The sequence below is a fragment of the Ranitomeya imitator genome, chromosome 4 (genome assembly GCF_032444005.1).
Source record: "Ranitomeya imitator isolate aRanImi1 chromosome 4, aRanImi1.pri, whole genome shotgun sequence".
NCBI classification, from domain to species: Eukaryota; Metazoa; Chordata; class Amphibia; order Anura; family Dendrobatidae; genus Ranitomeya; species Ranitomeya imitator.
This window is the reverse complement of record NC_091285.1, coordinates 208,109,162-208,243,533: the sequence shown is the minus strand read 5'-3', so window position 1 is coordinate 208,243,533 and position 134,372 is coordinate 208,109,162. Positions and strand designations below refer to the sequence as shown.

The following is a 134,372-nucleotide window of genomic DNA, read 5'->3' as shown; positions in this document are numbered from 1 at the left end:
TGCACTGAATAAGGTGATAGTTTTAGTTGACACGTGACAAAACTGGTGACTGGCTCCCTTTAAGAAGGCTAGGCAGATGCAAGATGTCTACGTAAATGGAAAAAAAAAATTTCAGATTTTTACTGTTTACTGATGAGAAGTGCCGCTCACGTACTCTCCATGTGCCAAATGCTATTCTCTACCCTTCCAGACTACGAGTAGTGGTGAAGTTAGTCGCTACTCACAGACCACCATGAGGCAGGATAGTCAATAGGTCTGGGGTCAGTAAAAAAGAGGGCTCGTAAAAGACAAAGGGGAACAGACAAAAGTGTAGTCAAGTAACAGCCCGAGGTCAAAGTATCAGGAAGGTAGTGGCTAAAGACAAAGGTGTAAGTAAAAAGGTAACTCCTGGGTTGGCAACAGAGATCAGAATACAACTTCGAGTACAGGGCAAACACACACACCTCTTGCGCAAAGCTACGATTGGCAAAGTCTGGCAATTATCAGAGTGCTAAATTGCTCTGTAATCACTCAGAGCAGATTACACCTGCAGGAGATCCCACAGACCCAGCGAGATAGGACAGTAGAGCTGTTAACCAATACCCAAACACCTCTACCTCAGATTGGGCAGCAGGGCAGTCACTCTCAATCCTGACAGCTGATTTCTAATTCCATATATTGGGTTCTACAAAGAGGTCATAAGTACTTTACAGCATGTCTTTTCTACATCAGCAGCTAGAGAGTAGAAAATTTGGAGAAATATCCAGTACATGTTGAAGAGAAATGTGAGGGGGATCTACGCCCTATTGATTAAGAACACTGGTGAGCTATAGTATACTTGAAAAGGCACTGCAGCTTAGGCTACTTGTACGACGCATGCTGTGAAAGCGCAGCACAACGGGGGCAGCGGATGAAGTTTTACAACGTATCCGCTGCCCCGTTGTGAGCTCCGGGGAGGAGGGGGCGTGGTTCCAGCCACACATGCGCAGTCAGAAATGGCAGACACAACGCACCAAAAAACGTCACATGCAACGTTTTTGGTGCCGACGGTTTGCCACAACGCAACCGTCGCACGACTGTTGCGACGTGTGGCAATGTGTCGCTTATACAAGCCTATGGAGAAAAAACGCATCCTGCAGACAACTTTGCAGGATGTGTTTTTTCTGCAAAACGATGCATTGTGACGTGCGTCGTACGACGCTAGTGTGAAAGTAGCCTTAGTGAGTAGCATGTTTCTTACCTATACAAGATACACAATGAGTACCGCTATCATGTCAATTTGGCTTTGAGATTTCCCCTTGTGCCCAAGATGCAGAATACATAATGCAGGTTTGCTTCACATGATGTGGTCATGCCCAAGTTTAGAAAGTTTCTGGATGTGGGTGGTTACACTGACCAATATGGTTTATGGGTTGACTGTTTATCTATCCCGCTTTGTTTGTATCCTGGGATATGTGGAAGACCTCCCTATCTGTTCCACAGCAGTGGCATGTATATTGTCTATGCATGTATGCAGCAAAGGTGGCTCAGTGGTTGGCACTGCAGCCTTGGGCTCTGGGTTCAAATCCCACCAAGGACAACATCTGCAAGGAGTTTGTATGCTCTCCTCATGTTTGCGTGGGTTTCCTCCAACACTCCAAAGACACACCGATAGAGAATTTAAGTTGTGAGCCCCAATGGTGACAGTGATGATAATGTCTGTAAACATTGTGGAATATGATGGTGCCATATAAGAAATGCATAATAAATATATGGTGTGAAAGCTTATTGCTAGGGATGAACGAACCCGAAGAGAAAGATTTTTCAGGTCCAAAGGTATGGTCCCCAAACTAAAGTTCAGTCGAACCAGACCATCCACTAGTCCGCTCATCCCTACTTATTGCACAACATTGGATACAGAATTTACCTATAAAATCAATTGGCTTATTTCAATGGAGAAAGGTATTTCTAGTAAAAGAAATGCAATTAAAAAAGATGTACCTTTGTGAACTTGATGGCTCAGAAACCCCCATCAGGTTTTGGTTAATTGTGACAATGAAAACAACATGAGAATGATGTGAACTATTGAGCCACTGTGTGGGTAATCATTTTCTGGTCATATGGTTAAAAACAGGACTGTTCGCTTTTTTTTTAATACCCCTTTTCTTTGTATATAATATTGATTTATCATATGTAATAAAAGCTGTTCTGTATTAAATGCGGAAGAATGTGGGGCTGGGATTAATTTGTTTGGTTATTCTATTGTTTAAAAAAAAATTTGAACAAATTATAATTACACTAACGGGTAATTTGATTTTCCAGAAACCATAACAGCACCACAAAAAAGCATCCACTTCTTGGAACCAGAAACCTGTGGTATAAAAAGGTGGAGCCTCCCACCTCCCCTTAGTGGGTTATCAAGAATAGAGGAAGCCTTTATGAAGTTAGATAGATAAAATAATCAACGCCCTCACCAAGCCGCCCAGGTTTTTTTTTTTTTCGCTCACCTCTATGAAAGAAACCCCATGAAGTGGATATAAAAGGAAGGAAATAGGAAGCCATCATGGTTTCTGGAACGTTAAATTAAGTGTAGTTATTTTTCCCCATCACCAGAACAGCACCACAAGAGATTTTAAAGGAATCTACACAAGGGTGAAATCACTGCCTGCAAGACTTTAATGACTAAAGGATAGATCATAGGAACAAGACCGTTCCAACTGATAGTGTCTGAAAAATGTTGCAGCTAGTGATGAGCGAGTGTACTCGTTGCTCGGGTTTTCCCGAGCACGCTTGGGTGATCTCCGAGTATTTGTTAGTGTTCGGAGACTAAGTTTTCATTGCCGGAGCTGAATGATTTACAGCTACTAACCTGCTTGATTACATATGTGAGGATTCCCTAGCAACCAGGCAGCCCTCACATGTACTCAACCTGGCTAGTAGCTGTAAATCATTCAGCTGAGGCGATGAAAACAATCTCGAACACTAACAAATACTCGGAGATCACCCGAGTGTCCATTCGCTCATCACTAGTTGCAACCTTACAGATTCAATAGAAACATTGGCTCTCAGTCCATGAGGTGGACATAGCTTTAGAAGACAACTGGAGGTGACTGGTTTGCTGCATTTTAACAAGGTGGAGAACATTTAGTTAAACCTTGATTTAGAAGTCTACAATCAAGAAGCAAGCAGTCAGATGCAGGGTGCTGATGTGAAGATGAACCATAGGTCCCTGAAAAAGATCAATAATGTCTGGTATGACAAGAGAACGTGAGTCAGGCCCATTTGGACTGAAATGTTTTTATTAGAATAATTCTGGCCCTGTCTTCCCTCACGTCCCTTGGAACTTTTGAAAGGAGACTAACGGGAAGGCATAATTCAGAAACTGACACCAACTTTTTCAACCATCCCTAACGGATGATCCTGAGAGTTAAGGGAGTAGAATAGTTGTGATTTGGTGGTGTGGCTGTTGGTGAACAGATCTATTCTTAGCCTGCTCCATGGTATGTTGAACATACCCGGATTTAAATACCACTCGCCCTGAGCCAATTCCTGCCAACTTAGGAAATTTGTTTTTGTGTTATACACCCCTCTTATATGAATCGCTCACATGGACAGAACGTTCCCCTCTAACATCTCCAAAAGTCACCTCTTGCAATGCCCTGGTCTTTAAGCCCTCTTGGTGATACAGGTAAGCTACAACCATGATTTTGTTAGACACGATTCTGACGTGGTGGTTCTGAAGCTGAGGAAGTAGTGCCTAAAGGGCTCTGACAATCAACAAATTCTTTCAGCTTTGAAGAACTTGTAGAAAAGGATTTGTCCCAACTGTCCTGTAGAACTCAAGTCTGTGCAAGCTCCTCACACTGGGATTGACATCTAATAATTATGATTCTCCATGGGACTCCCTCTAACAGATTCCTTATATTCAGCCACCATTTTAACTTCAGGTGGGTGTTGAGGGGCATAAGAATTTTTGAATTTAGGTTGGGGTTCTTAATCCATATGCTCAACATCGTAGACTGAAGAGGCCTCGAGTGAGTTGCATGCCTAAACCTGATATAGCCTTCCTTACCGATACCTGAGGATTAGAGATGAGGTTCCTTATTCCTATTGAAATCTGCATTTTCTCTAGAGGAAAGAAACAATTCATAAGTTTTAAGTACAGCAAGAATCCCGAGAATGTCCTATGCTGAAGGAAAAATATTTAGAATTGAAAGTCCTCAGTGGTTGAGACCTTTTAATGGCTAACTGAAAAGATGATAAGTTGCAAGCTTTCGAGACTACTCTGGTCCCTTCATCAGGTATAGACTAATACAAATTCTGAAGAATCACAAATTTATGCACAATACAGCCTAGAAATAATGCCACAAATAAGACAGGTGACATGAAGTAGAACTACCATTATGTGAGCGTGATAAACAGTAGTGTCTATAGATATTGGATAGTTCCTAGATAAGGAGTGTATGTTTTGTTGTCCTCTGATTGGGGTCTGGTACAGTTATGATGCCCCCACACGGTCTGAGGAGCAAATTCCTTAATTGATGTAAAAAGACAAATCCATGCGACACATTCATTCCTGCACTATGATGAAGGAGGATTACACTGGATGTCTGAACATTTACTATCCGTTCGAGGCAAGAGATTATATAACTTGTATGACTTTGGATCAACATTTCTTCGCTTTGGGCACCACTATAAACAGATCGTCCAAGTAGGGAATAAATAGAATGTATTTCTCTCTTATGTGGGTTGCCACGATTTTGGTAAAAATGCATGGGGCTAATGATATTTCAAACGGTATGGCTTGACATTGGAAATTACACATCCCCCTTGAATAACAGCACAATGTTCAGGAATTATTGGCGATTCTAGTGAATAAGCCATAATACAAATAAGCATACTTTGTTTCCAGGACTGACATGAAGCAGTATTTTCGATCTTATGGTCTCCATCTTAAAACTTTGATAAACTAGAAACTTGTTTAGACCTTTTAGATTTATAACTAGTGATGAGCAAATATACTCGTTACTCGAGATTTCCCGAGCATGTTCAGGTGTCCTCCGAGTATTTTTTTAGTGCTCCGAGATTTTGTTTTCATCGCCTCAGCCGAATGATTTACATCTGTTAGCCAGCATAAGTACATGTGGGGGTTGCCTGGTTGCTAGGGAATCCCCACATGTAATCAAGCTGGCTAAGAGCTGTAAATCATTCAGCTGCGGCGATGAAAACTAAATCTCCGAGCAGTCATAAATACTCGGAGGACACCCGAGCGTGCTCGGGAAATCTCGAGTAACGACTATATTCGCTCATCACTGTTTATAACACTTTTTAAATTCCATTGGTTTGTTTTTTTTTTTAGGATGTGTAGGGGGCGGCTTTCAATTCTAAATTTACTCCTGCTAACATGACACCTAGAGTCCAGGGATTTTCTGAAATCCTTTCACAGGTGTGGGGAAAAAATAAAAAAAAAATCTTAATCTACCTCCCAACCTGCCTTTTTGGAATCAATCCTTGCCCCTTTTACTAGTGTGGTCCCCTGGATGATTTCTAAACAGGGATTCTCTATTTTTCTCCCTAGAAAGCTTCGATTTTGAATCTGACTCTTTATTAAAAAAATTTAACTTTATTTCTCTACAAAACGACCTCCTAGGTTTCTGAAAAGGTGTGAAGGTGGGGAACACTTTCGATCTGACATCTGAGCCAAAATGTAATTTAGAGAGGAACAAAATAGATGGGTCCCTTGACAAGAAGTCGACATTTTGAATCATGCTCGCCAAGCACATTTATTTAGCCATAGGGCCCCAAGAGCTTGAGTTAATGAGAGGTAGCCTTATTGAATTGGCCAAGATGTCTGCTAAAAATTCTGCAGCTTTCTGGATAACAAGAATGGAGGATAAAATCTGGTCCCTATACAGTGCTGCTTACCACTATTGGCACCCCTTAATTTTTTTTTTTCATATACTGAACAAAATCTTCAGAAATAAATGGAAATGTACCATAGTTATATCCACAGAATTTTTTGATTAGCGTTCCAAAGTAATACATTGTTTATTCTTTGAAATTGCAACATGTAAGTTGAAAAACAATGTGCAGCAATAAAGGCACCAATAATTATTACTTGGTTGCACACCCTTTGGCACTGATGACCGTTTTCAAACGTTTCTTGTAGCCATATATAAGCTTCTTGTACTTCCCAGCTGGTATTTTCTCACACTCTTCCTTTGCAGTTTGTTCAAGCTCTTGAATGTTTGCAGGGTTCTTTTTCCCAGTGTCAGATTTCAGCTCATCCCAGAGATTTTCAATGGGATTGAGGTCAGGACTAGTGATGAGCGAATATACTCGTTACTCGAGATTTCTCGAGCATGCTCGGGGGTCCTCCCAAGTATTTTTTTAGTGCTTGGAGATTTAGTTTTTCTTGCCGCAGCTGAAAGATTTACATCTGTTGGCCAGCATAAGTACATGTGGGGATTCCCTAGCAACCAGGCAACCGCCACATGTACTTACGCTGGCTAACAGATGTAAATCATTCAGCTGCGGCATGAAAAACAATCTCCTAGTACTAAAAAATACTCTGAGGACCCCAGAGCATGCTCGAGAAATCTCAAGTAACAAGTATATTCGCTCATCACTAGTCAGGACTCATTGTTGGTCATTTTAAAAGTAATTTTTTTCTTTTTCAACCATTCCTGTTTACTTTTGGATGTGTGCTTTAGGTCATTGTCTTGCTGAAGGACCCATGATCTTCAACTCAAACCAAGTTTCCTTACACTGGGTAGAACATTTTGTTCTAAAATCTCTTGATAACTCTCTGATTTCATAATTCCCGTGATACAGTCAAGGCCTCCAGTACCAGATGCTGCAAAGTAACCCCACAGCATTATGGATCCTCCACCATGATTAACTGTTGATAGAGTGTTGCGCTGTCTGTAAACTGTTCCTTTGCATTGCCAAAAAGCTCTATTTTTGTTTCATGTGTCCGCAGAACATTTTTCCAGAAGGATTGTGGTTTGTCAAGGTACTCTTTGACAAAGATCAGTCGTTCCTTTTTATGTATTTCTTCAGCAATGGTTTCTTCCTTGGTTCTGCTTGATTTAGTGTGTGTCGTATGACACTTGTTGAAACCATGACCCCAGACTGTTCCAGGTCTTTGGTTGTTTGACGTGTTTTTTTTCCCACCATTCGCACCAACCAAAAAAACGGTTTTTACGTACCGGTAATAGGATTTTACAGAGTCCACGACAGCACCCCTACGAGAGAGGGGATCCGCCCACCTTCCGGACAGGAACCTACAGGATTTAAAGGGGCGGTCCCCCTCATCACTCCAGTTTGTGTTTCAGAGCATAAGGGACACCGCCATTGAGTTAGTACATAAACATATACACTTAAACATTACTAAATGCCATCACCTTCTAAAGAGTGGTTTTTAAAAAGCACACTTTCCCAAAAGGGTGCAGAAACCAGTGATCAACTATGGGGGGGAATGTGCGGGTGCTGTTGTGGACTCAGGAAAACCGTTTTTTACGTACCGGTAATAGGATTTTACAATTGCCACGACAGCACCCCTACGAGAGATTTTCAAAGATCAATCACCTGGGAGGGACTACAGCACTAAGTACTGTATGGCCAAAAACTAAATTGGCCTCTGAAGATAAGTCAAGACGATAATGTCTAAAAAAGGTGGAAGGAGATGACCACGTTGCTGCCTTACATATTACGTCTATAGAGACGTCCGCTCTTTCCGCCCAGGATGAGGCCATGGCTCGAGTGGAGTGGGCCCTGATGTCATCTGGTGGTGTCTGGCCTTTAGCAGTATAAGCAAGATATATGGCATCTCTTATCCATCTGGCAATAGACGCTTTTGTTACACTCGCCCCTTTCCTTGGGTTCTGAAAGGAAACAAACAGAGCCCTACTCTGCCTCCATGGTTCTGTTTTGTGCAGGTACTGTAATAGAGTTCTTCTAACATCTAACATGTGATATTTCTGCTCGTCAGCTGAAACTGGATTGTCACAGAAAGATGGTAAAATTATTTCTTGACTTCTATGAAATTTGGAAGCTTCCTTTTGTAGTCATGCTGGGTCTGGTTTTAATACTACCCTATCCTGAAAGACCATTAAATAAGGAGGATCTATCGACAATGCTTGTAAATCACTCACTCTCCTAGCAGACGTCAGGGCTACTAGGAAGGCTGTTTTTAAAGTTACATTTTTAATGGAGACAGAATCTATTGGCTCAAAGGGGGGTTCTGTTAAGGTGTCTAAAACCAAATTTAAATCCCATGGTGGTAATCTAGGAATATACACTGGGTTACTACGTTCAGTGGCCTTAATAAATCGGGAAACCCATCTATTTCCTGCCACATCGCTGTTATATAATGCCCCCAAAGCTGAAACTTGGACCCTAAGGGTATTTACCGCCAAGCCCAATTCTCGGCCCTTCTGTAAAAACTCCAGTATAGCCGGAATTGGAACTTTGCCTGAAAAGGCAAGGAACTTTTTCCAAGTTTTAGCATAGATCTTGGTAGTAACCTCTTTCCGGCTGTTTAAAAGGGTAGCTATCAGAGCCTCTGAAAACCCTCTTCTCCTCAATAACTCCCTTTCAAATTCCACGCCATCAGATGCAGGGATTCCACATTGGGGTAACTGAATGGACCCCGAGAAAGAAAGAAGCTCCGGACTGACCGGCAGTACCCAGGGGTCGGTCATAGACATGCCCTGAGTAACGAGAACCATGCCCTCCTGGGCCAAAAGGGGGCGATCAGGATCACTCTCGCCCTCTCCTCCCTGATCTTCCTGAGGACTATAGGGATCAGACACATTGGGGGGAACGCATAAGCCAGAGGGAAATCCCAGTGTATTTGAAGGGAGTCTATTATACAGGGTTTGTCCGCCACCCGAAGAGAAGCGAACTTCCTGGTCTGTCTGTTCTCTCTCGTTGCAAATAGATCTATAACGGGCAACCCCCATAGGTCTACTATCTGTTTGAACACCTGTCGATTTAGAACCCATTCTCCCTGACGTAGAGAATAACGGCTGAGGTAATCTGCCTCTGTGTTGAGCTCTCCCCGAATGTGAACGGCTGACAGAGAGCGAAAGTGAGCTTTGGCTATGTTGAGTATGTCCAAGGTGGTGTTCATTAGAAATCTTGACCTTGTACCTCCTTGATGATTGAGATACGCCACTACTGTTGTGTTGTCTGACTGGACTCTTACATGTGAATCCTGCAGAGATGGTAGCAACCTGAGTAGGGCCTCTTTTACTGCCGTAAGCTCTTTCCAATTTGAGGACTCTTGAGCCTCTAAGAGAGACCATTGCCCTTGAGTCCAAACATCTCCTATATGAGCTCCCCATCCTATTGGACTGGCATCGGTTGTAACCGTGTTGTCTGGTACTATACTCCAGCGTACTCCTTTTCCTAAATGTCCCATGTTTAACCACCATCTCAGACTGTGTAGAGTGTCGGTGGATAGCCTGAGTCTTCCGCCTAATTGCCCCTGAAGACTCCTCTCTGCATCCAAGACCTGGGCCTGCAAAACTCGAGTGTGGAATTGAGCCCACTGGACGGCTGGTATGCAAGATGTTAGGGATCCTAGAAGGGACATAGCGTCTCTCAAAGTCAGATCTGGTCTTTTTGTTACCGTACTGACTTTGTGCACAATCCTCTGCTTTTTCTCTTCCGGAAGGAAACATAGTTGCTCTTCCGAATCTAGCAGAATACCCAGGAAAGTCTGAGTCGTTGATGGTTCCAATCTTGATTTTTCCATATTGACTAGCCAACCCAAGTCCTGTAAGCAAGATATTACATGATTTAGGCGACTTCTACACTGAAAAAACGAATTTCCCACTACCAGGAAGTCATCCAAGTAGGGTATAATTAACGTATCATGTTCTCTGACATAGGCCATTACTTCCGCAATGACCTTAGTAAACACCCTCGGCGCCATAGATAGACCAAATGGCATTGCAGTAAACTGAAAGTGTCTGACCTGGTCGTTTAAGCGCACCGCCATTCTGAGGAATTGTTGATGATCCTGGTGATTGGGCAGATGGTAATACGCATCTTTTAAATCCAGGACTGTCATATAACATCTGGGAAAAATAAGTTTAGTCGCCGTTTTAATAGATTCCATTTTAAAGGCATGGTATTTTAGATGTTTGTTCAATCTCCGTAAATTTATGAAGGTTCGAACGGATCCATTTGGTTTGGAGATTAAAAATAAAGGGGACTAGAACCCTTTCCCCTGCTGATGTTTTGGAACCTCTACTATAACTTCCTTCCGTCTTAACATCTGAACCTCTTTTTCAAGGGCCTTTTGTTGGTCTAAGGAATCAGGGGCAGTCAAGATATAAAAATTAGAAGGTTTTTCCCGGAATTCTAATTTTAACCCTGAATTAATTATACCCAGAACCCAATTGCTCGAAGATATTTTGGCCCACTAAGCATAGAAGTATTTTAACCTGCCCCCTACTGGAAGATCTTTATTAATGATAATTTCTTCTTCTTCTTGAGGAAGATGATGAGGCATTAAAGTCCGAACCTTTCTTTTTCGGGTCTGTTGGTTCCCAGTCTCGGTTGTGGTAAGGTCTTCGGTATTGGAAGAGTCTCCTGAGGGTATTCCTAAAGGTAGGAGTGAATACTTTAGGAAAACCCTTTTTCCTATCCTCAGCCTTAGCTAGGATGTCATCCAATACCGGGCCAAACAGGCACTCACCCCTACACGGTATTGTACACAGTTTAGCTCTCGCCTGGGCATCCCCTTTCCAGGTCTTAAGCCATAGGGCTCGGCAAGGAGCGTTTGAGAGACCTGCTGATCTTGCTAATTTTAGAGAATCCACCGATGCGTCCGCTAAATACGCCACCCCTTCCCGTATTTGCGATAGGGAGTTCAGCATCTTGTCTCTGGGCACCTTGGATTTCAGCTGTTCCTCCAGCTGGGTTATCCACACCATGACGGATCTAGCCGTACACGTACTAGAGATCTCCGGTTTGAATGCACCCGCAGATGATTCCCACACCTTCTTCAAAAACATGTCCGCTTTCCTATCCGACGGATCTTTCAGAAGGCCTACATCCTCCAGCGGCAAAGCACCGGCTTTGGATCTGGAAGCCACTGCTGTGTCCACTTTTGGGACTTTCATCCATTCTGCCAGATCATTGTCGTCAAAGGGATACCTTCTTTTGGCTGATGACGGCAGGAAACCTTTATCCTGTTTATCCCATTCCCGTTTTATAAGGGTCTTAACTGTATCTACTACCGGGAATGCCTTACGACTCCTCTGGCACAAGCCCGCAAACATCATGTCTTGTGCGGATCTTGGTTCCTTGTTTTCTGCAACACCCATGGTTGCTCGGACTCCTTTAACTAACATATCCATGTTATCCACCGAAAAACATGGCCTTCCCTCTTCATCTGAGGAGGATGGAGATGAGGAGCGGAAACATTCACGTTCCTGCAGGGACAGACTAGATCCTGGAGATATGTCCCTGCCCGACCTTTCCTGGCGGCTGCCTCTAAGGGAATAGCTTATTTCTTCCCTGATGACCACTCTAAGGTCTGATGACCGAAGGGGAGCTTCCTCTTCTAAGGTCTGACAGATGCAAGCCTGGCAAAGCCTTTTAGTATAACTGTCAGGCATTGGAGTCGTGCATAGAGCACATTGCTTGTGCTTAGATTTAGCTGACTTTTTCCCCTAAAACAAAGCACAAAATAACGGACCATATCAGCACCAGGTGTATTGTTAACACTCACCATAAGGCTGATTCTGTGAATACCGGTTCTGGAGGAGTAGGATCCAGATGTGACGCTGGGGCGCTCGCACGCTGCTGCTGCTTCTCCTTGAGCGGCCGCTACCACTCTTGCTGCGCTGCTCCGGTCCCTCTCCATGAGGGTGCTCGGCATCCCCTACTGAGGACATTGCTGCACGCTTCATTCCACAGCCGCCGCTCTTTTCATAACGCTGCAGCGCTCCTCCCCCGGCTTACCCTGGAAGTGTACGAACTACTTCCGGGTTCACCAGCGCCGGTGAGAACGCTGCACCCGCGCTCAACTGCGAACCAGGACGGCACTGCCCGACTCCTGGGACGCACTCCGTATGGCCAGACGAGGGGGGGTCTGCACGCAGGACACCCCCGACGCTGCTTCCGAGCCCCCGATTCTGCCGCTCCTAAAAGACACCGCGCAGAGGCATGGAGGACCCGGGTGAGATTGATGATCCTGGAGATCATTCCTGCAGGCTCCCGCCGTCCGGACAGGAACCCAAACTGGAGGGATGAGGGGGACCGCCCCTTTAAATCCTGTAGGTTCCTGTCTGGAAGGTGGGCAGATCCCCTCTCTCGTAGGGGTGCTGTCGTGGCGATAGGAAAATCTGGTCTATTTTCCTCTTTCCGCCACGTCCAGGGAGGTTCTTGATGGTTCCATGCTTGGCAAACAACTTAATAACATTGTGCGCTGTTGAGACTGGGATACCAAGGTCTTTGGAGATGGCCTTATACCCTTTAGAAGTCTTGAGTTTGCTAATAATAGCAGTTCTCATGTCCTCGAACAGCTCCCTTTGTCTTCACCATTGTGACAAAGGATCCGGGCCTACCATGTGGCTTTTTAAAACAATGAAGTCATCATTCATTGGCTAATGTCATAAGTGATTATTATTTGTGATTTACCACAGGCATGTCAAAATGTGTTTCCATGCTAATTTAATGTAAATGGTGCCAATACCAGTGTCACAGCAAGTTTTATGCTTTTCTATTTTTCCCTCCCATTGTTTATTGGTTGTAAATTATTGTTTATCATTGGCTGTTTTGTATTTAACACGAGTGCTCTACACAAAAAACTGTTTCACTTGATTCATTTTTTCAGGACATATTCCACATTATGTACTTACACTTCATGGGTGCCAATAACGATGAGCAGGACTGTAAGTTTTCTCTTTTAGTTCGGAGGTCAACTGTTCAAACCGCCGATTCCCAGGCCCTCCTCAAGAAAATTTCAGCTTTCCTATCCATAAGGTTCCTAAAGGAACCAATATCGTCAAATAGGGGAGATTTCCTACAAAGCATACATTTTTGGTGCCCTATCCCAACAGGCAGGCTCAAATTCATCAAATGTATATTTATGCTTAACACAAGTATAAACATTTTTGGAGGTTTCTTCCATTCTCTTAATTAAATAGGAAACATTTTTACTAATAAAGTAAGCCTTCTCCTGATGTCCAGGCTGCCAAACGTGATGTCCTGGAAGGATCTGGATTCCCTAGGCTCCTTAACATTCACTGCCACTAACTGCTTTTAGTAGATCTATGTCTTCAGATGGAGAGTTGTTTTGCCCTTGGCCATCATCTGTGGAGGAGGAAGACATGGAGGAGTCGTATGAGTCCATTTCACCCCTTTCAACCAGATGCAAATTTTTTTCAGAACTAGACAAATCTGAGTAATGCCGTCTTTAAACCAGATCAAACATCACTTTTAATCAGCCGCTTAATATCGCTAACCATAGGAGGCGACTGAGGAGCGATCTAATAACCATATATAAGGGGACAATACAAATCTCTCTCAAAGGATCTGTTTATACCAAGGAAGGTGATGGTCACAAGGGGGCATTCTCTGCGTCTGGAGGAGAGAAGGTTTTTCCACCAACACAGAAGAGGATTCTTTACTGTTAAAGGCAGTGAGAATCTGGAATTCCTTGCTTGAGGAGGTGGTGATGACGAACTCAGTCGAGGGGTTCATGAGAGGCCTGGATGTCTTCCTGGAGCGTAATAATATTGTATCTTACAGATATAAGGTTCTTTAGAAGGACGTAGATCTGGGGATTTATTTTGACGGAATATAGGCTGAACTGGATGGACATGTTTTTTTTCAGCCTTGCTAACTATGTTACTATGATATTCATCAATACTCTTTGTAAGGCAATTTTGAATAGGCTAAACCCAGCTTAATTTTACATACAGCACATTCCTTATTCTTTGTTTTTGCAGTGTGCTTCCTATGTCTGTCCTGCAATTTACTCACCCAAACCCAGAATACCATAACAGAATGGGTTGAGGGATCCAGCTTTTCCAAGAATCTCCATGCTTATAGTCCCAGAAGCCTTCTAAATGTGACAGGGACGCGCCTAAACCCTAGACCCGTCTTTTTATCGTATAGGTGATCACTGGGTTGGCCGTCATAGTTTGTCTGTCCTAGCCATCAGCTGAGAATCGAGCTAACAGAAAACATGGCAAATCCCAGCGTCACCGGTACAGTCATACCATGGCCATCCTACTATCCACGTACTTCCCGTCTGGGCAACCTACTCTTTGACTTCCAGAAGCTGAATCCTGTGACATCACCCCCTGAGTCATACTGTATCCAGTACCTTCGGGCTGTTCAGCAGGTATGCTATGGAGCTGCTAAAATGAGGGCAGATTGAGCAACAACTTTCTACCATCTTCCAGGACCACCAGGAAAAAAAAAAACTGGAGGTAAAACTACCCCCCTACCATGTCCAGATAACACCCAGATCCTACAAATGTTCACGTTTGAAGACCGGAAAATACTGAAAGAAGTTGGGAGGCTCTGCCTTTTTAAACCTATAGATTTCATGAACAAGGAGGCGGACCCTCTATAGTAGTGCTGTCATTGTGATGGGGGTACGGAGGGGGATTTCCCATGAATAGGATAGGGGATAACTTGCTGATTGCTGGGCATCTGACCACTGGGGCCCTCTAGTGATCCCAAGAATAGGGCTCTGCAGAGTCCAGGCTTAAGTGGAGCAGAGGTGCCATGGCTCAACCTCAATGTCTATGCCATAGATTCTATGGGACTGCCACAGAAAGTTGAGTACAGTTCAGTTATTTTGCTGTAGTCCCATTGACAAGCCATAGGACAGAGAATAACTTGTGATTTTGGAAAATCCCGTTATCTAGGTTATCTCAAAAGGGTGAGGCTTGTGACAGAGGAATGTCCTCTCGCCATTACCCAGAACAAAACTTTATTTGAATGGGCTTTGTGAAATACTACTTTATCTCTGCAGAGTGGCATTCTTCATATGAGAAGATGCTGTACAGCTGGAACAAAATGCTCTACGGTTCCTTTGCCCATCAAAATCTTTTACAAAAAAATTAATTTGAGAAACAGCATACACATAAAAGCCTACCCAGGTCAAATTGATTAAATTTATTTAACCATACTGGAGCTGACTGTAGGTTACATTGACACCTACATTTATAAGAGTTTGGCGTGCAATCTATCCAAACAAATGCATTTCAGGTCACAGTAAAAAAATTTTATTGAGAATAAATTGCAGATCATCTTATTAAGGTAAGAAATCTGCCTCCCATAGTACTCTCTAAAGCTGTCTTGTGCCAGCACAAACCCGACCAGTCCAACATCGGTATCTCAGCATGATTTGTTTTGGTTTTTTTTTTTTCACCAGACGAGCACTAAGTGGAGCTTCAATAGAAGCAACTTCTCTCCACAGTTATTGCACTGTTTTACTGCAGGCGAAGCACCAAGGATCCTCTTGGAGGATGCCACTATGGAGTCACTGAGGAAAGGTTTAAAGGAGAAACTCTTCTTGTAGGGGTGTTGCTGGCAGAAACGGACTGTGGGAATAAAAATGGAGCGTTGGCTGGCAAATCGGCAGAGGGGCTTTCATTTTGGTTACGGAGCTGCAGAATCTGGCGCAAAAGTGCTTTGCCTTCTTCTCTCGTCTGAAACAGTAACACTACATGTTAATACTAGAGCAACACAACAGAAGAACATATGATTGTGATGTGTATAATTGATGTGGGCGTCTAGTCATGCTCCTCAAATAACCTTCATTAATTTGTAGAATAGTCATCAAGATTTTTTTTTCAGAATCAAACATTTTAAAATGGATTTACATCATCTGTACAGACAGATACTACTACTGAAAATAATTACGTTGACTAGAAAAGGAAATACTTTAACCTAATCATCTTATCTATAACGCTGGGAGCGTCACTCTGTCCGAAGCCTTTATAGACTGCGCAAGCGCCGGCGCAGTCTGGCCCCCACAGAGTGACGCTCCCAGGAGATCGCGGTATGCGTAAACACTGAATGCACACCACGATCTCCAACAGAGAAGCAGGGACCGCCAGGAGGGTAAGTATCGGCTATATTCACCTGGCTCCGTTCCACCGCTGCGCGCCGCCATCTTCCGGGTCCTCTGCCTGTGACGTTCAGTTCAGAGGGCGCGATGATGTGCTTAATGCGCGCCGCCCTCTGACTGACCAGTCACAGCCAGAGGAGCCGGAAGATGGCGGCGCGCAGCGGTGGAACAGGGCCAGGTGAATATAGCAAGTGCTGGGGGGCCTGAACTAGCGGCGATACCGGCACCTGACCCCCACAGCGCGTCAGTGTCCCCGCCTGCTCAGGCCCCCCAGGCACTCGGCGCTCAGCGACGATAGGCAAGTATGGTATTTTTTTTTTTCATATATTGCAGCAGCATACAGGGCATATACCATGGAGCATCTTATGGGGCCATAAACCATAATGGAGCAGTGTACGGGGGCATACACTATGGAGCATCTTATGGGGCCCATAAACCATAATGGAGCAGTGTACGAGCCATATACAATGGAGCATCTTATGGGGGCCATCAACCATAATGGAGCAGCATACGGGGCATATAGTATGGAGCATCTAATGGGGGCCATCAACCTTTATGGAGCAGCATACCGGGGCATATACAATGGAGCATCTTATGGGGCCATAAACCATAATGGAGCAGTGAAGACACAAAAGAGAATAGTAAAACCAAAAACACTCAGTTTGAAAAAATGTTGCAGTAATCCACAAGTGCTAGTAAAAGATGTAAAAAACAGGGTATTTGGTTGATACGTTTTTTGCAAAAAATGTATACTAAGCTGCTCTACCAATCTTCACGGTATACCCTTATCAGAGCAGTCCTAACTAATGTATGCAATCCCTATCTGATGTATTTAAAAACCTGATCATCTGTATATAACCTGTGTGAACAGGGTTCAGAGAGGAAACATCCATGTGTGCATACAGGGTAGAACAGCTTTTGTGCAGATAGCCCAAGAGGAGTGGTGGAACTCCCCAGTCTTGTAGACACAAGAGAACAATTATGGAAACAGGAACACATGGGCTACTTGCACAGTGAACAAGTCTGTATGATCATGTTCACACACCACCAAGAAACGTATCAACCAAATACCCTGTTTTTTACATCTTTTACTAGTACTTGCGGATTACTGCAACATTTTTTCAAACTGAGTGTTTTTGGTTTTACTATTCTCTTTTGTGTCTTCAGGTTTCTTGGTGGTGTGTGAACATGATCATACAGACTTGTTCACTGTGCAAGTAGCCCATGTGTTCCTGTTTCCATAATTGTTCTCTTGTGTCTACAAGACTGGGGAGTTCCACCACTCCTCTTGGGCTATCTGCACAAAAGCTGTTCTACCCTGTATGCACACATGGATTTTTCCTCTCTGAACCCTGTTCACACAGGTTATATACAGATGATCAGGTTTTTAAATACATCAGATAGGGATTGCATACATTAGTTAGGACTGCTCTGATAAGGGTATACCGTGAAGATTGGTAGAGCAGCTTAGTATACATTTTTTGCAAAAAACGTATCAACCAAATACCCTGTTTTTTACATCTTTTACTAGCACTTGCGGATTACTGCAACATTTTTTCAAACTGAGTGTTTTTGGTTTTACTATTCTCTTTTGTGTCTTCAGGTTTCTTGGTGGTGTGTGAACATGATCATACAGACTTGTTCACTGTGCAAGTAGCCCATGTGTTCCTGTTTCCATAATGGAGCAGTGTACGGGGGCATACACACTGGAGCGTCTTATGGGGGCCATCAACCATAATGAAGCAGTGTACGGGGCATACACTATGGAGCATCTTATGAGGCCCATAAACCATAATGGAGCAGTGTACGGGCCATATACAATGGAGCATCTTATGGGGGCCATCAACCATAATGGAGCAGCATACGGGGCATATAGTATGGAGCATCTTATGGGGGCCATCAACCTTTATGGAGCAGCATATGGGGGCATATACAATGGAGCATCTTATGGGGCCATAAACCATAATGGAGCAGTGTACGGGGGCATACACACTGGAGCGTCTTATGGGGGCCATCAACCATAATAAAGCAGTGTACAGGGGCATACACTATGGAGCATCTTATGGGGTCATAAACCATAATGGAGCAGTGTACGGGGGCATACACACTGGAGCGTCTTATGGGGGCCATCAACGTTAATGAAGCAGTGTACGGGGCATACACTATGGAGCATCTTATGAGGCCCATAAACCATAATGGAGCAGTGTACAGGGGCATACACACTGGAGCATCTTATGGGGCCTTAAACCATAATGGAGCAGTGTACGGGGGCATATACCATGGAGCATCTTATGGGGCCATAAACTATAATGGAGCAGTGTACGGGGGCATATACAATGGAGCATCTTATGGGGGCCATAAACCTTTATGGAGCAGCGTATGGGGCATATGGATGGGAGCAGCAAATTAAAGAATGGAGGCGCAGGATGGGAGCAGCACATGACAGGATGGGGACGCAGGATGGGTGCAGCACATGACAGGATGGGGGCGCAGGATGGGGGCGCAGGATGGGAGCAGCACATGACAGGATGGGGGCGCAGGATGGGAGCAGCACATGACAGGATGGGGGCGCAGGATGGGAGCAGCACATGACAGGATGGGGACGCAGGATGGGAGCAGCACATACCAGGATGGAGACCATATACCAATATAAATGCTCGCCACCCGGGCGTAGAACGGGTTCAATAGCTAGTTATTTTATAACATTCCCTGCCTTTTAACAGTTTTTATTGTACGTTGGACATTACTTTTATGTAAGGATTTTAACTGCATGTAAATTACTATGAGGATTATAAATACAATTGATGTACATTGGCTGTTGCCAAGTGCTTGGAAACTCCTCTTCAAATAGTCTGTGTTTGTCTCTGCCAGTGTAGTAAAAATTGAGCCCCCAGTCTCCATCTTTCCTTGGCATAAGGGCAAGTCCCAATCACCCCAAGTAGGTATAACCGGCATGTCCCATTTTCTAAGCAGACACCACAGTACCATTCCGTAGCAGTCACTGCAGCCACCCACCACACCTGCACACCACACAAGGACTGGTCATTCTCGTAAAAGAAACAGCAACAAATTCCTGCAATTATTTAATTGCAGTACCATGTGTTAAAAGAAATGCATTTGCATTTTTAACAGTCATTTACAAAGAGGTCAATTCCTAAAGAACGACAGAATATAATTACCGTATATACTTGAGTATAAGCGGGGGCACCTAAATTTGCCATGAAAAACTGGGAAAACTTATGGACTCGAGTATAAGCTGGGTATGCATTGTCCCCTCATCCCTATCCTGGTATGCATGGTTCCCCATCCCTGTCCTTGCATGCATGGCTCCCCATCCATGTCCTTGCATGCATGGCTCCCCATTCCTGTATGCATGGCTCCTTATCCCCATCCCATATGCATGGTTCCTATTTAAAAAAAAAAAAAAAAAAAAAACTGAACAAAACACATCCTACTTACCTCCCTGCATGCCCTCGCTGCATCTTATTCCGACGCCAGCAGCTCTTCCTGCCGAGCGATCACGTGTCACCGTTCATTAAGGTAATGAATATACACTCCATGCCTATGGGAGTGGAGAGACGTGAATATTCATTACCTTTATGAGCGGGGGACACGTGATCGCTCGGCCGTAAGAGCTGCTGGCACCGTCCGGAACTAGAAGCAGTGAGGGTGCGCAGGGAAGGTATGTAGGATATGTGTTGGAAACTGGCGGCTGCAACTGCGCGCTATAAGAGAAATTAATATTCACTGCCAGTGCAGTGAATATTAATTTCTCTTTTGCAGCGGGCACAGGATTTAGCTGCAGCCACTGGCTCCTGCTTCTGTGACCTGCTGCTCCGCCGCTCCCCCTCCACCGCCATCTTTCTAGAACAATGACTAGTGTATAAGCCGAGAGGGGTGTTTTCAGCACAAAAAAATGTGCTAAAAAACTCGACTTATATACGAGTATATACGGTACATACTTACATCATTAAAATTAAAACACTTCTGGGCGCATGCGGAGGCCTCATCCCACAGTTTACACTTAAAGTAATACTGAGCCAGGTATCTATACGCTGTGCTCACTTCTTGATGTTCCACTCTCTCCTGGGAAAAAAACAAAACAATGTAAACTGCTGTGAGATGATCCACACTAAAAAGGCTAAATACAGACTGTAACTTTTACACTTACCCCACAAGAGTATATATCCTGTATATATTTAATGTAGCACTGTGCAGCCTGTTCAGACTCATTCAGCTGTTCATGGAGTCTTCAAGAAGAAAGACAAAAACATAGCTTGTGAGCAGGTCAAAATCACCATTACCATAATTAATCAAGATATCAATTATGTAATGCATGTGTCCAGATTAAAAGGGAATCTATCACCAGATTTTTAGAAAGTCATCTGACAGCAGCATAATGGGTGAAGCAACTGTGATACAATTAAGAGTTTCTAGATGTAGCATGCAGCAGAGCTCAGAATGTCAACCCTGCCCACAACAGGGTCTCTGTGTACATAGTCTACTGACAGTGAACTGCTTATCAGATGAGGAGGTACAGTCTGACAACTGCTCACACAAACCAGTCCTGAAAGTGATAATGTCCTGTTGACACATCGCCTAACAAGTAAAGGGGGAGTCACACATAACGATATCGTTAACGATATCGTTGCAACGTCACGCTTTTGGTGACGTAGCAACGATCCCGCTAACGATCTCGTTATGTGTGACAGCGGCCAACGATCAGGCCCCTGCTGGGAGATTGTTGGTCGTTGGGGAATGATCAGGACCATTTTTTTGGTCTCTGATCACCCGCTGTCATCGCTGGATCGGCGTGTGTGACGCCGATCCAGTGATGTGTTCACTTGTAACCAGGGTAAATATCGGGTTACTAAGCGCAGGGCCGCGCTTAGTAACCCCATATTTACCCTGGTTACCATTGTAAAAGTTAAAAAAAAAAAAAAAAACACCAGTACATACTCACAATCTGATGTCTGTCATGTCCCCCGGCGTCCACAGGGTTAAAACTGCTTTTGGCAGGAGCACTGCTAATGTGTCAGCGCCGGCCGTAAAGCAGAGCACAGCGGTGACGTCACCGCTGTTACTGCCGGCACTGACACAGTCAGTGCAGGGAAGCTCTCGGCAGCAGCGCGTGTATTAGCAGCGCTCTTGCCGAAAGCAGTTTTAACCCTGTGGACGCCGGCGGGGGACGTGACAGACATCAGAATGTGAGTATGTAGTGTTTTTGTTTTTTTTTTTACTTTTACAATGGTAACCAGGGTAAATATCGGGTTACTAAGCTCGGCCCTGCACTTAGTAACCCGATGTTTACCCTGGTTACCCGGGTGCTGCAGGGGGACTTGGGCATAGTTGAAGACAGTTTCAACGATGCCGAAGTCTTTCCCCTGATCGTTGGTCGCTGGAGAGAGCTGTCTGTGTGACAGCTCCCCAGCGACCACACAACGACTTACCAACGATCACGGCCAGGTCGTATCGCTGGTCATGATCGTTGGTAAGTCGTTTAGTGTGACTAAAGCTTAACAAATCACAAAAATCGATGTTTCAGCCACTACCTCATGCGGTCTTAAAATTACATAGTAAACACTTGCTGACAGATTCCCTTTAAAAATTGCGTATGTATGATTTATCTAGCACTGTCTGAAATGTCTCTATTAGGAAAAAGTTAGATTGCCGTATAATTCAGATGAGGACCGCAACGCTGAAACTGACCGTTGGCTCTCCTGACCCAAGCATGACGTTCTGTATTTCCATGCAGCTGTCATGCTCGGTATGAGAGAACCGATGGCCAGTCCAAGCATCGCGTTGCGGTCCTCAGCTGAGTTATATGGCCATCTGACTATTCTCTAAGGGTGAACTTTTTTTTTTTTTTGCTTAGCTTTTAGAGCAGAAATTCTCCAAATGTCCAATTAAAACTCATTCTTTTAGCTGTTTTTCTTTGAAAACTCATAAAAAACCTCACTGTGAACACACCCTAAGGCTATGTGCACACGTAAGAAAAGAGGTGCAGAATTTTCTGCACAAAATCCGCATCTTCTGGCAGAATCCGCAGCTGCGGATTTGATGCGGCTTTTATGCGGATATAGGGCAGTTTTTGTGTGGAATTGATGCGGATTTTGTGCGGATTTTCTGCAGTTTTTACCACTGCGGATTTCTATTAATGGAGAGGTGCAGAAATGCTGCAGAACTGCACAAAAGAAGCGACATGCACTTCTTTGAAATCTGCAGCGTTTCTGCACGGATTTTTCTGCACCATGTGCACAGCTTTTTTTTTTTTTTCACTTTTTCACATTGATTTACATTGCACTGTAAATCACAGTGCGGATCTACAGCGTTTCTGCGCGAAAAAAAAACCGCTGCAGATCTGCACTAAATCTGCATCGTGTGCACACAGCCTTAGAGTCTGGAACTGCTGTCACAATTCTGCTCACTTCACAGCTGAAATCCCACAGCATTACTTCAAATATTCCCTCCATCCTGCCCATCCATCTCATCTCCTCCGCTGATCTGTTCTTTAACATAAAATCTTTGGTCTCCAAGCACAGACACCTCTTGCCCTCTCCTGCATCCATGTACAAACACTTTCTCTGCTCCTCCTACCTGCTGGTGATATCTCTCCAAATCCTGGTGCTCCTCACCACATCCCCACAGTCAATTCCACCTCCCATCTATCACAAATTTCCACAACCTCTCTAGCCTAATACCCATTCACCCAGCCTCAACTTCTCCAGTCCTTTATGGAACGTTTGCTTTGCAACAAACTTTCATACATCCATTATCTTTTCATTGCTAAAAAAAACCTCTCTCCTTCCTTGTCATCACAAACCTGGCTCACCCCCCTCCTGACAGCCTCTTCCCACAATCGCATACTAGATTTCTCCTGTAGATCCCCTCTACTCCAACATAAGACTCTCGCCTTCCATGGAAACCTTCAAAAGGAACCTGAAGACCCACCTCGTCCGACAATCCTACAACCTGCAATAACCCTTGTTCCATAATACCACTGCACAACCAGCTCTACCCTCACCTACTGTATTCTCACCCATCCCTTCTAGACTGAGCCCGAGCAGCAGTATCCCCTTTCCTTCTGTACCAGTTATGACTTGTATTGTTTAAGATTATTGTACTCGTTTTTTATTATGTATACCCCTCCTCACATGTAAAGCGCCATGGAATAAATGGCACTATAATAATAATGTCATCTTTTCAGAGCATCTTCTGATTGTATGCCATTTGAGAAGCGTAGTACCAGACACTGTACAGTTGTCTGATGTAGGAAATTCTAAAGCTGGTAATGTACATAAGATATTTATGATTGAACACGTGTGCATATTTTATCCAATGAGAAGACAGACTGCCAGGTACTACTGGTAGAAGCTGATCTGTCAGTACAACCAAGGATTGTGCATGTTGAAATCTAACATGCATGATCCTTCTCATTCACATCTGACGTTTGAGGCCTCTTATTCACATCATGCAACAGGCTGTAACATCTGCAAACGAATGCACACAAAGGTTTCATAAAAATTAAAAGTTTATTAAATATACTTATAAAAGATTTAAATACAAAAGGCATACATAGACCAAAACAGAATGTTAATAGAAGTGGCACCATTAACATGTACAAAGTGAGAGATGTAATATAACACGACAGATTCCTAATCGGATAAAGAACCCCATCTACATAATTCAAGTCAACTAACAAGTTGAGGCTTTGTCAGGGGGTGAAACGTGAGTTTGGGCTGGTGGATCAGGACTGATGTACAAGAACCCCCCCTTTTTCACTGACACCATCTTGTGTGTAAGTACTTACCTTATGCATTTTTTCACTAAACTATTTAGTATTAGTCATGACACTTGTTAGTTGACTTGAGTTATTACGTAGATGGGGTCCTTTGTCCCATTTGGAATCTCTTGTTACTTTAAATCTCTCACTTTGTACATGTTACTGGTGCCACTTCTAGGGACATTCTGTTTTGGTATATGTATGTCTTTTGTATTTAAATATTTTTTTAAGTATAATTAATAAAATGTAAGCTTTTATAAGACCTTTGTATGCACTCTTTTTCAGATGCTTTTTGGTCAATTAGATTTAGAGTGTGTCCCCTTAATATTTTCTTCTTGTTTGCTCAGTCTTTTGTGTTGGTATTCATTAATAGGCTGTAACAGTAGCACATGTTTATATAAAAGTTATTTAAACTATGCTCTCATAAGCTTATATTGATCAAACTTATGCTAAATGAATGCCATAATAATGGCTTTACACAGTCTTGCAACAATACGCTTGGCATTTACGGGGAACTTACATCAAAAACATAGTTGTGGTAAATAGATTGATTGATATTCTTTACGGCCAACTTAATCTATAAGATCTCAATGTGTTAGGGATCTGTCTGACATCAATCTTGGTGACCCTTACCAAAACTCCTGATGAGCTGGATATATGTAATGCAATATCATAACAATCACTTAGCCTTTTAAGTAAACATTTAGCATTAAATAATAGGTGTATGTTAGCACATTTTGAGTAATGTGGCTTTAAAAAGCTATTTCCCAATATATTTCTAAACACTTCTCCATGATACTATCCCAATATTTTGAAGGTGCAATAATAATAATAATAATAGCAAATACCTCCAATGAGAAATGTAGTACAGTTCTTCAGATTTGTTATGTCGCTTACCCCATGTAGGGCATTGCAGTAGCTTGGGTATCCATGGTTACAACCACTCATATAATGACATTTAGACAGCTCTTATTGGTCGTAACCATGAATACCTGAGCTACTGCAATGCCCTATATGAGGTAAACGACATAGTGAATCAGAAGAACCTTACTAAATTTCTAGCTGGAAATATTTGCTAATATTTTTACACCTGCTACATACTGAGATAGGATCTTGGAGATGGGAATACCCCTTTAAGGATGGAGTCTATTAACTAGAGGAATTCTTTTATTGTGTGTTGACATTCAATTCATTACAGCACTAAAATTAGGAAAAAAATCAGCTAGTGTATTACCGCACCTCAAAAGATCTGTAGTTACATATTAATTTTATTATTTCTGTCTTCAGTAAGTAATGGTGACTGCAGACAACAGAAAATACTATAGGTATTAGAAGTAAAATATTCGTAGCTACTGTTCTGCAGTCAAGGAGATTTTTCAAGTAAAGCTCTAAATTTTCCTCATGTAATAAACAGCTGATGTATTCTGAAGCATTGACATGGTCTTATATGCTGAAAATATGTCAATATGTGCCCAATTCATCAAAGCTGTCATGCCAGAATTCTCAGAGCTGCGCCTAAATTCTGGCGACTTCTGGCATCTTCACAATTTCTAGCAGCTCTGCCAAAATGAGTGGGGCTGCGGCGGGACCAGGGCGAAGCACACGCCTCTTAATGAGGCCACAGTGTTTGACTCCAGCACTTCTTCTCATGCCTATCTTGATGAATCGCGCCCTATGTTTGAAGTTATCACAGACAGATTCAGCTCTAACAAGCATTTTAGATTTTGAATGCAAAGATAACTGATGATAAACGTAGATAGCAACAGTCACCAAGAAGCTAGAAAGAACGAACGAAAAAATCATTTTCAGCACAAAATATTTCGGAAGAAAATGAGTCATTCCCTAAATATGTTGTCCCTCATTAACAGTCCATTCTAAAGAATTGCAATCATTAAGTGATAAATGTAGAACTTACTTTGCCAGCTTAACTAAAGCCATTTTTTCCACATCACCAACAGCATAGGCCCTCCAGTAGCACTGTCATGGGGAAAAATCACAACATTGCTCTATCAATGACTGGCAGGCACTATATACATTTAATAGTAATACATGCAGGTCTTGTTCCCACAATCTGAAATATTTTATATTCAGCCTTTATATAGATTCACATTTTTCAAAACTGGTGCAAAGGAAGAGGGAAATGGTCTACTGCGTCCAATCAGCTTTCGACTTTCCTTTTCCTAAAAGTGCTATGAAAAATGAGAGGCGAGATCTAATTGGCTATAATGTGTAGCCACTCCGTTTTTCCTTTACATCTGGCCCAGCAGTCTTTTACAATGGGAAGTGTGCTTGAAGTAGTCCATGATTGCCTTGTATGCATCTGTACAAAATGGTTATTGGCCAAAAAGCATAAGTCCCGATACTTTCCCGTCCATTCTTCAAATATAACAAAAAAGCAACAAAAAGCATTTTCAAGCTCGGACTATAGCAAATTTATAAAATGAAAATGCATAACCCCTAGTATTGTTTCAGGGACCTGTGTACTCCACAAGAATTACTTCATGGAGTAAATATCAAAAGGTTCATTATATGTGCCTACTATCCTTCCCTTGCGCATAGAGGCAGTTTATAGACTTGCTCCAAAGAGCTATTCTTCAAAGAGCATTTTATTTGTTTTTTTTTAGTGCAATACTTGCTAGAAAAAGAATGGTCTATGTACTCTGCTACAGCAAAAAAAGGCCGACTTCACATCTACAATACAAACCATAATATCATCTGCAGAAAAATCATTTCCAGCTTTCCAAGTTTATTTTATTCCTTCACTAGAAAACATTTGCACGGCTCATTAAAATTCATACTGAACTTGAAAACATACTTTTTTAGCTTCCACAAGTTGGTTCAGCTTTTCATAACATTCACCTAAGGCAACGAGCATCCGGGAGTCGTTTGGTCTGAAAAGAGATCAGAGATTTTTTTTTTTTTTTCTCAGATCAAACTTATGGACTGGGCAGTTGCATCACAATAGTTTTTACATGCATTACAATGCCTTCATTCCGGTCACAAATAGAATTTTAGAAATAGATTTACATTTTCAATGGCATTTGCATCACATAGATCATTCCATGTAGACATCAGCATAAATAGCACAATTGCTTAATAATGGGTCATAGAGAAGTGTATGAAAAATCGTCAGTTTTATCCTGAAAAATCGGAAGCTTTTCATCTGTGTCAATTTTTTTACATTACCTCTACATTAAAACTGTAAGTTATCAAATACAGTTTCCATCAAAAGAGATGTATCTGTAAAAATCTGATGCCACAAGGATGTTATGTGTGGGATCTGATTTTTTTTTATGAAGTCAGACTTGAATGGGCAAGTCTCATCCAATACTTAGAATAGTGCACATTGACATTTTGTTATTACAGTTAGACAGAGAAAAATTGGCCATCTGACAGCCTCCTTGAATAACATGGGTCAGTGTGCCATCAGATGTCCGATTTATACCCCTGTCTGCACAAGCCCTAATTTAAGAAATTAAATGCAGCAAAAAGGTAAAATTATTTCATTTCAATTCATTCAAATTCACAGGAGGTAAAAGTACATATGAAATGTAGTATGTCTTTAGTCTGTGAATTTGTATACGTAGGTTTTTTATAAACATGCAATACCGTAGCTGGTGGGCGCGTCTATAATAATACAAGCAGTAGAATGGCATCTTTAGGATCTCATAGGTCTGTCCCAATCCATACCATGCCCGATAATCTCGCTTATTGACCTCAATTGCATGCCTGTAAAAAATAAAATAAATAAAAAGATACTTCACTTTTGGCTATTTTTAAATCCAATTTCTTTGTCTTGTGGTATTTATTGATGCTCTTATGATGTGCCAAAATTATTGAAATTCACATGTGTGGTTTATGAATTTTGAGCAAAATCAAACCTGCTCTTAGTTTTGGCATTTGACCGTTTTTGTGCCCTTTTAGGGTACAATGTTGCATGTTGTGCTAACATGTTGCAAAAATTTCAGGCATAAATAAAATCATTCCAGGAGGGAGAACTGGCACACAATTGCACAAAAGTTTTTCAATCTTAAATAAGTACCAATTTATGAATCGGCTAATCTAATATATAATTGCCTAGAATACTACTTCCTGCAATTTGTGCCAACTTCCGTGGCTTTGTCCGGAGCTAATGTCCGGAGCTAATGTCCGGAGATAAGTGACGTCAACAGTGTCCAGTGTCTGATTGGTTGCCGCCTGCTGCGAGCGACCAATCAGAAACGTGCCGTACTGTGACACACTCCGCCCGCCATTTTGGTGTGATTTTTGAATTTTTACCTCACAGCAAGTTTCTACTGCGTGGAGGCGGGCCCAGTGACGTTGCTCTTCAAGCTCCTGCCGAATTTCGTCAAAAAAACGATAATACCATTTACCAAAACTATATATATTTAGTTGTGAAGTGGTTCAGTGACATTTTCACACCAATTTTGAACTTTTGTTTGGTGTTTTCTCCATATACTGCCTATTATTTTTGTTCTTTCTTACTATTATTTATTAATTGTATTATTCTTACATTTGAATAAATAAAGTATATATGGATTCTAGACTCCCGATTCTTTAGAATCGGGCTGCCATCTAGTAATAATAATAATCTTTATTTATATAGCGTCAACATATCCCGCAGCGCTTTACAGTTTAACAGTTTCAAAACACAACAGTCATAAGTAACTACGTTAATATAATGATTAAAGCAAAATAGGACGACCCTGCTTGTGAGAGCTTACAATCTACAATGAGGCGGGGGAGACAAAGTACAGGTGTGTATTTACAATGATGGTCCAGACATCTTGAGGGAGTAGGGGATAGATATAGTCAATGGGCTACACGCACACATAAAATGACTGATTAGTGAACGTGATAGGCCGCTCTGAACAAAAATGTTTTGAGGGAGCGCCTAAAACTGTGCAAGTTGTGGATGGTCCTAATTTCTTGGGGTAGTGAATTCCAGAGGATTGGCAAAGCACGGGAGAAGTCTCGGAGTCAGGAGGTACGGATTAGTGCAGAGGTTAATCAAAAGTCGTTTGCAGAGCACAGCAATCGGCTAGAAGATAGAGAGAAATGAGGGAGATGTATGGGGGTGCTCCACTGTGAAGAGCTTTGTGGGTGAGAACAAGTACTTTGAATCGGATCCTGTAGTGAATTAGTAGCCAGTGTAATGACTGGCGAAGAGCGGACACGTCTGAGTATCGATTAGCCAGATGGATGACCCTGACTGCTGCATTAAGGATGGACTGGAGAGGGGAAAGTTGAGTAAGGGGGAGGCCAATTAATAGAACGTTGCAGTAGTCCAGGCGGGAGTGGATCAGGGCGACAGTGAGGGTTTTTGTTGTTTCCATGGTGAGAAAAAGGGCGGATTCTAGAGATGTTCTTTAGGTGTAAGCGGCAAGAGATTGTATATGGGAGGTGTAGGAAAGATCGGAGTCAAACAAACACCCAGACCGCGTTCCTGCTGCCGGGGTGTTATTATGGTGCCACCCACGGAGAGGGAAATGTCAGATTTAGGGAGGTTAGTAGATGGCGGGAGCAGAAGAAGTTCAGTTTTGGAGAGCTTGAGTTTCAGATAGAGAGCGGACATGATGTTGGAGACTGCAAACAGACAGTCACTGGCATTCTGTAGTACAGTGGGGGTAGTGTCAGGGGATGACGTATATAGTTGTGTGTCATCGGCATAAAGATGGTACTGAAAGCCAAATCTGCTGATGGTCTGTCCAATTGGGGCCGTGTAGAGAGAAAAGAAGGGGGCCAAGGACTGAGCCCTGAGGTACCCCAACAGTGAGAGGAAGAGGGGATGAAATGGAGCCAGCGAACAAAACATTGAAGGAGCGGTCAGAAAGATAGGAGGACCAGGAGAGAGCAGTGTCCTTAATGCCTAGTGACTGGAGCCTAGATAGTAGGAGAGGATGGTCAACAGTGTCGAAAGCTGCAGAAAGGTCGAGAAGAATGAACAGAGTGGTTACCATTATGTTTTGCGGTCAGGTGGTCATTGCTCGCTTTGATGAGTGCAGTTTCTGTCAAATGTAGGGGGTGGAAGCCAGACTGTGAAGGATCTAGGAGAGAGTGAATGGAGAGGTAACGGGTAAGGCGGGAGTAGACGAGGCACTCCAAGAGTTTAGAGATGAAGGGGAGACTGGAGACTGGTCTGTAGCTAAATACATCTGTAAACAAACAACGCTGTCGACAATTGGGAACATAAAATAAAACGAAATCGTTGAACACATAGAATAGATGTTAAAAAAGGCGCAAACTAAAAGAATAAAAGGTGCAAATTAAAAACAGGCTAAAACTACCAAAAAACTAGACAAAATAATGCACAATTGGGAACCTTTCTTTCTTTGATGGCAGCACAAGAAACCAACACAAACTATAACAATTTTAATACCAGGAATAAACTTTTCAAAACAGGAGAATTCAGTAAAAGTAATAAGTTTACATCAATTATTATTATTATTATTATTTATTTATTTTTTTTTAATACCCAGTTTCTCAGGTAGACTACTCCATGGCTTTACAGCTCTTACACTAAAGAAGCATAGATGCCAATTAAACCTTTTCCTCAAGATGAAGTATCCCTTTAGTAAATTGGTTTTATTTTTTTTTCTGTGGTAAAGTCTTCATTTATGTAAAAATAAAGCCTGCTGTAGTTAACTGCTGCCCCTAAAGTGCCAAAACTCCGCTGCCGAACGCAGTGTTTGTTTATATAACGGCAGTGGTGACTACTGTGATTGGCTGCAGTCAGTCACATGATCACAATACCGCTACAGTAATAACAGCAAATACCAGTGACAGCAGAGTAGATCTGGCGCTGGAGATGCTGAGGTGAATGAAGCTTACTTTGATATTTTTGCATATAAGAAGTCTTTGCTCATATATAAAAAATATATCAGGAAACCCCTTAAACTCTTAAAGAGATGCTAAACGTAACAGTGTACTGTAATTTTCATGTGTGTAAAAAGAGGTAAAAGAGGTAAAGATACAACAAGTAGCACGTTTCATAAAGAAATTATTATGGAACAGTATCTATACACTGAATAGTCACCTGGAAACAAACTGAATTAGCAAAGTTTGATCTTCATTAAATAATACGGGGCAGTTTGCAAGAAATTATACAAAATTTTAGCAACCCCTAGAAAGAGGGAATGTTTTAAAAAGACAAAATCTTTTAAAATATGAAAGTGATGTGGTGATCACTCGATAGTAACAAATCCAGCTTCTATCACCTCCCAATAACCAACAGAAAGTGGATATAAAAAGTCTACACACCCATGTTAAAATGAAAGGTTTCTGTTATGAAAAAAAGAAAAAGCGCATACCAAGAAGAATCATTTGAGAATTTTTTCTACATTTTATGTCAGCACAAACCAGCACACAGATATTTGAAGCTGCTGGTGCCTCTAGAGTCCCTTGAACCTCAAGGTGTATAATCCTTCAAAGGCTTGCTTTGGTTCATAAACCTACTATTCGGCCACCCCTAAACAGTGTTCATGAGCAGAAACGGTTGCAGTGGGCCCAGACATACATGAAGACTAATTTTTAAACACAGTCTTGTTTACTGATGAGTGTCGAGCAAGCCTGGATGGTCCAGATGGATGGAGCAGTGGATGGTTGGTGTATGGCCACCATGTCCCAACAAGGCTGCAACGTCAGCAAGGAGGTGGAGGAGTCATGTTTTGGGCCGGAATCATGGGGAAACAGCTGGTAGGGCTCTTTAAGGTTCCTGAATAAAGTATACAGAGTTTCTGACTGACAACTTTCTTCCATGGCATAAAAAGCAGAAACGTGCCTTCAGGAGCAAAATCATCTTCATGCATGACAATGCACCATCTCATGCTGCAAAAATACCGCTCAGTCATTGGCTGCTATAAAAGGAGATAAACTCATGATGTGGCCACCATCTTCACCTGACCTCAACCGTACAGAGAACCTTTTGCTTGATGATACTCCAAAGATCTATGAGGGTGGGAGGCAGTTCACATCAAAACAGAAGCTCTGGGAGGCTATTCTGACTTCATGCAAAGAAATACAAGCAGAAACTCTCCAAAAACTCACAAATTCAATGGATGCAAGAATAGTGAAGGTTATATCAAAGAAGGGTTCCTATGTAACCATGTAACATGGCCTCTTAGGATGTTTTAGAGTTAAATAGCTGTTTTGTTCAGCGACTGTGACCTCCTAATGCTGCAAATTCCACAAATTAGCAATTTCAGTTCTTTAAACATATCAAATGTATAGAAATTCTACTGTGCCTAATAATTTGGAACAATGCATTTTGAGTTTTTATTCATTTTGGAGATTATACTGTTATCATTGGGAGGTTTCTTCAATAAAATTCGATGTATACTCTAATGGGTGATGACTTAGACTGTCATTTGCACCGACCATTTAGGAAAATCCGAGAAAAATGTAATTTGCATAATAATTTGGAACATGGTGTATTTTCACTACTTTTTGAGGGACATCCAGGTGTAGGTGACATCTCTGTTGTGCCAGAATTAAGCCACTTCTTGATGACAGTCTTTACAGTTTTCCAAGGTATACCTAATGCCCTGGAATGGTCTTTTTTCTTACTCTTACAACTGTGTACTGACTACTATTTACCATGAATTTAAATGTGATTTGCAAATTATGAACACATTTTAGTTTTAGTTCCTCAGTCACAATTTGTTTCCCAATAGATTTGATCAGATTATGATTGACATTAAGGTAGAACATGCCGTGAAATGATGATAGACTTTTTATATCCACTGTATCTACAGGGGATGCTGGGTCTAGACTTACATTTCCCCGGCAGTGGAAACGTAGCATCATATGCCAGCTTTTCAAATGAATAGCCAGCCAAGTAATATAGTGAGGCAGTGGTTCTGGAATAATGCGAGTGGCACATAAAGGTGGACCTGAAATCCCACTGTAAGCCCATAAGTGATTTTTTCATACCTGTAAGCCTGTATGGCTGCAGATGTGTTCTTCATTTCCATATACTCATGACCCATTAGGGTCCATGCACCAAGATATCTGGGATTCAGTTTTAGGGCTCTTTGAAAATAGAGAGCTGCCTTCTCATGCTGAGAGCGCAAGCTGTAATAATTCCCTACAAGAAACAGATGGTATATTCAGGGAAACACAGACCAAGTTGACATTATTGACTAGATATGTGGATTACTTACCAATCACACAGCAGGTTTCCACACGATACTTGTCAATATCACATAAGTTATGTGCCAAGTAACTCAGTTCTGGTTTTAGACCCTTGGAAAATAGAATATAACAATTGCTGTAATGCATTATGAAAAAAGCACTGCATAAAACTCAAGAGACAAAGCTAATAAATGTGATTCCTTACTCTGACATACAGCAGGTTAGAAAAAGTGTCCATGTTTTCTATTCTATAAGGGTCTTGTTTTCGTAATTCATTGAAAATAGAAAGAGCTTTATCAATATCTGTCAAAAGCAAACAGCCATTAGGTGAGGAGATACACAAATGTCCTAAAGCAGAAGATAGCCAGAATTCTGCAGACCTACCTCGAATATTATGATATGCAACTGCGATCTGAGAAATAATGTAGGTACTTTTGGAGAATCCAGCATCAATGAGACTCTGATATTTTTGCAAAGCTTCTTCAATCAGTTGCTGCTCTGTGTATATATGTGCTAGGAAAAATTCCTTTATCCAGCAGTCTGGCAATGACAAGAACTTCAGCTGCAAAGGTTAAAAAAAAGAAAAAAGATGATGTGACATCTGGTCTGTCAGTTAAAGCCAAAAGATAGAGGGAAAGTATAAAATGCCTCTCCTGCATGGACACAACAGAATAGGGCTCTTTCATTTCAGTTATTCTTCATTTTGTTTTCTTACATGAAATATATGATATGAAGGAATCACTATGATCTGTTACATTTTTTAACTTTTTTTTTTTTTTTTGTTAAATCCGTAGTTTCTAAACCTTTACAATAAGTTTTGTTCTTGGGGTGCATTCACACGTGTCAGCTGCAACCATTAAACAGTTGCCAGTTGGCTGCACGTAAGCAGGGTGTTTAATAGCCTGTTCAGAAAGAAAGACTGCATTTATATGCACACTGCCTGGTCTTTAACACTCGTTCTGTGCACAAAATATAATTTTTCTCAGCGGGATATCCTTTTTACACAGGACAATGTGCTGAAGAGAACTATTAAAAATCTGGCCGATTTACTTCTCAAGCATCAACCTTGTTGCTTCCATTTTTTTCTCTCATTGTTTTTTTTTTCTCACTTAAGTCAGTAAACTAACTATCATTTTAAGCCATTATTTCTTAATGTATCAGTTATAAACAGCAATTATGTTTTCAGTCTGTCGTCCATTTTATACGGATTCCAATATACCGAGTCTAAACAGCAGGAAAAAACAAAAACAGCACAAGGACGAATCACACAAATGTAGCCCTATCTCCAACTGAGCAAGCACAGAATAGAAGCATTTTGAGAGTTGCCAAGTATTGAGTACTGAATAGAGAGGGAAAAAAATCTAATTAAACCACCAATGAAATTATTTAAAAACACAAGGAGACTTTCAGCAACTATAGTTGACAGTTCTAATTGGAAGTCACAGGATAAAAGCAACATGGCCGCCTATATACACCACGTTCCATATTGTTATCCAAATTGCATTTGTTCCAAAAAGATGTAATATTTTTGTTTTTCAAATAAACCCAGTCTTGTGACTTGGGGCTCTTTGGATCCCTGAAATCAATCTCAAACACCTGTGATAATTAGTTTGCCAGATGAGCCAAGCAAAGGAAAACTACTTAAAAACTTTACATATTGTAACAACTCTGCTGGCATCACTTCATGGCCTCACATCTCTCACACAATCTTACCCACTGCTCCAGGCCATGATGTGGTTTCTGTTTCATGCCAGCTCCATGTTCTGTGTCTCTGCTCTGTGCATGCCTCATGGCTATGTGTATAGGGGGTCGGCGCCTGAACTCTCTGGTTCTTATAGGAATCAGGTGCATCTGTCTAATCAGTTCCTGACCAATTACCAAGAGGCCTCCTGTATATAGTGCAGCTCCACCCTGTGGTCGGGGCCTGTGCAACTTACTCCCTCAGTCAGTTCTTAGCTGCTGAGGTGCCAGGTCCTGTCTTGGTTACTCTCTTGTCTGCCACCCAGGGGGGCGTTGTACCCTGGTCTGTGTCCTGTGTAGCCATCCAGTGGGGCTTAGTACCCTGGTCTCTGTCTTGTGTAGCCACCCAGCGGGGCTTCGTACCCTGGCCTATATCTGCCACCCAGTGGGGCATCATACCCTGGCTTGTGTCTATGTCTGTGTCTTGTCTCGTTCCTGATTTCTGTCTTAGTCTAGTCCTATTCCACTGTCTGTTTATTTCTGTCTTGGTTTGCCTTTTCTGCTCTGTTCGCCACTGTCTGTGGCTCTGCTTCTCTTTGCTCAGTTCTACCACAACCTGTGCTTCTGCGTCTCTCAGCTTTTCCCTCAGCTCTGCTCTCTGTAACTTTGCTCTGCACTCTGACCTTGCTTTACACTCTGTGGCTTTGCTCTCAGCTCTGCACTCAGACCTTGCTTCGCACTCTCTGGCTTTGCTCTGTGGCTCCGCTCTTTGCGGTTCTATCTGGCTCCGCCTCCTGTGTTTCTGCACTTGGCTCCATCTCTGCTCTTGGCTCCGCCTCCAGCGGCTCCGCTCTTGGCTCCGCCTCCAGTGGCTCCGCCCTCAGCGGCTCCGCCCTTGGCTCCGCCTCCAGCGGCTCCGCCCTTGGCTCCGCCTCCAGCGGCTCCGCCCTTGGCTCCGCCTCCAGCGGCTCCGCCTCCAGCGGCTCCGCCCTTGGCTCCGCCTCCAGCGGCTCCGCCCTTGGCTCCGCCTCCAGCGGCTCCGCCCTTGGCTCCGCCTCCAGCGGCTCCGCCCTTGGCTCCGCCTCCAGCGGCTCCGCTCTTGGCTCCGCCTCCAGCGGCTCCGTCCTTGGCACTGCCTTCTTCTCTTCGCACCACCTTCTACTCTTACTCAGCCTCCTGCGTTTCTGTTCTTGGTTCTAGCTCGTGCTTTCGCTCTGCATCCGCTCTTGCGGTCTTTCTCTACTTGTTACTTAGTCCTCCTGTCTGAACAGGTTCCAACCTGTTTCACATACCTGCCTGCAGACCGGTCCCTACCGGTTCTTCCTATGTTCCAGCCGTACCCGCCTGCCTACCAGAGAGCCAGCCGTGTCCGCCTGCCCGCCAGTGTCTCTGTTGCACCCGTCTGCCTGCCTGTGTCCCAGCCATGCCCGCCTGTCAGCTAGAGTGCCAGCCGTGCCCGCTCCGTTCCTAAGTGGGATCAGCAGCCACAGCCAGACATCACCCTGTAGTGGCACCTGGTAGCTTCCTATTGCACAAGTCTGACCTCACCATCAGAGGCTCCAGCAAACACCTAGGAAGCTACTTAGTTACACCCCTTCCAGGGAAGTTTGGTCTGTGGTCCAGTGGGGCCACACCCCCGTATGCCCACGCCAACCAGTCTGGGCGTGTGCGTGACAGTTTGCACAGGCCATGGTCCCCGCTGAGTCCCATGTGCCTTCGCTCTCGGAGCAAGATGAACTCTCTTCTTGCCAGTATTGGCCTCCGAGGAAAATGTTTACCCAGTCTGAAAGCCAGTCCTTCACTGCTCCATCCTCTATTGTCATCTCTAATGAGCTGTTTGATCGAATTCAAGCCTGCGCTCCTAATGACGAATCCAAGCCAGCAGATCCTCCATGCTACTATGGGGACCCAAAGCAATGTCGTGTGTTCCTGGAGCGGTGCTTGCATTATTTCAAGTGGCATGCTACCCAATTCCCCACTGACTGGTTGAAAGTAGGTTTCTTAATGGCCTACCTTAGAGGAGATGCTTTGATGTGGTGCGACCCCCTTTGGGAAGCAGGGGACCCCATCATCTCGAATCTGTCGGCCTTCCTGGTGGCCTTCTGTAAAGCCTTCGATGAGCCAAGTACTGCATCTCCTGAAAAGTCTTCCCCTTCAAGCTCACAGAGACGGTCCAGACGAAAGAAACCTGTAGGTAAACAGTCACTTCCATCCATGACCGTCCAAGACTCATCTGTTCCACAACCCGCCAAAACGGCCACCCGAGCAAGATCCAAGAGGTCTAATAAGAGGGGTCTGGCAAATCTGCAGCCTGAATCTGGTGCTGAGATTTAAATATGGTATCCCTGTGGTTGTAAAGAATATTCAGATGGTCTTTGCCCTGTGAGGCCTGTACTCCAAAACCCTGGGCCAGTAGGAGAGGCTGCCCCTGGCGAAAGTACTTCCTTTCTGTCAAAAGTTAATGACTGTTTCTCTGCCTTCTGGGAGCTTTGGTGTGTTTGAGCCGCCTATCATTCGGAGTCAGTGTATGGTCTCCGTTCTACAGCTCCAGAACCCGGTGTGGGCGTTGCCTGATAATGGCCGAGCCCTGCTAAAGAGCAGTCTAGTCCTGCTAGGACAACTACAGCTCCAAGTTGGAGCCTTATACACGAAGAAGTTTGTCTACCGTATGCTGTCTGTTATGCCCATGGGTCATTCTGAGCCAAGGACTCTACCACCCGCTCTGGTCAAGAGTTCCAGTAAAGTGCTTCGTTTGAACTTTCCCAGTCTTGAGAAGTGTCTGGTTCCCATGCGTCAAAGACACTCAGCAGTGTCCTCTTCTTCAGCTGGTCTGCTAGTCGTCGAGTCAAGGTGTGCTGACGTCACCGAAGATGGGGAAACGGTGACTGTCTCCACACATCTCCAGCGACTATACCAGTAAACAGTTAGTCGTCGAGTCAAGGTGTGCTGATGTCTCTGAAGATGGGGAAACGGTGACGATGTCTCCACACATCTCCAGCGACTATACCAGTAAACAGTTAGTCGTCGAGTCAAGGTGTGCTAAAGTCACTGAAGATGGGGAAGCGGTGACTATCGCTCCACACATCTCCCATGACTATTCCTGTAATCCGTTCCAAGGAACATCCCCGCCATTTGGACGATTTCTTCTGGATAACGGGCAGAAGATGGTTCCTATGTGGATACCTTCAGCGTCCTTGTGGCCGGCTGGTGAAGATTTCAAAACAGAAGTTTGTTCACCTCAATTTTTCTCTGACCCGGTGGAGCTGTTCTCCACTCTCATCTCTAATGACTTTTCTTGTGTTCCGTACCTAAGAACATCTCTGCTACCTGTCGGGCAAAAGTTGAATCCTATGAGAAGGCTTCCAATTTCCATGTGTCCGGCTGGTGAAGATGTCAAGACAGCAGCATTCAATTCCCTGTTACCTGTCTACCTGAAGGAGGTGGTCCAGCTCATTGTGGAAGCTAACCCTGTTGAGCACCAAGAGACTTTGTTTTATGAGAATCCTGGTGACCCGCCTGCCTTATTCTACCCTGAAGATGTCATGGTGGCCTGGACTATGTGTGCTCCTATCCTTCTTCTACAAGTTATTCTGGCGGGTTTGAAGAAGAGGGGCCGTAAAGGGGGGGGTACTGTAACAACTCTGCTGGCATCAAAGCATGGCCTCACATCTCTCACACAATCTTACCCACTGCTCCAGGCCATGATGTGGTTTCTGTTTCATGCCAGCTCCATGTTCTGTGTCTCTGCTCTGTGCATGCTTCATGGCTATGTGTATAGGGGGCCGGCGCCTGAACGCTCTGGTTCTTATAGGAATCGGGTGCATCTGTCTAATCAGTTCCTGACCAATTACCAAGAGGCCTTCTGTATATAGTGCAGCTCCACCCTGTGGTCGGGGCCTGTGCAACTTACTCCCTTAGTCAGTTCTTAGCTGCTGAGGTGCCAGGTCCTGTCTCGGTTACTCTCTCTTGTCTGCCACCCAGGGGGGCGTTGTACCCTGGTCTGTGTCCTGTGTAGCCATCCAGTGGGGCTTAGTACCCTGGTCTCTGTCTTGTGTAGCCACCCAGCGGGGCTTCGTACCCTGGCCTATGTCTGCCACCCAGAGGGGCATCATACCCTGGCTAGTGTCTAGGTCTCTGTGTCTTGTCTCGTTCCTGACTGTCTTAGTCTAGTCCTATTCCACTGTCTGTTTATTTCTGTCTTGGTTTGCCTTTTCTGCTCTGTTCGCCACTGTCTGTGGCTCTGCTTCTCTTTGCTCAGTTCTACCACAACCTGTGCTTCTGCGTCTCTCAGCTTTTCCCTCAGCTCTGCTCTCTGTAACTTTGCTCTGCACTCTGACCTTGCTTTACACTCTGTGGCTTTGCTCTCAGCTCTGCACTCAGACCTTGCTTCGCACTCTCTGGCTTTGCTCTGTGGCTCCGCTCTTTGCGGTTCTATCTGGCTCCGCCTCCTGTGTTTCTGCACTTGGCTCCATCTCTGCTCTTGGCTCCGCCTCCAGCGGCTCCGCTCTTGGCTCCGCCTCCAGTGGCTCCGCCCTCAGCGGCTCCGCCCTTGGCTCCGCCTCCAGCGGCTCCGCCCTTGGCTCCGCCTCCAGCGGCTCCGCCCTTGGCTCCGCCTCCAGCGGCTCCGCCCTTGGCTCCGCCTCCAGCGGCTCCGCCCTTGGCTCCGCCTCCAGCGGCTCCGCCCTTGGCTCCGCCTCCAGCGGCTCCGCCCTTGGCTCCGCCTCCAGCGGCTCCGCCCTTGGCTCCGCCTCCAGCGGCTCCGCTCTTGGCTCCGCCTCCAGCGGCTCCGTCCTTGGCTCTGCCTTCTTCTCTTCGCACCACCTTCTACTCTTACTCAGCCTCCTGCGTTTCTGTTCTTGGTTCTAGCTCGTGCTTTCGCTCTGCATCCGCTCTTGCGGTCTTTCTCTACTTGTTACTTAGTCCTCCTGTCTGAACAGGTTCCAACCTGTTTCACATACCTGCCTGCAGACCGGTCCCTACCGGTTCTTCCTATGTTCCAGCCGTACCCGCCTGCCTACCAGAGAGCCAGCCGTGTCCGCCTGCCCGCCAGTGTCTCTGTTGCACCCGTCTGCCTGCCTGTGTCCCAGCCATGCCCGCCTGTCAGCTAGAGTGCCAGCCGTGCCCGCTCCGTTCCTAAGTGGGATCAGCAGCCACAGCCAGACATCACCCTGTAGTGGCACCTGGTAGCTTCCTATTGCACAAGTCTGACCTCACCATCAGAGGCTCCAGCAAACACCTAGGAAGCTACTTAGTTACACCCCTTCCAGGGAAGTTTGGTCTGTGGTCCAGTGGGGCCACACCCCCGTATGCCCACGCCAACCAGTCTGGGCGTGTGCGTGACAGTTTGCACAGGCCATGGTCCCCGCTGAGTCCCATGTGCCTTCGCTCTCGGAGCAAGATGAACTCTCTTCTTGCCAGTATTGGCCTCCGAGGAAAATGTTTACCCAGTCTGAAAGCCAGTCCTTCACTGCTCCATCCTCTATTGTCATCTCTAATGAGCTGTTTGATCGAATTCAAGCCTGCGCTCCTAATGACGAATCCAAGCCAGCAGATCCTCCATGCTACTATGGGGACCCAAAGCAATGTCGTGTGTTCCTGGAGCGGTGCTTGCATTATTTCAAGTGGCATGCTACCCAATTCCCCACTGACTGGTTGAAAGTAGGTTTCTTAATGGCCTACCTTAGAGGAGATGCTTTGATGTGGTGCGACCCCCTTTGGGAAGCAGGGGACCCCATCATCTCGAATCTGCCGGCCTTCCTGGTGGCCTTCTGTAAAGCCTTCGATGAGCCAAGTACTGCATCTCCTGAAAAGTCTTCCCCTTCAAGCTCACAGAGACGGTCCAGACGAAAGAAACCTGTAGGTAAACAGTCACTTCCATCCATGACCGTCCAAGACTCATCTGTTCCACAACCCGCCAAAACGGCCACCCGAGCAAGATCCAAGAGGTCTAATAAGAGGGGTCTGGCAAATCTGCAGCCTGAATCTGGTGCTGAGATTTAAATATGGTATCCCTGTGGTTGTAAAGAATATTCAGATGGTCTTTGCCCTGTGAGGCCTGTACTCCAAAACCCTGGGCCAGTAGGAGAGGCTGCCCCTGGCGAAAGTACTTCCTTTCTGTCAAAAGTTAATGACTGTTTCTCTGCCTTCTGGGAGCTTTGGTGTGTTTGAGCCGCCTATCATTCGGAGTCAGTGTATGGTCTCCGTTCTACAGCTCCAGAACCCGGTGTGGGCGTTGCCTGATAATGGCCGAGCCCTGCTAAAGAGCAGTCTAGTCCTGCTAGGACAACTACAGCTCCAAGTTGGAGCCTTATACACGAAGAAGTTTGTCTACCGTATGCTGTCTGTTATGCCCATGGGTCATTCTGAGCCAAGGACTCTACCACCCGCTCTGGTCAAGAGTTCCAGTAAAGTGCTTCGTTTGAACTTTCCCAGTCTTGAGAAGTGTCTGGTTCCCATGCGTCAAAGACACTCAGCAGTGTCCTCTTCTTCAGCTGGTCTGCTAGTCGTCGAGTCAAGGTGTGCTGACGTCACCGAAGATGGGGAAACGGTGACTGTCTCCACACATCTCCAGCGACTATACCAGTAAACAGTTAGTCGTCGAGTCAAGGTGTGCTGATGTCTCTGAAGATGGGGAAACGGTGACGATGTCTCCACACATCTCCAGCGACTATACCAGTAAACAGTTAGTCGTCGAGTCAAGGTGTGCTAAAGTCACTGAAGATGGGGAAGCGGTGACTATCGCTCCACACATCTCCCATGACTATTCCTGTAATCCGTTCCAAGGAACATCCCCGCCATTTGGACGATTTCTTCTGGATAACGGGCAGAAGATGGTTCCTATGTGGATACCTTCAGCGTCCTTGTGGCCGGCTGGTGAAGATTTCAAAACAGAAGTTTGTTCACCTCAATTTTTCTCTGACCCGGTGGAGCTGTTCTCCACTCTCATCTCTAATGACTTTTCTTGTGTTCCGTACCTAAGAACATCTCTGCTACCTGTCGGGCAAAAGTTGAATCCTATGAGAAGGCTTCCAATTTCCATGTGTCCGGCTGGTGAAGATGTCAAGACAGCAGCATTCAATTCCCTGTTACCTGTCTACCTGAAGGAGGTGGTCCAGCTCATTGTGGAAGCTAACCCTGTTGAGCACCAAGAGACTTTGTTTTATGAGAATCCTGGTGACCCGCCTGCCTTATTCTACCCTGAAGATGTCATGGTGGCCTGGACTATGTGTGCTCCTATCCTTCTTCTACAAGTTATTCTGGCGGGCTTGAAGAAGAGGGGCCGTAAAGGGGGGGGTACTGTAACAACTCTGCTGGCATCACAGCATGGCCTCACATCTCTCACACAATCTTACCCACTGCTCCAGGCCATGATGTGGTTTCTGTTTCATGCCAGCTCCATGTTCTGTGTCTCTGCTCTGTGCATGCTTCATGGCTATGTGTATAGGGGGCCGGCGCCTGAACGCTCTGGTTCTTATAGGAATCGGGTGCATCTGTCTAATCAGTTCCTGACCAATTACCAAGAGGCCTTCTGTATATAGTGCAGCTCCACCCTGTGGTCGGGGCCTGTGCAACTTACTCCCTTAGTCAGTTCTTAGCTGCTGAGGTGCCAGGTCCTGTCTCGGTTACTCTCTCTTGTCTGCCACCCAGGGGGGCGTTGTACCCTGGTCTGTGTCCTGTGTAGCCATCCAGTGGGGCTTAGTACCCTGGTCTCTGTCTTGTGTAGCCACCCAGCGGGGCTTCGTACCCTGGCCTATGTCTGCCACCCAGAGGGGCATCATACCCTGGCTAGTGTCTAGGTCTCTGTGTCTTGTCTCGTTCCTGACTGTCTTAGTCTAGTCCTATTCCACTGTCTGTTTATTTCTGTCTTGGTTTGCCTTTTCTGCTCTGTTCGCCACTGTCTGTGGCTCTGCTTCTCTTTGCTCAGTTCTACCACAACCTGTGCTTCTGCGTCTCTCAGCTTTTCCCTCAGCTCTGCTCTCTGTAACTTTGCTCTGCACTCTGACCTTGCTTTACACTCTGTGGCTTTGCTCTCAGCTCTGCACTCAGACCTTGCTTCGCACTCTCTGGCTTTGCTCTGTGGCTCCGCTCTTTGCGGTTCTATCTGGCTCCGCCTCCAGCGGCTCCGCTCTTGGCTCCGCCTCCAGCGGCTCCGCTCTTGGCTCTGCCTCCAGCGGCTCCGCTCTTGGCTCTGCCTTCTCCTTCTCTTCGCTCCACCTTCTACTCGTACTCAGCCTCCTGCGTTTCTGTTCTTTGTTCTAGCTCTTGTGCTTTCGCTCTGCATCCGCTCTTGCGGTCTTTCTCTACTTGTTACTTAGTCCTCCTGTCTGAACAGGTTCCAACCTGTTTCACATACCTGCCTGCAGACCGGTCCCTACCGGTTCTTCCTATGTTCCAGCCGTACCCGCCTGCCTACCAGAGAGCCAGCCGTGTCCGCCTGCCCGCCAGTGTCTCTGTTGTACCCGTCTGCCTGCCTGTGTCCCAGCCGTGCCCGCCTGTCAGCCAGAGTGCCAGCCGTGCCCGCTCCGTTCCTTAGTGGGATCAGCAGCCACAGCCAGACATCACCCTGGAGTGGCACCTGGTAGCTTCCTATTGCACAAGTCTGACCTCACCATCAGAGGCTCCAGCGAACACCTAGGAAGCTACTTAGTTACACCCCTTCCAGGGAAGTTTGGTCTGTGGTCCAGTGGGGCCACACCCCCGTATGCCCGCGCCAACCAGTCTGGGCGCGTGCGTGACATATTAATAAGGCCACAGGTTTCAAGCAATATGGGAAAGAAAAAAAAAAAATCTCTCTGCTGCTGAAAAACATCAAATAGTGCAATGTGTTGGACAAGGTATGAAAACATTAGTTTACGAAAACAAGCATGTTCATTGTAGTGAGGGTTTGTGCAGATAAAGGCATAATGAGGAAGGTGTCTGCCAAATTCATCAGTTTAAGAAAGCAGCTGCTAAAATACCATTATAAGGCAGAAAACATGTATTATAAGCTATTGGTGCACTGGAGTCCCATAAACCTCAAGGTGTAGGAATCTCCAGAGGCTTGCAGTTGTGCATAATCCTGCTATTCAACAACCCCCTAAACACTGCTCACAAGCAGAAATAGTTGCATTGGGCCCAGTCATGCATGAAGATGAATTTTAAAACAGTCTTCTTTACGGATGAGTGCAACCCTGGATGGTCCACATGGATAGAGTAGTGGATGGTTGGTGGATGGCCACCATGTTGCAACATGGTGGATGGCCACCATGTTGCAACATCAGCAAGGAGGTGGAGGAGTCATGTTTTGGGACAGAATCATGGGAAGAGAGCTGGTAGGCCCTTCTAGGGTCCTGGAAGGTGTGAAAATGACCTTGTCAAATTATATAGAGTATCGGACTGACCACTTTTTTACATGGCACAAAAAGAAGAACTGTGCCATCCATAGTAAAATCATCTTCATGCATGACAATGCATCATCCCATGCTGCAAAGAATACTCTGAGTCATTGGCTGCTATGGGCATAAAAGGAGAGAAACTCGATGTGACCACCAACCTCCACTGACTTTAACCCAATTGACAACCTTTGGAGTATCCTCAAAGTGAACTTGTCAGTAGAATTTATCCCTACAAACGAAAGGCATGGGTATAATGGCGCTGTGATGCTGATTAATATGATACTTGATGTGACGGGAACCACTCAGTGGCTGAATACTCACCTCATGAAGTATTCAGGATTTTTCTTTACTCATCGTGAAATCTTTCTCGGAGCCTTCATAGTGGGACACAGGAAACCATGGGTGTATGCTGCTGCCCCTAGGAGGCTGACATTATGCACAAAAAAAGTTAGCTCCTTCTCCATAGTGTACACCCCACCGACTGGCACTAGGTTTATCAGTTAGTGAGAGAAGTAGGAGAAGCAACATGTAAAAGAGAAAGAAAATGCACAAACTCACACTGTAACAATATAATTCAGTAAACAGGGCTGTTAAACTTGGGAGGGTGCTGTGTCCCCCAATGAAGGCTCCGAGAAACAGATTTTACGGTGAGTAACCAAAAATCCTGTTTTATCGCTTCATTGGGGGACACAAGAAACCATGTGATGTCACAAAGCAGTCCGATGGGAGGGAACAGCAGAAAACTCCATTCAGGTAGGAGAACTAACCATTGCCGCCTGCAAGATCCTTCCACCTAGGCCGGCATCCGCCGTAACATACAGCGGGTATGGAAAGTATTCAGACCCCTTTAAATTTTTAACTTTGTTTCATTGCAGCCATTTGGCAAATTCAAAAAATTTCATTTTTTCACATTAATGTACGCTCTGCATCTCATCTTGACTGAAAAAACAAACAAATGTAGAAATTTTTGAAAATTTGATAAAAAAGAAAAACTGAAATATTACACGGTCACAAGTATTCAGACCCTTTGCTCAGACACTCATATTTAACTCACATGCTGTCCTTTTCCTTGTGATTCTCCTTGAGATGGTTCTACTCCTTCATTGGAGGCCAGCTCTATTTAATTAAACTGATAGGACTTGATTTGGAAAGGCACACACCTGTCTATATAAGACCTCACAGCTCACAGTGCATGTCAGACCAAATGAGAATCATGAGGTCAAAGGAACTGGCCAAGGAGCTCAGAGATAGAATTGTGGCAAGGCACAGATCTGGCCAAGGTTACAAACTGAATTTCTGCAGTACTCAAGGTTCATAAGAGAACAGTGGCCTCCATAATCCTTAAATGGAAGAAGTTTGGGAACACCAGAAGTCTTCCTAGACCTGGCCATCTAGCTAAACTGCGCAATCGTGGGGGGAAGAGCCTTGGTGAGAGAGGTAAAGAAGAACCCCAAGATCACTGTGGCTGAGCTCCAGAGATGCAGTAGGGAGATGGGAGAAAGTTCCACAAAGCCAACTATCACTGCAGCCCTCCACCAGTCAGGCCTTTATGGCAGAGTGGCCCGACAGAAGCCTCTCCTCAGTACAAGACATATGAAAGCCTGCATAGAGTTTGCTAAAAAACACATGAAGGACTCCCAGACTATGAGAAATAAGATTCTGTGGTCTGATGAGACGAAGCTAGACCTTTTTGGTGATAATTCTAAGAGGTATGTGTGGAGAAACCAGGCACTGATCATCACCTGCCCAATAAAATCCCAACAGTGAAACATGGTGGTGGCAGCATCATGCTATGGGGATGTTTTTCAGCTGCAGGGACTGGACGACAGGTTGTCATTAAAGGAAACATGAATGTGGCAAAATACAGAGATATCGTGGACGAAAACCTCTTCCAGAGGGCTCTGGACCTCAGATTTGGCCGAAGGTTCACCTTGCAACAAGACAATGACCCTAAGCACACAGCTAAAATAAAGTAGTGGCTTCAGAACAACTCTGGGACCATTCTTGACTGGCCCAGCCAGAGCCCTGACACAAACCCAATTGAGCAGCTCTGGAGAGACCGGAAAATGGCTGTCCACCAACGTTCACCATCCAACCTGACGGAACTGGAGAGGATCTGCAAGAAGAAGGGTAGAGGATCCCCAAATCGAGGTGTGAAAAACTTGTTGCATCATTCCCAAGTAGACTCATGGCTGTACTAGCTCAAAAGGGCGCTTCTACTCAATACTGAGCAAAGGGTCGGAATACCTATGACCATGTGATATTTCAGTTTCTTTTTAAATAAATTTGCAAAAATGTCTACATTTCTTTTTTTTTTCAGTCAAGATGGGGTACAGAGTGAACATTAATGAGAAAATGAACTTTTTTGAATTTACCAAATGGCTGCAATGAAACAAAGTGAAAAATTTAAAGGGGTCTGAAAACTTTCCGTACCCACTGTATGTATGGACCCTGTAAATTTTGGTGAACATGTGGATGGAGGACCGAGTTGCCGCTCTTCGGAAAGGCAGGGCGAAGGCACTATGGTGTACCGCCAGGAGGCGCCCACTGCCCGTTTAGAGTGTGCCTTAAACCCAGGAGAAGGCGCTCTGTTGTGACCCGATATACCTCCAAATTGCCATCTGGATACAGTGAGCAATTGTTGCCCTGGAGGCTGATCGGCCTCTACGCACACCCTCGGGAATGATAACAAAAGAGTCCATCTTCCGAAAGGGGGGCAGCCGACGCCAGATAGACACGCATTGCCCTGATCAGGTCTAACCTGATCAGAGAATGCTACGGAGGATGAGTCAGAGCCGCATGAAAAGGGAGGATAATATCCTCATTCAGGTGAAAGGCAAACGCCATGCTGGTAAGGAAAGAAGGTACCTTATCCTGGAGAAGAACTAGAAAAAAAAAAAAAAACGGAGGCAACAGGAAAGAGCCGCCAACTCCGAGACACGCCTAATGGAGGTGATAGCCACCAGTAACACGACCATCCAAGACAGAGAGCCTTCATGAAGTGGTTCAAAGTGTGAACTCCTAAAGGCTTCTAGCACTAATTGAGGTCCCAGGAGTCTGATACAGGGGCACAGCGAATTCTGGTGACAGATCGGCCTTTAGGAAAGTTCCGGTCTGCATGGGAGCCTCCAGCGGGCGTCCACGAGAAGACTGACAACTTCTGTGAAACAAGACCTCATGGGCCAATCCGATGCTAAAAGACAGACCAACACCCCTTGACGCAGGAATTTGAGAACAATGGACAGGCCTTCCAGGGAATGAAAAAAAGGAAGGAGTAATGATGAGAATGTCAACAAGGTACAGGAAGAGCACTGGACCTCTGATCCACAGAATGCGCAAAACCGCTGTCACAATCTTTGAGAAGACCCTGAGAGCGGTTGAGAGCCAGAAAGAGAAGGCGACTGAAAATGGTCCTACCCACCGTAAAACACAGGAGTTTCTGATGCCCTGAGTAAATAAGGACATGGATAAAGGCTTCCATGGAGAATGGTGACTCCCGCCTCCTCCTGCGGTTCCAAGGAAGCAATTACTAAACGAAGAGACTATCCTGAAATGGCACAGAGGGACTCCTTTTGTTCAGTAATCTTAGATCTAGGATGGGTCACGCGGAGGAAAATCTGCCAGGACTGGTCCTGGGGGATCTACCCTGCACATTACAGGAACGCCCGGAGAATTTAAAAGGAAACCTTTTTCCTAACCTGGCGAGCCTGTGGCTTCTCTTGACGGAAGAACTCCTCTGTCAAAGGGAAACGGTCAAGGGGCCGAAAGTATCGAAACTAGCGAGTCAAAGGAGTAAGGCGATGTTTGGCAGAGCTTGTCCCTCCGATGGCCTCTTTAATAATTTGATCCGGCTTGGAGCCAAAACAGACGGGAACCCTGGAAAGGCAAGTTGGTAATGGACTTCTTTGAGGATAAGGCCGCCTGCCAAGCCTTGAGCCAAATGATCCTTCGGATGGCCACCATATTGCTGGACGCCTGAGCAGCACATGTAGCAGTGTCCAGGGAGGTGGATACCATGTACTTTGTTTCCTCCATGAGCAATTTGGTCCGCGAGGTCGGCCAATTCCTCCGGTCGGGTTCCAGAAAGTATGCCCTGACAGACCAGCTTAGCCCATGCGGGTACAGACTGCCACCCAGGTGGAGGCAAAGACAGGGCACAATGTAGAAGCAGCCACTTCAAAGGCTGACCTTGCAAAGGAATCCATGAGCCTGTCATTGGTTCATTGGTGTCTGAGGGATGCTCCATCCGTAAGAGGAAGGACCGTGTTGGTGGACAGTCTGGAAACCAGAGGGTCCACAGTCGGAGAAGCGGTTCAGTTTGCAGTGAGCTCAGGGACGAAAGGATATAGGATGCAGAGGCGCTTCCCTCTTTGTAAGCGGTCGGGTTGTCCCACACCCTGGAAAGTACCTCCTCAAATTCCCCATGAGGGGCAAAGACCTTAAGAGCTGGTCTCCACCGTCTAAACAAAACTGTCTGTTCTGCAGGTTCCGTAGCAGTATCCTTAATGTTAAAGGTCTGGTTGACAGCCATAATGAGGCTCTGGACCATGTCTGTCAAATTAGAGGCCGGGTCAGAATCCGGGTCCGAGTAATCCTTGGACAGTACATCCAAAACCGCCATGGCTGACTCCAGAGAAGAGGATAGGGATGAAGTTGTTGGCTGGAGAGGCCAGAGGAAGCAGGAGGAAGATCTAGAACGACGCTCCTGCCTAGATCTACTACGGCCCATATTGGTAGGCACAGCCGGAGAGTCCTGTGATCTGCTAGTAACGACTGAGGCAGCAACAGGCAATCTGTCAAGAAAGGATTCCAAGGTCTGCAACACCCTGGTGAAGTCCGTCACAGAGAGTTAGCAAACACTGGGATAGGTGCACAACTCTCTCCTGGGGCAGTAGGCGACACCTGGGTAGCAGGCGTGGGGGGAGGGCTGGGGCAATCCTGACAGAAGGGAGAGGACTGACCTGAAGGGAGTTTGCATTTGCATGTAGAGCAAATAAAGTGCCTGACAAGAGCAGAAGAAAAAGCAGGAGGGCAAGAGTGCTCTCCCTTAGGATTAGGCATGGTAAGAAGCAGACCAACTAACTAATGCCATAAGGGTAGGGGACAGACAAAAGTATGCTGAGGACTGCTTCCAGGCAGTAGAAGAGCACCAGGAGCAAGCAGTGCTGCAGGGGAAGATGCGGAGATCCCTGCAGAGAGGCACCACCATCTGGGTCCAGATGTCGGCAAATGGCGACTGCAGGGAGGAAAAGGAGAGCCCACAAAGAGGAAAAGTGCTTGCAGATTGCGCGCCACAAAGAGGGAAGGAGGGGGCGAGATCAAAAAAGCCCACTCGATTGAGGCCTGAAGGGGGCAGAGCTAACCGGAGACAGGGAGAGGAGGCGCGTCAACGACGAGCGGGAGAAAGCCCACCTGAAGATGCCAGGGAAAGGGGGCGGAGCTAACCGCCATGAACTAGGTCATGCTGAAGCCGGGGCCTAAAAGTAGAAAAAACTGCTGCCAAGACAAAGGATGGTGGCGTGGAGGCCCATAGATTACCAAAAGGTAACCCTGCGCCACCAAACTAGCTGGTGGTAAAGAAGGGGGACAGGCCCGGTATAGACAGCCCTAGGAAAACATACCGTGCACCAGTTCTAATAAAGAACCCCATTCTAATAAAGGAACCCCATTCCAATTAAGGAACCCTAGACTAAAAGTGGTATCAGGAGAGCAGGAAAAGCATTAAGCTACTTACTGGTAGCGGCATTTTTCGGAGGCCCATGACAGCACACGAGAGAGGGGATCCGCCCTTAAGGAACAGGAAACCTACAGATACAAAAGGGCGGCACCTCTCCCCATGCATCAGTTGTATTTCAGAGCCTGAGAGGACTGCCGCGGTTAGTGGTACACAAATATACAATATATACATTATATACATTTGAAACAAAATAACCCATTATTGTAATAAGACACCATACGTGAGATTTACATATTACGCTATATACATATCAGGAAGTGCTACCCCCACGTGAATAGGGAGGGAACTAAGGGTGCTGTCATGGGCCTCCGAAAAATGCCGCTACCAGTAAGTAGCTTAATGCTTTATTCGGACTCCCATGACAGCACACGAGAGATTTACAGAGATGTAAGCTACCTTAGGGAGGGACTATAGATTGTAGCACCCTTAACCCAAAGGAAAGATCAGAGGAGGACCCCAAATCCAACCGATAGTGTTTAAAGAAAGTGGAAGGGGATGACCATGTGGCCGCCTTACATATCTGCTCCACTGACACTCCAGATCTTTCTGCCCAGGATGACGCCATGGCCCGGGTGGAATGTGCCTTTAGGTTCTGCGGAGCTGGCCCCCCACCTGCTGTATAAGCTAGAGAGATAGTTTCCCTAATCCATTTAGCCAGTAAATATTTCGATACTCTAAATCCTTTCTTTGGACCTTGGAAGGAAAGAAGCAGTGCCCCATCCTTCTTCCAATTATCAGTAGCTGAAATATACTGAAGAAGAGATCTCCTGACGTCTAACGTATGAAGCTCCTGCTCTTTAGGATTAGAGGGATTAGGAATAAAGGACGGCAAAACTATCTCCTGTGATCTATGGAACAGTGTCGCCACCTTTGGCAGATATGCTGGGTCTGGTCTAAGGACTACTCTGTCTGACAAGATTTCAGTGTATGGAGGAGCTCTGGAAAGTGCCTGTATATCCCCTATCCTGCGAGCTGAGGTTATGGCGATCAGGAAGGCTGTCTTAAGTGTCAACATTTTGATCGAGGCCTCCTGCAGAGGTTCAAAGGGGGGTTTAGTTAGAGAGGACAGAACTAAATTTAAATCCCATGGAACTGTTCTGTCTTTATGCAGTGGTGTAGATCTACTAACTGCCTTCATAAACCTCGCTATCCAGTAGTTATTCGCTATATTACAGGAAAACAGGGCACCTAAAGCTGAGACCTGTACCCTAAGGGTACTAGGAGAGAGTTTCAACTCGAACCCCTTCTGTAGGAACTCTAGGATTTGTTGTACTGGCACCCTGTCTTGGATATTAAACTTTGAACAAGACAAGAACTTTCTCCAAGTCCTAGAGTAGATTTTCGTAGTTATTTGCTTTCTACTCTTTAGGAGCGTCTCCACCAAGTTTGGAGAGAAGCCTTTCCCCACTAATAGTGACCGTTCAAACACCATGCCGTCAAATGGAGCCCCGTCACTTGTGGATGGGAGATCGGTCCCTGCGAAAGCAAGTTCGGGATCTCTGGCAGTACCCAGGGGACCGCTACAGACATTGTCTTGAGCCAGGCAAACCAGGTTCTTCTGGGCCAAAAGGGGGCGATAAGGATGACTTTCGCTCGATCCTCCCTGATTTTCCTCACCACTAGAGGTATCAGGTTCAGTGGTGGGAAAGCATAGGCTAGTGGAAAATCCCATTTTATGAGAAACGCGTCTACCGCCAGGGGATTCTCCCTGGGATTTAGGGAGCAAAAAAGTTTTACTTTTCTGTTGTTTCTGGTGGCGAATAGATCCACCACTGGTTGACCCCATCTGCGGACGACAAGATTGAAAATGTCCTCGTTGAGAGACCACTCTCCCTGTTTTAACACATTTCGGCTGAGGAAATCTGCTGCCACATTTTCTTTTCCTTTGATGTGAAGAGCTGTCAAAGATAGAAAATTGGGGGGCGTGGCCTAGCAGGAGATGTGAGAGGATGCTTGCCGGACCTCTCCCGCTGCCCGAACGGAGATTTAAGTGATTCTGAAGGCGCCGCCGAACGCCAAACACCGGAGGAGCAGCTCCTGAGTGGCCGGGGAGCAGGGAGAGCGAAAAGCGCGCTGCAGGAGCCGGGGGAAAATGACGCGCAAAAGGCAGAAAGAAGCCGGGGTGGCCGGCTGCACGCGCTCCCAAGATGGCGCCGACAGCGCAGCGGAGGAGGCGGCAAAGGCAGGCGCTGCTTACCAGAAGCGGCTAGAAATACTAGCAAAGCTGGAGCAGTTTGCCAGAACAGAGGAGGCAGGACGGATGATGCAAGGAGCTGAAGGAGAGGTGACAGGAGGAGCAGTGGACTCAGTGGAGCAGACGGGTGAGCAGGCTGGGGCACAGAGGGAGGTGGTGGAGAGCGAATCCTGCATAGCACCCACCATAACACCAGCCATAAGCAATGCCCCACTAGATAAGGGGGCTGGGCTGGCCCTGGATTGTGCAGCACAGCTGGGAACTGTATGTATTGATGAGGCTGCGGAGCCGACCCTGAGGGACATTTTCTCTGCTATATTGTCTTGCAAGACTGCTTTAACAACCCTAACTGCTCAGGTGGATGGCCTGAAGGGGGAGGTCTCCTCGTTTCGCTCAGCCATGCACAAAATGGAGGGGAGAGTTGAACTGTTAGAGGAACGTGTAGGGGGAGCGGAGGACCAAATTGCCGAAATGACTAAAAGGGAGAAAAAATACATCCAGCGCATTTCAGAGTTGGAGCTTAAAACTGACGATCTGGAGAACCGCTCACGTAGGAATAACTTGAGAATTGTTGGTGTGCCTGAAAAGGCAGAAGGAAACAACCCCACGGAATTTATTGAAACATGGTTGAAAACTAAGGTGGGAGGAGATAGTCTCACTAAGTTATTCGCGGTTGAAAGAGCGCACAGGGTGCCGTCCAGACCTTTGCCCCCTGGATCCCCTCCAAGGACCTTTCTGGCTAAAATCCTGAATTATAGAGACCGAGATATTCTGATGAGGAAGGCCAGGAATATGGAGGAATTAACCATCGATGGAAATCGAGTATCCATCTATCCTGACTATTCCACAATTGTGCAGAGGCTTAGGATGAAGTTTGGAGAGACTAAAAGACGTCTGCGTGAACTGGGCCTGGCTTATTCTATGCTGTATCCGGCAAAACTACGCGTGGTGGCTATGGATAAGGTCCACTTTTTCCAGAGCCCTGAGGAAGTGTCACACTGGTTGGATCTGAACGCGAAGCGTATTGAAGCGGAAGGGAACCGCTGAGGAGGATCAGGAGTGATTTTCTGTCTAAAGTGTTCATCTGACAGAATTAACTGAGCTACGGGTTCACTGTGACAGAATACTGGAGTAACTTGTTTTGAAGGACTAGTGCGCTTTGGTTGTGTTCGGCGGCGCAACTGTTTTTACATTATGTTTCAGATGGGCGGGGGGAGGGGAACGACTGTTGAACAGTGGGAAATTTATTGTGGGTGAGTGTCGGATTCTAAGTCACTGGTAGGAGTGTTAGTACGTTCCCCTTTTTCTCATATAGAGAGGGAGTAGGAGTTTTGTGAGGGAGGAGGTTATTGAGGGAGGGAGAGGTAAGGTTTAGGTTAATTTGTAATAATGAGGGATGGGGGGGAGGTTTGGGGGGGGAGGGGTCAGTTTAGGGGAGGGGGGAAGAAGATCAAAGGATGGGAGAAGAATATTTTCATTGTTTGGCAATATGATGGGAGATAAAGTTAAAATTTTGAGCTGGAACATTAGAGGTCTATCAAACAATACAAAGCGTACGGCGATTTTGCAATATATCTTGAAACAGAGGCCCTCGCTGATATGCCTTCAGGAAACCCATTTAGTAAAAGAAAAAGTGGATATACTGCATAAAAGATGGGTGAGGAGGGCGTACCATGCGACGTTCTCGAACTATGCTAGAGGGGTGTCGATTCTGGTGCACACGAACGTACCGTTTGAGGAGGTGGAGGTGACGATAGACAGTGATGGACAATATGTATTCCTAGTGTGTAAAGTATTCGCTAAACTGATATGTGTAGTGTCGGTATATATTCCTCCACCGTACTCGGGGAAAAAACTGCAGGAAATTCTTAATATAGCCGGTAGATGGGGAGGAGTTCCTTTGCTTATATTGGGAGATGTCAATAACATTATTAACGATCACTGGGATAAGGGTCAACACGCACAGCTGAGGGCGGAAGGGAATGAGACAGCGTTTGGTAGTTATTTGAAAGAAGTAGCATGGAGGGATCTGTGGAGAGTCCGTAACACTGACACGTACTGCTTTTCCTGCTATTCGGCGACATATGGCTCGTTGTCTCGCATCGATTTGGCCCTGGGCAATGAAGGAATGGACGGGCTAGTGGAGGAGGTGGCATATATGGCTAGGGTAGTCTCGGACCATAGTCCGCTTGTGGTAACACTGAAAATTGAAAGCCAGGGGGAGATAGCTAAGCGGGGGTGGAAAATTAACCCTTTCTGGTTGCAAATTCTGGATATGGGAAAGATAGGGGAGGAGCTGGAGGAGTTCTTTCAAATTAATAAAGGTAGTGCAGCGAAATATGTGGTGTGGGATACCATGAAGGCATTCTTGAGGGGGATATTATTTAGAGAGATATCTAGGCACAAAACACGAACAAGGGAATCTGATAAAGCGATAATGGAAGAATTGAAGGTAGCGGAGGCTGCATTGAATGATCTGCGCTCACAGGACACCATAAAACGTATGAAGAAGGCTCAGGAGGAGGTGAATAAGTTACACTTACGTAGAGCAGAAAGGACAAGGAATTTCCAAAGAGAGGCATTTTATGCGGAGGGAGAGAAAGTGGGGCATCTGCTGTCGGTGGTGGCATCGGCGCAAAGGGAATCGGCACATGTACATGCCCTAGAATTGGAAAATGGCAGTATTGTTACACAGGGGGCCCAAATTATGGAAGGATTTAAGGGTTTTTACAGCAAACTATATACATCACGATTGGAACAGGGAGAAGAAGAAATTGACAGGTTTTTAGAGGTGGCAGACTTGCCTAGAATAGAGACAGAGGATAGAGACTGGTTGGATAGGCCGTTTACGGTGGAGGAATTGGAGGGGGCCTTGAGGTCCATGGCGGGAGGGAAGGCGCCGGGGGCGGACGGCATTCCTGTCGAACTATACGGCAACTTTGCTGAGGAGCTGATGGCTCAGTTGTTGGAGGTCTTTGAGGAGTCACTGGAGAGGGGTATATTGCCTGATTCCATGAGGGAGGCCATTATTGTGGTCATCCCCAAACCAGACAAGAACCCAAGATTGCCGGAGTCATATAGGCCGATATCACTCCTAACGAAAGATGTCAAGATTCTGGCTAAGGCCCTGGCGAACAGGCTGACCCGGGTGATAGAAAAAGTGGTTCATTTGGACCAATCAGGCTTTATGCCTAATAAATCAACTGCCATTAACTTGAGAAGGCTATTTCTTAATATGCAAATACCGGCTGATAATGCTGGCAAGAGAGTGGTGGTTTCCCTCGATGCACACAAGGCCTTTGATAGTATAGAATGGCAATACCTGTGGTCGGTGCTGAGTCGTTGTGGGTTTGGGCCAGTCTTTGTGTCATGGGTGAGACTCCTATACTCCTCTCCGGTGGCCAAAATCAGGGTGAACAATATGATGTCAGACAGCTTTCAGCTTTTTAGAGGTACAAGGCAGGGGTGCCCGTTGTCCCCGCTGCTATTTGCTTTGGCGGTGGAACCACTGGCAGCGACTATCAGACGGTCTCAAATGGTGACAGGGTTTTTATATGGGAAGATGGAGGAAAAAATCACCTTATATGCAGATGACATACTGCTTTTCCTTGAGAGCTCTGGGGAACCACTAAGAAATGTAATAGCATTAATCGAGAGATTTGGGCAAATTTCAGGGCTAGTTATTAATTGGGACAAATCGAGTGTTATGCAGATAGATAGAGAAGTGGATTGTACAAGGGAGGTGGAAGAAGATACAAAATTAAGGGTGGTCACTCAGTTTAAATATTTGGGGATTCAGGTAACTCTTCCCTTAACTAGATTTGAGGAACTTAATCTCGAGCCTTTAGTAACTAAGATACGCACTAAGATCTCAGCTTGGAGTAAGCTAAATTTGTCAGTGGTAGGAAGAGTAAATCTCCTTAAGATGGTGGTGATGCCTCAGATCTTGTATGTCCTACATAATTCTCCGGTATGGATCCCGATGAGAACATTCCGTAAGCTGAAATCGATGTTTGGAGAGTTGGTGTGGGGAAAGAAGAGCCCGAGGATTAGGCAGGAGACTTTGCAGAGACCCAAAGATGAGGGGGGGCTTGCGTTACCCAACCCATGGTTATACTTTCTGGCTGCACAGAGCCAACATCTTAGGGGATGGGGGAAAGGGTTAGTGGAAGAAATGGGTCACAGTAGTCTGGTGCATATTAGCGGGGTATGGCCCTTGAGTTTGGGTCTGGAATCAGGACTATTTAGGAAATTGGGGAACGGCTTTCCCACCATGAATTTAATTCATAGAGTATGGCAGATGCTGAAGCGTATTAGGGGAATTGGGGGCTTCACGGAATTTTCACCTATCTGGGATAACTCATCTCTTCAAGAATTTAACCATATGGAAGGAATGGGAGAATGGAGAGAAAAGGGTATTAGGCTATTAGGACAATTGATTCACAGTGGGAGTCTTAGATCTTATGATGCGCTTCGGCAGGAATTTCAGTTTCCGGGATTAAAATGGTATCAATATAGGAGAGTTCAGCACGCTTTTCAGGCACAGAGGAAGAGGGGGCCCATAGTGGTTCAGAAAGATCTCATGTTAGACTGTATTCTAAATAACAATGGAACAAAGGGGGCTATATCGGAAGTATATGGGGATTTACTACACACATTCTTGGAGAATTACCCGATTAAAGCTAGAGGAAAATGGGAGGCCGAACTGGGGGAAATAGACGATGACAAATGGGGGTCTATTCTGGAATACATACCTAAATTGTCAATGAGTGAGCCTGGGAGGCTCTCGCAATTGTATGTGGTTAATAGGGTCTATAGGACACCCGACTTGTTGTTCAAAGCCGGAGTGAGATTGGATTCTGAGTGCCCTAGGTGCACTCAGACTGAGGCGGGTATGCTCCACATGTTGTGGGTGTGCCCCAGGCTCTTTTCATATTGGGTAGCAGTGTTGAACCAAATTGGAGTGCTTTATGGATGTGCGATTCCCAGGGATCCAGTGGTTTGTATACTTGGGTATGTGGAGGAGTTGTCGGCCGATGAAACTGCCAAAATGGCAATAGCTAGATTGCTCTTCGTTGCAAGGAAAGTGATTGCGAGATACTGGATTAGGGAGGAACCTCCAACCAGACGAGAATTTACCGCACAGGTGAATCATATTGTCCAGCTCGAAAAAAGCATTTATACCAAGAGGAATAGGACGGGGTTTTTTCAAAAGCTATGGCAGCCATGGCTAAATGGGAATGATTAAGAGGTTGTGGTAAATAATGTTAATAATACAATTTGTCTGTAATAAAAATGATCTTCTTGGGGAGGAGGGGGGGAAGTTGGGGTTGGTTATCTGAAGGAGGGAGGGGGGAGAAGGGGTATATTTTCTTGTTAAAATGAAAAACACAAATGCACTTTGTTGTATGAATAGATAACATTTATTATGTTCAATAAAAATTTATCTGATAAAAAAAAAAAAAAAAAAAAGATAGAAAATTGAGCTCTGCCACCTGGAACAACCGATCCGTGATCTGCATTAAAGTTTCGGAACGAGTTCCCCCTTGCCGGTTTATGTAAGCGACCGCCACTCTGTTGTCCGACAGAATTCTAACGTGCTGGCCCTGCAGATATACGAGGAATTTTTTAACAGCCAGTTCAACCGCCAACAACTCTTTGATTTGATGAAAATGTTGTGAAGGGTTCCCACTGTCCCTGGACCACCATGTCCCCCATATAGGCTCCCCACCCTGAAGAGCTGGCATCCGTGGTTATCACGTGGGTGACATCTATCATCCAGGGAACCCCTGCTGATAAATTTTGTTTATCTAGCCACCATCTAAGGGAATTCAATGTTATCGGCCTCAATGTCAATTTTCCATTCAATGCGCCTCCTAAGGCTCTGTCATGGAACAGGACTTCATTTTGTAGGGACCTGGTGTGGAACTGAGCCCACTTAACTGCTGGGATGCAAGATGTGAGTGACCCAAGTAGAGACATTGCTTGCCTAAGTGTCATGGAAGGTGTATTGATTGCTCTTAATACAAAACTCTGAATTTGGTCCATTTTCTCTATAGGGAGGAGACACTGCTGTGTCACTGAATTCAACATTAACCCCAGGAATTTTTGAACATTTAGGGGCTGTAATTTAGATTTTTCAAAGTTTATGATCCAACCCAACCATTCTAGTTTGGTTTTAGCAATCTCCCATTGTGACAGACAATGATCTACCGAGTTACCTACAATGAGGAAATCGTCTAAGTAGGGGACTATAAGGATATTTGACTCTCTTAAATGCGCCATAACTTCCGCAATTATTTTAGTAAACACCCTAGGTGCCGAGGTGATCCCAAAGGGGAGCGCTCTGAATTGAAAATGTCGAATCCTACCCCCCATTAGTATCGCTACCCTCAGGTATCGTTGGAAATCAGCATGAATGGGTACATGATAGTAGGCATCTTTCAAATCCACTACTACCATGAAACAGTTGTTGAAAAGCATTTTTATTGCCGAATTGATGGACTCCATTTTGAAAGTATGTTTCACCAAAAACTTATTGAGACCCTTAAGATTTATAATGGTCCTGTAAGATTTATCAGGCTTCTGGATTAGGAACAGGGGAGAGTAAAACCCTTCCCCTGCCTGAGAATACGGCACTTCTACCAAAACATTTTTGGAACAAAGAGTCCTCACTTCCTCTTCTAGGGCGAATTGTTCAGTGGGAGATGAGCGCCAGGGTGTTAACCTAAATTTGTCCTGTGGAATATGAACAAATTCCAGCTTGAGACCATGGGAAACAGTGTCTTTTATCCAAACGCTGTTTGTGATTTTCGACCACTCTGCCGAGAAATGCAATAGTCTCCCTCCCACTGGAATTGCCAGTCATTGGTCTTGTTTTTTATTTTCCGTCTGGTTACGGCGAAACATGAGACCTGTACCTCGCTTTCGCCTATCCTCCCATCTGGGACGATCTCTCCCTGGTGAAAAGGCTCGCTTTCCTCCCCGGTTGAACCTTCTTTTGTTGAAGGGACGACGGTATGGATTGAACAGGTTGGGAAACTTTTTCTTATCATCTCCTGCTTTCTCCAGGAGTTCATCCAGGGTAGGCCCAAATAAATATTCGCCTTTACAAGGGATAGCGCAGAGCTTCGCTTTTGCCTGCATATCCCCCGGCCAGCATTTCAGCCATAGGGCTCTCCTTGCAGCATTAGAAAGTCCTGCTGCTCTAGCTGCCAACTTTACGGAGTCAATTGAGGCGTCTGATAAAAAAGCCGCCCCCTCCTGGATTACAGGTAATGCTGAGAGAATGGACTCTCTAGAGGCCCCTTGTTTTAATTGGGTCTCCAACTGGTCCAGCCAGACCATCATTGACCTTGCCGTGCAGGTTGAAGCTACCGCAGGTCTTAAGGAGCCAGCTGCCATCTCCCAGGTTCCCTTCAGGAAGGTATCCACTTTCCTATCCAGGGGGTCTTTAAGTGTTCCCATATCTTCAAATGGGAGAGAAGATCGTTTAGCTACCTTGGCAATTGCTGCATCCAGCTTGGGTGCTTTCTCCCAGTTACCTACTGCTGGGTCATCAAAAGGGTATCGGCGTTTTTGCGCAGGTGGTAAGGAGCCTTTTCTCTCAGGTTTCCTCCATTCCCTATTAATAAGATCTTGTATTTTCTCATTTAAAGGAAACACTCTGCGCTTCTTTTGCTCCAATCCACTGAACATCATTTGTTCTTTGGATAGTTGAGGCTTGGGTTCCGATATACCCATTGTGCCTCTGACCGCCTTTACCAATTTGTCTATCCTTTCTAGGGGTAGGCAAAACCGAGCAGCGTCTTCTTCCGAAGAGGAGGATGATGCTGCTGAATTGTCTGATTCTTCGGACTTGTCCTTTTCCACAGACGAATCAGATGCCCACTCAGTTCTCTGCCTAGAACCTCCTGACTGTGAAAGGTTTTTAAAGGACTCTTTAACCTCCATTCTAATCATCTCCTTGAGACTGGCCGTAATAGAGGAGGATTCTTCGGCTACCTACGGGGATAAGTAAGGTAGACTAGAGTGTAAAATCTACATGCTATACCCCCTCCCCTCCTTCCAGAACCTCACCGTCTGCTGGATACAGGGGTCACATAGTTTTTTAGGGTGTGAGTCAGGCAAGGGAACCCCGCAGATGGCACATTCCCTATGCTTCGCCTTACTGACGTTTTTCCTTCCCTGCATAAAACACATGAGGGGAGACTAGTCACTAAGTGAACTTTCTCGAAGATCACTTACCAGTGGCTGCTCACACCCAGAAATACCGAAGCACGAGGGGGATCCTTTTTGACTGACCCTCCAGACCCCTGTCTGGAGGAGCTTCTGCGGCCCGAACCATCGCTCCTTTTTTCATGTTCCTTCTCCTTGGGTTTCTGGGATGCTTGTTCCAGCAGCACAACCTGCTGATCCTGATCTGAATCCATTTGCAGTAAATTGGAGCCAGAACCCGGGAACATGCTGCTGGAGCCGCCTTATAAGGCCCCTCCTTCGGTCAGCGCACCTTGCCCAGCTTGCTTGTTTAATTTTCCCGCCCCCCCGCAGCTGTGGGGAATCAATCGTCGCTCCGGAGGGATTGCGGCATGATCTCCGGTGGGCGCCGCCATCTTGGAGCCCCCGCGCATGCGCAGGAGCTCACCGATCCGGAAGACGTCGCCGGCTCCGCCCCCCGACGTCACCACAGCTTACAGCGCTTCCTGTCAGCGCTGCAGCTCTCGTGGAACGCCGAGGCCGGCCAGCTACGATCCGATCGGCGCCCCCCCGATGCCGCCGCGCTCCCCCCTGCTCCAGAGAGACCCCCAGCCCACGGGAAGGGCGACTTACCAGACGCTGGCCCCGGAGACCGGACACCCCCTGGCGACCGCTCCTCGCTGCCTAGTCACCGCCGTGCCGCCCTGCCAGGGCCACCGTGACTACTTCAGGTACCCGCACCGGCCGAAGTGGGAGACCCTCTCGCCACCAGAATCGGTCCGGCCGGCCTGGACTCCTGTAGTTTCTATAGGCATCCAGTCCCTTCAGGAACAGGAAACCAACTGATGCATGGGGAGAGGTGCCGCCCTTTTGTATCTGTAGGTTTCCTGTTCCTTAAGGGCGGATCCCCTCTCTCGTGTGCTGTCATGGGAGTCCGAATAAAAACTCATTCTTTTTCTTCATCCATCTCTTCTTCCTTATTTTCTGGTTTATCTTCTTCTTTATCAATCTTCTGTCGCCTCTGGAACGGAACCTGATGGAGAGAGAAAAAGGACATGTACCGCTTCATCCTGAAGACGAGTTCATTATTAGATGTCCGACCTGTATTGTAGGACCCCATGCCTCCTGAAACCGTCAGGCTCTGGTGGGCGAGTGTGTAGGAGACGGGGGCCAGGGCCGATAATCAGATCATCTAAGCACTCTTCGTGTGTTAGGGGTTGGGGTCCTGCTGGCTAGATGTATGAGGATACGTTGCCATCATTGTGTGGGCCGCGCATGCTCAGTGGGAGCTGGCGTCCTGTGTGCAAGACTTCAATGAAATGGTGTGGTAGCACAGAATTTTAAAAAGGAGGCAAGTCACTGAACAATCAGTGACCTGCACAAGAAATAGAGGAGCAAAGAACGAGAAGAAGACCCTGCCCCCCCCCCACGTCCCGCCCCAAAGAACACAAAACAAAATTTTCTGAAAACTTCATAAGGCGAGTGTTCATCAGCCACTGAGCGGATCCCTTCACATCAGGTAAATTCTGCCTACAGGTTCGCTTTAAGCAAAAGATCTAGGAGGGTGGGAGGCAGTTCACATCAAAGCAGCAGCTCAGGGAGCCTATTCTGACATCCTGCAAAGAAATTCAAGTAGAAACTCTCCAAAAACTCACAAGTTCAATGAATGAATGAAGAATTTGTGAAGGTGATGTCAAAGAAGGGTTCCTATGTTGTCAACATGTAACTTAGCCTGCTTAGATGTTTTTGATTGCATAAGCTTTTGATTTCAGCATGTGTGACCTCTTAATGCTGCAAATTCAACAAATTACAATTTTCAGTTCTTTACAAGCTATAAAATGTTTGTAAACTCTGTTGTACGCAATAATTTGGAACAGTGCATTTTTTTAGTTTTGAAAAAAATATTGGAAGGTTTGTCCAACAAAACTGATTTATACTCGGTTGAGAACGGTTGATGATTTGAATTTTATACTGTCATTTGCACAGACCATTTAGGAAAATCAGAGAAAAATGGCATTTGTATAATAACTTGGAAAGCAGCTTACAGTGCTGTGTTAAAAGAGATCCATGAGTGGTAGTAAATGCATAGAAAGAATATTCCTAGTAAAGTTATTTTCGCATAGGGCAATTTCTTTACAGAAGTAAAAACTTGATTGTGGACAACTCCATTCATGAAAAGGTACCAAAACAGATCTTATGATGGAAATATATATCATATAGATCTCACTTGCGTATATACTCCTATATAATTATATATACTCATATCCACAGCTAAATATATACACTAATCAATTGCTTAAAATGGCTGACAAACTCATAAGCTAGACAGATTGTTTGGGGATTTCCAGCCATAAAGCGGAACAGCCCCAGATGTACTAGATGGTGATCAGATGTCTCAACTTTGTCCTAGATGCAGAAAGATACAAAGAGCTACGTTTTAGTTGCTTAATCAGCATTCATATGTGTATTAATCACAATATTGGTTATCTAAATATATATGGAATAACAGAGGAGCTAAACAATATAGTAATTAACTAACCACCTCCTTTCTATATGCAATTATAAAACCATGTATGTACAATAAATCATCAGTATTGGTGGAATGTTATTGTCACAATCGTGCACAGTGTCATTCTTGAGCAGTCAAAATACTCAGTCTTATTGGGAACGGCCGCAGCACACACAGGGATAGATTTATCCAAACCAAATTTCCATAACAATCTTACCATTTCCTTGTCTGTGATTAGGTTACATAGTTCCAACCAGGTTCCCCAATGCAGAGGCAAGATATGTGTCGCCTCCACGAAAACATCCAAAGCCTCCTTCACCAGATCCAATTTTCTCAGAACTACACCATATCTGTAAAACAAAAAGTATATACAATTTCCATAAAATAATGTTTCAGTTCAACAAAAGCAGGGAAAGAGCTCAGCAACTCACAGGTAAAGCCCAAATCCATCCAACTCTCTGGCCTTATGTTTCTTACTGAGCTCAACACGCAGCTCACGCAGGGCCTCATTCTTTACTTGTCCTTTCTCAAGAGGACCTAGAAAGACAGTAATATTCCACAATAATATCCATATAACAAGGCTACTATTAAAAATATTATTTAAAGGTGTTGATCCCTTTCTAAAAAGTTAAGTCAGAGGGTTAGTCTTCCGATTGGAACAACCCTCTAAGTCAGAGCACAGAACTGCTGCTAAATTCAGCTACTGCTTCGGGTTGCTCAATATGACTAATGCAACAGAAAAGTGAAGGGTGCTCCATTGTTTGTTATTCTATAAATCAAACCGTTAAGCAGAGGAGCTTATACAACTAACCTACTGGGGTTGTGCAAAAATTAGGCACAATGCTAGAAACATCTTGGCTGGGATAAGTACAGCTCCACGCTGGTGTGGGCTGCTTCTCTACGGGATTGGGATTTTCCAAGGCTTGTTGCCATTGGGATATAAACAAGTTCCAGGGGAAGTAAACAGGCTATATTCGCACAATCCAGCCAAACACACGATGCCTGTGAAGTAGTTGTACAGATGCAGGAGAAAGGGTTTTAATCCAAAAAACTAAACAATGCGTTTTGGTGCAGCAGTCTTTTCACCTTCATAAGGGTTTTCAAGTACAAGGGAAAACAACATATTTATATCTACTTGCGTTTGGGAGAAGCCAAAGAACACACCCGTTCACTGTGATGTCAATATGTTCTTTGAATACTCCCAAGTGCAGTTGTATAGATATCTGCGTGGTTTCCTTACTTGTAAGACATGATGAAGGTGCAAGGGAGATACAGTTAGGTCCATATATATTTGGACAGAGACAACATTTTTCTAATTTTGGGTATAGACATTACCACAATGAATTTTAAACAAAACAATTCAGATGCAGTTGAAGTTCAGACTTTCAGCTTTCATTTGAGGGTATCCACATTAAAATTGGATGAAGGGTTTAGGAGTTTCAGCTCCTTAACATGTGCCACCCTGTTTTTAAAGAGACCAAAAGTAATTGGACAATTGACTGCAAGGCTATTTCATGGACAGGTGTGGGCAATCCCTTCGTTATGTCATTCTCAATTAAGCAGATAAAAGGCCTGGAGTTGATTTGAGGTGTGGTGCTTGCATTTGGAAGGTTTTGCTGTGAAGTAAACATGCGGTCAAAGGAGCTCTCCATGCATGTGAAAGAAGCCATTCTTAAGCTGTGAAAACAGAAAAAAAAACATCCGAGAAATTGCTACAATATTAGGAGTGGCAAAATCTACAGTTTGGTACATCCTGAGAATAAAGAAAGCACTGGTGAACTCATCAATGCAAAAAGACCTGGGCTCCCACGGAAGACAACAGTGGTGGATGATCGCAGAATAATCTCCATGGTGAAGAGAAACCCCTTCACAACAGCCAACCAAGTGAACAACACTCTCCAGGAGGTAGGCGTATCAATATCCAAATCTACCATAAAGAGAAGACTGCATGAAAGTAAATACAGAGGGTTCACTGCACGGTGCAAGCCACTCATAAGCATCAAGGTTAAAAAGGCTAGACTGGACTTTGCTAAAAAGCATCTAAAAAAGCCAGCACAGTTCTGGAAGAACATTCTTTGGACAGATGAAACCAAGATCAACCTCTACCAGAATGATGGAAAGAGAAAAGTATGGCAAAGGCTTGGTACAGCTCATGATGCAAAGCATACCACATCATCTGTAAAACACGGTGGAGGCAGTGTGATGGCTTGGGCATGCATGGCTGCCAGTGGCACTGGGTCACTAGAGTTTATTGATGATGTGACACAGGACAGAAGCAGCCGAATGAATTCTGAGGTATTCAGAGCCATACTGTGTGCTCAGATCCAGCCAAATGCAGCCAAACTGATTGGTCGTCGTTTCATACTACAGATGGACAATGACCCAAAACATAAAGCCAAAGCAACCCAGGAGTTTATTAAAGCAAAGAAGTGGAATATTCTTGAATGGCCAAGCCAGTCACCTGATCTCAACTCAATTGAGCATGCATTTCACTTGTTAAAGACTAAACTTCAGACAGAAAGGCCCACAAACAAACAGCAACTGAAAACCACCGCAGAGAAGACCTGGCAGAGCATCAAAAAGGAGGAAACACAGCGTCTGGTGATGTCCATGAGTTCAAGACTTCAGGCAGTCATTGCCAACAAAGGGTTTTCAACCAAGCACTAAAAATGAACATTTTCTTTAAAATTATTGAATATGTCCAATTACTTTTGGTCCCTTAAAAAACAGGGTGGCACGTGTTACGGAGATGAAACTCCTAAACCCTTTATCCAATATTAATGTGGATACCCTCAAATGAAAGCTGAAAGTCTGAACTTCAACTTCATCGGAATTGTTTTGTTTAAAATTCATTGTGGTAATATCTATAACCAAAATTTGAAAAATGTTGTCTCTGTCCAAATATATATGGACCTAACTGTATGTGTCACTGCACACACTGCTATCAGTGATGTAAAATCAGAATATTTTTCCTCGAGCAATATATGTGCCAAGAGGGTTAATTTAAAGTGGTATACATGGGCTGGTTTTATGTGGGAACCCTTTGAGTGGGAACGAGTGTGCTCACCATATCTCCACTTGCAAGCTGACACCGGCATGTGTACGGACAGGACCTACGGTGATGTCATGGTCATGTGATCATCATATGGTTTTGGTTAAATACCTGGACTTGAGAGTCAGTCTGGGTTGTGACTTGGGAGACGAAGGACTCCCACATGGCTCGAGGAGGAGCTGATGACATTGTGAGGTGTCTGCAGGTGAAACCGGGCCGAGAAAGGACACTTTTGTACTTTGTTTTGTTTTCCAGGAAGGCTCTGCTTATTTTTCCTGAACCCTGCTTTGGTCCTTACGACTAGAATATACTAGCATGTAATTTACTATCAGAGCGTTCCTGTGTCTATCTTAAGAAGCAGCTAAGCGTGACAACCCCTCACACAATAAATAAAAATGTTGAGTCAAACACAACCTTCCCCAACAATTTAATCTAACATACTGACGAAGGGTTTCTTGAACATTCACCTAGCAATGAAAGACTATACAAGTAGCCCACCCTCCGAAGAAGATTGTACTCACCCAAGCTATCTACTGTCTCATCATCTTTCCTCTTCTCTCCAGACTACAAGGCAAATGTAATCATTAGCATATAAAAAAAATGTTATATTTATTTTAATCCCCATACAGCATGCTAATCTCCTAACATACTGGATAATTGAGAGGTTACCAGGACAATGACTTTGAAATGGTAAAAAAAAAAAATAGAATTATTCTTACCGTTAATTCGGTTTCTAGTAACCCACCACGACAGCACACCTGGAGGATGTTACCCCTTTCCTAATAGGGACAGGAAATGACAAGAGGTTAAATAACCCCTCCCTCATCCTCCCCTCAGTGTTATTATAAAGGACCACAGGAGAATGAATGCTTCAAATTATATTTATTCTTTTCAGAACGTATATTAAGCAAAGGGAGGGATTACTCCTGCTGTCGTGGTGGGTTACTAGAAACCGAATTAACGGTAAGAATAATTCTATTTTCTCTAGTAACCCCCCACGACAGCACACCTGGAGCAGTACCCAAGAGTAATTTTTAGGGAGGGACTACAGCACTAAGGACTTTTTCTCCGAAGGCTAAGTCTTCTTTTGACATCAGGTCAAGCCTGTAATGTTTGGAGAACGTATGGACCGAGGACCACGTGGCCGCTCTGCATATTTGCTCGATGGAAGCACTGGCTTTCTCGGCCCAGGAGACAGCTGTTGCTCTAGTAGAATGGGCTGTAAGCTTTCCTGGTGGTGGAAGGCCTTGAATTTGATAAGCCTCCAGGATTGCTCTTTTGATCCAATTTGCAATTGTGGATCTGGAAGTCTTCTTCCCCTTATTCTGGCCGAGAAGATGAATAAACAGATTTTGATCTTTTCTAATCTTTTCTGATGCATGAAGATAATAGAGTACCATTCTTCGAACATCCAAAGTATGGAAATGTTCCTCTTCCTCATTCTTTGGTTCTTGATAGAATGATGGAAGAATTATCTCCTGCGATTTGTGGAAATCGGAGACGACCTTTGGGAGAAAGGATGGGTCTAATCGTAGGATAAGCCTGTCCTGAAGAATCTTCATGTAGGGCTCGTTGATTGATAGGGCTTGTAGTTCACCCACTCTTCTGGCTGTTGTTATAGCTACCAGGAAGGTGGTTTTCCAAGCGAGTTTATCCATGGTTATGGAAGATAAGGGTTCAAATGGTGGCAGTGTAAGTCCTTTCAGGACTATATTCAGGTCCCAGGATGGAACTATATTTATGGGTCTTGGAGATATGCGGGATGCCGCCGTCATGAATCTTCTTACCCATCTATGGTTGGCTAAAGACTGGTCAAAATAAGAGCTCAAGGCTGCCACTTGTACCTTGAGGGTGCTGGGTCTGAGACCCTTCTCCAGCCCATCTTGTAGAAAATCCAGGATCTTGGCTAGGTTTGGTTTATCTGGGTTAGGTTGCTCAGGAGCACACCACGTGATGAACGTCTTCCAGATCTTTTGGTAAATAGAATTAGTAACTGTTTTGCGACTTTTTTGTAATGTTTCAATTACTCTCTTTGATAGTCCTCTAGTTCTCAGAATTGAGAATTCAGAAGCCAGGCATTTAGGTGTAGCCTCTCGGGATCTGGATGCAGTATTGGCCCCTGGTAGAGAAGGTCTTTGACCGGTGGAAGTGCTATTGGCCCATCTATCTTTAGACTGATGAGGGCCCCAAACCAACCTCTTTTGGGCCAAAGTGGAGCCACTAGGATCACCTTGAGTTTTTCTGCCCTTATTTTCTGCAGGACTTTTGGTAGGATCGGCAATGGCGGGAACGCGTATGCTAGCGAGAATGTCCATGGCTGGACCAATGCGTCCACAGCTAACCCCGGATTCATCGGATCTAGCGAGAAGAACTGGTCTACCTTTGCGTTCTGACTGTTCGCGAACAAGTCCACTTCTGGCTGTCCCCATCTTTTGACTAGTATCTGAAAGACTTCTGGGTTTAGGCTCCATTCTCCTGGATGGACCTCTGTTCTGCTCAGGAAGTCGGCTTGTACGTTTATCTCCCCTTTTATGTGTAGGGCGGATATGGAGAGAACATGTTCTTCGGCCCACGAAAATATTCTTGCTGATATTCTTTTTAGATCTTCGTGTCTTGTACTTCCCTGGTGGCGAAGGTGGGCAACTGTTGTCATGTTGTCTGAGTATATTTTTAAGTGGGAATTTTGTACAAGAGTTACCGCCGCTTTGAGAACTTCTTCTACTGCTTTTAGCTCTTTGTAATTCGAGGATTGTTGTGTTATTTCGGCTGACCAGAATCCCTGGAATATGTGCTGGTCTACCGTAGCTCCCCAACCTTTTCCACTGGCATCTACTGTTATGGTCACTGCTGGGACCTGCAACCAGGGAACTCCTCTCATTAAGTTCTCTTTTTGTAGCCACCATGTTAATGAGGACTTTACATGCGGTGGTATCCGGATCTTTTTGTCTAGAGAACCTGGGGATCCGTCCCAGCTTGACAGAATATGAGTCTGAAGTATCCTGGTGTGGGCTTGAGCCCATGCCACCATCTGGATGCAAGATGTCATGGTACCTAGAACCGACATGGCCCATCTTAGAGATACTCTCTTCTTGTCCCGCAATGTTCTTATCCTTGATGTAAGCAGGGACCGTTTTTGTTCGGGCAAGAAAGATGTTTGTCTGTGGGAGTCTAATAAGACCCCTAAAAAGATCTTCGTTGTGGACGGAACCATATCCGATTTTTTGGGGTTTATCACCCAACCCAGAGATGACAGGATCTGGACTGTTGTTTGAAGATGTTCCTGTAGAATTGGAACCGTGGGAGCCACTACCAAGAGGTCGTCGAGGTATGGGATTATGCATATCCGTCGACTTCTGATGTACGCCATCACCTCGGACATGACCTTTGTAAAGATCCTTGGAGCTGATGATAGTCCGAATGGGAGGACATTGAACTGGAAGTGGTCTATAACTTCTCCTCTGGTGACTGCAAACCTTAGAAATTTCCGATAGGTTGGATGGACTGTGACGTGATAATATGCGTCCTGTAAGTCGATGGTTGCCATGACGAAGTCTTGCCCTATTAAGGGTACTGTCGATCTGACGGACTCCATTCTGAATCTTCTGTAGGTTACATATTGATTCAGCGGTTTCAGATTGATTATCATCCGATGGGTTCCGTTTGGTTTCCTTATCAGAAATAGGCTGGAATAATGGCCCTTGTTTCTTTCGTCTTTTGGGACTGTGGAGATCACCTTGTTGATTAAGAGATCTTCTATCCCAGTTATCAGGGTGGACTGTAGCTTCGGTGTTGATAACGTTGTAGTTTTCATTCTTTTTTGGGGATATGATGTAAACTCTATTTTCATCCCCTCTTTGACCAATCTTAAGGTCCACTGATCCACACCGATCTCTTGCCAGACTGGGAGGAAGTTCGAAATCCGACCCCCCACTATGACGGCGTCATTGCTTTCTCTGGTTTTGGGGTTGTGAAAGAAAAAGATTCCTGTCTTTCCCTCCTTTCGGATAGCTCCAGCGACCTGTTTTACCCTTTCCTCTGTATTGAGGAGTATGCTCCTGCTGAGTGCGGAAGGGTCTTTTCCTAGGGTTTCTAGGTTCTGGTAAGGTCTTTTTCTTGTCTGAAGCCTTCTCCAAAAGGTCATCCAAGGCTGGTCCAAACATATACTTTCCTTTAAAGGGAATAGAACACAGCCTCATCTTGGAAGTCATATCCCCAGACCAGGATCTTAGCCAGAGTGCACGCCTTACCGAGTTTGACAGTGCGGATGATCTCGCCGTCACTCTCACGGATTCTGCAGAAGCATCTGCTAAAAAGCCTGTTGCTTTCTGGAAGATAGGCAAGGAGGCCAGAATATCTTCTCTCGGAGTACCTGAGGACAAGTGCTCCTCTAGCTGCCCCAGCCAGCGATGCATCGATCTAGCCACGCAAGTGGATACTGAATTGATGTTCAGTAAAGATGCTGACGTTTCCCACGACTTCCTTAGTAGTCCGTCCATCTTACGTTCCAGAGGGTCTCTCAGTTGGGAGGCATCCTCGAATGGTAGCGTGGTCTTTTTGGCTACTCTGGCAATCTGGACGTCCACTTTTGGGACTTCTGACCAGCATGACGCTGTCTCGGCATCCACAGGAAATCTGTCTTTAATTTCCGCTGGAGTAGTCAGCTTCTTTTCTGGGGATTCCCACTCGTCCAGAACTAAATCTCGGATGTTTTGGTGAATAGGAAACACCTGACGCTTCCTAGAACGAAGTCCTCCAAACATCTCTTCTTGCACGGACTGTGCCGTCTTCTCTTCCTCAACCTCCATAGTTTTCCTTACAGCCGTAAGGAGTTCTTCTATATCAGATGAAGAGAAGTAGTATCTCTCTTGCTGGACAGTTTCAGAGTCCAGGGATAATTCACCCTCCTCTGGGGGTTCGTCCGACGTCTCTCCCTGAGAGTCCTCCTGCTCTTCCTCCTGTGGATTAAGTTTCCTTTTCTTAGCCTCAGGAGGGGCACTAGGAGATGGTGTAGGCTGAGAAAGAGTGGCCAGAGATGTTTTAATCTCCTGCTGGATTAAGGTTTTAATCTCCTCTATCAGGGATGGCCGTTCCTCGCTGATAATTTTGTCTGTGCATTCTTTGCACAATGATTTCTTGTATGAAGAGGACAGCTTCTTCATACAAACTGCGCATTTGCGGGTAGTTTTTGTTTTGCTTCCTGATGTGGGTTCCTTGTCCCCCTAAAAAGAAAGGGGAGAAGGAATCATAAGACTACAACCCACATCAGGGAATGGACACCCGGGGCCAGACTACTCACTGGGGCCGGGATGGTGCTGTGTTCTGCAGGTGCAGAGCGCGAGGAAGCAGACATCTCCATAGTCTTCACCACACCGTGGTCCTACCTGCGATGTCTTCCTGTCCAGGGCCTGAATATATAGGCGACCGGACGCAGCACCTGTCCTCCTGGATGAGGACCTCCTCCTCCGGTGTCCGGAAGTACGTGGGGGGAGAACGCCGACGTCTTCCATGCTATCTCCTAGCGTTCCTGGCTGGAACGCACGAGGAACTTCCTGATTCAGAGAAGCCGGCCGGCGTCTGACGTCACATCCGGCCGCCGGCTTCAGACCGGAAGTACCCACACACGCGCGCGCGGTGCGGAGGAGGAGAAGGGCTGGAGAGCTCAGAGAGGCCTCCAGCCGAAGAACGCCCCAGACCTTACCCGCAGGCGCGGAATGGTGGCGAAGGAGTCCCGAGTCGGAGGAGACGGGAGCAGCGACAGGGAATGGACGTAAGTCTGATCCCAGCTGCCCGGCCAGATTATCTGTATTCCCCCCGGTGACCGCTGCCGGCACAGTGCACCTGGGATGACCTCTTCATCCCTAGTAGGGACAGGAAAGAACACTGAGGGGAGGATGAGGGAGGGGTTATTTAACCTCTTGTCATTTCCTGTCCCTATTAGGAAAGGGGTAACATCCTCCAGGTGTGCTGTCGTGGGGGGTTACTAGAGAAAAACGACTTGAGAAAACTTAACTGTTGATTCAGAGTAGATGTCAAGAAGATTATCATAACCTACACAGAAATTGATTGGTCACATTTAAGACCTGTGGGCTTCATTCTGCTGGAGTGGAGCATCTCACTACTTGTGATCATCGTACATAACGATCAAGTATAGTTCAAACATCAATTATATAAAAGACAGACATGTCAATAATAAGCACAAACACATATAAACTGCGTTCTTACCAAATACCTGGAGTACATATACAAAAAGTAGGCTTTCTGGCTTTTACACCCTCGGAGGAAATATGCAGCTCTGTCATATTCTTTTAAGTCGAAGTAAGACTTGGCCAGTGTATATGCATCCAGATCTTGGGCGTCCTCCTAAAATAAATATATATAATACATATATATGTAAACCGTTTCAGCACATGGCAGTATGCCCCAAGATCATTAACTCGGAAGGAATTGACGTGCCTTCCAGACAAACTTCGAGAGGTATTGCCTGCTTCGGGTGCCCTCTATGAGCCAGAGCAGAGATACACTAATAAAGTAGTGGTTTTCGCTACGAAAAAGCCGGTAGATCCACGTTTCACAAACAGTCATTTATTTAAATGCTCAGATGTAAAACTACTATTCCTCTTTCATAGCCAATGCATGGAATTATGTTGGTATGTGCACAAGACCTCTTTTTCAGGGAATATACCGCTTGGCATCCACCTGAAGCAGCCCATAAAATGTATGTAAGGTACAGAAATGTCAAAAGGACATTCCTGTGCACATGTTGTCTTATGTCCCTTCTTTTAACCACTTCAGGGTTTGGAAACTCCAAGCAGTTAAAAGAAGTGGCATGCTCACTCTTCAGGCAGCCCCACAAGAACAATGGCAGCGGTGCTGGCGCCTAAATAACACCATGAGCACAAATACTATAGCTAGCTGCACTTACTTCCCCTTGCAAAACTAGCTGCTTCACCAGTGTCTTGGGAAGCAAGCTGGCAGTGAAGAGTCACTCTCATACTAAATGAGAGCTGTGATGAGACATTTTCCTTTACTTCTACACTAAATCCTACTTCAAGGTTACCTCAGTAAGGCTGTGCGGCAAGAACACCTCTTTTAGAATATAAAAAGCTAAACGGGTTTTCTACTTTCCACAAAGTGAACCTCAAACGCTTGCAAGATGTAAAATAGCAAAAACATATGGTACTTATCCTCCACAAGTCCAGGGCTGACTCCAAACTGTTTTGGCTGTGGCAGTGACTTAATGTAGACATTACCCATCAGCGCTGCACTCAATCACTGAGCTGGGCTGGGTTGCAAGGTCTAAGGGTGTGAAGCATCTGGTTTTGTTATTTTACCTGCCTGCAAGAATTTGGAATCCACTTTGCTGAACGTGAAAGACCCCTTTAAAATCAATGGATAGTAGTCCTTAGCCGGTCTTAAATGACTAAAATCAATCAACTGCTAACTGTGAACAGAGACGAAAGCCAAGAAAAGGCCTTTGTACATCACACCATATTCCTTACTACAACAACTGAAGCAGAGCTTCTATAGTCGGATATACATCATCTGATGGATCATGTTGTGATTTTATATACGGTCTCTATATACCCTGCTTATTACTGTTTGAAGCTAAAATTAGATTATGATGCCAAATATTGTCATGCATTTAAACCCCAGGTAGGAAATTAGACAATCATCGAGTTGTTATAAGAAAGAAAAATAAAACTATGCCTTAGACTTCCCTTAACAAATCTTGTAAATGTACCATGGGCTTCATCGAAACATCAGATGTTGTTTGATCCTGCCAAAACGCACAACTGTATCTTTATAGATAAACTGCTGACTTTAAACCTACCTCTGTTAGTGCAGGTGTAGACGGCAGCTCATTTAAAGGGATAGATTCCAAAGAAAAAGCCAATTCAGATGCCCTGAGAAGGGAAAAAAAAAGTTTCAAAGACAAACTTGTGCATATTCTTAAAATGTCCTAAAGTTGAAGACAATGAGCCTGATTTACCAAAATTAATGTAAAAGGACACAGAGCAGTTGGCTATGGAAACCAGATTTTATACATCAGAGATCTTTCTGGAAAGGAAAACAGAAATCTGAATGGGCCTACCACACTGTATAGATGTAACCTGGAGGCGCAATGTTTGTAGCCAAATGAGGCTGGATTGCAAAATATAAAGTATAAAGCGATACCTGCATTCTAATCCAGCCACCTAACCTGACTTCTCGAGGAAGGAAAAAGGCAGGTAGAGGGTCTTACTGCTCTACTGTTTATGGACTTTTCCTATTCGGCTTCATGCACCAAACGGAGTGGTGCTTAGCTCAATGGTTGGCACTGTAGACCTGCACGAACGACAATACATGCATGGAATAGGCTTGTCAGATGATGGCATGGTAGAAGGATCAGCAGATGGAATTTCTCTCACTAGGTATGCCTCTCCCAGAGGTGTCTGACAATGCTTCCCTGTGAAAACACATGAACGTTGGCTGTACCAAAAGGCTAATGAATTTCAGTGAGATGGTTGTTGGAAGAACCAGCGTTCAGCTGACAGCTACCTGGTGTACGTGGACACCTTTACAATGCCAGGCCATTCAGCAGGAGTGGGTAAGAGCAATTCCAATGTTTGTATAGCTCTGTGGAATATATCTGCACTATATAAGTTACAGGAAACAATACGTCACATGCACAATATCTGGCTCTGCAAACACCATCATGAAAAAGGTCCTGTCAATCACCTTCTGCCATGTTAAGCCGCGCTTTATAGCTGAAGGCCCAATAGTAAGTGCTGTATACTTTGCGCTTCTTGTATATGTACATATCACTTTCAGACAGGTGATCACTGTAATTCTGTATCAACGGTCATAAAAACAGCAGTTTGGTGAAAACTGATATGTGATTCTATTACCTCAAATGAATACTGAATAAGGCTATGTTCACAAGTTGAGCTTTCCTGCAGCACAAAACCTGCTCTCTTGGCAGTATAGACGCTGCTTACAAAAAGCAGGTTTTGCTGTGTTTTTCAGGATCCCAAAGTTCAGTTGTCCTTCTACCATAGAAGCATGAACAATGTGTTAGGTCACCAATGCAAGACATGTGTAACCATAAAACCATTTTTGGAAAAAAAAGGGCATTTTGATCAAAATTATTTAGTGGAAACAGATTTTCAAGTCTGAAAAAATAGTAAATATTCTGAACAAAAAAAGTTCATGAAAAAATACACAATTACAAATGTAACAGAGGAGGGGGTTGAATAGGTTGGGAATAGTTTAGCTAAGGGTATGTGCAGACGACCTCGAAGTGGCAGTACTTTGGATGCAGCACATGTCCGCTCCGTCCAAAGCGCTGCCGGCTATTGAGCGCAGGTGACTCCGCATGTGATCACTGAACCGTGTGGATTCACCACGTCCAATACATTGTACGGGTGAAATTTATCTTCCAGAGACTGAGCATCTCCACAAGAGAAATAGACATGCTGTGGTCTGGAGAGACGCGCCGCTTGTCAGTGTCCATGGGTGAGCATCTGTGGATGTATAGTGGGCATGGGATTTCTTGAAATCCCATCCACTATGCTGTAACATCTGGACGCTGCGGTTTAGACGCTTCACAAATACACAGCGTCCAACCTGCAGCGTTTACTGATCATGTGCACCTACCCATAAGACATTGGCAGAGTGCTGAGTTTGTACGACTCTGTTCACTTTCACACATCATAGAAAAATTAGTTGGCGCACCACAATGATATTAAATAAATAAATATATATTGGGGGTGCAAAACAATGGCTGATACACAGAGCAGATAATAAACAAGAAAAGGAAAGGCACTATAATGTATGCACACCACCAAAAGTTATAATAAGTCACACAAGCTTTATTGGTAACATATAAAAACAATTAAAACCATACACACAAAACTCCCTCCATATACGTGTGCCCAACACTGCCCAATACACGATACTTCCATATAGTAGTGGAGAACATGCATCAAATATGGCAGGTAATCAAATAGTATACACATATAAATAATTACTGGCAAAAGCCGCCCTGTCCTGATCAGCAAAAGATATATCTGTCAATAGCAAAACCCTGTCAGGCTGCAGCTTACCCACAGCAAATAGTCCTCCTGGTATGTAATGAGTAGGGCACAAGCAAATACGGCCAAATAATTACCCCAAATAGGAAGAAGGAGCACGGCTGTCACCCGTCCTGAGCATAAGAGGGGAACATGCTGCGGCAGCTAGAGGGTGATCCAGACAGAAGGCTCACAGAATATAGAGAAAATATAGCAAGAACTGGGCAGCCAGCAAGTGAAGGGCAATGGAGGGAGAGCCCAACGCGTATCGCTGTTCAAGTCAGCTTCGTCAGGGGCTGCCAGTAATTATTTATATGTGTATACTATTTGATTATCTGCCATATTTGATGCATGTTCTCCACTACTATATGGAAGTACCGTGTATTGGGCAGTGTTGGGCACACGTATATGGAGGGAGTTTTGTGTGTATGGTTTTAATTGTTTTTGTATGTTACCAATAAAGCTTGTTTGATTTATTATAACTTTTGGTGGTGTGAATACATTATAGTGGCTTTCCTTTTCTTGTTTATTATCTGCTCTGTTCACTTTCACATTGCATTGGTCGGGCATTGTTCGATTTCACACCCTGGTCGGCCAACGTTTACTTTTAAACATCACTAATTTAATTAAACTGTACTAATCATAATTGCTATTCTCACTGGAGGACACCAAGGTTTAAACTTGGCAAAAATCGCAAAAATAAAATGGGTTTCACATACTGCTGTACCTAATATCACTCCATATAACAGAGCTGCTAAGGGAGAGACCTGGCTTTTCTTCTCCTGCCAAGCTCCAGTTGACTGGTAGGCCTCTCCCTATGTACACACAATGGAGAGATCTGCCCCATTCCAAATTGATTGACAGATTAGTCCATGACCAGTTCTTGAATCTAATAACTGGTAACTTTAAGAAAAAAAAAAGTGCAAGGCAACTGGTGACCTCAGATGTCCACCAGTATGCACATCACAAGCTGTCAAGAGCAATGACTGACTAAATAAGTCATGTGGCTAGACAGCGCGTGGCCAGCTGTGAAGACACAAAAACTAGAAAGGTATTCATGTGGTATGTTGTAAAATAACTTTGCATGCATGATGCTTCTGAATTGATAAAGCTGTTCCCTACCAGTCTCTTCACTTACAGTAGTGGGTCGTGACACTAATTAACTTCAGCAGTCATATTCAATCAGAGCAATAATGCAGTTTCCTTGCTCTTTCTGAAAATGACAGCTGCAGTGGTAACATGCCAGGAGACTGGTGGGGGACCCCGGCAGCAGTACAAAGGGTGAGGATCTGGTAGTTGGGTATATCCCGATGATACCATTTTTAAAATACAAAGTAGTGTTCAATACCTTCAATTTATAGTACAATTCTGCTAATAAACCACAACCTAACAAAATTACAAACTGCTCAAAAGCAAAAATGCCACTATACAGGCTCTGTATTACTGCTCATATAAAGAGCTGATCATTAAAGAGGTTGTCCCAGTTCAGAAATCCCTGTCTCTGGGGTAAGTTACAAGAAACAGTTCAAATTGTACTGTTCTAACCATCCACAGGTCAATTGCGGAGTCTCCATCACTGCTCCCAATGTCCGATATTGGCTGCAGCGCTGACGAGCATTGGCGTCAATCACTGAGCTCAGCCTCCATCTACACGGGACGATACCCTGAACTCAGTGATTGGGTGCAGCGCTCTTGATGTGAGCACTGCAGCCGGTATCAGGAGCCGCGATGGATGTGATTGGCTGCAGCGCTCAATGTGAGCACTGCAGCCGGTATCAGGAACCGCGATGGATGTGATTGGCTGCAGCGCTCAATGTGAGCACTGCAGCCGGTATCAGGAGCCGCGATGGATGTGATTGGCTGCAGCGCTCAATGTGAGCACTGCAGCCGATACCAGGAGCAGCGATGGATGTGATTGGCTGCAGCGCTCAATGTGAGCACTGCAGCCAATATCAGGAGCAGCGATGGATGTGATTGGCTGCAGCGCTCAATGTGAGCACTGCAGCCGATATCAGGAGCAGAGATGGATGTGATTGGCTGCAGCGCTCAATGTGAGCACTGCAGCCGGTATCAGGAGCAGCGATGGATGCGATTGGCTGCAGCGCTCAATGTGAGCACTGCAGCCGATATCAGGAGCCGCGATGGACCCACAGAGGGTCGATAAAGTGCAGTTGGTTATTTTTAATAACATGTTCTGGTAGGGAACAACCTCTTTAATAGTTATGGATGCGAATGGCGGTATGGTATGCAACTGCTGCAGCCAATCTCAGTGTCGCCCCCCTCTGGAAGAGGAGACAGGGACACCCACACAATCCTACCGCTCAATGCTGTGCTCGGTCCCTGCAGCTGACCTCAGTAATGGAGGGGGGATTTTACACTTATACTCTCAGCCTCAGTGATGACAGGGGACAATACATGTAGTAATAGCACACACCCAGGAGCTGTCAGTGACTGCACGTACAAACCACTGCCTCTTACACAAGGCCTATGCTGCAGCTGCTGTGCAGCCTCTCACCATTTCACGCTGTGCATGAGGCCCCGCTCCCGGCACAGCCAGCTTATGCTCAGCAGTTGCTTCTTTATTTCCCGTAGGTCAGAAAACAGACTGCTTGAAGCCGCCATCATTGATCTCCTGGCGTCAGCTGGCTAACGTCCGCCAATCAGCAGTCAGCTTACTACGAAGACGTCAAAACAACGTACGTCATTACGCCAGCGCAGGCGGTTGGTAGGGGAATCCTGATTGGCTAGATGTGCTGCTCAGGAAATGGGCGCCAATTATGAGTAGCGGGACAACGTGGAGGCGGCCGAGTTGTTTCTTCTCCTGCAGGAGAGAGAACGTCTATGTAGCACAGGCTAGCAGCTCTGGAAAACTATTTTATTATTTAGCCTACCTAAGGCAGTAGCCAGAATGGTGAACTAGATAGCCACAATTCCGAGTGTAGTACTGCGCATGTGCGATGTCAGAACCGAGCCTCTGAATTCTACATACATTATACAGACTGGAGAAGCTTATTAACCCTCCAGGATCTAAGAAGTTTTTATTTTCTCCTTCCCATCTTCCTAACTCTTACCTTTCCTGCCACACGAGGGAGTTGTAGGCTCCGGTACGTGAGGTGACAGATTCCTCACGTACCGGAGCCACTGACAGGTAGACACAGTGAAATCAATGTATCTGTGCAGATGTCATTGACTTTTTGCGGACCGTGTCTCCGTGTGCCAAACACGGAGACATGTCAGTGTTCGTGGGAGCGCACGGATCACACGGACCCATTAAAGTCAGTGGGTCCGTGTAAAACACGTACCACACACGGACGTTGTCCGTGTGTAGTCCGTGTGCCGTGCAGGAGACAGCGATACTGTAAGCGCTGTCCCCCCCACTGGTGCTGAAGCCGCGATTCATATCTTCCCTGCAGCAGCGTTTGCTGTAGAGAAGATACGAATAATCGTGTTTAAAATAAAGGTCCATGTCCCCACCCCCTGTGCGCCCCCCGCTGTTCTTAAAATACTCACCCGGCTCCCTCGCTGGCTGGCGCTGCTTCCTGTCCTGGCCGCACCTTCTACTGTATGACGGGCCACGTGGGGCTGCTCATTTACAGTAATGAATATGCGGCTCCACCCCTATGGGGGTGCGGGGGGGCACACAGGGGGTGGGAGGGGGTGGGGTCATGGATCTTTATTTTAAACACGATTATTCATATCTTCTCCACAGCAAACTCTGCTGCAGGGAAGATATGAATTGCGGCTTCAGCACCAGATGCAGGGGACAGCGCTAAACTTTAGCGCTGTCTCCTGCACGGTGCGTGTGGTACCCAGTGGGCACACGGGCGGCACACGTGTGCCGCACTGATGTGCCACAGAAACGCACGGACACGGATAATTCCGGTACCGATTTTTCCGATACCTGAATTATCTGGACGTGTGAGACTGCCCTAAAATGGTGCCAGGATCGGTGCATGCGCACATTGAGATCTCAGCTCAATGGTGTCTTCAGTAAGCTGAAATTTCTATCTCTGCATGCGTTGCTTCCTGTGCCATTTTATTAAAGACCTGTGTCAGTGGAATCGCCCAAGTCGCTAACCCCACTGACGGGGGGGTGGTGTGGAATTTAAAAAGGATACAGGTCGCTGAATAATGAGTGACCTGTAAAAGAGTCACAGGAGGCTGGCAGAGGAGCAGAAAAAACCCTGGCCCGCCTCGATGTATAGATACTGTAATTTTGCAGACTTTAAGACACCCCAAATTTTGAGGCCAGAAAAACATTTTTTTTTAATAAAACGCGGTCAATCTTTTAGTCCGAATTCACAGTAGTGGGGTCGTTGTTGCAGTAAGCCGGCGGAGGCAGGAGTGGGGCAATGCTGCAGGCCCCAGGCTGGGAGGATGTGTTCTCCCAGCGGTGCAAAGCTGCGGGCCTTGGTTTTCAACAAGATGCCGGCAGTGAGGCAGGAGTGCAATCACTGCTCTGCGAGTTCTAAATGTTAAGGGTTTTTTTTCGGGGATCCGGGAGTTGAGTAACGAGGACAATGACCTTACTGGGAGGCCAGGGCTGGTGTGTTTCTATTGGCCATACCTGAGGATGATGGTGTACTGGCTGGTTATCTCCTTCCACCCCATGGGTGTAAACTGTAAATGAATGGTGGTTCTCATAGGTAAAAGAGGCACCTTGTGCATTATTGCTGGGCGTAAGGACCCACAATAGAAGCAATAGTTAGCCTCAGGGGAATTCTGTTGGCCTCAAACCTATAAATCCATCCTGTATAAGGTGTGTGTGCAGGCTTTACATCTAGTACAGGGACTTTAGTGGTTTCAGGGTTTTTCATACTATCATAGATTACGTACACAGCGCCTTACCGTGTTTCTTTTGATTTATGCTCACTCATTGAGAGACACTTGGCTACTTCTAACCATTTCCTGGGCTGCTTAAGGCTAGGGTCACATTGCGTTAGTGCAATCCGTTTAGCGCTAGCGCTAGCGGATTGCGCTAACGCAATGTTTTTAAAGGGTCACGTTTCGGGGTCGCGTTAACGTCCCCGCTCTCGCAGATCCCCGATCTGCGAGAGCGGGGAACGGACCTCGGGCGCGCCGCGGACGCTGCAAGCAGCGTCCGAGGCGCGCTACAAAAGACCGGCGCGTCGCTAGCGCGTGCCGAAAATGACACGCGCTAGCAATGCGCTGGTACATTGCGGGCAATGGGAGCGCTAACGGACGCGTTGCATGGCGTTAATTTCGCCGTGCAACGCTGTCCGTTAGCGCTCTGACCAAAACGCAATGTGACCCCAGCCTAAGTTTGTTCTTACCTTTCAACCATCCTTCCCAATTACAGATACACTTCTCACATTCGTTCTCTTCCACATTTCCTAACTTACCCATATCACGTTTCTCCAGTATCATTTCCCATTCTTTTGCTTCTTTTCCTTTCAACCTCCACAATCTCACATGCTGGAACCAGGGCCGTGCCCTTTTGGTCAGTTAAATACTGTTGCCAGTCCCCATAACCTCAACTCCTATGCCTTTGTTAACCGTGGAGCTTTTTTTTTCACAATTTGAGTATCTCATTCTTAATGTAATCCTGTTCCAGTCTCCTCTGAGACAATACAGATTTTTTAATTTAAGGAAGTCCTAACATCGCTTGTCTAGCCCTGTGAGCTAGGGAGATTCTTACACACAACCACATAACCAACAATATAAAGCTTACTGCTCCAATAGCAAAAAGGAAAAGAAAAAAGTTCCAGCACCAAGCGTCTCTTCACAAAATCTTCAGTACTTTATTCTCATGTCAAGAAAAAAAAACATCATGCGGGGACGCAGCCCCTAAGGCTGGAGTCACACTAGCGATTTTAAAAACGGTCACATTTTGCAAAGTCGGATGTGTGTAATGCAAGTGTCATGCGAGTTACATGCATTTTTCATGCGAGTACATTCCGATTTTTCACACCTAGCATCCGATTTACATCCAAATGCAGTGTGATTGCTATTTGACTGCAATGTGATTTTACATCATTTTCAAAGGAAATGTTCTTCAAAACATAAATATATGTATATACAGTGCCTTGCAAAAGTATTCGGCCCCCTGGAACTTTTCAACCTTTTCCCACATATCATGCTTCAAACATAAAGATACCAAATGTAAATTTTTGGTGAAGAATCAACAAGTGGAACACAATTGTGAAGGTGAACGAAATTTATTGCTTATTTTAAATTTTTGTGGAAATTCAAAAACTGAAAAGTGGGGCGTGCAATATTATTTGGCCCCTTTAACTTACAGTAATACTTTGTTAAGCCACCTTTTGCTGCAATTACAGCTGCAAGTCGCTTCGGGTATGTTTCTATCAGTTTTGTACATCGAGAGACTGAAATTCTTGCCCATTCTTCTTTCTTTGCAAACAACTCAAGCTCAGTGAGGTTTGATGGAGATCGTTTGTGAACAGCAGTTTTCAGCTCTTTCCACAGATTCTCGATTGTGTTGAGGTCTGGACTTTGACTTGGCCATTCTAACACCCGGATACATTTATTTGTGAACCATTCCATTGTAGATTTTGCTTTATGTTTGGGATCATTGTCTTGTTGGAAGACAAATCTCCGTCCCAGTCTCAGGTCTTTTGCAGACTCGAACAGGTTTTCTTCAAGAATGGTGCTGTATTTGGCTCCATCCATCCTCCCTGTCCCTGCTGAAGAAAAGCAGGCACAAACCATGATGCTGCCATTACGCTTGACAGTGGGGATGGTGTGTTCAGGGTGATGAGCTGTGTTGCCTTTACACCAAACATATCGTTTGGCATTGTTGCCAAAAAGTTCGATTTTGGTTTCATCTGACCAGAGCACCATCTTCCACATGTTTGGTGTGTCTCCCAGGTTGCTTGTTGCAAACTTTAACCCCTTCCTGACATGCGCCGTAATAGTACTGTTCTGCGGGAACTGAGTTCCCGCAAACAACAGTACTAGTAAGGCGGCATGATTGCGCGGCCTCACAGTGAGCGCCGCAGCGATCGCGTGCGGGTGTCAGCTGTATATGACAGCTGACCCCCAGCAGCAATGCCCACGATCGGCGCTAGCGCCGATCGTGGGCATTTAACCTATCTGATGCCGCTGTCAATAGTGACAGCGACATAGAGGGGCATCGCGCAGGGATGGGGGCTCCCTGAGCTCTCCCACTGGAACAACGGGATACGATCGCATTGTTCCGGTGATCCGGAAGGAGTCCCCGGATCCAAGATGGCCACGAGACTCCTTCCGGGTCATGAAGTGAGGTGGCTAGCCGGCGCCTGCTGAGAGCAGGCGCCAGAAAGCCTCCTGCACTGCCTGTCAGATCGCTGATCTGACACTGTGCTATGCACAGTGTCAGATCAGCGATCTGATCTAATATAGTGATGTCCCACCCTGGGACAATGTTAGAAAGTAAAAAAAAAATATTTCCCAATAAATCCATTTATTTATGTAAATTAAAAAAAAAACAATAAAAGTACACATATTTGGTATCGCCGCGTCCGTAACGATCCGCTCTATGAAACTATCCCACTAGTTAACCCCTTCAGTGAACACCGCAAAATAGGCTCCTGTAGATAATGGCACTATTTTTAGGGGCGCCATTATCTACAGGAGCCTATCCTTTACCACGCGCCGCTCACAGCTGATTCCTTTCTTTACACAGCAATCTGTCTGAGGAAGGTCTAAGTTACTGACCGAAACGTCAAATGAATTTTGGATTGCATACAAATAAATCCTAATTGCAGAGAATTTGAGTGCCGGATTTTTTTGACTTTTATAGTTTCCAAAATGGGGTCACTTGGGAGGGGGGGGGGTTTCTACTGTTTAGGCACATCAGGGGCTCTGCAAACGTAACATGATGCCCGCAGACCAATCCATCAAAGTCTGCATTCCAAAACGTCACTACTTCACTTCCGAGCCCCGACGTGTGCCCAAAAAGTTGTTCCGCCCCACATATGGGGTATCAGCGTACTCAGGACAAACTGGACAACAACTTTTGGGGTCCAATTTCTCCTGTTACTCTTGTGAAAATAAAAAAATGCAGGCTAAAAAATAATTTTTTAAGAAAGAAAAATTATTTTTTATTTTCCCACCTCTGCATTATAAACTTCTGTGAAGCACTTGGGGGTTTAAAGTGGTCACCGCACATCTAGATTAGTTTCCAAAATGGGGTCACATGTAGGGGAGCTATTTGTATGCAGAATATGGAGGGCACCATGGATCAAACTCAAATAAATGTGGGGGAGCTCCAATGTTTAGGCACACAGGGGCTCTCCAAACGCGACATGGTGTCCGCTAACAATTGGAGCTAATTTTTCATTCAAAATGTCAAATGGCGCTCCTTCCCTTCCGAGCCCTGCCGTGTGCCCAAACAGTGGTTTACCCCCACATGTGAGGTATCAGTGTAAGGAGAAATTGCCCAATAAATTTTAGGATCCATTTTATCCTGCTGCCCATGTGGAAATGAACAAATTGTGGCTAAAAGAAATTTTTTGTGAAAAAAAAAGTACTTTTTCATTTTTACGGATCAATTTGTGAAGCACCTGGGGATTCAAAGTGCTCACTATGCATCTAGATAAGTTCCTTGGGGGGTCTAGTTTTTAAAATGGGGTCACTTGTGGGGGAGCTCCAATCTTTAGGCACACAGGGGCTCTCCAAACGCGACATGGTGTCCGCTAAAGATTGGAGCCAATTTTTCATTGAAAAAGTCAAATGGCGCTCCTTCCCTTCCGAACCCTGTCGTGCGCCCAAACAGTGGTTCCAATATGCAAAAGGGTAGAAAGCAGCACAGCCCGATAAGGAGTAACCATATGGAGTCACCGCAGGAACTACTGAGCCCAGCGTGTACAGCGAGGTGCTCACGTCTAAGACACAGCAAACATCTAGATCAGAAATGAAGAGAGACGTGGCAACACTCACCGATCCTGTGAAGAGGGCTTTACCTTTTATTTAAAGCAAACGTGAGACCATCTTCATGGCACGGGGGAGACAAAATAGAGGAGGTGAGCGGGGGAGAGGACAACAGCCGTTTCGCACCCACACCGGCGCTTCTACGGGTCCACACTGGACGGGAACAACGTCAGGTGAGATAAGCACAAAGGCTCCGCCCCCTGCAACGTGTATCCCGTCCAGAGCAGGCAGAAAACAGGTGCATATCAAGGGAACAATCAAAACAGTGAGTATTAAAATCAGTTACAAAAACATAAATATAGAGATATTGAACATCCACATATATGATCACAAAATCTCTATGGAAAACGACATAACAAATACATAAATCGTACGCAGTGTGGAAACTGTGCACAATGAACCTTTATAGTAACACCCAAATTGCTATCCTATACAAATTTTACCTTGTCCATCAACACTATCATTATAGAGATGTTATACTATTGGAAAAAATAGAGTATAGGAAGGAGCATATTTTAAGTGCCGAATTATATCATAAATATGACACTAGGTTGGCAATATATAAGATGCAAATATCATAAAAAAACGGACATATCAATTTTTTCATTGAGGCCAGCTGGTCCTGTGGCCTTAGTTTTCATTATCCACAGTGCCTCTCGTTGCAACAATAATTTATGAAGATCTCCTCCTTGTCTGGGTAAAAAAACCTTTTCTATTCCTGCGAATGTCAGTACATCAGGATTTCCTGCATGGCTCTCTCTGACATGTTGAATGAGTCTAGGAACACCTTTACCTGTCTCAATAGATTTTTGATGTTCTCTGAAACGTGTAAAAAGTTTTCTGATGGTCTTCCCTATATAAAATCTCCTGCACGGACAAAAAATAATGTAAACTACATAATTAGTCCTACAGGTGATAAGTTGTTTAACTTGGTGTGTATAGGGACCAATATGTAAGGCAGGGGTCTGTATATGAAAACGGCAATATTTACATTGTCCACATTTATGATTCCCTTTTGGGGTCAACTGCTCTAGCCAGGTATTCTTATCGCTAGTTATGCGGTTACGGACTAGCATATCTCTAACTCTTTTCCCCCTTCTATTGGTGATAAGAGGGCCCCCAGCAGCTATATCAGTTAATTCTCTGTCTCCCTCTAGAATATGCCAATGCTTCCTTATGGTCGATCTAATTTCCCTATCCATGGAACTATACTGGAAGCAGAAGGTGAATTGACGAGGGGGACTATCGGTAGAATTCATTAGCTGTGAGCGGGTATTAACCCTTTTGATGGCATCACCTAGAATGTCTTCAGGGTACCCTCTGTCCCGCAATCGTTCACATAAATTCTCTGACTGTTCTTTAAACCCTCTGACTGTGTTGTTAATCTTTTTTATCCTCAACAACTGACTGTAAGGTAGTGATTTTTTGACATGGGGAGGGTGAAAACTATCGAAATGTAATAAAGAGTTAACGGCAACGGATTTACGAAACACTGAGGTACAAAATTTTTCTTCTTGGATGTGGACAGCAACATCCAAAAATTCTAATTTATCACCGCCAAAATTGGAAGTGAAAGACATCCCCATAGTGTTTTTAGTATTTAGGAAGTCGACAAACTGATTGAAAGTGTCCTCGGTGCCGTCCCAAATAAGGAATACGTCATCTATATATCTAAGATAAACTCTAATATGTTTCAAAAAAGTGTTCAATTGCGAATATACATAGTCCTCTTCGAACACAGCCATATACAGATTGGCAAAAGTACATGCAGCCGGGGTCCCCATGGCAGTCCCGGTGATCTGCCTGTACCATTCATCCTGAAAAGTAAAAGTATTGTGGGTGAGAATAAAAAGAAGACTCTCACATACAAAATCTATATAATATTTGCTCTTATCTGTAGTCTCAAGAATTCTCCTGATAGAATGAATACCTAAATCATGAGGGATATTAGTGTACAGGCTGATCACATCTAGGGATGCCAGGGAGAACCCCGGCTGCCAATCCAAATTCTGAACACATTTCAGAAAGGAGTCCGTATCCTTAATATATGAGGGGACGTCTTTCAATAAGGGGCGTAGGAGCCAATCGATGTATTGGGAAAGGGGTTCAGTCAGCGCTCCGATCCCTGACACAATTGGTCTCCCAGGAGGCGACGTGACTGATTTATGTACTTTAGGGAGATAGTACCAGTGAGGTTTAATGGGGAATTGTGGTAGTAGTTTTTCCGCCTTGTTCTGTGTGATGACTCTGTTTTCTACTGCTCGTCTGAGCAGAGAGCGGAGTTCCTCTTTAAATTTAGATGTACAATCCTTCTTTAACGGGAGGTAGGTGGAAGTATCTGATAATTGTCGCTGTGCTTCAGCGATATAAGCTTCTCTCGATATAAGAACGATTTTGCCTCCTTTATCCGCTGGACGTATTATGACATCCGTCCAGCTAGTCATCTCTTTCAACGCCTCATTTTCTGCTATAGACAAGTTCGTCGATGCCTTTTTGTACAGTATGGCTTCCATATCTTTCAACACTAATGTCTCGAAAAGATCCACCACATTCCCGGGAGAAGAAGGAGGCATGTAAGTGGACGGAACACCACCTAAAAAGGGGCCATGGGATTCAGAGATACTAATGTTCTGATCAGGTGTAGTACCCGTAATACCTAAAAGAAGGGCAGCATCCTCTCGTATATCTGCCAAAGTTTCACCTGTGCCACCGGCCATGAAACCCAATGTTCCCACCTGGCACGGTTGTTCACCTTCCCATGTTACAGTGTCAGTAGTTCTAGAGGAGAAGAATTTATGTAGGTGAACCTTCCTTATGGCTTTAAACAGATCGATCTGGAAGGTAGAGAAGTCAAACGGCTCGGGTATACAATAGTTCAAACCCTTTGAGAGCAATGATAGATGTGCCGGCCCCAATATACGTGAGGTTAAATTAACTACATAATCACTGGAGTTAGATGTAGAAGTTGTTCCTATCTCCAAGAGACGGATTTTCTCTTGTTCCGCCATCTTGGAGCGGTATTTACGCTGGCTCCTTCGTGTCTTCCTTCTAAAGGGATAGCAGAGGTAGTTGCAATTTCTGGTGTGGCTTCCTCAGAAGAATCAATAGTATTGGGACCGTTTTCGCTCAGGCTCGAGTCTGATTCCGTGGTGAGATAATCTCTCCTCGTGCCTTGATTCCGTTTTTGGAATTTCCTTTTTTTACGGTTCCCCCCCCCCCACATATGGGGTATCGGTGTACTCAGGACAAATTGTACAATAACTTTTGGGGTCCAGTTTCTATTTTTACCCTTGGGAAAATAAAAAAATTGTTGCTAAAAAATCATTTTTGTGACTAAAAAGTTAAATGTTCATTTTTTCCTTCCATGTTGCTTCTGCTGCTGTGAAGCACCTGAAGGGTTAATAAACTTTTTGAATGTGGTTTTGAGCACCTTGAGGGGTGCAGTTTTTAGAATGGTGTCAGTTTTGGGTATTTTCAGCCATATAGACCCCTCAAACTGACTTCAAATATGAGGTGGTGCCTAAAAACAGTGGTTTTGTAAATTTCGTTGTAAAAATGAGAAATCGCTGGTCAAATTTTAACCCTTATAACTTCCTAGCAAAAAAAATTTGTTTCCAAAATTGTGCTGATGTAAAGTAGACATGTGGGTAATATTATTTATTAACTATTTTGTGTCAGATAACTCTCGTTTAACAGAATAAAAATTCAAAATTTGAAAATTGCGAAATTTTCAAAATTTTCACCAAATTTCCATTTTTTTCACAAATAAACGCAAAAATTATCGACCTAAATTTACCACTAACATGAAGCCCAATATGGCACAAAAAAACAATCTCAGAACCGCTAAGATCCGTTGAAGCGTTCCTGAGTTATTACCTCATAAAGGGACACTGGTCAGAATTGCAAGAAACGGCCAGGTCATTAAGGTCAAAATAGGCTGGGTCATGAAGGGGTAAAAGTTACATCATTCTGCGTGCCCTGCACTGCTGCTTCCGGTATAGGAGTGCAGTGCAGTGCTTCAATAATGCCTGTGCTGGGCTGGAGACAAGCCAAGGTAGAGTACTAACATCCCGAATGTCTGTGTGTGGTTTTACAGTATGTGGATTGTATGTATATGCCTGCATGTGTACATGGTATATGTGTGTATGTATATGCCTGTATGTGTATATATGCATGGTATGTGTGTGTGTATATATGCTTGTATGTGTATGTCTATATCTATATTATAACGCTGGGAGCGTCACTCTGTCCGAAGCCTTTATAGACTGCGCAAGCGCAAGCTCCGGCGCAGTCTGGGCCTCACAGAGTGACGCTCCCGGGAGATCGCGGTGTGCGTTCACACTGAACGCGCACAGCGATCTCCAACAGAGAAGCAGGAACCGCCAGGAGGGTGAGTATCGGCCATATTCACCTGTCCTGCGTTCCACCGCTGAGCGCCGCCATCTTCCCGGTCTTCGGCCTGTAACCTTCAGTTCAGAGGGCGCGATGACGCGCTTAATGCGCGCCGGCGCCGCCCTCTAACTGAACAGTCACAGCCAGGAGACCGGGAAGATGGCGGCGCTCAGCGATGGAACGCAGGACAGGTGAATATAGTAAGTGCTGGGGGGCCTGAGCTGGCGGCGATACCGGCACCTGACCCCCACAGCGCGCCGGTGTCCCCGCCTGCTCAGGCCCCCGGATGGATGCAGCACATACCAGGATGGGGACGCAGGATGGGGACGCAGCACATACCAGGATGGGGACGCAGGATAGGTGCAGCACATGACAGGATGGGGACGCAGGATGGGAGCAGCGCATCACAGGATGGGGACGCAGGATGGAGCAGCGCATCACAGGATGGGGACGCAGGATGGGGACGCAGCACATACCAGGATGGGGACGCAGGATGGGTGCAGCACATGACAGGATGGGGACGCAGGATGGGAGCAGCGCATCACAGGATGGGGACGCAGGATGGGAGCAGCGCATCACAGGATGGGGACGCAGGATGGGGACGCAGCACATACCAGGATGGGGACGCAGGATGGGTGCAGCACATGACAGGATGGGGACGCAGGATGGGTGCAACACATGACAGGATGGGGACGCAGGATGGGTGCAGCACATGACAGGATGGGGACGCAGGATGGGGACGCAGGATGGGTGCAGCACATGACAGGATGCGGACGCAGGATGGGGACGCAGGATGGGTGCAGCACATGACAGAATGGGGCGCAGGATGGAGCAGCACATGACAGAACGGGGGCGCAGGATGGGAGCAGCACATGACAGGATGGGGACGCAGGATGGGTGCAGCACATGACAGGATGGGGACGCAGGATGGGTGCAGCACATACCAGGATGGGGACGCAGGATGGGTGCAGCACATGACAGGATGGGTGCAGCACATACCAGGATGGGGACACAGGATGGGTGCAGCACATGACAGGATGGGGACGGAGGATGGGTGCAGCACATGACAGGATGGGGACGCAGGATGGAGCAGCACATACAAGGATGGAGACCATATACCAATATAAATGCTCGCCACCCGGGCGTAGAACGGGTTCAATAGCTAGTGTGTATATATGCTTGCATGTGTATGCCTGTATGTATTCATGGTATATACAGTATGTGTATGTATGCATGGTATATCTGTGTACGTATGCTTGTATGTGTATGCCTGTATGTGTATATATGTATGTATGGTATATGTGTGTGTGTGTATATGCTTGTATGTGTATGTCTGTATGTGTATATATGCATGGTATATGTTATGATTAGATAATTCAGAACCACAATGGACCTTGAATTTCAGAGCACACAAAGTGACCTGACAATAACCAAAAGACATAGGACGAGCTCTGAGACGTGGGAACTCTGCTGACCGCAATCCCTAATCCTATCCAACCACACTAGAGGCAGCCGTGGATTGCGCCTAACGCTCCCTATGCAATTCGGCACAGCCTGAGAAACAAGCTAGGCCTAAGATAGAAAAATAAGCCTATCTTGCCTCAGAGAAATACCCCAAAGGAAAAGGCAGCCCCCCACATATAATGACTGTGAGTAGAGATGAAAATACAAACACAGAGATGAAATAGATTTAGCAAAGTGATGCCCAACTTACTGAACAGACCGAAGATAGGAAAGATAACTTTGCGGTCAACACAAAACCCTACAAACAACCACACAGAGGGGCAAAAAGACCCTCCGCACCGACTAACGGTACGGAGGTGCTCCCTCTGCGTCCCAGAGCTTCCAGCAAGCCAGAAAAACCAATAAGGCAAGCTGGACAGAAAAAACAGCAAACAAAAATAACACAAGCAAAACTTAGCTTATGCAGAGCAGACAGGCCACAGGAACGATCCAGGAGGAAGCAAGACCAATACTAGAACATTGACTGGAGGCCAGGAGCAAAGCACCAGGTGGAGTTAAATAGAGCAGCACCTAACGACTTCACCACATCACCTGAGGAAGGAAACTCAGAAGCTGCAGTACCACTCACCTCCACCAACGGAAGCTCATAGACAGAATCAGCCGAAGTACCACTTGTGACCACAGGAGGGAGCTCTGCCACAGAATTCACAACAGTACCCCCCCCTTGAGGAGGGGTCACCGAACCCTCACCAGAGCCCCCAGGCCAACCAGGATGAGCCATATGAAAGGCACGAACAAGATCAGCAGCATGGACATCAGAGGCAAAGACCCAGGAATTATCTTCCTGACCATAACCCTTCCACTTAACCAGATACTGGAGTTTCCGTCTCGAAACATGAGAATCCAAAATCTTCTCCACAATATACTCCAACTCCCTCTCCACCAAAACCGGGGCAGGAGGATCAACAGATGGAACCATAGGTGCCACGTATCTCCGCAACAATGACCTATGGAATACGTTATGGATGGAAAAAGAATCTGGAAGGGTCAAACGAAAAGACACAGGATTAAGAACCTCAGAAATCCTTTACGGACCAATGAAACGAGGCTTAAACTTAGGAGAGGAAACCTTCATAGGAATATGACGAGATGACAACCAAACCAAATCCCCAACACGAAGTCGGGGACCCACACAGCGTCTGCGATTAGCGAAACGTTGAGCCTTCTCCTGGGACAAGGTCAAATTGTCCACTACATGAGTCCAAATCTGCTGTAACCTGTCCACCACCGTATCCACACCAGGACAGTCCGAAGACTCAACCTGCCCTGAAGAGAAACAAGGATGGAACCCAGAGTTGCAGAAAAACGGCGAAACCAAGGTAGCCAAGCTGGCCCGATTATTAAGGGCGAACTCAGCCAAAGGCAAGAAGGACACATCCTGATCAGCAGAAACAAAGCATCTCAGATATGTTTCCAAGGTCTGATTGGTTCGTTCGGTCTGGCCATTAGTCTGGGGATGGAAAGCCGAGGAAAAAGACAAATCAATGCCCATCCTAGCACAAAAAGCTCACCAAAACCTCGAAACAAACTGGGAACCTCTGTCAGAAACGATGTTCTCTGGAATGCCATGTAAACGAACCACATGCTGGAAGAACAATGGCACCAAATCAGAGGAGGAAGGTAATTTAGACAAGGGTACCAAATGGATCATCTTAGAGAAGCGATCACAAACCACCCAAATGACCGACATTTTTTGAGAGACGGGGAGTTCCGAAATAAAATCCATAGAGATATGTGTCCAAGGCCTCTTCGGGACCGGCAAGGGCAAAAGCAACCCACTGGCACGAGAACAGCAGGGCTTAGCCCGAGCACAAATCCCACAGGACTGCACAAAAGAACGCACATCCCGCGACAGAGACGGCCACCAAAAGGATCTAGCCACTAAATCTCTGGTACCAAAGATTCCAGGATGACCAGCCAACACCGAACAATGAACCTCAGAGATAACTTTATTCGTCCACCTATCAGGGACAAACAGTTTCTCCGCTGGGCAACGATCAGGTTTATTAGCCTGAAATTTTTGCAGCACCCGCCGCAAATCAGGGGAGATGGCAGACAAAATTACTCCCTCTTTGAGAATACCCGCCGGCTCAGACAAACCCGGAGAGTCGGGCACAAAACTCCTAGACAGGGCATCCACCTTCACATTTTTAGAGCCCGGAAGGTACGAAACCACAAAGTCAAAACGGGAGAAAAACAGCGACCAACGAGCCTGTCTAGGATTCAACCGTTTGGCAGACTCGAGATAAGTCAAGTTCTTGTGATCAGTCAAGACCACCACGCGATGCTTAGCTCCTTCAAGCCAATGACGCCACTCCTCGAATGCCCACTTCATGGCCAGCAACTCTCGATTGCCAACATCATAATTTTGCTCAGCAGGCGAAAACTTCCTGGAAAAGAAGGCGCATGGTTTCATCACCGAGCAATCAGAACTTCTCTGCGACAAAACAGCCCCCGCTCCAATTTCAGAAGCATCAACCTCGACCTGGAACGGAAGCGAAACATCTGGTTGACACAACACAGGGGCAGAAGAAAAACGACGCTTTAACTCTTGAAAAGCTTCCACAGCAGCAGAAGACCAATTGACCACATCAGCACCCTTCTTGGTCAAATCGGTCAATGGTTTAGCAATACTAGAAAAATTACAGATGAAGCGACGATAAAAATTAGCAAAGCCCAGGAACTTTTGCAGACTCTTCAGAGATGTTGGCTGAGTCCAATCATAGATGGCCTGGACCTTAACAGGGTCCATCTCGATAGTAGAAGGGGAAAAAATGAACCCCAAAAATGAAACCTTCTGAACACCAAAGAGACACTTTGATCCCTTCACAAACAAAGAATTAGCACGCAGGACCTGGAACACCATTCTGACCTGCTTCACATGAGACTCCCAATCATCCAAGAAGACCAAAATATCATCCAAGTATACAATCAGGAATTTATCCAGGTACTCTCGGAAGATGTCATGCATAAAGTACTGAAACACCGATGGAGCATTGGCAAGTCCGAAAGGCATAACTAGGTATTCAAAATGGCCCTCGAGCGTATTAAATGCAGTTTTCCATTCATCGCCCCGCTTAATACGCACAAGATTATACGCACCACGAAGATCTATCTTGGTGAACCAACTAGCCCCCTTGATCCGAGCAAACAAATCAGATAGCAGCGGCAAGGGGTACTGAAATTTGACTGTGATTTTATTTAGAAGGCGGTAATCTATACAAGGTCTCAGCGAACCATCCGTCTTGGCCACAAAAAAGAACCCCGCTCCCAATGGCGACGATGACGGGCGAATATGACCTTTCTCCAAGGACTCCTTCACGTAACTCCGCATAGCGGCGTGCTCAGGTACAGATAAATTAAACAGTCGACCTTTAGGAAACTTACTACCAGGAATCAAATCGATAGCACAATCACAATCCCTATGCGGAGGTAGGGCATTGGACTTGGGCTCATCAAATACATCCCGGTAATCAGACAAGAACTCTGGGACCTCAGAAGGGGTGGATGACGAAATAGACAGAAATGGAACATCACCATGTACCCCCTGACAACCCCAGCTGGACACAGACATAGATTTCCAATCTAATACTGGGTTATGGACTTGTAGCCATGGCAACCCCAACACGACCACATCATGCAGATTATGCAACACCAGAAAGCGAATATCCTCCTGATGTGCAGGAGCCATGCACATGGTCAGCTGGGTCCAGTACTGAGGCTTATTCTTGGCCAAAGGCGTAGCATCAATTCCTCTCAATGGAATAGGACACTGCAAGGGCTCCAAGAAAAACCCACAACGCCTAGCATACTCCAAGTCCATCAAATTCAGGGCAGCGCCTGAATCCACAAATGCCATGACAGAATAAGATGACAAAGAGCAGATCAAAGTAACGGACAAAAGAAATTTTGACTGTACCGTACCAATGGTGGCAGACCTAGCGAACCGCTTAGTGCGCTTAGGACAATCGGAGATAGCATGAGTGGAATCACCACAGTAGAAACACAGCCCATTCTGACGTCTGTGTTCTTGCCGTCCAACTCTGGTCAAAGTCCTATCGCACTGCATAGGCTCAGGTTTATGCTCGGATAATACCGCCAAATGGTGCACAGATTTACGCTCAAGCAAGCGTCGACCGATCTGAATGGTCAAAGACATAGACTCATTCAGACCAGCAGGCATGGGAAATTCCACCATGACATCCTTAAGGGCTTCAGAGAGACCCTTTCTGAAAATAGCTGCCAGCGCACCTTCATTCCATTGAGTGAGCACGGACCACTTTCTAAACTTCTGACAATAAATCTCTATCTCATCCTGACCCTGACACAGAGCCAGCAAATTTTTCTCTGCCTGATCCACCGAATTAGGTTCATCGTACAGCAATCCGAGTGCCAGGAAAAACGCATCAATATTACATAATGCAGGATCTCCTGGCGCAAGGGAAAATGCCCAGTCTTGAGGGTCGCCACGTAATAAAGAAATAATGATCCTAACTTGTTGAACTGGGTCACCAGAGGAGCGAGGTTTCAAAGCCAGAAACAGTTTACAATTATTTTTGAAACTCAGAAATTTAGCTCTATCTCCAGAAAACAAATCAGGAATAGGAATTCTTGGTTCTAACATAGAATTCTGAACCACAAAGTCTTGAATATTTTGTACTCTTGCAGTGAGATGATCCACAAATGAAGACAGACCTTTAATGTCCATCACTACACCTGTGTCCTGAACCACCCAAATGTCTAGGGGAAAAAAAAGGCAAAACACAGTGCAAAGGAAAAAAAATGGTCTCAGAACTTCTTTTTTCCCTCTGTTGAGAAGCATTAGTACTTTGGGCCTCCAGTACTGTTATGATTAGGTAATTCAGAACCACAATGGACCTTGAAGTTCAGAGCACACAAAGTGACCTGACAATAACCAAAAGACATAGGACGAGCTCTGAGACGTGGGAACTCTGCTGACCGCAATCCCTAATCCTATCCAACCACACTAGAGGCAGCCGTGGATTGCGCCTAACGCTCCCTATGCAACTCGGCACAGCCTGAGAAACTAGCTAGGCCTAAGATAGAAAAATAAGCCTACCTTGCCTCAGAGAAATACCCCAAAGGAAAAGGCAGCCCCCCACATATAATGACTGTGAGTAGAGATGAAAATACAAACACAGAGATGAAATAGATTTAGCAAAGTGAGGCCCAACTTACTGAACAGACCGAAGATAGGAAAGATAACTTTGCGGTCAACACAAAACCCTACAAACAACCACGCAGAGGGGCAAAAAGACCCTCCGCACCGACTAACGGTACGGAGGTGCTCCCTCTGCGTCCCAGAGCTTCCAGCAAGCCAGAAAAACCAATAAAGCAAGCTGGACAGAAAAAACAGCAAACAAAAAAAACACAAGCAAAACTTAGCTTATGCAGAGCAGACAGGCCACAGGAACGATCTAGGAGGAAGCAAGACCAATACTAGAACATTGACTGGAGGCCAGGAGCAAAGCACCAGGTGGAGTTAAATAGAGCAGCACCTAACGACTTCACCACATCACCTGAGGAAGGAAACTCAGAAGCCGCAGTACCACTCACCTCCACCAACGGAAGCTCATAGACAGAATCAGCCGAAGTACCACTTGTGACCACAGGAGGGAGCTCTGCCACAGAATTCACAACAGGTATATGTGTGTATATATGCCTGTATGTGTATGTATGCATGGTATATGTGTGTGTATATATGCCTGTATGTGTATGTATGCATGGCATATGTGTGTAAATATGCTTTTATGTTTATATCTGTATATGTGTGTATGTATGGTATGTGTATATATGCTTGTATGTGTGTATATGCTTGTATACAGTATGTATGCCTGTATGTGTCCCTATGCATGGTATATGTGTGTATATATACTTGTATGTGTATGCCTGTATATGTGTGTGCACGTATGTCTACATATGTGTGTCTGCATGCACGTGTCTGTGTTTACATATGCATTTCTGCGTGTGTATGTCATTGAGTGTCTGCATGTGTGTGTGTCTGTCTTCCTGCGTGTGCTTGTATGTGTCTAGTCTATGTGTGCATTTCCATCTGTGTCTACACGTGTGTGTGTGTTTGTTCTTGTCTGAGCGTGAATTTCTGTGTGAGTTTTACAGAACCCCCCAGCACCAAGAATGTTATGCAGTATATGTATGTATAATAGTTTCCATGTGAAATGCATCAGTCCACAGGCTGCGCCCCTGGACAAGATATTCTCTTTCTGACCTCCCCCCCACCTTTGTAATTCCCACAGTAAATATTGGCAGGCTCCGGCCCCCTACGGCTATGCCAGTACTTTCCTCTCCGTGGCAACATTTATCTATGGATTTCATCACTGATCTGCCTCATTCTTCTGGTTCCACCGTCATCTTCGTGGTCATGGACCGTTTCTCCAAGATGGCTCATTTCATCGCTCTCCCAGGTTTACCTTCTGCTCCCGAATTGGCAAAGATTTTTGTTCACCATATTTTTCGTCTTCATGGTCTTCCTTTACATATTGTTTCTGACCGAGGTGTTCAATTCACCGCCCGCTTCTGGAGATCCCTCTGCAGATCTATGAACATTTCGCTTGATTTTTCTTCGGCCTACCATCCACAGTCCAATGGCCAGGTGGAACGTACTAATCAGACCTTGGTAACTTATCTCCGTCATTTTTCCAATTCTCATCAGAATGATTGGTCTGACTTACTGCCATGGGCTGAGTTTTCTTACAATAACCATCCCAGCGAAGCCACTAACAAATCTCCATTTTTTATCGTCTACGGTCAACATCCTGGTCTTCCTCTTCCGATTCCTCCTGTCTCTACTGTACCAGCGGCTGATCTTCTGTCTAGAGAGTTCTCCAGGGTCTGGCAGGAGACCAAGTCCGCCCTTGAGTTGGCTCAAGTTAGGATGAAGAGACATGCGGACAAAAGACGTCTTGATTCTCCTATATTCCATCCTGGGGACAAGGTTTGGGTTTCTTCTAAATTTATCCATCTCAAAATCCCTTCACATAAGCTCGGTCCTCGCTATATCGGTCCATTCGAAGTTTTGTCTCGTATTAATGACGTTTCTTACAAACTTAAGTTGCCTGCCTCTCTGCGTATTTCTAATTCTTTTCATGTGTCTCTCCTTAAACCTGTAGTTTTTAATCAGTTTCATTCTTCTAACCTTTGTTCTCCTTCGCCTGTTTCCGAGGATGATGTCTTTGAAGTTAGGGACATTTTAGCCATGAAAAAACTTAGAGGGAGAACTTTGTTTTTGGTTGACTGGAAGGGTTTTGGTCCTGAGGAGAGGTCCTGGGAGCCTCGAGAGAACATTCGGGCTCCTCGTATTTTGTCCCGGTTTCTTTCTAGTCTTAAAAAGGAGGGGCGTAAAGATGGGGGTACTGTCATGCCGTTGCTGCCGCCGCCTCTCCCCACTGCAGCTCGCCGGGTGCGTGCGCGCGTCGCATTCAGCTCTGCGCGTGCGCACATCTGATTCCTCTGTTGGCACTCTTTCCTGTCCTCTCCGTCATCCTGGAGGACTGTAACCCGGAAGTAGCTCCCATGCTGCTATGTAAACTGCTTCCTGCTGCTTCTCTGTGCCTGATGTTCATTTGTGTTTACAAGTGCTTCTGGCCACCTGTGGTTTCTGTGCGTTCCTAGCTCTCTGACTTTGGGTCTCCTCCGCCCTCTGCAGTGCCTGCCTGTTTCCTGTGTTCCTGCCTTGTTCCTTCAGTTCCTTTTCCTCTGCGGTACCTGCCCGGCTCCTATATCTTTTCCTTGCTCCCGTCAGCCTCGGTGTCTCCATATTGTCCTGCCAGCCTCCGTGCCTCCGTAGCGTTCCCATCTTCTCCCTTGTCTCAGTAGTTCCGTTCTGTTCCCTGTTTCCCTTTTTGCTTGCTGTGTTCCCTTCTGTTCTTAGTCGACCCTCCAGCTTCCGTGGCGATAGTCCCTCACGGGCCTGCCCCTAACTCTCCCTGTATAGGGGGCGGTCCACCTGGTCAGCTCGTCCGAGAGGGGTTCGTCTTCACTGTCCAGTGGGTCCACTCTCCGTTTTTCACTGTTTGAATCTACATGCTCTAATAGGACTGCACTCGGGTGACATCCGAGTGCAGCCAGATTCTTACAGCGTCACAGTAACATCAGGCCATGGACCCCGCTGGAGTCTCCGCCACTCAAAAGGAGTTACTCTTTTTGCGTGAAAACCAGACTAGGATCATGTCATTTTTAAAGAATATGGAGTCTCGCCTAGCGGCTGTACAGCCTACTGATCCTGGTATTGCTCCGCAGTTGGTTGCCCTTCAGCAGGAGCTAGGTCAACAACGGGACACTCGGCCCCATATTTTGAATTTTATGGCCTCCATTAATGATCGGCTTCTCTCCCTCCAGAATGTGGCCTCTGTTTCCACTCCTGTCTCTGCGCCACAACCCTCGCCCCGACTTGCTAGACCTCCTCGGTATGGTGGGGATTCTAAAGCGTGCCGCGGCTTTCTTAATCAATGCCAGTTGCATTTTGAATTGTCTCCGCTACTTTATCCTACCGACCGAGCTAAGGTTGCTTTTATAGTATCCCATTTGGAGGGTGAGGCTTTGGCATGGGTTAATCCCCTCTGGGAGCGTGATGATCCTTTGGTCTCCCAACTCAATCCGTTCCTGGATACCTTCCGTAAGGTTTTTGATGAACCTGGTCGTCTGGTCTCTACCACTGAGTCCCTCTTTAACCTTTACCAGGGTACTCTCTCAGTAGCCCAGTACGCCATCCGTTTCCGGACTCTGTCCTCAGACCTCGGGTGGAATAATGAGGCTTTGGTTGGAGCGTTTTGGCGTGGTTTGTCTTCACGGATTAAGGATGAGTTGGCGGGACAGGACACTCCCACCTCTTTGGATGATCTTATCTCCTTGGCCATACGCATTGATCTGCGCTTTCAGGAGCGCACTCGTGAGCTTGCCAGAGAGAGGAGACCTCTTCGCCAGGCCACTGTTGCTCGAGGGACTTCTTTTTCTCAAGCAGCCCCGGTGGCTTCTTCATCTTCTCCTGAACCCATGCAGGTCGATCGCCTTAAGTCTTCTGAGCAACACCGCAAGGAGAGACTCGAACAAGGTCTTTGTTTTTACTGCGGCAATGCCTCTCATCTCTTACGCGCTTGTCCTCAGAAGCCAGGAAACGCATCCGCCTAGGACAGGTAAGAGAGGCCTTCCTAGGTGGTTATGATTCCTCTCCGCCTCTGGTTTTGCCTGTTATTCTACATTTAGGTTCCCGTCACTTTTCTCTGGAGGCTTATGTTGATTCAGGAGCGGCTGGGAACTTTGTTCAGCTCGAGGTTGTTAACAGGCTTGGGATACCTGTTAGACCCTTGGAGACTCCTAGACAAATAGCTTCCGTCGATGGTCAGCCTTTGCGGGAGACCGTCAACTTGGTTACGGAGGAAGTCGAACTTCAGATTGGAGCTCTTCATCGTGAGAAACTGGCCTTTTATGTTTTACCTTCTTTGTCTCATTCTTTCCTTTTGGGTCTTCCATGGTTGAGAGATCACAAACCCACGCTGGACTGGCGTACTGGAGATGTTCTACGGTGGGGATAGTCTTGTCTGAACAGGTGCCGGCTTCCCGTCAAGCCTGCGTCCTCCTCTCGATCTGCTTCGGAATCCGTGGGAATTCCTCCAGCCTATTGCGCTTTCTCGGACGTCTTTAACAAGAAGGAAGCGGAGATTTTGCCGCCGCACCGCCCTTATGACTGCCCGATAGACCTTGTTCTTGGTTCTACTCCACCTAGGGGTCATATTTACCCATTGTCTCCTACCGAGACTCAAGCCATGTCCGAATATATCCAAGAGAATCTGGCCAGAGGCTTCATTCGAAAGTCTTCCTCACCTGCAGGAGCTGGGTTCTTCTTCGTTAAAAAGAAGGACGGTTCTCTTCGCCCATGTATAGACTACCGGGGTCTCAACACCATCACGATCAAAAACAAGTACCCACTTCCTCTCATACCAGAACTCTTTGATCGTCTGCGTGGAGCACGAATCTTTACCAAATTGGATCTCAGAGGAGCTTATAATTTGATCCGTATCCGTTCTGGTGACGAGTGGAAGACTGCGTTTAATACCAGAGATGGTCATTATGAATATTTGGTTATGCCATTCGGTTTATGCAATGCACCCGCAGTCTTCCAGGAGTTCGTAAATGATGTTTTTCAGGATCTACTTTACACCTGTGTTGTAGTGTACTTGGACGATATCCTTGTGTTCTCTCCAGATCTGTCTACTCACAGAAGAGATGTACGGCAAGTACTTCAGCGTTTGAGAAAGAATCGGCTGTACGCAAAACTGGAGAAATGTGTCTTCGAACAGTCATCTCTACCCTTCTTGGGTTTCATCATTTCCGACGCTGGTTTGTGTATGGATCCGGGAAAAGTTTCTGCCGTGCTCAACTGGCCGCGTCCTCTTGGAGTGAAAGCAATTCAGCGATTTCTTGGATTTGCTAACTACTATCGGCAGTTTATACCTCACTTTTCCTCTCTTTCAGCTCCAATCTCCTCCATGATTCGGAAGGGTGCCAATCCTCATCTGTGGTCGTCTGAGGCCGAAGAGGCTTTCCGGTCCATCAAGCAAGCCTTTGCCTCAGCTCCTATTCTTCATCGTCCAGTGGCCAATAAACCCTTCATCCTTGAAGTAGATGCTTCTGCAATTGGAGCTGGAGCTGTGCTCTCGCAGAAATCCTCTTCTGGTCGTCTTGTGCCCTGTGGTTTTTTCTCAAAGATCTTCTCCTCCACAGAAAAAAATTATTCCATCGGTGACAAAGAACTTTTGGCAATCAAGTTGGCATTAGAGGAGTGGCGGTACCTCTTAGAAGGGGCTTTACATCGTTTTATAATCTACAGCGATCACAAGAATCTGGCGTATATTCGTTCTGCGCAAAGACTTAATCCTCGGCAGGCCAGGTGGGCCTTGTTTTTCGCCAGGTTTGACTTCGAACTTCGTTTCTTGCCAGGAAATAAAAACTCCAAAGCCGACGCTCTGTCTAGGTCATTCCAGGTGGTGGATTTGGAGGACGAGCCTGCACACATCATTGATCCTGCCAGAATCATCACAGTTGCTCCAGTCTCTCTCACTTCGTTGCCTCCAGGTAAGACCTTTGTCGCTGAAGGGAACAGGAGACGTGTCTTACTTTGGGGTCACGCCTCCAAACTGGCTGGACATGTTGGTTTAAAAAAAACCTTTCGTTTGATCTCTCGTTTTTACTGGTGGCCAACGTTGTCTAAGGATGCCCAAAGTTTTGTCGCCTCTTGTCCTTCCTGTGCCAAGAATAAGATTCCCAGGCAACTACCTTCTGGGCTTCTACATCCTTTGCCAGTACTTTCCTCTCCGTGGCAACATTTATCTATGGATTTCATCACTGATCTGCCTCATTCTTCTGGTTCCACCGTCATCTTCGTGGTCATGGACCGTTTCTCCAAGATGGCTCATTTCATCGCTCTCCCAGGTTTACCTTCTGCTCCCGAATTGGCAAAGATTTTTGTTCACCATATTTTTCGTCTTCATGGTCTTCCTTTACATATTGTTTCTGACCGAGGTGTTCAATTCACCGCCCGCTTCTGGAGATCCCTCTGCAGATCTATGAACATTTCGCTTGATTTTTCTTCGGCCTACCATCCACAGTCCAATGGCCAGGTGGAACGTACTAATCAGACCTTGGTAACTTATCTCCGTCATTTTTCCAATTCTCATCAGAATGATTGGTCTGACTTACTGCCATGGGCTGAGTTTTCTTACAATAACCATCCCAGCGAAGCCACTAACAAATCTCCATTTTTTATCGTCTACGGTCAACATCCTGGTCTTCCTCTTCCGATTCCTCCTGTCTCTACTGTACCAGCGGCTGATCTTCTGTCTAGAGAGTTCTCCAGGGTCTGGCAGGAGACCAAGTCCGCCCTTGAGTTGGCTCAAGTTAGGATGAAGAGACATGCGGACAAAAGACGTCTTGATTCTCCTATATTCCATCCTGGGGACAAGGTTTGGGTTTCTTCTAAATTTATCCATCTCAAAATCCCTTCACATAAGCTCGGTCCTCGCTATATCGGTCCATTCGAAGTTTTGTCTCGTATTAATGACGTTTCTTACAAACTTAAGTTGCCTGCCTCTCTGCGTATTTCTAATTCTTTTCATGTGTCTCTCCTTAAACCTGTAGTTTTTAATCAGTTTCATTCTTCTAACCTTTGTTCTCCTTCGCCTGTTTCCGAGGATGATGTCTTTGAAGTTAGGGACATTTTAGCCATGAAAAAACTTAGAGGGAGAACTTTGTTTTTGGTTGACTGGAAGGGTTTTGGTCCTGAGGAGAGGTCCTGGGAGCCTCGAGAGAACATTCGGGCTCCTCGTATTTTGTCCCGGTTTCTTTCTAGTCTTAAAAAGGAGGGGCGTAAAGATGGGGGTACTGTCATGCCGTTGCTGCCGCCGCCTCTCCCCACTGCAGCTCGCCGGGTGCGTGCGCGCGTCGCATTCAGCTCTGCGCGTGCGCACATCTGATTCCTCTGTTGGCACTCTTTCCTGTCCTCTCCGTCATCCTGGAGGACTGTAACCCGGAAGTAGCTCCCATGCTGCTATGTAAACTGCTTCCTGCTGCTTCTCTGTGCCTGATGTTCATTTGTGTTTACAAGTGCTTCTGGCCACCTGTGGTTTCTGTGCGTTCCTAGCTCTCTGACTTTGGGTCTCCTCCGCCCTCTGCAGTGCCTGCCTGTTTCCTGTGTTCCTGCCTTGTTCCTTCAGTTCCTTTTCCTCTGCGGTACCTGCCCGGCTCCTATATCTTTTCCTTGCTCCCGTCAGCCTCGGTGTCTCCATATTGTCCTGCCAGCCTCCGTGCCTCCGTAGCGTTCCCATCTTCTCCCTTGTCTCAGTAGTTCCTTTCTGTTCCCTGTTTCCCTTTTTGCTTGCTGTGTTCCCGTCTGTTCTTAGTCGACCCTCCAGCTTCCGTGGCGATAGTCCCTCACGGGCCTGCCCCTAACTCTCCCTGTATAGGGGGCGGTCCACCTGGTCAGCTCGTCCGAGAGGGGTTCGTCTTCACTGTCCAGTGGGTCCACTCTCCGTTTTTCACTGTTTGAATCTACATGCTCTAATAGGACTGCACTCGGGTGACATCCGAGTGCAGCCAGATTCTTACAGCGTCACAGCCGCGCCGTTGCAAGACCTGTTGGTGGGCCAGCCCAAGAAACCCAAGGGTAAGAATACCCTGTTGGATTGGAACGACGGACTGGAAGGATCGTTCACTTGCTTAAAATCGGCATTAATGGGAGAAGTACTAGCCTACCCAGAATACGACCAACCATTTGTATTGTACACGGACACCAGCAACGTGGGGCTGGCAGCGGTGCTGTCCCAGGTCCAGAAGGGCAAGGAACGAGTAATCGCTTATGCCAGCAGGAAGCTTTGCCCCACTGAAAGGAACCCAGACAACTACAGTTCCTTTAAGCTGGAGTTCCTCGCAGTCGTTTGGGCCGTGACGGAGAGGTTCAAGCACTATCTGGCCTCAGCGAAATTCACCGTCTTCACGGATAATAATCCACTTACGCACTTGGACACAGCGAAACTCGGCGCCTTGGAGCAGCGGTGAATGGCTCGGTTGTCTAATTACGATTTTACCATGAAGTACCGGGCGGGGCACAAGAATGCGAATGCAGATGCATTGTCCTGAATGCCTCACTTACCCGAAACGGAGGAAGACCCAGAAGCATTTGAAGAAGTGGAGCTGCCCGCTTTCCGTCGTCCCAAGGCAACTCAGTGTTCCCATCAGGTGGAGAACAGGCGCAGAAACAAACAGGGCGCCCCTTTGAATCCCCTGCCCCACCACGGGTGGACAGAGAACCAGGATGGTGACCCTGCGCTCCGTCGGGTGAAGGAGCTCCTGACGCAGGCAGGTTTGCATCCTGGCCCGGATGATCCACCGGAGACATTACAGTTGTGGAAGGAGAGGGGCAAACTGTTTCTTCACGATGGCAAGCTGTGCCGAAGGAACATCGATCCTCGCACTCACGAATTAGTGTGGCATATTGTGGTCCTCAGACAAGATGTGCCCATGGTCCTGGGAGCATACCACGATGGGGCAGGACACTTCGGATGGAGAAAGCTGGAGAGGCTACTCCGTGGGAGGTTCTACTGGGTCGGAATGAGGAAGGCCATCGAGAAGTGGTGTCGAGAGTGTGGCCCCTGTAGCCTACGCCGGAAGGATCATGACAGCCAACGGGCTCCCCTGCAGCCCATCATCACCAAACGGCCGCTCGAGTTGGTTGCGCTGGATCAAGGAAAGCTAACACCTAGCCGGTCAGGGTATATCTACGCTCTCACCATTGTGGACCACTATTCCAGATTCCTGGTAGTCGTACAGTACCAGTCAAGGATCTGATGGCTAGGACGGCTGCCAAAACCTTCCAGCAGTACTTCTGTCGACCCCATGGGTACCCAGAGAAGGTGTTGACCGATCAGGGGCAGGCATTTGAAGCGGAGGTGTTCCAGGAGTTGTGCAATTTGTACGGGTGTAAGAAGATCAGAACCACGCCGTACCATCCACAGACCAATGGGATGTGTGAAAAGATGAATCAAGTGGTGATCGACTTACTGAAAACCTTACCTGTAGAGGAGCGGAAATTGTGGCCTACAAAGTTACCAGACTTGGTGGACATGTACAACCACATTCCGGTGAATTCCACCAACTGCACCCCAGCGTACCTGATGCGAGGAAGGTCTAGCAAGTTACCCGTCGATCTGGACATGGGGCTTCTGACCCCCGAAGATATATCACCAGATGCGGATTGGGATACCGAGAGGCAGCAGAAGTACCGCAAAGTACAGGAATGTGTGGAAAAGAGTCTCGCTCAGGCCAGACAGAAGCAAGAGAGGGACTACAACCAGCATGCTCCCGCGGCTCCATTGGCACCTGGTGAGCAAGTACTCAAAAGAAAGAGGAGACTACACAAGCTTGATGATCAATGGGAAGCGGAACCGTATACCGTTCTCCCCTCCGACTTCGACAATACAAAGGTCTGTCTCATCAGTAAGGACGGAGGAGAGACCGCAGCGGCCATATCCAGAGATCACCTGAAAATATGCCCGGATAAGCTGAAAGATGGGGAAACAGATCCCAGGATTTCTCCGCCCATGAAAGAAGAGAAGATGATACACACTGTTCTTGGCGATTTTCCCCAGTCCTGGACTCAACTAAATCAGGCCATTGTGGTACCTGTCCTAACGTTCCATCAACCGAGACCGCCAGAACTAAATGTGGTGCCAGCGCAGCCGACCCCACCAGAAGATGCGATGCCAACGGTCGAACCAGCGGGTCCTCCCTCTGTCATCGGTGAATCTGCCATGCCCACCACTAATAGTGGTAGCACTGAGGACGCCAGTATGCCAGTGCTGCCCAGACTCACTAGAAGTGTAGCTAGAAGACAGTGCACTACACTAGCGATAGCAAGCGTAGCGGGTCCTGTCAGGCCAGTAGCAACCCCTGCGCTGCGGAGGTCCACGCGTAGCACCAAGAATCAGACTCCACTTCGTTACAGACCTTGGCGATATTAACGATAGTTGTTATTTGGCTAAAAATGCTTGTGTAAATATTTGTGTTATAGGTTAAAAATGGACAATGGTGCGATGGACAGTGAATCACTCCAAAACTTTCACAGGGGCCCCTTTGTTTACCCGGGGTCCCTGCAATTCTATGGTTACACCTACAGAACTAGGAGTCATGGACTGTGCATAACCAATCTTTTGCAACGTTCAAGCGTCCTTACCTTCCATAACAGAAAGCACTGTTATGTTTATTTGTTCATAGTATATGTATAAGAATTTTTGTGTGTTTTCTATTAACATGTATTGTTGTTCTTCTTTTCCCAGTCCGGGAGTACTGGATTTAAACGGGGGGGAGGGGGGTGCAGCGCCCCAGAGATCTGGTCGTTGCAGTAACGTCGCTCTGCCACTAAGGGGAGTGATGGTACGTCTGATGGCACTAAAGGAGTTCTACTGACCAGGTATCACCAAGCACACACTACACTTCACACTCCGGCCACTAGCGGGAGCAAAAGGCTTATTTATTGGGCCACTTCTCACATTGGTAAAACTAAGGGTCGGACAGGAAGTTAGGCAGAACAAAGCCTGGGAGAGCTCCAGGGAGGACCTGTCAGAAATGGGAAATCTGGCAGGTACCTAGCGAAAGGACAGATTGTTACGGAACTGCGCCTGCACTACCTTGCGGCGGTATCCTAAGAAAGAGACAAGAAAGGAAGGATATTGTGGAACAGTGAGAAACGAGATCAGCACAAAGGAGATCCAGTAGGAGTCGTGCCCCGAGAACGGCAACATCTTACTGAGGCGCATAGCCGGTGGCCGGAGCACCGAAGAAGTAACAGTCTCCACGCATTACTTCAAACAGCGGCAGGACAATTAATTACAGGTTGGCTGTCTACCATACAACACCTAAGAAGCACATAGGAGGCAATCAAGGGAGAGGGGCGACACTAGGGTTCCAGAATAACTCCAGGCCTCCCTGTCATAAAGGTGCGTCCTAGCCATAACATACCTGGGGGACGGACAAGAGAAAGATCTAGAACGAACGAGAACAGAAGTTGTGAGGACTATCCTGAATGCTCAGCAGGGAAGCTGTTGTGAATTCTGTGGCCGAGCTCCCTCCTGTGGTCGTGAGTGGTACTTCGGCTGGTTCTGTCTATGAGCTTCCTTTGGTGCATGAGAGTGGTACTGCGGCTTCTGAGTTTCCTTCCTCAGGTGATGAGGTTAAGTCGTTAGGTGCTGCTCTATTTAACTCCACCTAGTGCTTTGATCCTGGCCTCCAGTCAATGTTCCAGTATTGGTCTTGCTTTCTCCTGGATCGTTCCTGTGGCCTGTCTATCCTGCATAAGCTAAGTTTTGCTTGTGTTATTTTTGTTTGCTATTTTTTCTGTCCAGCTTGCTATATTGGTTTTTCTTGCTTGCTGGAAGCTCTGGGACGCAGAGGGAGCACCTCTGTACCATTAGTCGGTGCGGAGGGTCTTTTTGCCCCCTCTGCGTGGTTGTTTGTAGGGTTTTGTGTTGACCGCAAAGCAATCTTTCCTATCTTCGGTCTGTTCAGTAAGTTGGGCCTCACTTTGCTAAATCTATTTCATCTCTGCGTTTGTATTTTCATCTCAACTCACAGTCATTATATGTGGGGGGCTGCCTTTTCCTTTGGGGTATTTCTCTGAGGCAAGGTAGGCTTATTTTTCTACCCTGAGGGCTAGCTAGTTTCTCAGGCTGTGCTCGAGGCGCATAGGACTGGTCAGGAGCGCTCCACGGCTACCTTTAGTGTGATTGGATAGGATTAGGGATTGCGGTCAGCAGAGTTCCCACGTCTCAGAGCTCGTCCTATGTTTTTGGTAATTGTCAGGTCACTTTGTGTGCTCTGAACTACAAGGTCCATTGTGGTTCTGAATCACGTGTTCATAACAGTACTGGAGGCCCAAAGTACTAATGCTTCTCAATAGAGGGAAAAGAGAAGTTCTGAGACCATTTTTTTTTCTTTGCACTGTGTTCTGTCTTTCTTTTCCCCTTTACATCAGGGTGGTTCAGAACACAGGTGTGGACATGGACATTCAGGGTCTGTTCTCTTTGATGGATAATCTCGCTATAAATGTACAGAACATTCAAGATTTAGTGGTTCAGAATCCTATGTTAGAACCTAAAATTCCTATTCCTGAGTTATTTTCTGGAGATAGAGCTAAGTTTTTGAATTTTAAAAATAATTGTAAACTATTTCTGGCTTTGAAACCCCGCTCCTCTGGTGACCCAGTTCAACAAGTTAAGATCATTATTTCTTTATTACGTGGCGACCCTCAAGACTGGGCATTTTCCCTTGCGCCAGGAGATCCTGCATTATGTAATATTGATGCGTTTTTTCTGGCGCTCAGATTGCTGTATGAGGAACCTAATTCAGTGGATCAGGCAGAGAAAAATTTGCTGGCTCTGTGTCAGGGTCAGGATGAGATAGAGATTTATTGTCAGAAGTTTAGAAAGTGGTCCGTGCTCACTCAATGGAATGAATGTGCGCTGGCAGCTATTTTCAGAAAGGGTCTCTCTGAAGCCCTTAAGGATGTCATGGTGGGATTTCCTATGCCTGCTGGTCTGAATGAGTCTATGTCTTTGGCCATTCAGATCGGTCGACGCTTACGTGAGCGTAAATCTGTGCACCATTTGGCGGTATTATCTGAGCATAAACCTGAGCCTATGCAGTGCGATAGGACTTTGACCAGAGCTGAAAGGCAAGAACACAGACGTCAGAATGGGCTGTGTTTCTACTGTGGTGATTCCACTCATGCTATCTCCGATTGTCCTAAGCGCACTAAGCGGTTCGCTAGGTCTGCCACCATTGGTACGGTACAGTCGAAATTTCTTTTGTCCGTTACTTTGATCTGCTCTTTGTCTTCCTATTCTGTCATGGCATTTGTGGATTCAGGCGCTGCCCTGAATTTGATGGACTTGGAGTATGCTAGGCGTTGTGGGTTTGTCTTGGAGCCCTTGCAGTGTCCTATTCCATTGAGAGGAATTGATGCTACGCCTTTGGCCAAGAATAAGCCTCAGTATTGGACCCAGCTGACCATGTGCATGGCTCCTGCGCACCAGGAGGATATTCGCTTTCTGGTGTTGCATAATCTGCATGATGTGGTCGTGTTGGGGTTGCCATGGCTACAGGTCCATAACCCAGTATTAGATTGGAAATCTGTTGTGAATTCTGTGGCAGAGCTCCCTCCTGTGGTCACAAGTGGTACTTCGGCTGATTCTCTCTGTGAGCTTCTGTTGGTGGAGGGAAGTGGTACTGCGGCTTCTGAATTTCCTCCCTCAGGTGATCTGGTGAGGTCGTTAGGTGCTTCTCTACTTAACTCCACCTAATGCTTTGATCCTGGCTTCCTGTCAATGTTCCAGTGTTGGACTTGCTTTTCCCTGGATCATTCCTGTGGCCTGCTGCTCTGCATAGCTAAGTTCTTCTTTGCTATTTGTTTGCTATTTTTTCTGTCCAGCTTGTCTAATTTGTTGCTGGAAGCTCTGGGACGCAAAGGGTGTACCTCCGTGCCGTTAGTTCGGTACGGAGGGTCTTTTTGCCCCCTTTGCGTGGTTTTCTTTAGGGTTTTGTGTAGACCGCAAAGTTGCCTTTTCTATCCTCGCTCTGTTAAGAAAGTCGGGCCTCACTTTGCTGAATCTATTTCATCTCTACGTTTGTCTTTTCATCTTAACTCACAGTCATTATATGTGGGGGGCTGCCTTTTCCTTTGGGGTATTTCTCTGAGGCAAGGTAGGCTTATTTTCTATCTTCAGGCTAGTTAGTTTCTCAGGCTGTGCCGAGTTGCATAGGCAGAGTTAGGCGCAATCCACGGCTGCCTCCAGTGTTGTTTGGAGAGGATTAGGGATTGCGGTCTACAGAGTTCCCACATCTCAGAGCTCGTTCTATGATTTTGGGTTATTGTCAGATCACTGTATGTGCTCTGACCGCTATGTCCATTGTGGTACTGAATTGCCTTTCATAACAGTACAGGAAGCCAAAAGTGCTAATGATTCTCAATAGAGGGAAAGGAGAAGTTCTGAGACCATTTTTTTTTCTTTGCACTGTGTTTTGCCTTTTTTTCCCCCTAGACATTTGGGTGGTTCAGTACACAGGTGTAGCGATGGACATTAGAAGTCTGTCTTCATTTGTGGATCAGCTCTCGGCAAGAGTACAAAAGATTCAAGACACTATTGATCAGAAATCTATGTTAGAACCAAGAATTCCTATTCCTGATTTGTTTTTTGGAGATAGAACTAAGTTTCTGAGTTTCAAAAATAATTGTAAATTATTTCTGGCCTTGAAACCTCGCTCCTCTGGTGATCCAGTTCAACAGGTTTTGATTGTTATTTCTTTTTTGCGCGGCGACCCTCTGGACTGGGCATTTTCTCTTGCGTCAGGAGATCCTGCATTGAGTAATATCGATGCGTTTTTCCTGGCGCTCGGATTGCTGTACGATGAACCTAATTCAGTGGATCAGGCAGAGAAAAATTTGCTGGCTCTTTGTCAGGGTCAGGATGAGATAGAGGTATATTGTCAGAAATTTAGAAAGTGGTCCGTGCTCACTCAATGGAATGTATCTGCGCTGGCAGCTATGTTCAGAAAGGGTCTCTCTGAAGCCCTTAAGGATGTCATGGTGGGATTTCCTATGCCTGCTGGTTTGAATGAGTCTATGTCTTTGGCCATTCAGATCGGTCGACGCTTGCGTGAGCGTAAATCTGTGCACCATTTGGCGGTATTACCTAAGCTTAAACCTGAGCCTATGCAGTGCGATAGGACTTTGACCAGAGTTGAACGGCAAGAACACAGACGTCTGAATGGGCTGTGTTTCTACTGTGGTGATTCCACTCATGCTATCTCTGATTGTCCTAAGCGCACTAAGCGGTTCGCTAGGTCTGCCACCATTGGTACGGTACAGTCAAAATTTCTTCTGTCCGTTACCTTGATCTGTTCTTTGTCATCGTATTCTGTCATGGCATTTGTGGATTCAGGCGCTGCCCTGAATTTGATGGACTTGGAGTATGCTAAGCGTTGTAGGTTTCTCTTAGAGGCCTTGCAGTGTCCTATTCCATTGAGAGGAATTGATGCCACGCCTTTGGCCAAGAATAAGCCTCAATACTGGACCCAGCTGACCATGTGCATGGCTCCTGCACATCAGGAGGTTATTCGCTTTCTGGTGTTGCATAATCTGCATGATGTGGTCGTGTTGGGGTTGCCATGGCTACAAGCCCACAATCCAGTATTAGATTGGAAATCCATGTCGGTGTCCAGCTGGGGTTGTCAGGGGGTACATGGTGATGTTCCATTTCTGTCAATTTCATCATCCACCCCTTCTGAGGTTCCAGAGTTCTTGTCTGATTACCGGGATGTATTTGATGAGCCCAAGTCCGATGCCCTACCTCCGCATAGGGATTGTGATTGTGCTATCAATTTGATTCCTGGTAGTAAATTCCCAAAAGGTCGACTGTTTAATTTATCCGTGCCTGAGCACGCCGCTATGCGCAGTTATGTGAAGTAATCCCTGGAGAAGGGGCATATTCGCCCGTCATCGTCACCATTAGGAGCAGGGTTCTTTTTTGTAGCCAAGAAGGATGGTTCGCTGAGACCTTGTATAGATTACCGCCTTCTAAATAAGATCACGGTTAAATTTCAGTACCCCTTGCCATTGTTATCTGATTTGTTTGCTCGGATTAAGGGGGCTAGTTGGTTCACCAAGATAGATCTTCGTGGTGCGTATAATCTGGTGCGAATCAGGCGAGGAGATGAATGGAAAACTGCATTTTATACGCCCGAGGGTCATTTTGAGTATCTAGTGATGCCATTCGGACTTGCCAATGCTCCATCAGTGTTTCAGTCCTTTATGCATGACATCTTCCGAGAGTACCTGGATAAATTCCTGATTGTGTACTTGGATGACATTTTGGTCTTCTTGGATGATTGGGAGTCTCATGTGAAGCAGGTCAGAACAGTTTTCAGGTCCTGCGTGCTAATTCTTTGTTTGTGAAGGGATCAAAGTGTCTCTTTGGTGTGCAGAAGGTTTCATTTTTGGGGTTCATCTTTTTCCCTTCTACTATCGAGATGGATCCTGTTAAGGTCCAAGCCATCCATGATTGGACTCAGCCGACATCTCTGAAAAGTCTGCAAAAGTTCCTGGGCTTTGCTAATTTTTATCGTCGCTTCATCTGCAATTTTTCTAGTATTGCCAAACCATTGACCGATTTGACCAAGAAGGGTGCTGATTTGGTCAATTGGTCTTCTGCTGCTGTGGAAGCTTTTCAAGAGTTGAAGCGTCGTTTTTCTTCTGCCCCTGTGTTTTGTCAACCAGATGTTTCTCTTCCATTCCAGGTCGAGGTTGATGCTTCTGAGATTGGAGCAGGGGCTGTTTTGTCGCAGAGAGGTCCTGATTGCTCAGTGATGAAACCATGCGCTTTTTTTTCCAGGAAGTTTTCGCCTGCTGAGCGAAATTATGATGTGGGCAACCGAGAGTTGCTGGCCATGAAGTGGGCATTCGAGGAGTAGCGTCATTGGCTTGAAGGAGCTAAGCATCGCGTGGTGGTATTGACTGATCATAAGAACTTGACTTATCTCGAGTCTGCTAAGCATTTGAATCCTAGACAGGCTCGTTGGTCGTTGTTTTTTGCCCGTTTTGATTTTTTGATTTCGTACCTTCCGGGCTCTAAAAATGTGAAGGCGGATGCTCTGTCTAGGAGTTTTGTGCCCGACTCTCCGGGTTTGTCTGAGCCGGCGGGTATCCTCAAGGAAGGAGTAATTGTGTCTGCCATCTCCCCTGATTTGCGGCGGGTGCTGCAAAAATTTCAGGCTAATAAACCTGATCGTTGTCCAGCGGAGAGACTGTTTGTCCCTGATAGGTGGACCAATAAAGTTATCTTTGAGGTTCATTGTTCGGTGTTGGCTGGTCATCCTGGAATCTTTGGTACCAGAGAGTTAGTGGCTAGATCCTTTTGGTGGCCGTCTCTGTCGCGGGATGTGCGTTCTTTTGTGCAGTCCTGTGAGATTTGTGCTCGGGCTAAGCCCTGCTGTTCTCGTGCCAGTGGGTTGCTTTTGCCCTTGCCGGTCCCGAAGAGGCCTTGGACACATATCTCTATGGATTTTATTTCTGATCTTCCCGTTTCTCAAAAGATGTCAGTCATTTGGGTGGTCTGTGATCGCTTTTCTAAGATGGTCCATTTGGTACCCTTGTCTAAATTGCCTTCCTCCTCTGATTTGGTGCCATTGTTCTTCCAGCATGTGGTTCGTTTACATGGCATTCCAGAGAATATCGTTTCTGACAGAGGTTCCCAGTTTGTTTCAAGGTTTTGGCGAGCCTTTTGTGGTAGGATGGGCATTGACTTGTCTTTTTCCTCGGCTTTCCATCCTCAGACTAATGGCCAGACCGAACGAACCAATCAGACCTTGGAAACATATCTGAGATGCTTTGTTTCTGCCGATCAGAATGACTGGGTGTCCTTTTTGCCTTTGGCTGAGTTCGCCCTTAATAATCGGGCCAGCTTGGCTACCTTGGTTTCGCCATTTTTCTGCAATTCTGGGTTCCATCCTCGTTTCTCTTCAGGACAGGTTGAGTCTTCGGACTGTCCTGGTGTGGATACTGTGGTGGACAGGTTGCAGCAGATTTGGACTCATGTAGTGGACAATTTGACCTTGTCCCAGGAGAAGGCTCAACGTTTCGCTCATCGCAGACGCCGTGTGGGTCCCCGACTTCGTGTTGGGGATCTGGTTTGGTTATCTTCTCGTCATATTCCTATGAAGGTTTCCTCTCCTAAGTTTAAACCTCGTTTCATTGGTCCGTATAGGATTTCTGAGGTTCTTAATCCTGTGTCTTTTCGTCAGACCCTTCCAGATTCTTTTTCCATATATAACGTATTCCATAGGTCATTGTTGCGGAGATACGTGGCACCTATGGTTCCATCTGTTGATCCTCCTGCCCCGGTTTTGGTGGAGGGGGAATTGGAGTATATTGTGGAGAAGATTTTGGATTCTCGTGTTTCTAGACGGAAACTCCAGTATCTGGTTAAATGGAAGGGTTATGCTCAGGAAGATAATTCCTGGGTTTTTGCCTCTGATGTCCATGCTCCCGATCTTGTTCGTGCCTTTCATGTGGCTCATCCTGGTCGGCCTGGGGGCTCTGGTGAGGGTTCGGTGACCCGTCCTCAAGGGGGGGTACTGTTGTGAATTCTGTGGCAGAGCTCCCTCCTGTGGTCACAAGTGGTACTTCGGCTGATTCTCTCTGTGAGCTTCTGTTGGTGGAGGGAAGTGGTACTGCGGCTTCTGAGTTTCCTCCCTCAGGTGATCTGGTGAGGTCGTTAGGTGCTTCTCTACTTAACTCCACCTAATGCTTTGATCCTGGCTTCCTGTCAATGTTCCAGTGTTGGACTTGCTTTTCCCTGGATCATTCCTGTGGCCTGCTGCTCTGCATAGCTAAGTTCTTCTTTGCTATTTGTTTGCTATTTTTTCTGTCCAGCTTGTCTAATTTGTTGCTGGAAGCTCTGGGACGCAAAGGGTGTACCTCTGTGCCGTTAGTTCGGTACGGAGGGTCTTTTTGCCCCCTTTGCGTGGTTTTCTTTAGGGTTTTGTGTAGACCGCAAAGTTGCCTTTTCTATCCTCGCTCTGTTAAGAAAGTCGGGCCTCACTTTGCTGAATCTATTTCATCTCTACGTTTGTCTTTTCATCTTAACTCACAGTCATTATATGTGCCTTTTCCTTTGGGGTATTTCTCTGAGGCAAGGTAGGCTTATTTTCTATCTTCAGGCTAGTTAGTTTCTCAGGCTGTGCCGAGTTGCATAGGCAGAGTTAGGCGCAATCCCTATTATTCCCTATTATTACAAACCCTCTCATCCCTTGGCATCGCAGACTTGGCCCTATCCTGGATCTCATCATACCTAACAGACCGGACATTCAGCGTCTCCCACTCCCACACCACCTCCTCACCTCGCCCTCTATCTGTCGGAGTCCCACAAGGTTCAGTCCTTGGGCCCTTGCTCTTCTCCATTTACACCTTTGGCCTGGGACAGCTCATAGAATCTCATGGCTTTCAGTATCACCTCTATGCTGACGACACACAAATCTACATCTCTGGACCAGATATCACCTCCCTCCTAACCAGAATCCCTCAATGTCTGTCCACTATTTCATCCTTCTTCTCCGCTAGATTTTTGAAACTTAACATGGACAAAACAGAATTCATCATCTTTCCCCCATCTCACGCGACCCCCCCAACGAACCTATCCATTACAGTAAATGGCTGCCCACTCTCCCCAGTCCCACAAGCTCGCTGCCTCGGGGTAATCCTTGACGCTGATCTCTCCTTCAAACCACATATCCAAGCCCTTTCCACTTCCTGCCGACTGCAACTCAAAAATATTTCACAAATCCGTTCATTCCTCAACCATGAATCTGCAAAAACCCTAGTCCATGCCCTCATCATCTCTCGCCTTGACTACTGCAACCTCCTGCTCTGTGGCCTCCCCGCTAACACTCTCGCACCCCTCCAATCTATTCTAAACTCTGCTGCCCGACTAATCCACCTGTCCCCCCGCTATTCCCCGGCCTCTCCCCTCTGTCAATCCCTTCACTGGCTCCCCATTGCCCAGAGACTCCACTACAAAACCCTAACCATGACATACAAAGCCATCCACAACCTGTCTCCTCCATACATCTGTGACCTCGTCTCCCGGTACTTACCTACCCGCAACCTCCGATCCTCACAAGATCTCCTTCTCTACTCCCCTCTTATCTCCTCTTCCCACAATCGTATACAAGATTTCTCTCGCGTATCACCCCTACTCTGGAACTCTCTACCACAACACTTCAGACTCTCGCCTACCATCGAAACCTTCAAAAAGAACCTGAAGACCCACCTCTTCAGACAAGCCTACAACCTGCAGCTACCACCGATCGACCAAACCGCTGCATGACCATCTCTACCCTCACCTACTGTATTCTCATCCATCCCTTGTAGATTGTGAGCCCTCGCGGGCAGGGTCCTCATTTCTCCTGTACCAGTTATGACTTGTATTGTTTAAGATTATTGTACTTGTTTTCATTATGTATACCCCTCCTCACATGTAAAGCGCCATGGAATAAATGGCGCTATAACAATAAATAATAATAATAATAATAATAATCCACGGCTGCCTCTAGTGTTGTTTGGAGAGGATTAGGGATTGCGGTCTACAGAGTTCCCACGTCTCAGAGCTCGTTCTATGATTTTGGGTTATTGTCAGATCACTGTATGTACTCTGACCGCTATGTCCATTGTGGTACTGAATTGCCTTTCATAACAGAAATCTATGTCTGTGTCCAGGTGGGGTTGTCAGGGGGTACATGGTGATGTTCCATTTCTATCTATCTCATCATCCACCCCTTCTGAGGTCCCAGAGTTCTTGTCTGATTACCGGGATGTATTCGATGAGCCCAAGTCCAATGCCCTACCTCCGCATAGGGATTGTGATTGTGCTATCGATTTGATTCCTGATAGTAAGTTTCCTAAAGGTCGACTGTTTAATTTGTCTGTACCTGAGCACGCCGCTATGCGGAGTTACGTGAAGGAGTCCTTGGAGAAGGGTCATATTCGCCCGTCATCGTCGCCATTGGGAGCGGGGTTCTTTTTTGTGGCCAAGAAGGATGGTTCGCTGAGACCTTGTATTGATTACCGCCTTCTAAATAAAATTACGGTCAAATTTCAGTACCCCTTGCCGCTGCTGTCTGATTTGTTTGCTCGGATCAAGGGGGCTAGTTGGTTCACCAAGATAGATCTTCGTGGTGCATATAATCTTGTGCGTATTAAACGGGGCGATGAATGGAAAACAGCATTTAATACGCCCGAAGGCCATTTTGAGTACTTGGTTATGCCATTCGGGCTTTCTAATGCTCCATCAGTGTTTCAGTCCTTTATGCATGACATCTTCCGAGAGTACCTGGATAAATTCCTGATTGTATACTTGGATGATATTTTGGTCTTCTCGGATGATTGGGAGTCTCATGTGAAGCAGGTCAGAATGGTGTTCCAGGTCCTGCGTGCAAATTCTTTGTTTGTGAAGGGGTCAAAGTGTCTCTTTGGTGTTCAGAAGGTTTCATTTTTGGGGTTCATTTTTTCTCCTTCTACTATCGAGATGGACCCTGTTAAAGTTCAGGCCATCTATGATTGGACTCAGCCAACATCTCTGAAGAGTCTGCAGAAGTTCCTGGGCTTTGCTAATTTTTATCGTCGCTTCATCAATAATTTTTCTAGTATTGCTAAACCGTTGACTGATTTAACCAAGAAGGGTGCTGATGTGGTCAATTGGTCTTCTGCTGCTGTGGAAGCTTTTCAGGAGTTGAAGCGTCGTTTTTCTTCTGCCCTGTGTTGTGCCAACCAAATGTTTTGCTTCCGTTCCAGGTCGAGGTTGATGCTTCTGAAATTGGAGCAGGGGCTGTTTTGTCGCAGAGAAGTTCTGATTGCTCGGTGATGAAACCATGCGCCTTCTTTTCCAGGAAGTTTTCGCCTGCTGAGCGAAATTATGATGTTGGCAATCGAGAGTTGCTAGCCATGAAGTGGGCATTCGAGGAGTGGCGTCATTGGCTTGAAGGAGCTAAGCATCGCGTGGTGGTCTTGACTGATCACAAGAACTTGACTTATCTCGAGTCTGCCAAACGGTTGAATCCTAGACAGGCTCGTTGGTCGCTGTTTTTCTCCCGTTTTGACTTTGTGGTTTCGTACCTTCCGGGCTCTAAAAATGTGAAGGCGGATGCCCTGTCTAGGAGTTTGGTGCCCGATTCTCCGGGTTTGCCTGAGCCGGCGGGTATTCTCAAAGAGGGGGTAATTTTGTCTGCCATCTCCCCTGATTTGCGGCGGGTGCTGCAAAAATTTCAGGCTAATAGACCTGACCGTTGCCCAGCGGAGAAACTGTTTGTCCCTGATAGGTGGACGAATAAAGTTATCTCTGAGGTTCATTGTTCGGTGTTGGCTGGTCATCCTGGAATCTTTGGTAGCAGAGATTTGGTGGCTAGATCCTTTTGGTGGCCGTCTCTATCGCGGGATGTGCGTTCTTTTGTGCAGTCCTGTGGGATTTGTGCTCGGGCTAAGCCCTGCTGTTCTCGTGCCAGTGGGTTGCTTTTGCCCTTGCCGGTCCCGAAGAGGCCTTGGACACATATCTCTATGGATTTTATTTCGGATCTCCCCGTCTCTCAAAGAATGTCGGTCATTTGGGTGGTTTGTGATCGCTTCTCTAAGATGGTCCATTTGGTGCCCTTGTCTAAATTGCCTTCCTCCTCTGATTTGGTGCCATTGTTTTTCCAGCATGTGGTTCGTTTACATGGCATTCCAGAGAACATCGTTTCTGACAGAGGTTCCCAGTTTGTTTCGAGGTTTTGGCGAGCCTTTTGTGCTAGGATGGGCATTGATTTGTCTTTTTCCTCGGCTTTCCATCCTCAGACAAATGGCCAGACTGAACGAACCAATCAGACCTTGGAAACATATCTGAGATGTTTTGTTTCTGCTGATCAGGATGATTGGGTGTCCTTTTTGCCTTTGGCTCAGTTCGCCCTTAATAATCGGGCCAGCTCGGCTACTTTGGTTTCGCCGTTTTTCTGCAATTCTGGGTTCCACCCTCGTTTCTCTTCAGGGCAGGTTGAGTCTTTGGACTGTCCTGGTGTGGATACTGTGGTGGATAGGTTGCAGCAGATTTGGACTCATGTAGTGGACAATTTGACTTTGTCCCAGGAGAAGGCTGAACGTTTCGCTAACCGCAGGCGCTGTGTGGGTCCCCGACTTCGTGTTGGGGATTTGGTTTGGTTGTCATCTCGTTATATTCCTATGAAGGTTTCCTCTCCTAAGTTTAAGCCTCGTTTCATTGGTCCGTATAGGATTTCTGAGGTTCTTAATCCTGTGTCTTTTCGTTTGACTCTTCCAGCTTCTTTTTCCATCCATAACGTGTTCTATAGGTCATTGTTGCGGAGATACGTGGCACCTGTGGTTCCATCTCTTGATCCTCCTGCTCCGGTTTTGGTTGAAGGGGAGTTGGAGTATATAGTGGAGAAGATTTTGGATTCTCGTGTTTCGAGACGGAAACTCCAGTATCTGGTTAAGTGGAAAGGTTATGGTCAGGAAGATAATTCCTGGGCCTTTGCCTCTGATGTCCATGCTGCCGATCTGGTTCGTGCCTTTCATGTGGCTCATCCTGGTCGGCCTGGGGGCTCTGGTGAGGGTTCGGTGACCCCTCCTCAAGGGGGGGGTACTGTTGTGAATTATGTGGCCGAGCTCCCTCCTGTGGTCGTGAGTGGTACTTTGGCTGGTTCTGTCTATGATCTTCCTTTGGTGGATGAGAGTGGTACTGCGGCTTCTGAGTTTCCTTCCTCAGGTGATGAGGTTAAGTCGTTAGGTGCTGCTCTATTTAACTCCACCTAGTGCTTTGATCCTGGCCTCCAGTCAATGTTCCAGTATTGGTCTTGCTTTCTCCTGGATCGTTCCTGTGGCCTGTCTATCCTGCATAAGCTAGGTTTTGCTTGTGTTATTTTTGTTTGCTATTTTTTCTGTCCAGCTTGCTATATTGGTTTTTCTTGCTTGCTGGAAGCTCTGGGACGCAGAGGGAGCACCTCCGTACCATTAGTCGGTGCGGAGGGTCTTTTTGCCCCCTCTGCGTGGTTGTTTGTAGGGTTTTGTGTTGACCGCAAAGCAATCTTTCCTATCTTCGGTCTGTTCAGTAAGTTGGGCCTCACTTTGCTAAATCTATTTCATCTCTGCGTTTGTATTTTCATCTCAACTCACAGTCATTATATGTGGGGGGCTGCCTTTTCCTTTGGGGTATTTCTCTGAGGCAAGGTAGGCTTATTTTTCTACCCTGAGGGCTAGCTAGTTTCTCAGGCTGTGCTCGAGGCAAATAGGACTGGTCAGGAGCGCTCCACGGCTACCTTTAGTGTGGTTGGATAGGATTAGGGATTGCGGTCAGCAGAGTTCCCACGTCTCAGAGCTCGTCCTATGTTTTTGGTAATTGTCAGGTCACTTTGTGTGCTCTGAACTACAAGGTCCATTGTGGTTCTGAATCACCTGTTCATAACAGGAAGCACTACAACACACAGGTGCTAGTGGGTAGACACTGATTTCCACCTGCAAAGGGAACTCTGGATGTGCCTTCGGACCGGCCGGTCTCAGACAGCCCTGTTGAAAGTGCCCTGGATTGAGGATCCTGAAACCTTCAGTAAAAGGTAAAGAAACTGAACCCTGTGTCCTCGTTATTCCTTGCACTACGCACCATCACCCTTTATTGGACGCCCCTTAGCAGGGTCATGGAACGGGTCCAGCCACCGTGACAACCCCAGAACTGAGACAGAAAGGACCGGTACCAAGTAACCTGTGGCCCTGTGTCTGGGGGCGATCCATTCACACCATCTGCAGTGGTGAGGCTGGCATTCTTGCCGGCCAGTGCACTAGCCAGGGTTTAGTGAGGTGGCAGTTAGAGACTAGGCACGTGACGGCGGTGGGGGGAAAGACCCGCATAAGGCGTTAGGGGAGCTGGGGGATAGGCACAGGCTGTGTTAGGAGGTGCACCATTCCTAGTTCCCTACTGTTAGGACCTTCCTCTCCCTTTTTCCATCCCATTGTTGGTGTCTGTTATGCCATCCACTTGACCGACCCTTGTGAGTCGTGACATTATTACCAACCGTACCATTCTTCCGGCGAACCAATGGGGCAAGCGGAAGCTTTTGCTCACCTGATCCAGACCCTCACGAATGAGGTAACGGAGCTGCGGTCTCAGGTGGTGCAGCAGTTTCAGCAGGTGTCTGGGTTCTTGGTCTTGGCTCATGTCCAGGGCGGTACGGTGGCACAGTGGTTAGCACTAGGGTTGAGCAACTTTTAGTTTTTTAGGGTCGAGTCGGGTTTCGCGAAACCCGACTATCTCAAAAGTCGAGTCGAGTGGAATCGGCCGATTATCGCGAAAAGTCGGGGATCGACCGAAACACGAAACCCAATGCAAGTCAATGGGGGAGCATAGTCGGCAGTGAGTGGAGGCCAGGAAAACATGTACAGTGCCCATTTTAATGGCAAAAACATACATTCTTGTTACTGAAGCTTGTCAATCTTAATTTACCTTATAATAATAGTAAGGCATTGGAAATTGGGGGTCATTTGGCTAAAGTTGTGGGGGGTAGGGCTGGTTCAAGTATTTAGTGGGCCCAGGAAATCTGGACCACTTCACGGCAGTGGAGCAGGGAGAGGTAAGTATTTCAACTTTGCAAGTGCTGTGATCCTGAGCAAGCAGGGGGGGCCCACTCGTTGGCATTGGCACTGGCACAGGGCCCCTCAAAGTACGGCAGTGTGTTTGCACGGCGGGGGCGCCTCCCACCGGCAGCGACACTTTTGCGTACTATGAGGGGCCCTGTGCTAGTGACGTCGCCAACGAGTATTCCTTCCCCTCCTGATGACGGAACCTGCACTTTCATCTGCACCTTCCTCTTTGTCCCCGTGTAAGTTGGTATGGTATGCGGGAAGGGGAACCTGACTTTCAGCAGGGTCACAATCTTGCTGTGTAGCATGCACGGGGAATGTTGCGTTATGGGTCAATGTACCAGCAGACTCATCTATCACTGGCTGGGCAATGGGCAGGATGAGGAGGAAACACAGATATAGGCCCAAAGAATAAAGTGGGCTAAATGCAGTTCAAAATTGGTAACAGGACTAACCAGGGGGCATTGCTTTGTTCAGTGGAGTACAACTGTAATGAGAGGCTGACACAGTGAGTAGGCCCAAATCAGTAAGTAGGCTAAATGCAGTTCAAAATTGGTAACAGAAGTAAACAGGCGGCACTGGTTTGTTCAGTGGAGGAGAACATCAAGGAGCGGCAGACACCGATAGTAGGCCCCAACCCAACTAGTAGGCCAAATGCAGTCTAACATTAACAACTACTTAACGAGAGCCTGACAATGGAATTTCAGGACAGGAAACCAGGAGAACAGCAAGGAGCGGCAGACACTGTTAGTAGGCCCCAACCCAACTAGTAGGCCAAATGCAGTTGTTCCATTTAACAACTATTTAACAAGAGCCTGAAGATAGAAGCTCAGGAAAGGCAACCAGGAGAACACCTTTGAGCGGCAGACACTGTTAGTAGGCCCCAACCAAACTAGTAGCCCCACTGCAGTTTTAAAATTCCGATAGGCTGAAAACCTGATAATTGCAGGTCATTTTTTTTAAAGAGGACAGCTGTATTGAGTGGCGCAGCCAGACACTGCAAGTAGGCCTTACACCACAAAGTTGGCTCGACGCAGGTTTAAAAAAGGTTACATGGGTACACGGTCTTCATTGGTGTGCTCAGTGGAGGACAATTGGAAGGAGGGACCGCAGAAAGACTTAGTAGGCCTAAAATAGCAAAATAGGCTCTATGCAGCTTCGATTATGTGGCAACCTGGAGAACACCTTGGAGCGGGAGACACCGTCTCTACAAGCCAGACCCAACTTGTAGGCCTAATGCAGTGTTGTTTCAACAACTACTTAACGAGAGCTAGAAGATAGAAGCTATGGAGAGGCAACCTGGAGAACACCATGGAGAGGCAACCTGGAGAACACCTTGGAGCGGCACACACCGTCTCTACAACCCAGACCAACTTGTAGGCCTAATGCAGTGTTGTTTCAACAACTACTTAACAAGAGCATGAAGATTGAAGCTATGGAGAGGCAACCTGGAGAACACCTTGGAGCGGGAGACACCGTCTCTACAACCCAGACCCAACTTGTAGGCCTAATGCAGTGTTGTTTCAACAACTACTTAACAAGAGCATGAAGATTTAAGCTATGGAGAGGCAACCTGGAGAACACCTTGGAGCGAGAGACACCGTCTCTACAACCCAGACCCAACTTGTAGGCCTAATGCAGTGTTGTTTCAACAACTACTTAACAAGAGCATGAAGATTAAAGCTATGGAGAGGCAACCTGGAGAACACCTTGGAGCGGGAGACACCGTCTCTACAACCCAGACCCAACTTGTAGGCCTAATGCAGTGTTGTTTCAACAACTACTTAACAAGAGCATGAAGATTGAAGCTATGGAGAGGCAACCTGGAGAACACCATGGAGCGGGAGACACCGTCTCTACAACCCAGACCCAACTTGTAGGCCTAATGCAGTGTTGTTTCAACAACTACTTAACGAGAGCTAGAAGATAGAAGCTATGGAGAGGCAACCTGGAGAACACCATGGAGAGGCAACCTGGAGAACATCTTGGAGCGGCAGACACCGTCTCTACAACCCAGACCCAACTTGTAGGCCTAATGCAGTGTTGTTTCAACAACTACTTAACAAGAGCATGAAGATTGAAGCTATGGAGAGGCAACCTGGAGAACACCTTGCAGCGGGAGACACCGTCTCTACAACCCAGACCCAACTTGTAGGCCTAATGCAGTGTTGTTTCAACAACTACTTAACAAGAGCATGAAGATTGAAGCTATGGAGAGGCAACCTGGAGAACACCTTGCAGCGGGAGACACCGTCTCTACAACCCAGACCCAACTTGTAGGCCTAATGCAGTGTTGTTTCAACAACTACTTAACAAGAGCATGAAGATTGAAGCTATGGAGAGGCAACCTGGAGAACACTTTGCAGCGGGAGACACCGTCTCTACAACCCAGACCCAACTTGTAGGCCTAATGCAGTGTTGTTTCAACAACTACTTAACAAGAGCTTCAAGATAGAAGCGAAGGAGAGGCAACAGAGAGAACACCTTGGAAGACTCAGTATGTAGACCACAACGAAACTTGTGGCCCCAATGCAGTTTTATAATTCTGACAAGCTGAAAATCTGCCATTTTTTTTTTAGAGGAGGACAGCTGTATTAAGTGGCGCAGACAGACACTGCTAGTAGGCCTTACACCACAAAGTAGGCTCACTGCAGGATGACAAAAAGTTACATGGGTACACGTTCGGCATTGGTGTGCTCAGCAGAGGACAAATGGAAGGAGGGACCGCAGACAGACTTAGTAGGCCTAAAAAAAAAAAATTAGGCTCAAGGCAGTTTCAATTATCTTGCAGGGGTACACAGGCAGCATTGTTGTGTTCAGCGGAGGACAATTGGAAGGAGGGACCGCAGACAGACTTAGTAGGCCTAAAATAAAAAAAATTAGGCTCAGAGTAGTTTGAATTATCTTGCAGAGGTACACAGGCAGCATTGGTGTGTTCAGCGGAGGACAATTGGAAGGAGGGACCGCAGACAGACTTAGTAGGCCTAAAATAAAAAAATTAGGCTCAAGGCAGTCTCAATTATCTTGCAGGGGTACACAGGCAGCATTGTAGTGTTCAGTGGAGGACAATTGGAAGGAGGGACCCCAGACAGACTTAGTAGGCCTAAAATAAAAAAAATTAGGTTCAAAGCAGTTTGAATTATCTTGCAGAGGTACACAGGCAGCATTGGTGTGGTCAGCGGAGGACGATTGGAAGGAGTGTCTGACACAGTTAGTACTCCCAAAAAATAAATAGATGTTAATATCTCGCAAAACAACAAAGCCAAAAAACAAAAGGGTGGCATACTTAGGTACAGGGGTGGGCTCCTCTGCTGAGTTTCAAACATAGTAATTTGGCGCTAAGTATTTACTGGTGTCAATATAGGACACTGACCCTGACTATTTTAACTAGCATCATACATCATACATCATACATTCCCCTTTTCCCCATAGTTTGTAAGCTTGCGAGCAGGGCCCTCACTCCTCCTGGTATCTGTTTTGAACTGTATTTCTGTTATGCTGTAATGTCTATTGTCTGTACAAGTCCCCTCTATAATTTGTAAAGCGCTGCGGAATATGTTGGCGCTATATAAATAAAATTATTATTATTATTATTACATGTCAACAAATTGGTATTGTCAGTGCCAGGCATTGAAGAATGTCAGCGCATAGACTAAACATTGGTGGAGCTGTGAGAGATAATTTTGCAAGTGGTAGAGCACTGTTTGAGCTGGGGGGGGAACTCTCTTGTGGCCGGCGGTACAGGCCCAGGGCCCCTCATGTTACAATGGTGTGTCTGATGTTGGGTGCGCACCACCACCGCCAGAGACACTTTATTGTACTATGAGGGACCCAGTTGCAGTGCCGTTGACCAAAAGCGGGCACACCCACCTCTTCAGACAGTGTGGCGAATTCGAAGGTTAGCACTCGACTATTGAGGACGTGACGGTGCAAGTGAACGGAACCAATAGTCCCAACAAACGTAGTAATGTATAATCACTGCACTCGTACTATGAGATTTGCTTGATGCAGGTGAAAACAGTTTATTGAAATATTTGTTGCAAACGGTAAAAAGGTGAAGCGATAGGCATAAACGACGTTTCGGCCAACTCGTGGCCTTGATCACGTTATCGCTGGAATAAATGACAAAAAAGAAACAATAAATAACTATATACAAAGCAACTATGTACAAAAATATTTACATATATACAGAATTGGAAAACATGTCCCAGAGCCAAGGTGGAGATCAAACAATAGATGCCAATGCTCATATGCGTAGCGCAAATCATGGCAGGACGAGAAAAAGAGACACAGGAAAAACATGTGTCGTGCGTTAAAGTTGGAGAACAAGATGATAAGATTGTAGCATACCCTAATAGGAGTTTTCCTTATATACTGTCGTATTACAGTGTTGCAGAGGGTGTCAGCCAAACATAAAGGAATTTAAATAATCCTAGAAAAAACCGAAGGCAATAGTATCGATTATTGTCATCTAGACATGATATTGTCTCATGGTGGTGATCAAACAGAAACCGGCTAAAACGTACTTATTAATTGCTGTTTAGTACACGTGTAACGAACCGTTGGTCGTCGTGTAGTGGAGTATGCATCTGGGTATGACTGTAGGAGCAAATAATACGTTATTGGTTGAATCCGTAGTGAGTATATAATACTTGAAAATAAACTATGGTATACTTGCCAGTATACTGTTCTTATTGCACCCAGTGGGACGGGCCGGTTGCCGTGATATGAGACATGCGTATAGGCTCAACTAGGGAGCTATATAGACATATGTTGAAATATATGCTAAGTCTATATTAGGTCAGAATAGAAAGAAACCATGCTGTACTTGCCAATTTGATAATAAACTTGTAGTGCACCGGATGTCCCCAATGTACGGAAAATATACGTGGATGTTGCTGTGGGAATAGATATGTATAAGATAAGTAGGCTGTGAGGTAGGCCTATAGTGGACAAATATAAGGTTGGTGTATTACCTGCCAGTATGCAGGTTCACTCCTGGTCCCAATATAGGGGTCCCGGGTACCCCACTGTGAGGGAGCTGTGATATACAGAGATATGGCTGCAATATAGTAAGGGGAGGAAGGGGGGGGCTGTTAGGATAGAGTACTCAACATCCCATGTTACTTATCTTTAGTTTGAAGTGAAGTCTCACATCTGTGCTTAGCTGGTAGCGTGCGGGGAGCCGGCGTTGGTGGCCAAATGGTAGGAGCAGACGCAATCTGCGTCTTTGCTGTGGAACGGCTGCCATGTCGAATCCTGCAGCGCTGTATAAGGCCCTGGTCGGTCAGGTGACCGGATGTGATCCGGAACGCCCACGCCTGCGCAGTCAATGCCGGGACAGGAGGGGAGGGAGGGGCGAAGGTTCCACACATGCGCTTTGCCAAAAGTCCCTCTCTGTATCCATAATGTGGAAGGGAAGCCGGTGGCTATGCGGTAGCAAGATGGCGCCCGCGCATGGGTAATAAGAGCTGTGGGTTAGAGTGGCAAGGCAGGGACTGTAAGATGGACTCCGCGCATGCGCAGTCCGTATTATCGGCTAGAACGGTGCAGGGACAGCAAGATGGCGCCCGCACCTGCGCAGTGTGCATTGTAGGCTGAAGCAACAGTATCCGGATCCCGGGGGCTCAAGAGATGAGGGACATAAGTGACATGGGTGCATGTATAGAGAGTGGGGATGCATTGGCATAGTAAGAGGACCCATAAAAATACAGATAACACAAGGTATACAAATTCATAACAACACTGTAAACTTAAGTACATGTATAAACGGTAGGAGTCCAAACTGAAAGAAAATAAAAGAAAAGAAAATAAGGAGAAAATAAAGAAAATGGGAAATGAAAGAAAAAAAATGGAAATCAAGTTCTCTAAACTGGAATCTGGGTATGGGGTTGATAACCAATATTGGAAAAAAGGTAAAAACTAAAAAATAAAAAGATATAAAAATAATAATAATGAATAAAATGAAATGGAAAAATGAAGAAAAATGAAAAAAAAGTGAAAAAAAATGAAAAAAAAATAATTGAAAAAATAGAAATAAAAAATGATTGTATGGGGTAAATAAGGCACTGGTTAAGGAACCAGAAGGGTATGAATCTTACCGTCTAGAAAGTGCGCACGGTTGAGGCTATAAGTGCAGTGGGTCAGTTCGTCTAGAAAAAACAAGGTAGCTCATGTTAGCCAATCAATCTCACGATTTAAGCCCCTAGGGTGAAGGGTATCTAAGGTGTGAATCCAGTACGTCTCCCTTTGCTTTAAGAGTTTGATATGGTTACCACTAGGGTTGAGCGACCTTCACTTTTATAGGATCGGGTCGGGTTTCACGAAACCCGACTTTTGGAAAAGTCGGGTCGAGTGAAATCGGCCGATCCTATAAAAAAGTCGGGGTCGGCCGAAACTCGAAACCCAATGCAGTGCATTGGGTTTCCATGGTTCCCAGGGTCTGAAGGAGCGGAAACTCTCCTTCAGGCCCTGGGATCCATATTTAAGTGTAAAATATAGAATTAAAATAAAAAATATCCTTATACTTACCCTCTGACGCGCCCTGGTACTAACCGGGAACCTTCCTTCCTTAGAATCAGCCTTCCAGGACCTTCGGTGACGTCGCGGGTGACGTCGCGGCTTGTGATTGGCCGCGCGGCCGCCCATGTGACCGCTCGCGCGGCCAATCACAAGCCGCGACGTCACCCGCGACGTCACCGAAGGTCCTGGAAGGGCTGATTCTTAGGAAGGAAGGCTGTCGGAAGGAAGCAGGGCGCTTCCGAGGGTGAGTGTATTCCTATTAGGTATATACTCACCCTCGGAAGCGCCCTGCTTCCTTCCGACAGCCTTCCTTCCTAAGAATCAGCCCTTCCAGGACCTTCGGTGACGTCGCGGGTGACGTCGCGGCTTGTGATTGGCCGCGCGAGCGGTCACATGGGCGGCCGCGCGGCCAATCACAAGCCGCGACGTCACCGCGACGTCACGGCAAGGTCCTAGAAGCGCGGATTCGAAGGAGGAAGGCTGCCGGTTAGTACCAGGGCGCGTCAGAGGGTAAGTATTGCAATATTTTTTATTTTAATTCTATATTTTACACTTTAATCTGAATTCCGATACCAATTCCCGATATCTTAAACATATCGGGAATCGGGATCGGAATTCCGATTCCAGATTCAAAAGATCGCCGACTTCATGGCCGACCCCCCACTGGGGTCGGGTCGGGTTTCATGAAACCCGACCTTGCCAAAAGTCGGCGACTTTTGAACAATTTCGACCCGTTTCGCTCAACCCTAGTTACCACCCCTTCTCGGGCGTGGTACCTTCTCGATTATTTGAAACCTGAGTTGGGCGATATTGTGTCTCGCCTCCTTGAAATGTGCTGGTAGTGGTAGCCATAGTTTCTCACGCCTGATGGTAGATTTGTGGCTGGATATGCGGTCCCTAATCGCTTGGGTGGTCTCACCCACATATAGCAGCCCACATGGGCACTTGATAATGTAAACAACAAAGCTTGTTGTGCAAGTGTAATAGTCTCTAATGGGATATGATTTCCCAGTACGTGGGTGGACTATTTCGTTGCCTTTGATGATATTTGAGCAACTCATGCAATTCAGGCAGGGGAAGGTGCCCGTTCTTTTTTGGTCCGTGAGGGTCCTAGTGAGAGATGATTTAAGTGACCCCAGATCGGCTCTTACCACTCTGTCTCGTACATTTTTGGGTCGTCTGGTGCACATTAATGGGGGATCCTTAAAAATTGGAATGTTGGGATAGGCCTTATTGAGGAGGGGCCAATGTCCCCGAATAAGATTATGAATTTTGTGCATAGTGGGATGATGGTTATGCACAAAAGGGAGTCTTGGATTTTTTTGTGTGTTGACTGCACCAATGTTCAGGTCACCGATGGCTCGAGAAGATTCCATATTAAGGAGATCGGTAGGATAGTTGCGGGCTTCAAATTTTTGTGCCATCTCCTGTATTCTGGTCTCCCTAGTCAGGGGATCGGAAACGATTCTAGTTACCCTCTTAAATTGTGATCTAGGAAGACTGTTTTTGATTGATTTAGGGTGGCAGCTGTTATATAGTAAGAGACTGTTGCAATCAGTCGGTTTTGTGTAGATATCCGTAGTAAGGTACCCATTGATATCTTTCAATACTCTAGTGTCTAGGAATGTGACTTCGTTGTTATGGTGTATCAGCGTGAAAGACAGCTCAGATCTGACCGCATTAATAGTAGTATGGAATTCAAGGAGACTAGTTAGGTCACCTTGCCATATACAAAAAATATCATCTATGTACCTGTACCAAGTACGTGCGTGTTGTTGGAAGATGGGATCTGGGTACACGTATTCTCTTTCGAAGCGGTCCATATATAGATTAGCATAGGCTGGGGCCACATTAGACCCCATGGCGGTACCACATGTCTGTACAAAGAACTCATCTCCGAACAAAAAGAAATTCTCTCTCAGTACCAGGTTTAATAGATCCAAGCATAGTTCCTGGATGCCCATGTCTACGTTGGCCTCATTGAGAGTCAGAGATACTGCCTCAATTCCCTTGTCATGAGTGATTGATGTGTATAAACTGTTTACATCAAATGTACACAGAATACTATCATGTGGAATGTTGTTGATATGACGGATTTTTTCAAGGAAATCTCCTGTATCTAATATGAACGATTTTAGATTGCGTCTGCTCCTACCATTTGGCCACCAACGCCGGCTCCCCGCATGCCACCAGCTAAGCACAGATGTGAGACTTCACTTCAAACTAAAGATAAGTAACATGGGATGTTGAGTACTCTATCCTAACAGCCCCCCCCTTCCTCCCCTTACTATATTGCAGCCATATCTCTGTATATCACAGCTCCCTCACAGTGGGGTACCCGGGACCCCTATATTGGGACCAGGAGTGAACCTGCATACTGGCAGGTAATACACCAACCTTATATTTGTCCACTATAGGCCTACCTCACAGCCTTCTTATCTTATACATATCTATTCCCACAGCAACATCCACGTATATTTTCCGTACATTGGGGACATCCGGTGCACTACAAGTTTATTATCAAATTGGCAAGTACAGCATGGTTTCTTTCTATTCTGACCTAATATAGAGTTAGCATATATTTCAACATATGTCTATATATCTCCCTAGTTGAGCCTATACGCATGTCTCATATCACGGCAACCGGCCCGTCCCACTGGGTGCAATAAGAACAGTATACTGGCAAGTATACCATAGTTTATTTTCAAGTATTATATACTCACTACGGATTCAACCAATAACGTATTATTTGCTCCTACAGTCATACCCAGATGCATACTCCACTACACGACGACCAACGGTTCGTTACACGTGTACTAAACAGCAATTAATAAGTACGTTTTAGCCGGTTTCTGTTTGATCACCACCATGAGACAATATCATGTCTAGATGACAATAATCGATACTATTGCCTTCGGTTTTTTCTAGGATTATTTAAATTCCTTTATGTTTGGCTGACACCCTCTGCAACACTGTAATACGACAGTATATAAGGAAAACTCCTATTAGGGTATGCTACAATCTTATCATCTTGTTCTCCAACTTTAACGCACGACACATGTTTTTCCTGTGTCTCTTTTTCTCGTCCTGCCATGATTTGCGCTACGCATATGAGCATTGGCATCTATTGTTTGATCTCCACCTTGGCTCTGGGACATGTTTTCCAATTCTGTATATATGTAAATATTTTTGTACATTGTTGCTTTGTATATAGTTATTTATTGTTTCTTTTTTGTCATTTATTCCAGCGATAACGTGATCAAGGCCACGAGTTGGCCGAAACGTCGTTTATGCCTATCGCTTCACCTTTTTACCGTTTGCAACAAATATTTCAATAAACTGTTTTCACCTGCATCAAGCAAATCTCATAGTACGAGTGCAGTGATTATACATTACTACGTTTGTTGGGACTATTGGTTCCGTTCACTTGCACCGTCACGTCCTCAATAGTCGAGTGCTAACCTTCGAATTCGCCACATTGATTGATTTTGGTTCTAAGCACCGACGGAATCCATGTCTGCTGAAACCTATGTCTACGATGATGCAACAGGCTCCACCATTTTGTCCAAAATAAAAACGAAGACAGACTTTCTACATCTACCCAGTAAGGACGCAAAATCAAGGGATTGGGAAAGAGAGAGAAAAAGACTCATTGGCTACGATCTGCATTGTGCCACCTTGGGGGAGTACCATCGTCAAGGAAAAATACCCAGGGGACTACGTTGCAATCTTCGCCCAACCTTATTTTCTGAGAATGAAAAATATTGTGCAACCTTCCAGAAAATCTTAAACAAGTGCTCATTTGATATCATATTGCTTACGATCGAATACCTACAAGAAGCCATCAAAACCACAGAAGAAAAAATAGAGAGTATCGAGACACAATTAACCTCTACCTTGAATAGCACTGAATTTACTACACTAAAGAACAAAGTAGACTCCATCCTGACGGTACATCAAAAGACTTTAGAAGACAGGAAACGCACAAAGTTTCAAAGAGACATTGATGATTATTTAACCAATAACGTCTACAAATGGGAGGATTCCTTCCCCAGACGTCAAAGGCCCAGATATCGCCGTACTACAGGGGGCAATTACCACTCAGGGGGCTCCTCACCTGCCGGGGGTTCCTCTGCAGGATCCGGCAGCGAGACTGGTGGGGCTCAGACATCGGGACCTCGTTTTTTAGGACCAAACGCACGCCAACCCGGAGGTCCAGGAAGAAGGGATGTAGACCGCCACATGACGCTCCGATCTCAGGTAGGGGTCCAAACTCTGTGATCAACATCTCTAACTATACTCTTTTTCCTTTAGAATTGAAGGTTTTGAATATGGGTTTATCATTTTGCCCAACCCCCAAATGGGATTCCTTCCAATTAGAGAAGGATCTACAGCAATTTTATAGGAATATTAGACTTAAAGTATATTTCGAAGAACCTACTAATCCTCCAAGACCAGTCTCTACACCAGCCCAAACTGAGGGGCCGATCCTCACTATTGGTCAACTGGGTTTACGTAATCGTAGCACTTTTGTTCCACCCAAATCCAGTCATGCTGTAGAGACCTTTGTTAACCTACTTGACAGAGATGTGAAAAAGACTCTCCATGACCAGCGATTAGGCTTCCTCCCTGTCCGCCACAATCTTGATCCTCTCGAGAAACAGGCCCTGGACTCACTGGCTGAGAATAAAAATATCATTATTAAACCAGCGGACAAGGGGGGAGCCATCGTTGTCATGTATAAGAGCTTCTATATGACCGAAGTGAAAAGACAGCTCTCTGACACATCTACATATAAAATGGTACAGACTGATCCTACTTACTCCATACAACAAAAGATTAGGAGGGTACTGGATAAGCATTTATTATTGAAAACTATTGATAATAAAACAAAAGTGTACCTCACCAATAATCATCCAGTGACCCCTGTAATCTATATCCTGCCCAAAATCCACAAAAATCTTCAGAATCCCCCCGGCCGCCCTATAGTGGCTTCAACAGATTCAGTGTTGAACCCATTGTCCATGTTCCTGGAGAAGCTTCTTACACCATATACCAAACTCACAAAATCGTTCATATTAGATACAGGAGATTTCCTTGAAAAAATCCGTCATATCAACAACATTCCACATGATAGTATTCTGTGTACATTTGATGTAAACAGTTTATACACATCAATCACTCATGACAAGGGAATTGAGGCAGTATCTCTGACTCTCAATGAGGCCAACGTAGACATGGGCATCCAGGAACTATGCTTGGATCTATTAAACCTGGTACTGAGAGAGAATTTCTTTTTGTTCGGAGATGAGTTCTTTGTACAGACATGTGGTACCACCATGGGGTCTAATGTGGCCCCTGCCTATGCTAATCTATATATGGACCGCTTCGAAAGAGAATACGTGTACCCAGACCCCATCTTCCAACAACACGCACGTACTTGGTACAGGTACATAGATGATATTTTTTGTATATGGCAAGGTGACCTAACTAGTCTCCTTGAATTCCATACTACTATTAATGCGGTCAGATCTGAGCTGTCTTTCACGCTGATACACCATAACAACGAAGTCACATTCCTAGACACTAGAGTATTGAAAGATATCAATGGGTACCTTACTACGGATATCTACACAAAACCGACTGATTGCAACAGTCTCTTACTATATAACAGCTGCCACCCTAAATCAATCAAAAACAGTCTTCCTAGATCACAATTTAAGAGGGTAACTAGAATCGTTTCCGATCCCCTGACTAGGGAGACCAGAATACAGGAGATGGCACAAAAATTTGAAGCCCGCAACTATCCTACCGATCTCCTTAATATGGAATCTTCTCAAGCCATCGGTGACCTGAACATTGGTGCAGTCAACACACAAAAAAATCCAAGACTCCCTTTTGTGCATAACCATCATCCCACTATGCACAAAATTCATAATCTTATTCGGGGACATTGGCCCCTCCTCAATAAGGCCTATCCCAACATTCCAATTTTTAAGGATCCCCCATTAATGTGCACCAGACGACCCAAAAATGTACGAGACAGAGTGGTAAGAGCCGATCTGGGGTCACTTAAATCATCTCTCACTAGGACCCTCACGGACCAAAAAAGAACGGGCACCTTCCCCTGCCTGAATTGCATGAGTTGCTCAAATATCATCAAAGGCAACGAAATAGTCCACCCACGTACTGGGAAATCATATCCCATTAGAGACTATTACACTTGCACAACAAGCTTTGTTGTTTACATTATCAAGTGCCCATGTGGGCTGCTATATGTGGGTGAGACCACCCAAGCGATTAGGGACCGCATATCCAGCCACAAATCTACCATCAGGCGTGAGAAACTATGGCTACCACTACCAGCACATTTCAAGGAGGCGAGACACAATATCGCCCAACTCAGGTTTCAAATAATCGAGAAGGTACCACGCCCGAGAAGGGGTGGTAACCATATCAAACTCTTAAAGCAAAGGGAGACGTACTGGATTCACACCTTAGATACCCTTCACC

The 134,372-nt window shown here is 45.9% G+C and overlaps 1 protein-coding gene across 1 annotated transcript; it reads right to left on the bottom strand.

Moving 5' to 3' along the window:
* Positions 1-15,096: 15,096 nt before the first annotated feature.
* CDC23 (cell division cycle 23) lies at positions 15,097-78,431 on the bottom strand. Its single transcript, XM_069764336.1, has 16 exons — positions 78,294-78,431; positions 73,558-73,630; positions 71,949-72,086; positions 66,248-66,290; positions 63,106-63,211; positions 62,892-63,024; positions 33,369-33,546; positions 33,190-33,287; positions 33,014-33,095; positions 32,784-32,937; positions 27,462-27,581; positions 26,668-26,743; positions 25,768-25,829; positions 20,241-20,319; positions 20,036-20,155; positions 15,097-15,647 (listed from the first exon to the last, which is right to left on the bottom strand). The coding sequence occupies exons 1-16, from the start codon at positions 78,401-78,403 to the stop codon at positions 15,471-15,473; spliced, it is 1,749 nt and encodes a 582-aa protein (XP_069620437.1). The 5' UTR covers positions 78,404-78,431; the 3' UTR covers positions 15,097-15,470.
* Positions 78,432-134,372: the final 55,941 nt, after the last annotated feature.

Bases quoted from the DNA above. Each gene is read 5' to 3' on its own strand.
- CDC23 (XM_069764336.1), bottom strand. From the start codon at position 78,403: ATGATGGCGGCTTCAAGCAGTCTGTTTTCTGACCTACGGGAAATAAAG. The intron at 63,025-63,105 runs GTGAGTTGCTGA...TTTGTTTTACAG, and splicing joins GATGGATTTGGGCTTTACCT to ATATGGTGTAGTTCTGAGAA. The intron at 32,938-33,013 runs GTAAGTAATCCA...TGTTTCTTGTAG, and splicing joins GGAAACCTGCTGTGTGATTG to GGAATTATTACAGCTTGCGC.